Here is a 134,285-nt window from a genome sequence, read left to right on the forward strand (position 1 = left end):
CTGTCAGTGCAAGCGCCGCAGGTGGAGGTCTACCAAAGAGTAGTACCGGACCCTGCAGTAAGATGCGATGTCAAGTTGGACATAGTAAAATCCCTGCCGACGTTCAATGGAAACCACGACGAGTACGTTTCGTGGAGGCAGGCTGCATCAGATGCTTATGAAGTGTTCAAAAGATACGATGGCAGCGAGGCACACTACGAGGCCGTTGTCATCATTAAAAACAAAATTTGCGGGCCCGCTCGGGCACTACTCACGTCCCACAACACAGTGCTAAATTTCGATGCAATTCTAGCCAGACTAGATTGCACATATGCGGACAAAACGTCCCTAAGAGTGCTACGGCAAAATTTAGAAATGGTTCGACAAGGAGATTCCGACCTTATGGCATACTATGACGAAGTCGAGAGGAAACTCACGCTCGTCACTAACAAAATAGTCATGTCACATAACATGGACACAGCAGCAATCCTGAATAAGGAGGTCATTGCAGGGCTTAAGAGGCCACTCAAGACACTCGTGCTACCAGCACAACCCAAAGACCTTCCATCTGCACTGGCATTAGCGCGGGAAGCCGAGAACAGCATTGAAAGAAGTGCGTTCGCGGCATCCTACGCGAAAGCTATAGAAGACAAGTCCCATTTCAATGAGGGCAATAGGCGCAATAATAAGGGTCAGGGAAAGCAGTGGAGAGGTGAGGATAAGAATCCGCACTTTGTTCCTAAGCAGAACCAAAGTAAGCCTCATGAGGACAATCACTGGCCGAAGCGCAGGGATCCCGAGTCCTTAGACCACAATACGGTTCAGCTGATGGAGGTAGACCCCTCAACAGCTAAGTTCAGACAGGGAACAAACTGGGGAAAGCCTCAAAGTAACAACAATTACAAAAGGCAGAACTCGTCCCAGCGCCAATCGGGCCAAAGACGCCAACGCGTCAACAATTTAGCCCAACTCCAACAGGAACTAACAGATTATGACACCAAAGCCGAGGCTGAGGTCGCCACCATTGAGGAAGATAGCGACACGGCCGAGCTTAACGACCTCCTACATTTTTTAGGGAGCGTTCCCGACTGCCGTTCGTCGAGCGACAGTTGGCTGGCAGAACACTAAAAGTTCTCATCGACACTGGGGCGGCAAAAAATTACGTAAAGCCCGTAAAGGAGCTAAGAAACGTAATGCCGGTTGAAACCCCCTTTACAGTGAGCTCTATTCACGGCTCCAGTGATGTCAAAAACAAGTGTATAATGCGCATTTTTGGACTACACGTCCCATTTTTCCTCTTGGATACATTGAGCACGTTTGATGCTATTGTAGACTTCGATTCGCTAACGCGAGCAGGAGTAGCATTGGACCTAGGCAACAGCGTAATAAAATACGCAAACGTCACTGAGAAGCTCAAATTTTTTGACTGTCAGAATGTCAGCTTCACAAAGATCGATGACATAGTGGTACCAGGTTCGGCTAAAGACGACTTCAAAAAAATTATTCTGAAAAGAATCAACTTGTTTTCGACCTCTAACGAGGCGCTCACCTTCAACACATCGGTCGTCGCTACTATTCAAACTACGAGTGACGAACCTATCTACTCCAAGCTATACCCCTACCCTGTGGGGGCAGCAGACTTTGTAAACAATGAAATAAAAGAGCTGCTGCAAAATGGCATAATCACGCCGTCCAGATCCCCATACAATAGCCCTACTTGGGTGGTTGACAAAAAAGGGACCGATGACAATGGCAGCAAGAAGAAGCGATTAGTAATCGACTTCAGGAAGCTGAACGAGCGAACAATCGCCGACCGCTACCCCATGCCGAGCATACCCATGATTCTAGCGAACTTGGGGAAAGCCAAATTCTTTACCACCCTAGACCTGAAGTCAGGGTACCATCAAATATACCTGGCTGAAAAGGACCGAGAGAAGACCTCGTTCTCAGTCAATGGTGGGAAATACGAATTCTGCCAATTACCCTTCGGCCTAAAAAATGCAGGGAGCATTTTCCAAAGAGCCATCGACGATGTGCTGCGGGAAGAAATCGGCAAAATATGCTACGTCTACGTCGACGACGTTATCATCTTTTCCGAGAATAAGACGGAACATGTCAAGCATATTGACACGGTGCTTAAGCGCCTACTCGATGCCAACATGAGGGTGGCGCGGGAAAAAACTAAGTTCTTAAAGAAAGCGTTGAGTTCCTAGGGTTCATTGTCACCAGAGGAGGAACAAGAACAGACCCAGAAAAAGTTAGGGCAATAAAAGAGTTCCCAGAACCAAAAAATCTGTTTAGCCTCAGGTCCTTCCTAGGCCTGGCGAGCTATTACAGGAGCTTTGTAAAAAACTTTGCTTGCATTGCTAGACCTCTGACCGCCATCCTCAAAGGGGAAAACGGGACGGTCAGCAAGAATACGAGGTGTGTTCAAAAAGTAAGGTGACTCTTCAAATTTCGCGAATTTCAAATTTTTCGATTATCGATTTTTTTGTTTTGTTATATTGGTACACTCTTCCCTAACATCTGTACCAAGTTTCAATGGAACATCCTCTTTTGTTTGGTTGTGAGAGGCGTAAAGTTACAAGTTATTTTGCGAGCTCGGCGATTTTTTGCTATCGAAAAATATGGATCAAAGGATTTGGATTTTTTGGCCAAAAACAACACCACAATAATGCCTCAGCCACCATATTCACCGGATTTGGCCCCATGTGACTTTTTCTTGTTCCCAAAACTGAAGATAATCGAAAAATTTGAAAAATTTGAAATTTGAAAAGTCACCTTACTTTTTGAACACACCTCGTATAACTTCTAAAAGGTTTCGAAAATCGAAAAATTTGAAATTCGCGAAATTTGAAGAGTCACCTTACTTTTTGAACACACCTCGTATGTCGAAAAAAGTAGCTGTCAGGTTTAATGAAACCCAGCGAAATGCATTCGACCACCTTCGTAACATTTTGGGCATCGGAAGACGTCATTTTGACATACCCTGATTTTAAATTACCGTTTGACTTAACCACCGACACCTCAGCGAGTGGAATAGGCGCGGTACTATCCCAAAATAAAAGACCTATTACCATGATTTCACGCACGCTAAAAGACTGCGAGTTGAACTACGCCACCAACGAAAGAGAATTGTTTGCGATAGTCTGGGCAATAGGCAAACTCCAAAATTACCTATACGGTAACAATGAGGTACGGATCTTTACAGACCACCAGCTTCTCACATATGCGGTATCCGACAAAAACACCAACGCTAAGATCAAGCGATGGAAAGCGTTCATTGATGAGAACAACGGGAAAGTGTTTTACACACCTGGAAAACAAAACCTGGTAGCTGACGCACTATCGAGGCAACCCCTGAATTACACAGAGGCTGAGGCCCAGTCTGACGCGGCTACGGTGCATAGTGAGCTTTCGCTCTCATACACCATAGAGACCACAGACAAACCTCTGAACTGTTTTAGAAACCAAATTATTTTGGAGGAAGCAGGCCAACCGCTTCGGCGGGATTTCATAGTCTTCGGAAATAGAACTCGCCATATCATTAATTTTAATAACAAGGACTCGCTCGTTGAATCCGTTAAGGAGATCGTTAACGCCAACGTTGTGAACGCAATTCATTGTGATTTCCCTACCCTGGCTCGCATTCAACATGCCTTGAGGCAGGAATTTCCTGCGACAAAGTTTTGGCATTGTAAAACCTTTGTCAGTGACATAACCAACGCTAATGAACAGTTGGAGATCACTAACACAGAGCACAATCGCGCCCATAGGGCTGCCCAGGAGAACGCAAAACAAATTCTCCGGGATTACTACTTCCCGAACATGTTCAAATTAGCTAGCGAAGTGGTCGCAAATTGCAAAGTCTGCAATAAGCCCAAATACGATCGCCATCCCAAGAAACAAGAATTAGGAATTACGCCTATCCCATCATACGTTGGGGAAATGTTGCATATCGACATTTTTTCGACCGACAAAAAAATCTTCTTAACTTGCATTGATAAATTTTCCAAATTCGCTGTCGTACAGCCCTTAGCTTCTAGGGCAATAATAGATGTACGAGCACCCATTCTCCAACTGGTAAATTTTTATCCTAACACCAAGACCATATACTGCGACAATGAGGCCTCATTTAACTCTGAGACAATCACATCATTGCTGCAAAAAAAAACCAATACAGCATCGATGTTGTCAATGCGCCACCGCTACACAGTAGCTCCAACGGCCAAGTAGAGAGATTTCACAGTACCCTGGCGGAAATTGCCAGATGCCTCAAGATTGATAAAAAAATTGAGGATACTGTGGAACTAATATTGAGGTCTACTATAGAGTACAACAGGTCGCTACATTCGGTTACAGAGTTTAGACCGGTAGAGGTCATCCACGCCAGCAGCGATGAGATGAAGCTGGCAATTAAGGCCACGACTGACAAGGCACAACAATCTAACCTAGACAGGGTTAATCCTTCAAGGCAGAACAGAGTCTTCGAAGTCGGTGAAAGAGTGCACTTACGCAACAATAAAAGGTTAGGGAACAAATTAACACCGCTTTATTCAGAAGAGCGTGTAGAAGCAGATCTGGGAACATCTGTTCTCATTAGGGGGAGGGTGGTCCACAAGGACAACATTAGATAGGCACTTCATCTGCCACAGTCGCCCTTATATTAAAACCCAATCTTTGCTATAATTCCCACATGAGGAAGCTGCTGGAAGTGGACATTGAGCATTCCCAGAACCTTCTGGAGGAACTTAAGATACACCATAGAATGGCCAGGAGCCTTGATTTTTTTGGGCTCAGTGCTTGAGGTCGTGGCGGGTACACCCGGCGCGGATGATCTAAATAGAGTTATCGAGGCTAATAATAGACAGTTTATGATTAGCACAGAGACACAGAAACACATCAATCTTCTCACAGACACAGTAAACAAGATCCTCAGGGAGGAAAAGGACGGGCTTGTTGATTCAGGCCATTTGTTCGAAACACTACTAGCCAGAAATAGAAATTTAATATCTGAAATCCAAAATTGTATGTTCACTATCACGCTTGCTAAAAATAATATCATCAATCCTACTATTTTCAATCATAATGACCTAAAGGCTATTTTCGACAAACAGCTTACGGAGGTCCCGATAGTAAGCCTTATGGATGTATCTAGATTAAGATTTTTCAAAATAATGTTCTTATCCACGTTATAGTCCAGTATCCTAGAGTTAAGCGTATTTGTAAAAAAGTCCTGCTCTGCCCTGTCGCACTCTACCATACTATGCCACAAATAGAAGACAACGGCGATGACGGAATCCTAGCAGTCTCCGATTGCGCTCCTACCAACTTGGCCACATTTTGCAAAAAGGCGTCACACGACACCCGCGCCAGGCGGTTACATGCAGGCGGGGCGGCTACGTGCCGGACGCGGCCCAGCAATCTGGAACCTCAACTCCTCCGTGAATAAGAGCCGGGTATTGCGGCCTCCCCCTTGATTAACATTACGGGACACGATCACATATTGAGTCTGCCAATGTTACAGCGGATGAACAAGCATAACCTGCGTTTAATGCAGGAGCTTAGAGATGACGTGTCGGCTGGAGGTTCCCCGAGGATTTGGTTCGCCGCAGGAGTCGCCGTCAGCCTCGCACTATGCGGCTTGGTCCTGCTCCAACAACACTGCAGGCGCAAACGAGAGGCAGCCCAGCTACAAAGGTCCATCGACGAATTGGCTGTCACCGAGGACGGCGTCCAATTGAAGGGGGGAGTAGTTAACAATCAACTCCCAGCTTAGGCTGAGCAGGCCAATTCTTATTCCCCTTGTTAATATTATATTGTTATTATTATTACACTTTCCTCTCATGCATGGTCCACCTTAAATTGGTTCCACCTTGTGGGCGTTAGTTAGTTCTTAAGTTTAGTTTTAATTTGGATTTGAAATAGAGAGCACTGGCCCGATCATAAAACTCCGGCTTCAGCCGTTACATTTATTCTATTTGTTGAATTTGGTTATTGTGCCTTAAGGGCCATAACAACGGGGATAAGTATCTCCCACCGTAAACTTCGGACGAAGGAAGGAGGTCGAAGCGACTACCCGACTCCTCGGTGGCTGCCATCCTGGATGGCCACCAATACCTAACCAACCGGCTCTACCCCTGCCACGAGGCACCGCCAGCCGGCACTAATAGTTACGTAATTCGGACGAAAGAAGGAAGTCGAAGCGACTACCCGACTCTTCAGTGGCTGCCATACTTGGTGGTCACCAACACCTAACCAACCGGCTCTACCCCTGCCACGAGGGCACCGCCAGCCGGCACGAATATTAAATAACTTACATGCTTAATCCCAACTTTCTAGATCTTAAACATCCGTTTTTTTTAATGGTTTTAGTTTTTCCTGATATGTGGGCGATAGAGTGGGCGTGGGATAAATAACATTGCTGCGTAGGCATCTCAAGAATCTGTATGCTTATTCTCAACTTTGTATTTATCTCTTTTCACCTACTTCTCCAACACAAGATATATTTAATAATATGAACTTTATAGGGTCGAAAATGCAGGTAAAAGACCTGTTACATACATTTCATCGAATACAACATATACTTTTACTCTACGAGTAACGAGCAGAGAACGGCAAGGGTACAGACAATGAGTGCACTCGAATCATGTGTGCCTTTTCGGCACTCAGAGTGTGATCGGCACCCTAAAATAAGGGTGTGTGTCTTGCACAAGCTCATTTCGAATGTGCACTTGCGCAGCCAGTACTCTTTTGCACAGCGGGAGTCACTCATAGCAAATGTAATTTTATGTAAAATTATTCGGTCAACCCTCAATGACCTGCTCATGCAATACAGCTGAAGACACCCGAAACACTCGAATCATTTGAAGACACTCGAATCATTTCAAGATATTCGAATCATTTCAAGACACCCGACTCATTTCAAGACACCCGACTCACTTTTCCCAAAAACATGGGTGTCTCAGACACTCCCTTCATTTGCTATGAGTGTGTCGGGTGTATGTGCATTAGAATCATGTGCATAGAATTGAGTGGGTGACAAAACCGCAAACACTCAAAACACACAAAGCGACCTGTGCACTCCGGGTGTGGGCTTTTTTCTTGCTGTTCATGAGTGCGAAAAACACTCGAAATGTATGAGTGTGATACGGGTGCCGAAAAAGAAACCCTTGACGTTCTCTGGTAACGAGTATAACAAATAGACTCAATATAGATATATATATATATATATTTAGAAAATCGAAATATGGTGTTCCTAGACGGGAGCCAAATTGCAATATTCTATTTTCTTCATTCAACAGGAACAGAAATAAATAAGATTTGCATCCAAATTGAAACTTTTGGTTACACCTTCGTTAAAAACTTTTTGGGCTTGTCACAGAATATGACGACATCCGAATCTTATTTCCCAGCAAGAGAAAATCGCTTTTCAAACCCAACGGCCGAGCTGTAAAAAATTCTACTTTTTGAGAATCTCTTCTTTTTGTTTCAATTCTTGAAAAGATTGATTAAAACGATTTCGAATTGCTGCATTTCAAGTTGGAACCGGCTGTAAGTAGATGGGGGTTATCGATAGGTTAGGCAGGCAGAACGGGTGGCGGCGCCACTCATTTTTTGGTAATTGGGCGCCACCCGGTTCGCCCCGGTGATTCTCTTAACTGGGTCTGGATCGTCCAATGACCCACATAGGAGGCGAAGATAGGAAATGGCGACCCACGTTATGTAGCCATGTCAGTAGCTGCCATTTTGCGGATCTGGACAGTCCCACGTGACCGCGCTCTCGACATAGACTTTGATAAAGTAAGTTAGTGTCACCAATATAAAACCTTTTCTTATTTACGGTGTGGTTCCTCAGAGTGCCAGGGGAATCGTCACAAGGGCCCCGGCAACATATTTTTTCGGAGAAGGACGAACGGTGAAGCAGTGGAAGTTTATTCTTTTTATCAGCACGGTGGTACGTTTGAGAGAACCCTTTATTAATAGAAGCATCCTTTTAGATACCCGTAAGAGAAGATAATTGGAATCATTAAATGTTAGTTTAAAAAATGAAAATGGTGTGAGTGCTATACGTGTTGCTTCCGCCTGGAATCAATTCCGGCCAAAGATGAAGGGTGGTGCTCCCTCGCATTACTTGAGGCACCACAGGAAGGGTGGGTGCGCTGTGACAACTACATCTAATAAGTTTGCCCTGTTTTGCGTATTGTGTTAGATATAAGTGTAGGAGTGTGCGATGAGACGTCGATGAATATCGATGATTAGTGTTGGGGAACTGTGGGACAATGGGGGAACTTCGCCCTGGGGATTCTGGGGCTAGCCGGAGCTGTCTCGAAAAGATTCTATATCTTAGCAGTTCTGTAACATTATGGCGCCCAAAACAAACAAACAAAAAATAATAAAAATTGTTGGGTCGACGGCGTCTCACAATTTTCACCTTTTTTCTTTCCTCTCAGCCTCCACGACCGGTGACTTGCAAGGCAACAGGAAGTTGCATGCAACTGCCTCGGAAGTAAGAGAAGATAATTGTAATCATTAAATGTTAGTTTAAAAAATGAAAATGGTGTGAGTGCTATACGTGTTGCTTCCGCCTGGAATCAATTCCGGCCAAAGATGAAGGGTGGTGCTCCCTCGCATTACTTGAGGCACCACAGGAAGGGTGGGTGCGCTGTGACAACTACATCTAATAAGTTTGCCTTGTTTTGCGTATTGTGTTAGAGATAAGTGTAGGAGTGTGCGATGAGACGTCGATGAATATCGATGATTAGTGTTGGGGAACTGTGGGACAATGGGGGAACTTCGCCCTGGGGATTCTGGGGCTAGCCGGAGCTGTCTCGAAAAGATTCTATATCTTAGCAGTTCTGTAACATTATGGCGCCCAAAACAAACAAACAAAAAATAATAAAAATTGTTGGGTCGACGGCGTCTCACAATTTTCACCTTTTTTCTTTCCTCTCAGCCTCCACGACCGGTGACTTGCAAGGCAACAGGAAGTTGCATGCAACTGCCTCGGAAGTGGTGGGCTGGCGGGAAAATTAAGAGGGTAAGATAGGGTTTTGAGCAGTACAGGATGCTTGCCCAGTTTTGAGGCTTATTGCTCCTGGTCACAGATCGCGGATACAGCGGTGACCTGGGGGTGACATCTTGTCCCGGAAGGGGGAAGATCTACATCAGACAGCGAAAACTGTAATAAAATTTGTTTTTAAAAAACTGTGATAAATTAGGTAGGGTTTAGTTTGTTATTTATTTAATTTATTTTAATATTTTGGTACAGATTTTAGTTGCGATAGTAGAAGTTGATCCTTTGTTTTGGTTTCGTGGGTGTGTTTGATTTGTCATCTCGGTTTTAAAACTTAAATGTGTGATCGTGACCCGTGAGGAACATGCGCTGCACGATCACCTCGACCTGCGAATCAAAGCATACGCGAGAAAACAAAGCATAAGGGATTCGACGAGCAGCCGATGGCCTTAACTGGCGGCTATCAACATAAAAGGTTGATAGCTAGTCCAGTTGACGAGCGGTATGGCAGGACATATGACGGGAAAAAAATGATGCGCAAGAAAGTTTCCGGCACGGAGTCCACCGGCTGGTGACCGGTTCAAGATGCCCTGATTAAAACCTGAAAAAAAAGAGAAAGAACTAGTAGGGAAATACGAGATTTTAGGTGATATATTTATTTATTTATTGAGATATTTATTTATTATTTATTATATATTCAGTTATTTATTTAATATTATTATTTATTTCCATACATATTTATTTATTTGTGTTACTATTAATTTCAATACATATTTATCTATATTAGTGTTCATACATCTCGTATTCTTCGTTATTTATTTACTACTGTTTTGGTCGTAGGCATTTTGACGTGTTTAGTTAGTTTTTTTAGGTGTTAGGTTGTTATACCCGTTACTCGTAGAGTAAAAGGGCATAGTAGATTCGTTGAAAAGTATGTAACAGATAGAAGGAAGCGTGTGCGACCCTATAAAGTATATATATTCTTGATCAGGATCAATAGCGAAGTCGATTGAGCCATGTCCGTCTGTCCGTCCGTCCGTCCGTCCGTATGAACGCTGAGATCTCAGGAACATCATCCTGCCACGCCCACTCTAACGCACACAAATCGCAAAAAACTAAAATTGCTGAAATCTCAGGAACTATTGCAGTTATCTGATATCTCGGTAACTGTAAGAGATAGAAAGTTCGGATTAAGCATGTAGGTTTTTATGATGCTCCCAATGCAAATTGTTTTTTTCCGATCAAGCCACGCCCACTCTAACGCCCACAAAACCAGAAAAAACCAAAATGCAAATATCTCGAAAACTATAAGAGCTACACAATTTTGCTTAGGAAAACGTATTAAAGAGATGCGTCTGCATCTTGCCACGAAGATGCATTCGGCCACGCCCACTCTAACGCCCACAAACCGCGGAAAACTGTGGCGTCTATAATATTATTGTGAATGCCTTTGTTTGACCTTGTATATCTTATTTCTGTTTATATCTATCGATTTACCAAAGATTTTTCATTTCATTTACATTATTTCGCTATTTATAAAGAAATTAAGTTATAAGGCCTCAAATGGGCAGTGACGTCACTATAAGCATACTCAACATACTTCCTCTGACAATAGGTGGCACTAGCAAAATAATATTTTAAAATTTTGTAAAACAGTAACGGGTATCTTATAGTCGCGGCACTCGACTATAGCGTTTTCTCTTGTTTTTTTTCTGTAAAACATGCCAAAAGGTAGCGACGTAGTGAAGAAGCACGGGTATGGGCTTCGATCTGAGGATCCCTTTAGCCGGGGACGTCAAAGCACTATGGTCCTTGGAGGATGAGGGCGCTGCCGGCGGTGGACTACTGCGTATATCGATGGGGTTGCAAAGGACTGCGCAAGGCCGTCTGCGAGAGACGCCGGAACAAGAGTTCCGAATGAACCAGAAACCTACCCCGAAGACGGACTTCGGAGCGATTGGCTCGGCGGCAGACCAACTACTGCAGATGGAAGACCGCGAAGACAGGTTCCGTGCGCCAAAAGTGGATTCGGCTGCCCAGTCTGCAGTCTCCTTGGCCCAGGTAGCTGGTCAACGGCCCCGGCTTCCACAGGGAAACTCTCCGGATGAGGGTCAGCAGCAGACGGAGACGCCAGCATCACAGTTTCCAGAACAGGATCTTCGAGGAGCGGTTCCCAGGTACCATCGGTCGGCAACCGCCGGCGATCAAAGGCCACCACCGCAAACCATTCCACCGAACCCGCCAAGTAGGAGGTGGGATTCTCCTGGCTTCGACAGCATCAGTCCAGGATTCGGTCCTTAGCGGAACGCCACCGGTCCGCAGGGTCGGCATATCGAGGATCGTCGAACGGTCGGATTCCGAGAGGAACCGCGTCTATATGCCAACGTGGGACAGGAGCATGGCAGCCAGAAAGTCCGGATAGATCGGTGGGGAGCATCCTTCGACGGCGAGGACGATCGCAACTCCGTGGAGGACTTCTTGTTTCGGGTGGAGTTCATGCAGAAGCAGTACCAATGCTCGTGGGCGGAGGTGCTCAGGCACTTTCACGTGATGCTCAAGGGAAGAGTCCGAGAATGGTACTGGGTCCACGTGCGTCATAGCAGGGTGGATCGATGGTCCCAGTTGCGCACTTCGCTCATGGACCGCTTCCGAGGATGCCAAACCAAGCACGAAAGGATGCACGAACTCCTGTAGCGGGAGCAGCAGCCCGGAGATGGTGCCGAGGATTATATACACGTCATGCAGCAGCTGGCCTCTCGCCTGATAGTTGGTTAAGATCGTTAAAAGGGTTTGAGAGAAGGCATCGCCAGGTTCGTCTATTCCATGGACCTTCTCACGGTGGACGAGCTGTGGGACGAGTGCGGCGAGGTCGAACGAAACTTCGGACGACGTGGACGCGCGACGTACGCGCAATAATCGTGCTTTGGTCCCGGCGATAAGCCCCGGGTGAGCGAAGCCGTGCATTCGGAAGCAGAAGAAGATCCGCATGGGCTGGAGGTGGATGAGCTGCGGGCGAGGACCAAGAATCCGTTCCGAACTGGAACAGCGGAGCCTCGGAGCATGGGTACCGGCATTGTCCATCGATGCCGCGCAGGCTCTTCTGCTTTTTATGCGGAAAGCCGAAGGCGGGAAGGATGTGCCCAGAGTAGAGTCCTGCGAAGAGATTAACGTTATAAGTACAGAGAAATGTTTAATTCATAAGGATAGTTTTAAGTCAAGGTTAAGGAACTTACCATATGAAGAAAGGATGCGAAATTACATGGAGGCGAGGAATCGGATCTTTTCCGAACACCAATTCAGTGGGATGAGGTTGATGTCTCGAAAAGTCCAGAAAGCCAGGAGTCGATTCCAGAGGAGACGAGTGAGAAGGCGAGAAGTGGTTGCCGCTGTGACGCGTAGTAGAATAGGAGACCCTCGGGAGCACGACACGGGAGCATTGTCAGCCTGTTGGGAAAAGGTGGAAGAGAACTCGTGGAGGTGTTGGATGTGTCGTTCTAGAAATATTTCTCCGTGGTCCGAACGGCTTCTGGAGAGGACCGGTCGACAGATAAAGCGGATACTGTTCTTTTTGTGCCCTTACCTGGAGAAGGAGGCCTATTTTGGAGTGGATTTCTGGCAGCTGTTTGGCTTGGCTCCGACGGTAATAGGCTACGGCAACCCGGAAAGCGTGAAAAAGGCAGACGAAATCCACGCTAGGGACATGGAGCACTACGCCGAACAGGAAGATGACGACGAGGAAAAACCGGATCCCGAATCCTGGCGGAGATCCAGGAGGTGTTTCTCACGTTCGAGAAGGATGGCCTGGGAACGACCAATCTGGAAACACACACAATCGAGCTAATTGAGGGAGCCGAGGTTTTCAAGGATCGACCGTATCCCATGTCATAGTCGAAGATGATATGTGGACAAGATGCTAGCGCTCGGAGTCAGCAAAAAGACCAAGAGCCCGTGGAGCAACCGGACGACAGTAGTGTCGAAACCTGGAAAAGATCGGTTCTGCTTAGATGCCCGCAAGTTAAATGATCTGACCATCAAAGGCGCTTACCCGCTGCCTAGTATCGACGGCATCCTGTCCAGAATTGATCAAACTTTTTACATTTCCAGCGTGGATTTGAAGTTCGCATTCTGGCAGATCGAGTTGGACCCAAAAAGCAAGGAACTGACAGCCTTTGCAGTTCCTGGTCGGCTTCTCTACCAGTTTCGGGTGATGCCATTCGGACTTTGCAACGCGGCCCAGCGGTTGGTGAGGCTAATGGACCGAGTGATCCCAGCTGAGATAACGTCTCTCTCGTCTAACGTCTTTGTCTACTTAGATGATCTGTTGATACTCGCTCCTTATATTCAGACCCACTTTAGGTACCTCCGTCAAGTCCCGGAATGCCTGAAAGCAGCGGGTTTAACCATCGGAATGACTAAGTCCAAGTTTTGTTTTAAATCATTGACTTACTTGGGGTTCGTCGTTAGTGGAGGTCGTCTACGGATGGATCCAGGACGAGTAGCCGCGATCAGGAGGATGCTGAAGCCCAGATCAATGAAGGAGGTGAGAGCTTTTCTTGGGACTGCTGGATGGTACCGCCGGTTCATAAAGAACTTTGCGACGTTGGCCGCCCCGCACACGGAATCGCTGAAAAATGCGGGAAACTCGAAGATTTCATTAAGTCCAGGTTCCCAGCTAGCCGTAGAGTCCTTGAAGATGGCATTGACGACTGCACTAGTCCTGATGCATGCGGACTTCAAGAGGATTTTCTTTATTCAGTGTGATGCGTCACACGTCGGAGTCGGAGCGGTGCCTTTTCAGTGCGACGACGACGGACAAGAGCAGCCAATTGCCTTTTGCTCGGCCAAGATGAATAAGCATCAGGTTGACTACACTGTAACCGAGAAAGAGTGCCTTGCAGCGCTCATGGCCATCCGCAAATTCAGGCCATACGTCGAAGGGATGCCATTCACCTGCATCAATGACCATGCCAGTTTGATGTAGATCATGTCCAAGAAGGATCTGTCGGGACGGTGGACGTTGGTGGTCACTGCAGCTTCAAGGATTCCACTTCAACATCGAGCACAGGAAAGGAAGTGAGAATGGATTGGCAGACACCCTTTCACGGTGTGTGGAGGAGCTAGTGTTGGATCCGACGCAGTTGTTGGGTATCGAAACAACCAAGTTTGCTGGAGAAGATTACCTCGGATTAGTGAAGGAAGTGGAGGGTAATTTGGAACACTTACCGGACTTGAAGATCGAGGATGGTCTCATCTTCAAGAGAGTTTCTCAAGCGAATTCGGGCGATGAGGTAGAAGGTTCCGAGTGGAAACTGTGGATCCCACAGAGTCTGACCCACAGCCTAATAGATTGTGCGCATGCGGACCCAATCGCAGCTCATGGCGGAATGGGAAAGACTCTGTAAGTCCTCCGACGGCAGTTTTACTGGCCTGGCATGGTTCTCTAAGTCCGCGAGCTTGTACGTGGATGCGATGTTTAAAAGGCGATGTTGGAGAAAGAGTCCAGACGGAACAGCCATTCCAGAAGCTCTATATCGATTTCTTGGGGAAATATCCGAGGCCACGATAGTTATTCATCGTGGTGGACCATTTCTCAAAATTCGTATTCGTGAAGGACATGAAGGAAGCTACTGCCTCGAACTTCGTCGAGTTCCTTATCCACGAGGTATTCTAAAAATTTGGCGCCCAGAGGTAGTACACTCGGACAATGGTCGGCAATTTAGCATTTTCCAATAGGCGATGGACAGTTTTAGGTGATATATTTATTTATTTATTGAGATATTTATTTATTATTTATTATATATTCAGTTATTTATTTGATATTATTATTTATTTCCATACATATTTATTTATTTGTGTTACTATTAATTTCAATACATATTTATCTATATTAGTGTTCATACATCTCGTGCTGGTGATATATATTATTCTTCGTTATTTATTTACTACTGTTTTGGTCGTAGGCATTTTGACGTGTTTAGTTAGTTTTTTTAGGTGTTAGGTTGTTATACCCGTTACTCGTAGAGTAAAAGGGCATAGTAGATTCGTTGAAAAGTATGTAACAGATAGAAGGAAGCGTGTGCGACCCTATAAATTATATATATTCTTGATCAGGATCAATAGCGAAGTCGATTGAGCCATGTCCGTCTGTTCGTCCGTCCGTCCGTCCGTATGAACGCTGAGATCTCAGGAACTATAGCAGATACAAAGTTGAGATTAAGCATGAAGATTCTTGAGGTCGCGGGACAGCGCAAGTTTATTACATCATCCTGCCACGCCCACTCTAACGCACACAAATCGAAAAAAACTAAAATTGCTGAAATCTCTGGAACTATTGCAGTTAGAAAGTTGAAATTCAGAAAGTATAATCTTTAGATGGTAGCGCACCTTATAGTGGTACTACTATCCGGCCACACCCACCCATACGCCCACAAGGCTCAAAAGACGGTTTTCGGATTTTCTACAAAAGCTGATATCTCGGTAACTGTAAGAGATAGAAAGTTCGGATTAAGCATGTAGGTTTTTATGATGCTCCCAATGCAAATTGTTTTTTTCCGATCAAGCCACGCCCACTCTAACGCCCACAAAACCAGAAAAAACCAAAATGCAAATATCTCGAAAACTATAAGAGCTACACAATTTTGCTTAGGAAAACGTATTAAAGAGATGCGTCTGCATCTTGCCACGAAGATGCATTCGGCCACGCCCACTCTAACGCCCACAAACCGCGGAAAACTGTGGCGTCTATAATATTATTGTGAATGCCTTTGTTTGACCTTGTATATCTTATTTCTGTTTATATCTATCGATTTACCAAAGATTTTTCATTTCATTTACATTATTTCGCTATTTATAAAGAAATTAAGTTATAAGGCCTCAAATGGGCAGTGACGTCACTATAAGCATACTCAACATACTTCCTCTGACAATAGGTGGCACTAGCAAAATAATATTTTAAAATTTTGTAAAACAGTAACGGGTATCTTATAGTCGCGGCACTCGACTATAGCGTTTTCTCTTGTTTTTTTTCTGTAAAACATGCCAAAAGGTAGCGACGTAGTGAAGAAGCACGGGTATGGGCTTCGATCTGAGGATCCTTTAGCCGGGGACGTCAAAGCACTATGGTCCTTGGAGGATGAGGGCGCTGCCGGCGGTGGACTATTGCGTATATCGATGTGGTTGCAAAGGACTGCGCAAGGCCGTCTGCGAGAGACGCCGGAACAAGAGTTCCGAATGAACCAGAAACCTACCCCGAAGACGGACTTCGGAGCGATTGGCTCGGCGGACCAACTACTGCAGATGGAAGACCGCGAAGACAGGTTCCGTGCGCCAAAAGTGGATTCGGCTGCCCAGTCTGCAGTCTCCTTGGCCCAGGTAGCTGGTCAACGGCCCCGGCTTCCACAGGGAGACTCTCCGGATGAGGGTCAGCAGCAGACGGAGACGCCAGCATCACAGTTTCCAGAACAGGATCTTCGAGGAGCGGTTCCCAGGTACCATCGGTCGGCAACCGCCGGCGATCAAAGGCCACCACCGCAAACCATTCCACCGAACCCGCCAAGTAGGAGGTGGGATTCTCCTGGCTTCGACAGCATCAGTCCAGGATTCGGTCCTTAGCGGAACGCCACCGGTCCGCAGGGTCGGCATATCGAGGATCGTCGAACGGTCGGATTCCGAGAGGAACCGCGTCTATATGCCAACGTGGGACAGGAGCATGGCAGCCAGAAAGTCCGGATAGATCGGTGGGGAGCATCCTTCGACGGCGAGGACGATCGCAACTCCGTGGAGGACTTCTTGTTTCGGGTGGAGTTCATGCAGAAGCAGTACCAATGCTCGTGGGCGGAGGTGCTCAGGCACTTTCACGTGATGCTCAAAGGAAGAGTCCGAGAATGGTACTGGGTCCACGTGCGTCATAGCAGGGTAGATCGATGGTCCCAGTTGCGCACTTCGCTCATGGACCGGTTCCGAGGATGCCAAACCAAGCACGAAAGGATGCACGAACTCCTGTAGCGGGAGCAGCAGCCCGGAGAGGGTGCCGAGGATTATATACACGTCATGCAGCAGCTGGCCTCTCGCCTGATAGTTGGTTAAGATCGTTAAAAGGGTTTGAGAGAAGGCATCGCCAGGTTCGTCTATTCCATGGACCTTCTCACGGTGGACGAGCTGTGGGACGAGTGCGGCGAGGTGGAACGAAACTTCGGACGACGTGGACGCGCGACGTACGCGCAATAATCGCGCTTTGGTCCCGGCGATAAGCCCCGGATGAGCGAAGCCGTGCATTCGGAAGCAGAAGAAGATCCGCATGGGCTGGAGGTGGATGAGCTGCGGGCGAGGACCAAGAATCCGTTCCGAACTGGAAACAGCGGAGCCTCGGAGCATGGGTACCGGCATTGTCCATCGATGCCGCGCAGGCTCTTCTGCTTTTTATGCTGAAAGCCGAAGGCGGGAAGGATGTGCCCAGAGTAGAGTCCTGCGAAGAGATTAACGTTATAAGTACAGAGAAATGTTTAATTCATAAGGATAGTTTTAAGTCAAGGTTAAGGAACTTACCATATGAAGAAAGGATGCGAAATTACATGGAGGCGAGGAATCGGATCTTTTCCGAACACCAATTCAGTGGGATGAGGTTGATGTCTCGGAAAGTCCAGAAAGCCAGGAGTCGATTCCAGAGGAGACGAGTGAGAAGGCGAGAAGTGGTTGCCGCTGTGACGCGTAGTAGAATAGGAGACCCTCGGGAGCACGACACGGGATCAGTGTCAGCCTGTTGGGAAAAGGTGGAAGAGAACTCGTGGAGGTGTTGGATGTGTCGTTCTAGAAATATTTCTCCGTGGTCCGAACGGCTTCTGGAGAGGACCGGTCGATTATAGGACGCGTCGAACTACTTGTGGAGTTCAGGGGACAGATAAAGCGGATACTGTTCTTTTTGTGCCCTTACCTGGAGAAGGATGCCTATTTTGGTTTCTCACGTTCGAGAAGGATGGCCTGGAAACGACCAATCTGGAAACACACACAATCGAGCTCATTGAGGGAGCCGAGGTTTTCAAGGATCGACCGTATCCCATGTCATAGTCGAAGATGATATGTGGACAAGATGCTAGCGCTCGGAGTCAGCAAAAAGACCAAGAGCCCGTGGAGCAACCGGACGACAGTAGTGTCGAAACCTGGAAAAGATCGGTTCTGCTTAGATGCCCGCAAGTTAAATGATCTGACCATCAAAGGCGCTTACCCGCTGCCTAGTATCGACGGCATCCTGTCCAGAATTGATCAAACTTTTTAAATTTCCAGCGTGGATTTAAAGTTCGCATTCTGGCAGATCGAGTTCGACCCAAAAAGCAAGGAACTGACAGCCTTTACAGTTCCTGGTCGGGCACTCTACCAGATCCGGGATATGCCATTCGGACTTTGCAACGCGGCCCAGCGGTTGGTGAGGCTAATGGATCGAGTGATCCCAGCTGAGATCTGTCTAAAGTCTTTGCCTACTTAGATGATCTGTTGATACTCGCTCCTAATATTCAGACCCACTTTAGGTACCTCCGTCAAGTCGCAGAATGCCTGAAAGCAGCGAGTATAACCATCTGAATGAGTAAGTCCAAGTTTTGTTTTAAATCATTGACATACTTGGGGTTCATCGTTGGTGGAGGTCGTCTACGCATGGATCCAGGACGAATAGCCGCAATCAGGAGGTTGCCGGAGACCAGATCAATGAAGAAGGTGAGAGCGTTTCTTGGGACTGCTGGATGGTACCGCCGGTTCATAAAGAACTTTGCGACGTTGGCCGCTCCGCTCACCGAATCGCTGAAAAAAGCGGGAAACTCGAAGTTTTCGTTAAGTCCAGAGGCCCAGCTAGCCGTAGAGTCCTTGAAGATGGCATTGACGACTGCACTAGTCCTGATGCATGCGGACTTCAAGAGGATTTTCTTTATTCAGTGTGATGCGTCACACGTCGGAGTCGGAGCGGTGCCTTTTCAGTGCGACGACGACGGACAAGAGCAGCCAATTGCCTTTTGCTCGGCCAAGATGAATAAGCATCAGGTTGACTACACTGTAACCGAGAAAGAGTGCCTTGCAGCGCTCATGGCCATCCGCAAATTCAGGCCATACGTCGAAGGGATGCCATTCACCTGCATCAATGACCATGCCAGTTTGATGTAGATCATGTCCAAGAAGGATCTGTCGGGACGGTGGACGTTGGTGGTCACTGCAGCTTCAAGGATTCCACTTCAACATCGAGCACAGGAAAGGAAGTGAGAATGGATTGGCAGACACCCTTTCACGGTGTGTGGAGGAGCTAGTGTTGGATCCGACGCAGTTGTTGGGTATCGAAACAACCAAGTTTGCTGGAGAAGATTACCTCGGATTAGTGAAGGAAGTGGAGGGTAATTTGGAACACTTACCGGACTTGAAGATCGAGGATGGTCTCATCTTCAAGAGAGTTTCTCAAGCGAATTCGGGCGATGAGGTAGAAGGTTTCCAGTGGAAACTGTGGATCCCACAGAGTCTGACCCACAGCCTAATAGATTGTGCGCATGCGGACCCAATCGCAGCTCATGGCGGAATGGGAAAGACTCTGTAAGTCCTCCGACGGCAGTTTTACTGGCCTGGCATGGTTCTCTAAGTCCGCGAGCTTGTACGTGGATGCGATGTTTAAAAGGCGATGTTGGAGAAAGAGTCCAGACGGAACAGCCATTCCAGAAGCTCTATATCGATTTCTTGGGGAAATATCCGAGGCCACGATAGTTATTCATCGTGGTGGACCATTTCTCAAAATTCGTATTCGTGAAGGACATGAAGGAAGCTACTGCCTCGAACTTCGTCGAGTTCCTTATCCACGAGGTCTATTCTAAAAATTTGGCGCCCAGAGGTAGTACACTCGGACAATGGTCGGCAATTTAGCATTTTCCAATAGGCGATGGACAGTTTTAGGTGATATATTTATTTATTTATTGAGATATTTATTTATTATTTATTATATATTCAGTTATTTATTTAATATTATTATTTATTTCCATACATATTTATTTATTTGTGTTACTATTAATTTCAATACATATTTATCTATATTAGTGTTCATACATCTCGTGCTGGTGATATATATTATTCTTCGTTATTTATTTACTACTGTTTTGGTCGTAGGCATTTTGACGTGTTTAGTTAGTTTTTTTAGGTGTTAGGTTGTTATACCCGTTACTCGTAGAGTAAAAGGGCATAGTAGATTCGTTGAAAAGTATGTAACAGATAGAAGGAAGCGTGTGCGACCCTATAAATTATATATATTCTTGATCAGGATCAATAGCGAAGTCGATTGAGCCATGTCCGTCTGTCCGTCCGTCCGTCCGTCCGTATGAACGCTGAGATCTCAGGAACTATAGCAGATACAAAGTTGAGATTAAGCATGAAGATTCTTGAGGTCGCGGGACAGCGCAAGTTTATTACATCATCCTGCCACGCCCACTCTAACGCACACAAATCGAAAAAAACTAAAATTGCTGAAATCTCTGGAACTATTGCAGTTAGAAAGTTGAAATTCAGAAAGTATAATCTTTAGATGGTAGCGCACCTTATAGTGGTACTACTATCCGGCCACACCCACCCATACGCCCACAAGGCTCAAAAGACGGTTTTCGGATTTTCTACAAAAGCTGATATCTCGGTAACTGTAAGAGATAGAAAGTTCGGATTAAGCATGTAGGTTTTTATGATGCTCCCAATGCAAATTGTTTTTTTCCGATCAAGCCACGCCCACTCTAACGCCCACAAAACCAGAAAAAACCAAAATGCAAATATCTCGAAAACTATAAGAGCTACACAATTTTGCTTAGGAAAACGTATTAAAGAGATGCGTCTGCATCTTGCCACGAAGATGCATTCGGCCACGCCCACTCTAACGCCCACAAACCGCGGAAAACTGTGGCGTCTATAATATCATTGTGAATGCCTTTGTTTGACCTTGTATATCTTATTTCTGTTTATATCTATCGATTTACCAAAGATTTTTCATTCCATTTACATTATTTCGCTATTTATAAAGAAATTAAGTTATAAGGCCTCAAATGGGCAGTGACGTCACTATAAGCATACTCAACATACTTCCTCTGACAATAGGTGGCACTAGCAAAATAATATTTTAAAATTTTGTAACGGGTATCTTATAGTCGCGGCACTCGACTATAGCGTTTTCTCTTGTTTTTTTTCTGTAAAACATGCCAAAAGGTAGCGACGTAGTGAAGAAGCACGGGTATGGGCTTCGATCTGAGGATCCTTTAGCCGGGGACGTCAAAGCACTATGGTCCTTGGAGGATGAGGGCGCTGCCGGCGGTGGACTACTGCGTATATCGATGTGGTTGCAAAGGACTGCGCAAGGCCGTCTGCGAGAGACGCCGGAACAAGAGTTCCGAATGAACCAGAAACCTACCCCGAAGACGGACTTCGGAGCGATTGGCTCGGCGGACCAAGTACTGCAGATGGAAGACCGCGAAGACAGGTTCCGTGCGCCAAAAGTGGATTCGGCTGCCCAGTCTGCAGTCTCCTTGGCCCAGGTAGCTGGTCAACGGCCCCGGCTTCCACAGGGAGACTCTCCGGATGAGGGTCAGCAGCAGACGGAGACGCCAGCATCACACTTTCCAGAACAGGATCTTCGAGGAGCGGTTCCCAGGTACCATCGGTCGGCAACCGCCGGCGATCAAAGGCCACCACCGCAAACCATTCCACCGAAGCCGCCAAGTAGGAGGTGGGATTCTCCTGGCTTCGACAGCATCAGTCCAGGATTCGGTCCTTAGCGGAACGCCACCGGTCCGCAGGGTCGGCATATCGAGGATCGTCGAACGGTCGGATTCCGAGAGGAACCGCGTCTATATGCCAACGTGGGACAGGAGCATGGCAGCCAGAAAGTCCGGATAGATCGGTGGGGAGCATCCTTCGACGGCGAGGACGATCGCAACTCCGTGGAGGACTTCTTGTTTCGGGTGGAGTTCATGCAGAAGCAGTACCAATGCTCGTGGGCGGAGGTGCTCAGGCACTTTCACGTGATGCTCAAAGGAAGAGTCCGAGAATGGTACTGGGTCCACGTGCGTCATAGCAGGGTGGATCGATGGTCCCAGTTGCGCACTTCGCTCATGGATCGGTTCCGAGGATGCCAAACCAAGCACGAAAGGATGCACGAACTCCTGTAGCGGGAGCAGCAGCCCGGAGAGGGTGCCGAGGATTATATACACGTCATGCAGCAGCTGGCCTCTCGCCTGATAGTTGGTTAAGATCGTTAAAAGGGTTTGAGAGAAGGCATCGCCAGGTTCGTCTATTCCATGGACCTTCTCACGGTGGACGAGCTGTGGGACGAGTGCGGCGAGGTGGAACGAAACTTCGGACGACGTGGACGCGCGACGTACGCGCAATAATCGCGCTTTGGTCCCGGCGATAAGCCCCGGATGAGCGAAGCCGTGCATTCGGAAGCAGAAGAAGATCCGCATGGGCTGGAGGTGGATGAGCTGCGGGCGAGGACCAAGAATCCGTTCCGAACTGGAACAGCGGAGCCTCGGAGCATGGGTACCGGCATTGTCCATCGATGCCGCGCAGGCTCTTCTGCTTTTTATGCTGAAAGCCGAAGGCGGGAAGGATGTGCCCAGAGTAGAGTCCTGCGAAGAGATTAACGTTATAAGTACAGAGAAATGTTTAATTCATAAGGATAGTTTTAAGTCAAGGTTAAGGAACTTACCATATGAAGAAAGGATGCGAAATTACATGGAGGCGAGGAATCGGATCTTTTCCGAACACCAATTCAGTGGGATGAGGTTGATGTCTCGGAAAGTCCAGAAAGCCAGGAGTCGATTCCAGAGGAGACGAGTGAGAAGGCGAGAAGTGGTTGCCGCTGTGACGCGTAGTAGAATAGGAGACCCTCGGGAGCACGACACGGGATCAGTGTCAGCCTATTGGGAAAAGGTGGAAGAGAACTCGTGGAGGTGTTGGATGTGTCGTTCTAGAAATATTTCTCCGTGGTCCGAACGGCTTCTGGAGAGGACCGGTCGATTATAGGACGCGTCGAACTACTTGTGGAGTTCAGGGGACAGATAAAGCGGATACTGTTCTTTTTGTGCCCTTACCTGGAGAAGGATGCCTATTTTGGTTTCTCACGTTCGAGAAGGATGGCCTGGGAACGACCAATCTGGAAACACACACAATCGAGCTCATTGAGGGAGCCGAGGTTTTCAAGGATCGACCGTATCCCATGTCATAGTCGAAGATGATATGTGGACAAGATGCTAGCGCTCGGAGTCAGCAAAAAGACCAAGAGCCCGTGGAGCAACCGGACGACAGTAGTGTCGAAACCTGGAAAAGATCGGTTCTGCTTAGATGCCCGCAAGTTAAATGATCTGACCATCAAAGGCGCTTACCCGCTGCCTAGTATCGACGGCATCCTGTCCAGAATTGATCAAACTTTTTACATTTCCAGCGTGGATTTGAAGTTCGCATTCTGGCAGATCGAGTTGGACCCAAAAAGCAAGGAACTGACAGCCTTTGCAGTTCCTGGTCGGCTTCTCTACCAGTTTCGGGTGATGCCATTCGGACTTTGCAACGCGGCCCAGCGGTTGGTGAGGCTAATGGACCGAGTGATCCCAGCTGAGATCCGCTCTAACGTCTTTGTCTACTTAGATGATCTGTTGATACTCGCTCCTTATATTCAGACCCACTTTAGGTACCTCCGTCAAGTCCCGGAATGCCTGAAAGCAGCGGGTTTAACCATCGGAATGACTAAGTCCAAGTTTTGTTTTAAATCATTGACTTACTTGGGGTTCGTCGTTAGTGGAGGTCGTCTACGGATGGATCCAGGACGAGTAGCCGCGATCAGGAGGATGCTGAAGCCCAGATCAATGAAGGAGGTGAGAGCTTTTCTTGGGACTGCTGGATGGTACCGCCGGTTCATAAAGAACTTTGCGACGTTGGCCGCCCCGCACACGGAATCGCTGAAAAATGCGGGAAACTCGAAGATTTCATTAAGTCCAGGTTCCCAGCTAGCCGTAGAGTCCTTGAAGATGGCATTGACGACTGCACTAGTCCTGATGCATGCGGACTTCAAGAGGATTTTCTTTATTCAGTGTGATGCGTCACACGTCGGAGTCGGAGCGGTGCCTTTTCAGCGCGACGACGACGGACAAGAGCAGCCAATTGCCTTTTGCTCGGCCAAGATGAATAAGCATCAGGTTAACTACACTGTAACCGAGAAAGAGTGCCTTGCAGCGCTCATGGCCATCCGCAAATTCAGGCCATACGTCGAAGGGATGCCATTCACCTGCATCAATGACCATGCCAGTTTGATGTAGATCATGTCCAAGAAGGATCTGTCGGGACGGTGGACGTTGGTGGTCACTGCAGCTTCAAGGATTCCACTTCAACATCGAGCACAGGAAAGGAAGTGAGAATGGATTGGCAGACACCCTTTCACGGTGTGTGGAGGAGCTAGTGTTGGATCCGACGCAGTTGTTGGGTATCGAAACAACCAAGTTTGCTGGAGAAGATTACCTCGGATTAGTGAAGGAAGTGGAGGGTAATTTGGAACACTTACCGGACTTGAAGATCGAGGATGGTCTCATCTTCAAGAGAGTTTCTCAAGCGAATTCGGACGATGAGGTAGAAGGTTCCGAGTGGAAACTGTGGATCCCACAGAGTCTGACCCACAGCCTAATAGATCGTGCGCATGCGGACCCAATCGCAGCTCATGGCGGAATGGGAAAGACTCTGTAAGTCCTCCGACGGCAGTTTTACTGGCCTGGCATGGTTCTCTAAGTCCGCGAGCTTGTACGAGGATGCGATGTTTAAAAGGCGATGTTGGAGAAAGAGTCCAGACGGAACAGCCATTCCAGAAGCTCTATATCGATTTCTTGGGGAAATATCCGAGGCCACGAGGCCACGATAGTTATTCATCGTGGTGGACCATTTCTCAAAATTCGTATTCGTGAAGGACATGAAGGAAGCTACTGCCTCGAACTTCGTCGAGTTCCTTATCCACGAGGTATTCTAAAAATTTGGCGCCCAGAGGTAGTACACTCGGACAATGGTCGGCAATTCAGCATTTTCCAATAGGCGATGGACAGTTTTGGGCTGGGACATGTACCTTTCGGAGATTGAGGTAGCGCTCCGAAACGCGATCCACTCGGCGACAGAAGAAGCACCGTTTATCACCATATTCGGACATCACATGTTCCTGAACGGCGCCAACTATAGGTTAGCGAGGAAGCTAAAGTCCTTGTGTGACCATGAAATGGGTGGGATGGAGACGGCAGATAAACTCCGGGTGATCCAAGAAAAGGTCCGAAAGTCCAGGTCAGGAAGTGCATCGCCGCAACTTTGTAATCAGTGACTTTGGCAAGTCTTTCAACGCCAAGTTCGCAAAAAAATTCCTAAAGGCTCGAGTTGTGAAAGCCGTCGGCAACAATGCCTACAAGCTGGAAGACTTGCAAGGACGCCATCTCGAAGTTTATCATGCCAAATATCCGGGCATGATCTAGGAGGGGGAACGAATACAAGAGCAAGGAATGTGGATATCAGCATACTTCCCGGCAAGCGTGGGCCCCGCGTTAGGCACCGTTCGGATCTGCAAGTGGCGTAGCTGACCAGGTTTCACCAAGAAGGGATTCAAATGCTCCCAATGACTCCGTCGAGTGGCTCCAAATCCGGTGGCGTCTCTCAAAATCCTTGGGTGGTGTTGCATCAAGTAGGAACCGGCTGTAAGATGGGGTTATCGATAAGTTAGGCAGGCAGAACGGGTAGCGCACTCTTTTGTTGGTAATTGGGCGATCTTGGGTGATTCTCTTAACCGGGTCTGGATCGTCCAATGACCACATTGGAGAGGAAGATAGGAAATGGCGGTCCACGTTATGTAGTCATGTCAGTAGCTGGCATTTTGCGGGTAACCTCGACGGAAACCGTTCCTGCACATCACGTGGAGCAAATTTCCCCAGCGGCAATAGCCCTCAACAGCTCCGCAATCCCGCCACCTCTGGAGTACGCCGGTGAGTCTGTTCCAAGTGGGAGGGCCCCCTGGCCACCTATATCCTGCCGTGAATCCACGCGCCGTCACTCCACGCTAAGGCACCAGTCCAGAGACCCAGAGTCCCTTGGAGATCCTCAGGATTAGGCGACCTTTAAAGGTGCAGTAGTCGTAATCTCGCCCGCGCTTAGTTTAGTTTCCGCGACTAGAGCGCCCTGACCTTTCCCGGCGCTACCACAGTGAACCCAAACCTCAATTATCAGCACGGTGGTACGTTTGAGAGAACCATTATTTACAGAAGCATCCTATTAGGTACCCGTAGGAGAAGATAATTGTAATCATTAAATGTTAGAGTAAAAAATGAAAATGGTGTGAGTGCTATACGTATTGGGGGAGATGGGCCGGTCATAAACCTCCTGGAAGGAATTCCGGCCAAAGATGAAGGGTGGTGCTCCCTCGCATTACATAAGGCACCACAGGAAGGGTGGGTGCACTGTGGCAACTACATCTAATGCCTCGTTTCCGTCATATCGTCTACGAGCTATAAGTTTGCCTTGTTTTGCGTACGTAAGTCCAGATTCCCAGCTAGCCGTAGAGTCCTTGAAGATGCCATTGACGACTGCACTAGTCCTGATGCATGCGGACTTCAAGAGGATTTTCTTTATTCAGTGTGATGCGTCACACGTCGGAGTCGGAGCGGTGCCTTTTCAGTGCGACGACGACGGACAAGAGCAGCCAATTGCCTTTTGCTCGGCCAAGATGAATAAGCATCAGGTTGACTACACTGTAACCGAGAAAGAGTGCCTTGCAGCGCTCATGGCCATCCGCAAATTCAGGCCATACGTCGAAGGGATGCCATTCACCTGCATCAATGACCATGCCAGTTTGATGTAGATCATGTCCAAGAAGGATCTGTCGGGACGGTGGACGTTGGTGGTCACTGCAGCTTCAAGGATTCCACTTCAACATCGAGCACAGGAAAGGAAGTGAGAATGGATTGGCAGACACCCTTTCACGGTGTGTGGAGGAGCTAGTGTTGGATCCGACGCAGTTGTTGGGTATCGAAACAACCAAGTTTGCTGGAGAAGATTACCTCGGATTAGTGAAGGAAGTGGAGGGTAATTTGGAACACTTACCGGACTTGAAGATCGAGGATGGTCTCATCTTCAAGAGAGTTTCTCAAGCGAATTCGGACGATGAGGTAGAAGGTTCCGAGTGGAAACTGTGGATCCCACAGAGTCTGACCCACAGCCTAATAGATCGTGCGCATGCGGACCCAATCGCAGCTCATAGCGGAATGGGAAAGACTCTGTAAGTCCTCCGACGGCAGTTTTACTGGCCTGGCATGGTTCTCTAAATCCGCGAGCTTGTACGTGGATACGATGTTTAAAAGGCGATGTTGGAGAAAGAGTCCAGACGGAACAGCCATTCCAGAAGCTCTATATCGATTTCTTGGGGAAATATCCGAGGCCACGATAGTTATTCATCGTGGTGGACCATTTCTCAAAATTCAAAAAAAAATCAAAAGTAACAACCTGTCGTTCTTGCCAGGCATTTTAAAAATGAAAATATCTTGATTTCAGTAATTTTTTAAAAATAAACGTTACAAGTAGGGGTTTGTGTCAAAATAGTACGGTTTTTCTAAGGAAGAGCAAAACAGAATCGGGAAACACGAGTGTATTTGAAAAATTTGTATAAACTTACGTTTTTATATTTTATTCCCTCCCATTGCAATATTTTCTTAATAAGTTTTATATTTAAGCGCATTATATATACTAGCCACATATTTTAAAAAAATTTTACATTAAACATAAAGTATTATTTAGTGAATGCAAGGTAAAAAAAATCTACTTAAATTAAACAGTTTTTTGACATACATTATATACATTTAATTTACCCACATATCATATGTATGTATACATATGTATTTTACATTCGGTTTTAGTGATTTCACAATTTGCCATTTTTGAGGTTTTATCATAAGTAATTTTTATGTGCAAACATAGAAAGATATGTGCATTTTCATATGTATTTTAAATTTATAGACTAATTAAATCTAAGAAGTCGACTAAATAAAATATGCACAAAGAAACGTGTATTTATTATAAAAATATCTTAAAATCTTATCAGCTTGCTTTAGTAAGAAGTTTGATTTTTTACTTTAAATATTTAACGTTTTTTTTCGAAAACATATAAAACAAAATCACAAAATCAATGATTTACCATAATGTTCCTGTTCTGTAATTTAGCGTTTGCCTTTTAGGGGGAGGAGACTTTTAGATTAGAAGACTTGTAAATCTTCCCGTGACAGCAAAAACTACTTCGCAAAATCTCCTTTTTTGCTTATAAATAACTTTTGTAAATTGTATTCAGCTTAATCATTCAAATAAATAATGCCTGAAAAGATAACGAAATGATTGGTAATCTATCAATATGTATCGCGATAATATCGGCTGTCCATATCCATCGCTACTATCGATAAAGTAATTCTTGCAATACTTGCATCCCTAGTACACGTACAAAACAAAATAAGACGACGTTTTAATCGACGATTTAAAATCACACCAGGCGCAATGCAATAAGTTCCGTGCACCGGAGAGTTTGTATATACCACAGGTAGCAGGCCAGTACCACGAGTTAGGGATTCGGCCTTTGATCTCAGCCGTCGGACTTGAACCAGAGGGGACGGTCTCGGCCGAAAAATGCTGGGTGGTAAACGAACGGGATCAAGGCACATAGCCGTGGTGCTGCTGATGTGTCTCTTCTGGTACGTGATCTCCTCTAGCAACAACGTGATCGGCAAGATGGTTCTGAACGAGTTTCCCTTCCCGATGACTGTGACTCTGGTGCAGCTGTGCAGCATCACCCTGTACAGCGGGCCCTTCTTTAACCTGTGGCGCATTCGAAAGTACAAGGACATACCGCGCTCCTACTACTACCGCCTAATAGTTCCCCTGGCGCTGGGCAAGCTCTTGGCCTCCGTCACTTCGCACATCTCTCTTTGGAAGGTGCCAGTTTCATACGCGCACACAGGTAAGTAATATGCCCGCCAAAGTGGCGATTCCCCAACACGTCAGCAGTATATATCTGATATAAGATAAAGACCGTTTTTACTGAAATTTTAGTTAAAACGTATTATTGTTTTAACGATAAAAGCTTCTTACATCGAAATATTTCTAATATCATTTATATAGCCTTGCAGTTTTTTAATCGTAAATAGATATCAAAATACAAATTTATGTGTAATTTATTATAAATGTACTTTTATACAAAAGTGTATTACTTTTCCTGTGAAGTAAAATGTAAAGCCGATGCTTATTTTATTTATCTTTCAGTTAAAGCCACAATGCCACTATTCACCGTCGTCCTGACTCGCCTCTTTTTTGGCGAAAAACACCCCACGCTTGTATACCTAAGCCTGCTGCCCATTATTACGGGTGTAGGCATTGCCACCGTGACAGAGATCTCATTCGACATGATGGGCCTGATCAGCGCCCTAATCTCCACAATGGGCTTCTCTATGCAAAACATATTTTCCAAAAAGGTTTAGTTTTAGTTTTGTCTGTGGCTAAAGTCTTTGTTTAATTGTTTGTGTGTATTTCAATCAACAGGTGCTGAAGGACACTAACATACATCATTTACGGCTGCTGCATTTACTCGGAAAGCTGTCGCTGCTCATTTTCCTGCCCCTCTGGTTGTACATTGACAGCTTTGCTGTATTCCGCCACTCAGCCATTGTAAGTATGGTCGAACTGGATACAGTCTTATCACTAGTTTTAGACACTAGTTAAAAGTACAGAACAAAACAGAACCACCAAATCCGTTTTTTTGATTAGGTTATTTCTTCAAATTGAGCCATTACCTACTTGACACAACATATCATTCAGTTCGAAAATAAACCAGGCCAGAAATTCTGCTGTCTTAACTTCGTGACATTTTTAAATTATTTTTTTTTTTATTATTCGCAGATGTCTAGGAACACTTGTGTTTGTGTTTCTGTTTACCTAGCTCATTTTAATAACTTAGAGCACATTAAAAGCACTGTAGAAAAAAATAGAAAAGCGTGCCTATTTTTGGTTCTGAAATTAGTAAATGAGATCTAAGCACTTGTGCAAGTTACTTTTAACTAAAACTTATGCCTATTAACATTGTAATGATTTACAGCAAACCTGAATTCAAAAAACCATCAGCTTTCTCTATAAAACTTTTAGTGGAGTTTTCTTGAATCATTTATTCCTTTAGAACCCATTGATCTTTTATCAAAGTAACAAAATGTATTTCGTACGATTGGAAAGTTTTCTTATTTTTGAACCAACTTTAATTTTTATACATATTATATGTGCCAAATAAACAGAGAAAGAAAGGTAAGATTTAATATTCAAGGTAATCAAATTAATTACCGTTACCTAGCATTAGCTAACCTGAAAAATCCATCAAAGAAAACAAATGAAAGCTCCAGCAAAATTTGAAATGATTAATACTATTGTTTTTTTAAATTCACGCTAATTCTATTTAAGTAACCGAACTTTCCCCTTTACAGAAAAACGTAGACTACCGGGTGATTGCTTTGCTTTTCGCCGACGGCGTCCTAAATTGGCTGCAAAACATCATTGCTTTCAGCGTCTTGTCACTGGTCACTCCACTTACTTATGCTGTGGCCAGTGCATCGAAGCGGATCTTTGTGATCGCAGTGTCACTTCTAATCCTGGGAAATCCAGTTACGTGGGTCAATTGCCTCGGCATGGCGCTGGCGATTGTCGGTGTGCTATGCTACAATCGCGCTAAACAGATTACGCGAAGCCGGGAGCAACTGGCATTGCCGCTGTCACAGAAAAGCAATGTTAAGTACTCGCCGCTGGAACAGCAAACGGATCCATATTACCGGGGATCTGTCAACGGAAAACTATCCAATGGGTTGCACAGGACAACCGGAAACAGTCTGCTAGCTAACGGCAGCGGAATGCCAAGCGGGACAGCAACGCGCCTGCTCTTTGTTTAGTTTTTAGTTAGCAAATGTATTTAATAGGCGGTTTAAGTGAATAGTTTTTATTCCGTGAGCAACAGCACCTTGTTTCCGTTTTCTCCCTTTTTCTCTCTTTATACATGAATATTTATATTTATATTGAATACGTTTGACTAAAGTGGCACAACTCTAAATTCAATAAGCTTAGGAAGAAGCAGAGTTTTCTTAAGATTTTCAATCTTATTTAACAAATGCAGATTGTAACTACTCGAAGGTTTCTGTTTCATAATAATTAACTTCATGTGTCACTGAGCTATAAGTTTCCTTGTTTAATTACTTTGAAATTTAAAAAGATGTCGAGGTGGAGAATGTTCAAAAATATTATGGCTAATGATTAGTATGTAAACTAAATTAACTGCAGAAGTGTCTTTAACAAAAAACGTAATTTTTTTAAATATTTTATAAACCTCACCTAATGTTCGGCAAGATTTTCATATAATTTTTGCGATAAGAAAAAAGTAACTTTTTACACAAAGTGTACAAAATATGTAAGCGCGCGACATCCTTTTGTAAATAAAGTCGAAAATATAAAATTTTAATTTTGCGCTGGTTGAGTCAGAAGTGCGTAATATATGTACGTATGTCCCAGAATGCAAAGCAACGCTGTAAATTAAATGTATTTTTGGTATCGTTTAGGAGACGAGTGTATAATAGGTAGTTCAAGTCCCCGATTTCCACATTCCCTCCGGCCCGCTAGTTTCACGTTTGTTTTTGAATTTTATTAAGACCTAAAGTGTATTCGGAAAGCAAGAGTGCATGTTAAATGCCAAAATAAAACGGTTGTCCATGTACATACATATGTAGGCATATCAAATTCAAATCACCTTGTTTGCTTATTGACCTAACCTGTTTGTGGTATATCCAACTATCCTAAGAAATATCCACAACCGTCACCAGTCCGCTGGTGAATGACCCGATCACGGGGGATTGGGCACCAGCTTAATCCACTCGTTGACTAGCTCCTTTTGGTACCCTATTCTCTTGAGAAGAGCTTCCGACCGCCAGTTAGAGGATACAATCCAAGCAGTAAGGGTGACATCCTCACCCCGCGCAATTCTTCGGGTCATCGCTGCTGCCAAGAGGCCACCCAGTCCCCTTCTCTCCGCCTTGGCCAACACTTTAAGCATGCTAAAATCGGAAAAAATTTATTATTTTCAGGTCCACATTTTTAAGTAATTACATAAGCCTGAATTAAGACTTATTTTACAATATTAATTTTTTTATGAATTCAATTTTAAATCATTGGAACTGAAATATAGAAAAGGTAAATAAAAGTATTGTTCTTATATTAAAATAATAATTACATCTTAATGCACCAAGAGAAAAACGGTCAAACATTTTTTGAGTACTCAAAAAGACATTATGTTTAATTATTAGTTCCAAACCTTTACATAATAGATGTTAAAACTCGATTATCTCGTCTTAATTCATTTGAGCCTGAACATTAAAAAAAAACACTTCCTTTTTGACCAAAACTAAAACAGACACGTCCTTAAGTTAAAAAATATTTAAATATTATATTTAATGTGTACGCACCCCAGCCCGGAGAAGTCGTTCTGAAAGATCCATGCAATTAATTCTCCAGTGTCGCTTCTGCATACTCCCAGGGATTTATTGAATCGGATTAGCGCCCGGAGGTAAGTGAGTGAGCCCTCGGTCTTATTAGGCCATGTTTCGTGCACTATGGCTGCATCCTCGTCCCTCAGATTCCGAATGTCGAACTCTGCAAGAAGCTCTGGAACTTCCGCACTTATCGCTCTATCATGCGGCAAAACCATTCCGAAGCACTGACGCGGTTGAATGGAGGTGACACCCCGTTTGATGGCCAACTCTTTGACCCGGTCACAAAACTCTAGATCCACGTTGGTCAGCAAGGCGCCCTGTGTCCACTCGATGAGCTGTGTTTCCTCCAAGCACTCCCACATCTCCGTAGCTCCATCAGTTTGCCAGCTGAAGAAGGAGACGCTCTGCACGATGTCCCGATGCAGGCTTACATAGGTTCCCCACACCCGGAAGTCCCCACTTCGGTGAGTGAAGAATTGCTTTCTGAGGGATATATAGCTTGGATCATCGCGCTGTATATTAGCCTCATCCAGCTGACAATCCCACTTTCGCTGGTTATACAGCAGCAGGTAATGGAAATTCTTTACACCATATTTAACTTTATAGAGATCGAGCAGTTCATCCACTTCACCGCCGGTAAGTGGCCGCAAAATATCACTGTCCTTATCAAGGCCCATGGTCAGACTATATGTATATGTATGTACATATGTATGTATGTATTCGTCAATTTTATCTGTGTCAACTTATATTGTATGTACTTTCTGTATGCCCGCCGACTAATGACTGGCGAACTGGCCGCAGTAAGTACGCCGTTATTAATTCACTTGTTCAACTACTTAATTCAAATTCAGCTGATTAGATTTCTCTCGTTCGCCCAGGGGCGAAATTCACTGTATTACGGTAACAAAGCAGGGCCGCTGCAAATTTTTGTCATTGTAGACGAAATAGATTTAGGAGTGTTATCTGTAATGTAATTATAAAATTTACTTTCATAGAGGAATTTGTTAAGGAAATTAGGAGACAAAACATTTCTTAAAGATCGATATAACTTATAACAGGCAGAAAAGTTTAAGTTGTTAGTAAAATAATGATTGAATGTTAAGAATTACGTGTTCTATATACATGAATATGAACATATGTACATATCTACATACATATGTATATCTCCACTTGATAGAGTAGAGTTCACAGTTAATAAAGCCGATCAATATTTTATGTACGCATATTACAAATCTAGTAAACTAAGAAAACACACATACATACATATGTACAAAAATTCTTTGAAGATTATATAAACTAGAAAACCCAAACAAAAAACAATAACAATAAAAAGGAAGGTACTTAGCAACGGAGTTGCCTTACTCTATTTGCCATATATTATTATCTTTTACACCACACAGTCGTCATTATGGTGCTCAGTAAGTAGTTTAATTTTTAAAAATATTACCTGATTTTAATCCGTACTACCCGTAGTTACCGAAAAACTAGTTCGCAAAAAGTCTGAACACAATGAGCGTCTAATCAGCATTCTGGAGGAAATCTCCTTGCACCAGGAGGACATCGAGGTCATAGACCATATTCAGAACTGGTGTCGCGACCTGAAGATTCTGCTCCTTCAATCTAATTTGATTGCCCGCCTGGAGAACTTGCACAAACTGAAGCGGTTGGAGTATTTAAATGTGGCCATCAATAATATTGAAAGAGTTGAGAACCTGGAGGGCTGCGAGTCGCTGACCAAACTAGATCTTACTCTGAACTTCATAGGAGAACTAACCAGCTTGGAGTCGCTATGTGACAACCATAATCTCCGTGAACTGGTACTCATTGGAAATCCCTGCGTGGACTACCCTCACTACAGGGATTATGTGATTGCCACATTACCACAACTGAATAGCTTGGATTGCGTAGAGGTTACACTTTCGGAACGCCTCCAAGCATTGAGATCATTACCCAAGAACCGGGCCATAATCGTCAAAAAGCAGGCGGATCAGGCCATTGAAAGAGATGAACAGCGAATCAGAGTGGGGCAGCAGCAGTCCACCTTGGCGGAACATTGTGCGAGAATCGAGGACGAAGAGGAACGAATCAAAGCCTTCTGGCAGGCGAAAAGCGAGCACTGTCCAGAAATTCGCATGGAGATTGCCCGGCAACATCGATTGGGCCGAGAGCGTAATGAAACCAAGTCTCAGCTCGATCCTCCAAAACGGGATCGCAGTCTTTTCGCTCCATGCGGCAGACCCTACAATCTAAACCAGGGCAAGCTGCCCTTTAACTTTCAGGACGAGGCCGATTATTACTTACTGCAACTGGAAGTCTATAAGTTTGGATGAAACAATATCGTTTATAAACACAATTATATATATTCAATATTTCTTAGACATCTGGATACCTCTCTAATTGACGTGAATGTTCAGCCCATTTACACTAGGGTCACTGTTAAGAAAAAGATCTTTCAGATAACCTACTATGAGGAAGTCAAGCCGGATCAGTCCACCATACAGCGTTCTCAGATTACAGGTCACCTTATGATCAAGCTTAAGAAGCTAAATGTGAACGAACTGCTAATTTATAAGAAAGGTTCAGCGAAAAGGCGAGTATGAAAAACAAGAGGAAACGCTATAGTCGAGTGCCGCGACTATAAGATACCCGTTACTGTTTTACACAATTTTAAAATATTCATTTTGCTAGTGGAAATTACCCAAGCGCCACCTGTCGAGTAACTGACAGTGATGTCACTGCCCATGTGAGGACTTATAACCTAAATTTCTTTTTTTGTGGGCGTTAGGATGGGCGTGGCTAGATGGAAAAAAAACAATTCACATTTGGGGCATCATAAAAATCTACATGCTGAATCTGAACTTTCTATTACTTATAGTTACCGAGAGATCAGGTTTTCTTGAAAATGTCCGTGCGAAAACCGTCTTTTGAACTTGGTAGGCGTATGGGTGGGTGTGGCCAGATAATAGTACAACTAAAAGATGCGCTGGCATCCAAAGTTTATACATACTGAATTTCAACTTTCTAGCTCTAATAGTTTTCAAGATTTAAGCGATTTTAGTTAAACTTTGTATCTGTTATAGTTCCTGAGATCTCAGCCTTCATACGGACGGACGGACGGACGGACTCTAATAGTTCCCGAAATGTTAGCGATTTTAATTTTTCGCGATTTCTGGGCGTCATAGTGGGCGTGGCATAATGCTGAAATAAACTTGCGCTGTCCCGGGACCTCAAGAATCTTCATGCTTAATCTCAACTTTGTATCTGCTTTAGTTCCTGAGATCTCAGCGTTCATACGGATATTTATCCTGATCAAGAATATATATACTTTATAGGGTCGGAAACGCTTCCTTCTATCTGTTACATACTTTTCAACAAATCTAGTATATCCTTTTACTCTACAAGTAACGGGGTTAATAAACGAGCTCTTCTGATAAATGAAAATGAATATAAATACATTCATTTCCAAATTTTCCAAACGATTTTTAAATTGTAATTATAATATACGAGGTGTGTTCAAAAAGTAAGGTGACTTTTCAAATTTCGCGGGCAACATATTTTCGATTATCGTTTTTTTTGTTTTGTTATATTGGTACACTCTTCCCTAACATCTGTACCAAGTTTCAATGAAACATCCTCTTTTGTTTGGTTGTGAGAGGCGTAAAGTTACAAGTTGTTTTGCGAGCTCGGCGATTTTTTGCTATCGAAAAATATGGATCAAAGGATTTGCATCAAATTTTGTGTAAAAAATAAAATTAAGTGCTCTGAAACACTTGAAATGTTGACAGTGGCATACGGTGAAACTGTTCTGAGTAAAAAAAATGTGTACAAGTGGTACAAACTCTTCCAAGATGGCCGGGAAGATGCCAATGACCAGCCTCGCTCTGGACGCCCAAGCACGTCAACAACTGATGAAAACGTTCAAGCAGTGACGAAAATTGTTTTGGAAAATCGTCGAATCACTATCAGAGAAGTTGCTGAAGATGTCGGTATATCGCTTGGCTCGTGCCATGAAATTTTTTTCAAACGTTTTGGGTATGAGTCGTGTGTCAGCGAAGTTTGTTCCGAAATTGCTGAATTTTGACCAAAAGAACCGTCGCATGAGCATCGCTCAAGAGCTGTTGAATGACGTCAACGACGACCCAGATTTACTCAAAAGGGTCATAACTGGTGACGAATCATGGGTATATGGTTATGATATCGAAACCAAAGCCCAATCGTCCCAATGGAAGAGCCCAGACGAGCCAAGACCGAAAAAAGCAAAAAAATCGCCGAGCTCGCAAAACAACTTGTAACTTTACGCCTCTCACAACCAAACAAAAGAGGATGTTCCATTGAAACTTGGTACAGATGTTAGGGAAGAGTGTACCAATATAACAAAACAAAAAAAACGATAATCGAAAATATGTTGCCCGCGAAATTTGAAAAGTCACCTTACTTTTTGAACACACCTCGTACCTCTTCTTTGTAGTCTTGCCCCGTCTGATGCCGGAAAAATTGTCGGAAATCTAGAGGACAAACTCCGAGGAATCGTGGACATCAGCAACATTTTTCCACCCAGCGATGTTCCCGATTTAATATAAGAAAGATCATTATTGAAAAATTATTTATTTAAATATTTGTCTGTTTCGGTTTTTCTTCAACTCATCGTTCGTTTCGTTTCTTTGTTTGGTTTTGGTAATCCATTCTTCAATCAATTAGCTTTCTGGTAACCTCATCAGCCTGGTCAGATATTTATATATACGCGCTTGCATGTGTGTTTGTATACATATATGTATATTACATATATAAATGTAGCTATAATGCCCATATAACGTAAAACGGACTATGCAATAAAAAGAAAAACAAAAAGAATGAAACTAGAGTACGTCGTAACTTACCGATTATGTTCTTTGCTGAAACCATAATCAACAAAATTGTCTGATCTATGGGTATAAACGTATTAAATACAAAAAAGGATTATGTATGAGATTCGTTTTAATTTTTGCTGTGGCAAACGGAGTATTTTAATTTGGGTTAAGTGGCCTGTTAAATGGCTATACAAATTCAGGGCCTAAGTCTTGTTCAAAAGTTTTACGGCTTCTGATTGTTAGTTTTTCGTTAAAAAGTTCCCTTTCATGCTTTATTTACAACACATGATCAGATTATTGGTACTGCTATCGGTAATGTGAAATTGCTAAAAATTACAAGATACGTAAAAAATGTTTCGAGTTTCTCTGGAAAAGTCGCTTTTGTGCTGTGGAGAGTGAGATGTGGTTGGGATTTGAGATTATTAATGAAGGGTCCTGTTTTATCTGAAATTATCGTAGTTTGTTTTTATTTCGTTCGTTTGTTAAATGGGTATAGCAACAATCTTGTATTCTCTCTCGCTCATATATTTCGGTATTTGTTTTTGCTTTTAGTTTGTATTTTTTAATAGTATAGTACTTTAGCTGTGTTGTGTGCAGTTTTTTTTTTCGTTTTTACGAATTTATTCTGTAATATAAGTAAGTGTTTTCGCCTATTTATTTCGTATTTTGTTTGTTTTGCATTCCTTTAAATCCACGGTTTTGCTTTTGTTTTTGTTGGTTATCGGTTTTTGGTTTTCATACAAAAGTTAAACAAAGTAAAAATATTTCAAAAAGCTGACTTATTTATTTTCGCCCCCTTCTGTCAGTGTATTGATGTGGCTGCTGCTGTTGCCGTTTTGGCCAGACTCAAAAACATGGTTAAAAAACGAGGTAGGACATTGATTTTTCTGCTTACAAGTTTTTGTCTTGTTTTGCTCTATTCCACTTGGATTTGTATATTCGAAAGTAAAATAAGATAAAGCGCCTAAAATTGATTGGTGTTTGTGGGGGTGGGGGTTTTGTCAAGTGTGAAAAAAAACTACAATTAGAAATACATATTTCGGTTATACCTTATAGACTTGACTTATATACTTGTATGATCAACTAATCTACGAATTCTCAAATACATGCTCCGTCCCCTTCGCTTTCCGTTATTCTTCTCCCTCTTTTCCCAAGCTATTTCTCCATCTTTTCGACAGAGACAAGTAAAACAAACATCGGAAGCGTGTTGACAGAACAGATTCAACTCAAGATCACTCCTTTCTGCTTCTCAGCCTCCAAATTACCAACAGCAAAATGAGTGTTTTTATGGGTGGTGTGTTTTTCAAACTTTTTCTTTTTGTTTTTTGGTGACTGTGCGTTGTTCAGCAATTGCAGCCAGGTGCTTTTGCCACAAACGAGACCCAAAAATTTACTCTTAGACCCGCAGGATCTCGCACGCTTTGTTGTAGCAAATTGCAATCCAGTCAGGCTGGGTCGCCCCCCACTGGATCTGATTGACTTCGCCCTCGGCAGCTGTATAGGCTAAAATTGGATCCTCGATTGCACGTGGCATTTGTTGTATATCCCAGATCAGTGCTTGGTGATCATCACCGGCAGTGCAGATGTGACAGGAACTAAAAGACGAAATACAAAAAAAATAGTTGTGATGGAATGAGTTAAATATTAAGAGAAACTTGCCTATGCGGCGCCCACGCAATACCGTTGACGCACGCTCTGTGGTTGCTCAGTCTTGCAACGGGTGTACAAGGAACACGAACATCTAAAATGATAACTTCGCACGAGTCCATGGCAACGGTGGCTAAATAGTTTGGGTCCTGTTTGTTCCAGGCCAAGCGCAACAGCGCAGTATGAGCAGGATCCTGATAGTAGCATGGTTAAATAAATAAATGGATAATCATTGCTCTAAGCTTGCAGTCTACCCACCTCATAGATAATAGTAGAGTGCTCCAGATGCCGCAGATCAAACATGCGCACCGATCCGTCCGCTCCCACCGAGGCAAACATGTCCCGTCCGCCGCCCGCACGCGAAAAGGCAATGTCGTAGACCTCCTTGTCGTGGGCAATTAATTGCGTTTTTACATGTCCGGCCACATAAACGCGAGCGTGCGGCTGACCGGTCTCCAGTCCCCATATAGTGCAGGTGGTGTCTATCGAGGAGGTGCCCACCAGATTGGGATCTACTTCGTTCCAATCAAAGGATGTAAGTGGAGCGCAGAAGTCGCTATTCTTGTTATTGTTAAGAACGCATTCAAGCCGCGTGTCCGGTTCGCCGGCACGCCAGACCCGTAGATAGTCGCCGCTGGTGGCCAATAGATCCGGATAGACGCCCTTAGAGTCCGGAATCCACATGATCTTGGTAGTCGGATATGGATGGTCAAAGGTGCTGGTGAAAATATTATAGGAAGGAATATGAAATTTTTCAAACTCATTAATATAAATTTGCTGGTTTTATACATTGTGTTAAAAGAAAGTTATAATTTGGAATAGTAATCAACTGACAAATACATATATTTTTAGGTATTCGGCAATTAAGTTATTTTTTGCTCAAGAGATAATTATATTTAACTGGAAATTTAGAATGTAAATAAAAATCAACAATAATTTTTAAATGGCAAAATGTGCATATCCATAAGATATCAATAAGTTTTGCAATTTTTGAGCAATAAATACAGAAAACGGATTGCGAAAGATTATGGGAATAGCCATCAGGTATCTTAAATGATACTATGAAGAAAGCTTCTACAAGATACCGTGGAGATACAATATTTATTGTTTTAAAAGTAGTATTTTAATGACTCCAGAGCAGTATGATGTACTTTTAAAAGATTTAATTAAAATTTTCGATGTGGATAATATAGAATGTATAACGGGATAAAAGATCAACACAAAACATTAGACTAAATTGTTTACTTAGCTTACCTCTTTGCACTAAATTCGCTGGTATCCTCGTCCAAGCTGATGATTTGCACCTTGTTGTTGTACTCCTCGATGAAGCTGCCTAATGCAAGCCGGAATCGCTTGTCCGGCCGGACACTCCAGTTCATGGAATACAGTGGCCAAGGAGCGAGATACTTATAGATCTCCTTACGCTTGCCGGCGGTAGAGGACATAACTATAGATTTTAAAAATAAGCTCTATAAGAATATAAATAAAGGAATAGGGATCAAAAACCCACCTGAACTTTTTGATGAGATAGACTAAGACGAAAATCAAGATTTGTATGAGGAGGTGCTGCTGAGATCCTTAAAGGCCGTCTAGCTGGTGGGTGGTAGAGGGTGGCTAGCTGAATGACGACGACCTCGGTTGACGATAATGATGATGATGATTGATAATGATCACTCAGAGCAGCAAACAACTCAACAAAACGTCATGAAGTGGGAAATAAAGGTATTCGCTTGCCACTCGCATTTGCACACTTTACCGCCTGGCTTTTCCTATGACTTTGCCTTTATTCCGAAATTCATTTCATTTTGTGCCCTGGCAATGTTGCCAGCTCCGCCGATTTCTGGTTGAAGTCCTTGCGCTCGCCGGCTCTTTCCCGGCCAATTTAAAATCTAGAGAATACAGGACGAAGTATCAATGTATGGACTTTACCCATTCAACGGGGCGTGCAGAATCAATTTAACGGTATGGACATGTTGGCCACAATGAGTCCGTGTTTTGCCTGGAAATGGAAGTGTTCCCGGCACACCAAAAAAGTTGGCAACACTGAAACGTAATGCGACGCGACAATTTGTTTGTGCGGCGTTTTCATTCGCAACCTGTGTTAGAAGTATCTATTCCGTTGAAAGACAATACAATTTGCTGGGGCACAAGTAATGCGTTGAGCAGAATTCGTGTCCAAAAAATCTCTTAAAATGTTCTTTTCTTTTTTCGTGAAAATCTCCCTTTTTTACACAAAAACTAGAGGTGGTAGCTATAAGGTCATCGACAGGATTTCGATAGTATCGATATTTGTATTTGATTTTTAGGAATAACGTGATTCAAATAATTATTATTCGATTTAAGTTTATATTATCATATTTATATTATCATTCATTTATATTATTATATTAATTATATATCAATTCAAGCTTCTTGTCAGGAAGTGTCATTGAGCTCAGTACATTTTTATTAAATAAGATTTTCAGTGGATCAACCTGTTTTTCCTCATACTAGGAGGTTAAAAATCAAATTAACTCACAAATATTGTACTAACGTACACGGTATATATATAGCTTGGGGAACTTCTGAAACGAGAGCTTTTAAATTTTTTAATAATTTAATTTTTTCAATATCGTGCTATAGTAGGTGTTCCAAGTTAATGAGAATGCAACCACTACAGAATAAAAACCAATAGGTTACAAGCCACGACCAATTTAAATTTTTTCCCGTGACTCAAACCTTATAAATAAGAATAACGATTCAAACGGTAATTTTCTATTGATATATATGGAATTTAATATATTTAAATAATTCAATGTCTCCAAAAATTATAACCAAAGTCCATTACAACTTTTTACAAAATTTAAAATTACTTGAATATTTTTTATAACACATGAAAGGTCACACCAAATCTAGCCAAGACATTGACATTCCTCAAAACAAATTTTTATATCGATATCTTGATAACAGAAAATCACTTAGTGATCTTTTAACGGTTTTACTATGCACATGTAATTTAATTTTTAGGCAATCAAAACTGTTTTGGATGACGATGCTGTAGAGCTGTAAACAATTCTACCAAAGAACGGCAAGGGTACACCCAAACAATAAGTGCACCCAAATCATTTGTGCATTTTCGGCACTTAGAGTGTGATCGGCACCCTAAAATAAGGGTGGGTGTCTTACACTGCTCATTTCGAATGTGCTCTTGCGCACCAACTACTCTATTGCGCAGACACCCAAAACACTTATATCAAAAGAAGGAATGTCTTCTGTCCCTTTTCGTTCAATGGAAAACACCAAATTTACAGCTGCAAACAAAAGTAAAATTCGTTAAAAAAATTTTTCCGATCAATGTTTCTGTTTATTCATTTAAAACCCATAAGCTTTTATTTGTGAGTACAAGGTTAGGTTTTTGGTTTTCAAGGACGCTCTGCGGTCGGTGACTGCATCCAGCGCGAACAACAATCTACATTATTTATTTGGAAATATCCATCTCTCATTTTTTTCCCTCAACAATGACACACACTGATTCTGGAAGTGATACATTTTTATTAGGTTACTTGAGGTATATAACTTTAAAATAATTTTTTCGTTTACTTAATTTTTTTTCTCGGTGACCAAACTTGTTGATGCATCGATTCCCTAAATAAAGAATCCATTTTTTCGCTCATTCAAAAGGATCGATTTAAGAATCGGCTGCTGCCTTATCCAAGCGCACCCGTGATTCTGCACAAACAGCTATCGTAGGTCGTTTTAAAAAAATACGAATGTGCTGAGAACATGACTTTTTCAAATTTATAAATAAAGAGCTATGATAACCTCGTTTTCTGACGTTAAAAATGCTTTTATGTTCCTAGCAATAGTGTTTTTTTTAAAAACCACGCACTTTAAACAAAGCTCAGTAAACATTTATTAATAAATTAATAATGTGCATCAAATTTTGAAAATATTAAGATATACAAGTAAGCCCTGATTTCACATATATCCTACTGGTCCACTATTTTTGACTTATAAATAAAATTAAAAAAAAAATATTTGGGATTTGTCATAAAAGACACACATATGTACATCACATCAGTCCCAAGATATTCATTAAAAGAGTGTTCTCGAAGAACAAGCCACAAAAGGTAACATTTTATTTATTTTTATACCCGTTACTCGTAGAGTAAAAGGGTATACTAGATTTGTTGAAAAGTATGTAACAGATAGAAGGAATCATTTCCGACCCTATAAAGTATATATATTCTTGATCAGGTTCAATAGCGAAGTCGATTGAGCCATGTCCGTCTTTCCGTCCGTCCGTCCGACCGTCCGTCCGTTCGTATGAAGGCTGAGATCTCAGGAACTATAACAGATACAAAGTTGAGATTAAGCATGAAAGTTCTTGAGTTCCATACACAGCGCAAGTTTAATTCCGCATCCTGCCACGCCCATTCTAACGCACACAAAACACGAAAAACTAAAATCGCTAAAACTCAGGAACTATTAAAGCTAGAAAGTTGAAATTCAGTACGTATAATCTTGGGATGCCGGTGGATCTTATGGTGGTACTAGCCACACCTACTCTTACGCCCACCAAGCTCAAAACACGGTGTTCGCATTTTGTAAAAAATCTGATATCTCGGTAACTATAAGTGCTATAAAGTTCGGATTAAACATATAAGCATTTATGATCCCCCTTATGCGAAATGTTTTTCCGATCAAGCCACGCCCACTTTAACGCCCACAAAACCCGAAGAACCAAAAATGCAAAAATCTCGGAAACTATAACAGCTGGTTAAGAATACGTATTTAGAATTTGCCACTGCAATTTGGCCCTAGTTTTCATCTAGCCACGCCCACTCTAACTCCCTCAAACCGCGGAAAACTGTGGCGTCCATAATATTATAGTGTATGTCTTCGTTTGACTTTGTATTTGTCAATTTCTATCGATTACCAAAGGTTTTGCAAATCGGAACTTAATTTTTCTATTTTTGAATAAATTTATGTTATAAGGCTTCACATGGTTTTTGACGTCACTATCAGTTAATCAACATATTTTCTCCGACAATAGGTGGCGCTTTGGGAATTTCCACTAGCACAATGAATATTTTAAAATTGTTAAAAACAGTAAGGGGTATCTTATAGTCGCGGCAGTCGACTATAGCATTTCCTCTTGTTAAGTATTGTTAAACTAATCAAACGAAAAAATAGAAGTCATCCCAAAGTGTGAGAGATAAGATAGGAACATGCAAGATATACGAATATGTACAGTTTTTATTAAGTTTAGCAGATTAATGCAAGTATAGTTGGTTGTCTGAAAAAAAAAAAAATATTATAGCGGAGTTACTCTTCCAAGCTAACGACCCTCCTGACTTATCGGTTGCACTCTCCTTTTTTTTGGAATGCCCCTTACGAACCGTGTATATCGATAGTCATCAACAAGCAACTCTAACATTTGTGATTTGCTGGTGCGGTCACACTTGCCAACAAAAGTTTCCGAATAATAAGTGAGTTTTGTGCTGTGCTGAAAATTTCTTACCATTGACCTAAAATATTATTGCGTTTAAATTGAGACTTATATTTGCCTGTTGTCAGCATTTTTGGACGACGTTTTTCGATTGCGCGACCTCGTTCGCCTTGTGATTTTCGTTTTGCGGTCAAATTTATAACAGCAATCCCCCTTCTCTTGTTCGGGTCTATTTCAGTGCAAATTTGATATATTTTGTATTTGTTTCTGGTTTAACTGATGGCTAAAAAATTCACAGTAGTCGTCATTTACGCCAATTTTTCACTTTCCATTTTGAGAAAGATATTTCACTTTGCGTAATTCGTACGCGGCCGCCGTCTGTATATGTGTGTATGTTGTGTGTGACAGTGTCGCTAAAAGTGCTATCTCGCTTGCTCACATGGTCTTTTGCATGTTTTACTACTACTGCTGGCCTTCCCCCTTTTCCTCTCACATTTCACTGCCAAACATGCGCGCGTTTGTGCGTATGTGTGTGAGTGCGCCTTTTATAAATAGAATTTCATTTCGTATCGTTTTTATTTTGTTGTGGGATTTATCGTAATTATATACAGAGGATGTGTGAATTTTTTATCCAAAGAAAACCATTTAAACGTGGAATGGTTCAGCTGCACCTGTGAGCGACTTGAAGAATTTTATTTAGTTTTGTGAAGTCCATGTGTGTGAATGGGCTGTAGTGTAGTTGTAGTATTTTATGAACGAACGATCGATTTGTGAAAGTGTGGCCATTTTAAAATAGTTAGGGCCTATCTCCCCGCCTCACACATGGTATACACTCGTGTATGGAAAAATCAACGGATTTCTCGAAGGGGGTGTAGACTGCCTGGCGACACAAACCCACATATCTACTAGTTTTAAGTGTTACCGCATAAGGCCCATCTACTTTACTGTTGTTGTTATGACAAACTCGGAACAGCTTATTATTTTGCAAATGTAAACAAGTAACGCAGCAGCTGATCGGTTTTCTAGTCTAGCCTTAACTGTTTATTATTATTAGGGTCAAAATAAAGGTCAAAAGTGAACGATGTGCAAGAACAAAAAATGAAAAGCTCTCAATCATTCTTACGATTAAAAATCTGAATTAATTGATTGTCCTGTGTATGTGATGCGCTGGTGAAAAATCAATCGTTGGGATGGGGATGAAGAGAAGGAGTAGGAGTATCCTTCAAAATTGGTATTCCCTGGGGCATCCCCGAATTTATAATAATATTTGTTAAAAGAAACAGTCGGCACATAATTTATTCGTACACTGATGAGTTGCAAGTTTATTTTTTAATATCTCGAGAAATACGTAACGGAAATTGAAATGTAATATCTCAAATGAAAGATATACATTTCGAGCATATATTTTAAACATAAAATTAACAAGTTTTAATTTGAATACTAAATAATTTCCTTAATAATGCAAAAAAAAGTCATTTTTTTACGCACAAAAATTATTCCTACACTTCAATGTTGACAAAAAACATCAATTCCAAAGATTTAAGGATTTTAATCTTCAGTGATTCCTCCGTTGGCCTTAATGGAAGCTTGTAAAAGTCGACACATACTTTTTATAAAGATGCTCGTCTCGTCAGCATCAATTGAATCCCATTCAGTTATTATTGCTGTTTCTAAGGATTCCTTCGAGGATATGTTGTCCTTTTCTGGACGATATACCATAAATTTTCTGTGGGGTTCAAATCTGGTGATTGCACAGTCGGGTTTTGCTCCTTGTAGAGATATAAAAGCCACTCTTGCACATTTAGTGCACAAATATTTAGGAGCGTTATCTTATTGAAATACGAAAGACGCTGGATTCTGTCCAAGTTTAAGGGCACTTGGAATTAAATTTTGGCCTAAAATGTATTTATACCTAAAACCATTCGACCCACTCCACTTGCAGCTATACACCCATAAACCATCACATTCTTGCCAACGTGCTTAAAAGTTGGAATCAAATCTTTTCCTTCATGGCTTAATTAGCCTTTTGACATACTTTAAAAGGACCGCCGTGTCTCTCAAAATTATTCGGCTTGCTTATATGCTCTTTTGCGATCTCGAAACGCATTTTTTTTATAATCATAAATCAATGGGTTTTTACGAACAGCTCTACCATGTAAACCAGCATTGTGTAGAGTGTTCCGGATGGTTTGTGTACATTTTTTTTTTCTGAATGCTTCTCTAGGGTTTTAAGAATTGTTGTAGATGTTGTTCTGGGATTTTGTAATGCTGTACTTACATATTTATGATCCTCCCGTGGTGTCAATATGTGGTGCCTTCCAATTCGTCTCTCTACGACAATAATTCTACCAATTTCGGGTTAAATCTTGACCCCGACCCATTTCGTCCAGCGAAACTAACTAAAAAACTTTGAGAATAGTACACCGAAGCTTGCTCCGGAGTACAGTTAAAAAAGAATCGCGGATTGTCATTGAATTCAGAAATAGAAGTCAAGAATTAGAAGTGTACGAATAATTTTTGTGCGTGAAAAAATGCGTTATTAAGGAAATTATCTAGTATTTAAGTTAAAACTTGTTAATTTTATGTTTAAAATATATGCTCGAAAAGTATATCTTTCATTTGAGATATTATATTTCAATTTCCGTTTTGTATTTTTCGAGGAATTAAGGAATAAACTTGAAACTCATCTTTGTACGAATAAATTATGTGCCGACTGTATATAGTATATTGATCAGGATCGATAGTCGAGTCGATTCTATTTGTATAAGAGATGAGATCAGAACTAAAAAACTGTAAATATTAGATAGGCATGAAGATTACAGAAGTGACACACCCACAAACCTTTAAAATTGAGTCACTTTTGAAATCGGAAGACTATTTCGAAATGTGTTACCAAATTTAGCAATAACGCCTCGCAGTGACGTTACGGACAGTTAATAAACATGCCTTATGAGGTTCTATCAACTGATGGTGCTAGTTTTTTTTTTAATTTGTAAAGTAGTAACGGGTATCTAATATTTGCGGCCCTGGACTAAGGCGTCACATTTTTATTATTTATTATTATTTAGAAAAATGTGGACTTCTTTTGAAAAGCCTGTTTAATCTACCATTCGATTTGTTTTCTTTCAGATTTGCCTACAACCTTAGCAGCAACAAGAACGGGTCATAGATGTAGTACATAAGCAGCAACTAAGTTTCAACATAAATTAAACCTAGGGAAATAAGGCGATGATAATGTAAATACCGGGGCGCACGTGGGTACATATGCACCTCAATGAATAAAACTTAAAATTAATATAATTTAAATCCCATGGATAGCTCACGAAGAACAGTAATAAAAGCAAAAGCAACAGGAACCGCTAAGCCTTACGAAGTGGTGAAAACAAAACTCATTAAGGACACTCTAGATTTTATCCTGAACCCGGGGTTAAATCTCTGCCGCTGCTGCCACTAATATGCGTGTAATTGCGCCGCGTAGATCGTCAACGTCAGCGGCGGGCAGCGGTAGTCTTTACGGCACATCGTCGGCCGGCACCTCCGGCGGCAACACCAATAGCGGCAACTCCACTAGCGGCGGCCACATTAACAGCTCTAGCAGCACCACCACAGGCAGTGGTGCGGTGGATCGGTCCACCGGAGGCGCTTCGTCGAACGGTTACTCTCGCTACTCGAGCAGCTACGACCGCGGCAGCAGCCTATCCAAGTGGCTGCCTTCTTCCGGCGGCTCCATCTCGTCATCGGGATACGGCAGCAGCTACTATCCCATCTCGTATTCGACGTATTCCTCAAACAGCGGCTCCTCAAGCTCTTCGTATGCACCGCGTTCTAACCTGCAGAGGAACAGCGTTGGGTCCACCTCATCGCCATCGTATCTGAGTGGTGGTTCCAGCTCCAGCTCATCCGCCTACCGCACCACGTCCTCGTATCTGAGCGGCTCCAGCTATGATTCATCTACCTACAGCCGATTTGGAGTGAGTTTCACTTTATATATCTTATACGATTTTCTTAAGTTTGGTGGCTGATCTCATGGTTTTCAGTTGTATCTCTATACGATTAAATATCCTGAATGCTGGGCCCTTGGTATAACTTTACTCACTATCCTATCCCCGAAATCATCCGTTTTGTACCCTGTATATTAGTTTATTATACAGTGAAAGCTCTCTAAATTGGCTTGGCGTATAAAATATCTTTTAAAAATTATACATTGCTAGCTCTTATAAAGTGAAGTAAGTCAGGTTATTGTTATTGCAACTTTTGACTAAAAGATTTAAAGTTAAGATTTTAGGATTTTTTTATTGTTAGAGTACAGAGTATTACTTCGAAGTTCGCAATCTTAAACTATCTTTTTAGTTATGTCGTGAACTTAGGACCCTTGACATATTATAAAAGGCTTTAAACTTTGGGGCCTTATCCAATCCAAGAGCTTTTATTGACATCTGCATCTTAAAATTCATTGGTTGGTTTTTACCTTCAATCCCGAGAATATAACTCCACAAACCTCACTCATGTCCATTTGTATTCCCGGACCTCCTGCGCCTTATAATGTCACTTTAGTTCTTTTTGGCAGCATTTAGAATATTTCATTTTGGCATTTTCGTTTCGCTTGAGTTTAATTTTGTCAGTGCAGCAGCAAAACAACTTACCGCACCCAACTATAAACACCCACTCACCCGTGCCCAACTACATGTACATGGACAACCCCTCACGCACTGGGTAAATATTGTGTGTATTCGGGTCAAATCTAGCGAAAATGCGTGGTCTGACAAGGGAAACCGCTAAGAAGGGTCACTATGAAATAGCTGCTTCAAATGTCTATGACAAAATTCTTAATTTTAAAACCAGTTCCTGTTTAGTCAGAACGCAACACAGTGAAAGAGACGTTTCCTCCCCTATAAAGTATTTATAAAGTATTTTTAAACGTCAGTCCGTTCTAATGGACACTTACAAATCTATCTTTTTTCAAAGGCGTGTAGTATTTAATTTCAAAAGGCCATATCGGAGCCATTTAACTGCCAGGAATATGACAAACAAAATAATTTCTTTATTCCAGCTTGAGCTTAATATCATTTTGAAAACTAATTTAAAACGAAATCACAATTCCAGTTTTGATGTGATCAATTCTTTAAAAAAAATACTTATAGTCGATGTAGCACTGTGATTGCACTTTTGCGGGTGGTATATATTTATTTATAGTTACTCATGAAATAGAATATTATGTATTCGTTGAAAAGTATGTAACAGGTAGAAGGAATCGTTCTCGACCCTATAAAGAATATATATATTCTTGATTAGGATCAATGCCGTGCCGATCTAGCCATGACTGTCTATCCGTATAAACGCTGAGATATCGGGAACTATAAGACTTAGTTGCGCAGATCAAGGTTTTCAATAGCCAGCCACGCCCACAAACCGCGTTAAACTTTAAACTGTTGTGTTTAAAGTTTTGTTTAGATTTCCGATTATGACTTTGTAATATATTAACAAATTTAGCTTACACGGATTCACGTGGACCCTGACGTCAGTTAATAAACGTTTATTATATGTTCCCTACAACGGATGACACAGGTCTCGTCGATAGTCTGATAGCTTTATTAACTTGAAATCGGTCAACATAGAGTCCTCCTAGCATATGAACATGTCTCCACATTGAACTACATTTTAATCTTATTTGCTGCCTGCAAATACACTTAAACCCCTCTTAGCCTTATGTACCATAAGTGTTTTTTAAATATGAAGCCCTTGTCCTAGTGTATTTTTTATATCCACCACTGCATCCATGGTTACAGTCACGCCTGTCCAGTCACAGTTACAGCTTATTCCACAATCATTCCACATTCACACCCATAGTCCCAGGAATGAAAGGGGTGTGCTTAAATTGAGCTGAACTGAACAGACCAGCCAACCACTTGTTGGCACGCTTCCAATGAGAAATAACAGAACACCCGACTGACCAAACAACGGTAATATGTGTCATCCCCTCTGCTCCTGTAATTCCCTTGAGAATTGGCAACGAGGTTATTGCAATGGGCTATCGCTGTGTATGCCAATGAGAACACCAAATGTAAAGTCTCCATATATCATTTTTTTAAGGTACGGAAAATTAAAGCATTCAGTAGGTTTCCTTGACATTTCACACTTTCAGTCATAACCTTCGGCTATTATCTGGCATCCGAAATATTTAGGTTTGTAAATTGTTTATTGTTTTTTATTTGACAATACCTCGTACATGCAGAAAGTTCTATTGGTGCGCTAATTACTATTTTTGGACTCTGCATTTTCATTCCACTGAAAACGCAACTTAAGTTACAAAATTTGTTTGTATAATTAATTAAAAAAAAACAACATTTTCGGGCGAAAAGCGATTTTGACATCATATCTCAACGCTAAATTTATGTTGGAAAAAAAGAAGACTGATTCTTTTAATTTTTCTGAATTAAATGTTAAGAATATTTACAAGAGATATGAGGATAAAACAGCGTTAATGATAAGTGATGGAGTACTAAACAAAAATCAGACAAAAAAGATATTTCACGATCAATGCATCTGGATTTTTTAGATTTATAAATTTAATTATTATATAAATGAAAAGTCGTTAATTTTTCAGCGACAATAAAATGTGTGCGATTGTGACTATTATTTTGTTTATAACACTTTCCGATCATTTGTGTACAACCCAATCATTGATCATATCATTGATGTTTCTTTTCTTTACATTTTGTTTTTGTTATATAACTTTTGACATTGAAAACATGAACATGAAACATGTTTTATCGTTGCCGCTTACCGTTAAACGTTACCGCCTACCTCCAATTAAAAAAAAAAAAAAAACAACAAATACGCTCCACAAATTCATTGTCACCTGTAAATGTTTCGCCAAAAACCACGGGTCTTAATATCAAAACACAAAAATACGAAAAAAAAAAACCAAAAAAAAAAAAACGAAACCCAAAGATACCGCGCAACTCAGCGTCCAAAACTACCGCAAATGGTATTAGCCTGAGCGGATCGGCCAAGAGGGAAGACTATGGTCTACGTCGAGGCCACGATACCGCCAAAAAGCCACCGATAAGCGGAGGAGGTGGTGGCCACAACAGTAATAGCAGTAGAGACACTCAAGGCGATGGCAACAAGCGGCTGTCTAGCTCATCCTCATTCCCATCGCTGGCCCGTTTGGTGGCCACCTCGGGATTGGACATATACGAAAAGTACAGTCCGGCCAACTATAAACCCAACTGTGAACTATCACGTTCCAGGTCGGGGCATTCTGAGGCGGATCTGGAGAATGCCAGCAACAAGGAGACAACACCCACCTGCACGGTGAACTTGAAGAGGCCAAGAAGCAGTAGCACTCGCTATAGTCGCCTCTACAGCAATAGCAGCGATGTAGGAGGGGACTCCTCGGCTTCCACGGGAAGGTTGGGCTCGGCCAAGTACTCGATAAACAGCAGTAGCAGCAGTGGCGATGTGCCTACGGCCACTTTTACACTCCGCAGCAACCCCACACTTCGAAACCAGGTGGAGGATATACCCATGACCACACCAGTAGAACCAGCAGCTCCAGCACCAACACCGAAACCACCTCCACCTCCACCTCCGCCCACAAATGGCCAAAAGAAACAGGAAACGAATGGCGGACTTGAAGTCAAATTAAATGGTCTATCGCTTCTCTCGACTTCACCCAAAAGAAACGCCATTTACGATCGAAGCCACGATACCACTGATGATGCACGTGTTGAGCAGGATAATGCGGACAATGCCGATGTGTGCACCTCGGCCACATTTAAGCTAAACGACAGCAACAAGGTAAAAAGTTTGGCCAGAGTTAAACGGAGACTAGAAGTGCTGCCGCTCCCTTCCATAAAAAAACGAACTAATTGCATGTGCCACAACCTAAAAAAATATATGGCGTTTGCGAGAAAAATTATAAATAAAAAACCCCTAACATTTTCCCCACCCCATCACTAACCCAACATAACCTCATTTTTATTTTAATTCACAACCTCTGTGTTAGTAAGTCAGCCAAGCAACAGCCGATCATTTAATAAAGTTTACATTTCTATGTATTTTTAGCTAAAACTCTTGCAGATTGCGCGACCCTTCTAACTTAACCTAAACTAAAAAACCAAGTCCAACTAAACGCCAGGCTAACTCCTAACTAAATTAAATTCCCTACAAACCATCATAAAATCATCCAAATAACCATTTGCTTAGGATAGAGTGTGGAACTGAACAGGATTATCCGGTTAGTCGACATTAGTTTATTCCTGGCAGGCGGCGAGGAAACAGGCAAACACAACATAAAATCTCGTATCCACTGAACCTTAGGCAGGCAACAAAAATAAACGCTTTAAAACCAAAACCAGAAGAGGAGCAACTGTAGCTGAGAGAAAGAGAAAGTGCAGTGACCATCTCGTCGAATGATGTTAGACATTAAGAAGACCAGAGGATTCCACAAGATTCCACAGGCGTCCAAATTGCAGTCGGCAACATCATCTATAGTAGCAACACCTGGAGAAGGTGCAAAAGAAGTATCATCATCAGGGGGATCGACTGGAGCAAGAGGAGGACCCAACAATCCGGTGCGGACAGCCAATCAACGTTACTTTCTAGTGTCCAGCTACAAGGATCCCACATTTCTAAAGGCTGAATGCGAGTTGGCCCATGCCCAGGTGACAGCCAGCAAGGTGAAAACCACGTCGCAACCGCAGAAGCGTTGTCGAGCTGGTGAGGATTCAAGGAACAATAATCACCGCCACAACGGAATCCGGGCACCAACGCTGGTTAATATGCGACGCACGCCCATGTTCAATGGCAACCAGCAACCAAATACCATTAGCAGTAGCACCACCAACACGAGCAGCAGGAACACTACCAATAACACCAGCAACGGAGTGCTTAAGCTCAGTGCACGCTCTACGCCAGCAGCAGGAACTGCAACTTCTACGTCTACCAGGAGCTGCGGCAAGCTGAAGCCGCTCAATAACAACCAATCATCCGCTGGAGCAGCTATGATGAATGGCCATAGCAGTAATAATAATAATATCAACAGCAGCAACATCAGCAACCTTAACAACGGTGGAAATAACAACATGCAACGCCAGCAACAGCAACACGATGATATTACCTACATTGACAGCGATGATCCTCCGACCACTGGTCCTGGAGGCGGGTCATCAACCAAGGCGAGCATTTGTTACTTCAAGCCAATCACACCGCCGTTGCAGTTACGACATTACTCAAATCAGGCCCAGCAACAGGAGCAAACCAAGCAACCTGTCAGTTCCAAGTCAGCCGGCCATCGCTATCCGCGACCCAAGTCTACGATTATTGCCTCGGCCCACTCGAATTTCGCTAGCACCTATGAAAAGTTTAGCGGTGGTCTCTGTAGGCAGATTAATGGCGAGGTGAATCCGGACAGCAGGAACACTAGCAATGCCAGGCGTTATGGTATTGATTCGTTGAGTATCAAAGCCTCCATAGAGAAGTTTAACAATCTTAGTGGACAAAAGAGGCAAACTCCGTGCTCTGGAGCGGGAATAGTATCTGGCAGTGTTACAAGGTCAGGTTCAGGAGTTGGAGCTGGAACTAATCGTAGCAATAATTCATCACAGGCAGGTGGGAGCAGCGGCAATCTGCAGCAGCGCTACAGCAGCGACCTGGAAAACATTAGAGTGGCGGCAGGGTATAGTAGTTCCCTGACTAGAGCAGCCTATCGGACAACAGCAACAATGAATAATGTTAGCACGCCGGTGGCGGCACCGTCTATGGTGGGAGGCCCAATTGGTGGAGGGGGCGTTACGGCAGTAGTTTCGCCTATTAACAAGTTGAACCTGAGAGGATCCCACAACAGCCGGCAGTCAGTCGAATGCGAAAGCCAACCCATAGCCATCAAGGTAAACAAAGATTCAACGATAGCCGAAACACCTAATGCTGTCAGTGGAACAGCAACACAAACACCAGCCACGTCTTCCGTCGCCACAGTCACCGCCACAGCCCAAAGTTCCGTCAGCGATAGTGTAAGTCGGTCCTTGGCCGGGACAGCGATCAGTTCAGTTTAGTTTAAATTACTGTCTCCATTTCGTTTACTTCTGAAATATATTATTATGATACATCAATATCTTGCACTTGGCAAGATCAAGCAACCAAAATTTCGACAACAATTTGTAGCTAGAAAGTATATTTATTCCATTGATATTTTGGATTCAGCCCACACCCCACATACTTTTTCGTTATTATTGTGTTATCCTATGCATGCTGTTCTTTAATCGCTGCCGCTGTCTCACTCTTCATCTGCATTATGGAACACATTATTATATTTTCTTAAGTCTCAAACCGTTTAATTGCTAGTTGCATTGATTAATTTACTGAAATTTTCCCTTATACTAACGATTAATATGTCCCCCCGAACCAATGCGCAGCTTTTGAGGCTATCATTGATGGAAAGTTTCAAATCATGAAAATTGATTATTTCAAAAGTATTGTTAAAGCTAATCTATATAATATAGTAATATATATATATTAGCGATGACAAATTAAAAAAAAATTTTATATATCTATACTTTATTAATTCTAAAGAAAATATTGAGGAAGTCCTTATAAAATAGTGTCTACTCTGTTACTTCTATGTACTTTACTATTTTCAAATATATTTTCGGAAGAAAGGCTCCAATACTTTATTTTGTAAATTGATTTGGCAGTTTTATTCTTAGATTCAGAACAATACTTTTTGAGCAATTTTAAGAAAATTGAATTTTTAGTTTTTTGCCGAGTTTTCAATTATAGACTAAAAATTCTGTTAAATAAAGTAAAAACTTTAAAGTATATATTAAAATAAATGTAAGAGGTACTCAAAAAACCCCCATCACTGGAAATGATACGCTAGGATGCTATTTGAGTTCGGGAATCTACATAAAGAATCGAATAATACTCACATTTAATGTTTTCTCTGTTGTGCAGACGGCGGCGAGGAGCGGCACTGGCGTTAGCAGCAGTGCCAGAAGTGTTTTGCCGCCCATGACGCCCACGTCGAGTCGCTACTGGGATCGGGACCGGGAGAGCGGCACCAGCCGTAGCATCGCCAGCACCTCCTCTGCCCTTAATTCGTCGTCCCTGAAGCACAATTCGGATGATGGCTACAAAAGCGCCTCCTCGTCGCGGGATGAAAAGTCCGAAGGTGGGTGCCCCAATTTTATGTACCCAAGTTATTTACTGATTATCCATACAAATGGAAATTACACTTTAAACCGAATACGCATCAAATTGAAAAGGTCTCAAATTAGACATTTATGTACAGAATTTCGTGCACACAATCTTTCGTTTCGTACCCTATATCATTAAATAGGAGGAACTTGTGGAAATTATTTTTTTATTTTTATTTATTTCAAAACAACTAGCTAGACATTGCCATTTCTTTTAAAGTCTATTCAAATTCTCCGTGAAAGCTGAAATAAAATAAAACTTTAAAAGGAATATTAACACGAAGTCAATAGAAGACTGATGACAGGGCATGGGTGGTAGATCCTCTCCTTAGCGAATGCAAGCCCACGCATCTCAATTGGGGAGTAGTGTTCTTGGGTTTACCGGACTCTTTTCATTGCAATTAATCCGAGTTGTTTTTTTTTAATGCCAATCCACAGGTCTGTGCGGACTGCGAAACATTGGGAACACTTGCTTTATGAACTCGGTTATACAGTGTCTAAGCCATACCCAGGAGTTGACCCGCTTCTTGCGGTCGCACCACGGCTCCCGCTCGTCCTCCACCAAGGATCAGCAGATACTCCACGGTAAATTTTATTTCACACGATCGCTATATTTTATTTGAAAGCTCTCTTTGTGTCTATTAGAATTTGCCAAACTCATCCAGGAGATGTGGACCTCGAATGTACACACGGTAACACCCATGGAGCTGAAGCGAGCCTTCTCGACAAAGCACCGCATGTATAGCGACTATAACCAACAGGATGCGCAGGAGTTCCTACGTTTCTTTCTCGACTCGCTGCACTCGGCCCTCAACTCAGGCGTCAAGGGTGAGACGCTTAATATTGACGATAATCTCAGGTGGGTATTTATTAATTCGTATCTATTCACTATCAACTTATCCGAAAAATGCTTAAACCTCCAAAGTGACAATAAAAAAGCGGATTTGACCTGGGAGTGGTACACACGGCACGAGAATTCGTTGGTCCGCGACCTATTCGTCGGTCAGCTTAAGAGCACGCTTAAATGCACTACCTGCGGCAACACCAGCGTCACCTTCGATCCGTTCTGGGACCTAAGCGTACCACTACCGTCCTCTTCGCGCTGCAAGCTGGAGGCCTGCCTTGACCTCTTTATACGCGAGGAGGTCCTTGACGGCGATGAAATGCCCACGTGCGCCAAGTGCAAGACGCGTCGGAAATGCACCAAAAGCTTCACTATACAGCGTTTCCCAAAATATCTTGTTATACGTAAGTCTCTTATCACTATTTACCAGTTGCTTGATTACGTAATTATCAACGCGACGTGTTGCATTGTAGCCTATTTGTTTTTGTATCTGTTGGCAAACTATTATATTTGCTACATATCCAGGAAAAAATGTCATATTTTATATGCGTATATTTATGGACGCCCGTTCATGGCGATAAGTGCGTAATATGTAGGATGAAGCGTTTCCGAACTTATATATATATTCCTGATCAAGGGCATTAGGCGAATCGATCTTACTAAGGCCGTATGATGAATGACGGAAATTGTAAGAGTTAGGAAGTGATTAAATATTTCTTGATCAGGATCACTAACCAAGTCGATCTAGCCAACCGGTTGGAAAATCATAATTTCCAGAAAAGGCGCAACATCCAAGGCATACATGCCTTAGATATTTTTATCTACTTCCACAACATAACATAGGTTTATGTCAGCCCCGCCTCGGTCAGTGATAGTGATAGGTTTTAGTCTTTAGTGTAAAATATGCTCCAAAATAATAAAAATATGTAATTTACAGACCTAAAACGCTTTTCGGAGACGCGTTGGAGCAAACTGTCTAACATTGTCGAGTTCCCCACATCGGACAGCGAGCTAAACATGGGTTCCTATGGCGCCAACTCCAACTCGAATGTTCATTACTCGCTCTATGCGATATCCAACCACATGGGTGAGTTCCAGTTATATAATTTGTTTTAAAATTGGTAGTTATTAATTCAATTAATTCAACAGGTTCAACGGCTGGCGGTCATTATGTTGCCCTTTGCAAGCATCCCGCCTCCCGAAAGTGGCACGAGTTTAATGATAATATGTAAGTCCAGTATACTCGTATTCCGCATTACAGAAGCTGGTTTGCCCAAGGGTTTATAAATATAATAGGCTTTCGACGGAATGTCATAACAGGGAATGTAATTAATAAGTCACTAATCGTCTAATGATTTTGAGTTTTTCCCTGCGAGTTTTGAGACGTTGCACTTAATGTATTCATTTTGAAACCTTAACTAAATAGTTTAAATTGAATAGAATTAAACCTCTGTAACCTTTTAAATGAGACATCTCCTTATTCCGCAGCGTCAGCGATGCCTTGTCTGAAAACCATCTCGTTTCATCCAGTGCCTATATTCTTTTCTACGAGCGTGCGTAGGGCCCGATCTGAGCTCTACGGCAACTTAAGGTGTGAAGTGTCGGGGAGATTGAAGTTCCAGATCTTCTAGCGCGCTTCTCAAATCGGGATTGCAACCACTATAACCATAGGAACGGGATGAGACCGATAAGAAATGGAACAACCAACAAACGAACTCTTAAAAACGCTTCGTAGAATTGCATACAAACAAATTTAATTAATTTAACTCAACGTGAAGCAAAGCAAAACCAACTCTTTAACTTATAGCGAAACCAAAACAAAAATGGAAAAACTAAACAGAAGTGTATACAAAACATGAATGAATATGAATGTACATACATATATAAAAACGAACTTCGATGGATAAAAAAAAAAAAACAAGAAAACAGCAAAATAAAACTCTGACGGAAAACAATGAATCTGTGCTTTAACAACTCGGCAAACCAAAAAACCTCAAGCCCCAGGTTAAATGCAATACTACTTACTAATATATATTGACAGAATGTTTTTTATAGGGATACGTAAGGCAATCACCTCCACAAACTAATTAATGATTCAAAATTTCTCTTTTTAAGTGTTTTTTTTTAACTAAATTTTTAATTTGCATGACCTACTCTCTATCTGTTATTCGCCTATCGTTCTACCCCTGTCCTACTTTCAGTCGGTTTGCCGAAGAAAAATGTCCTGTGGTTGTGTGTATAATAAACAAATTAAACGTGGGAAGAGAACAACTAATTATAAAATTAAATTCGTATTGTGCAATATATTTCATAACAGATACAAAGCAAATATAACAGCAATAAATATTTCAAACTGCAGACGATTAAAACCAAACAAACCGCAATCGCACCACAAGAAAAACACTAGCTAAAAGAAACGGCTTTTAAGAAACTAATAAGAGATAATATTAAACGATAAATAAGGTATAAATTGAGTAAAGAGGGACGCAATGTAAAGCTATAATCTGCATTGTGGAAACGTACTTATGATAAATGCTAGTAGTAAAATTTATTAATTAAAATTGAAACGATCATCATCAACACCAAAAAACCATTGTTATCCTTTAGTCAATATACCAACCAATCAGCTTAACTTACCAGTCCATTAAAATTGGAAATTCCTCTGACACCAACAAGTAGGAGAGAATTTCCCGGGAACAAATTACCGATACGAAGTTCGTTTAAAGTTAATAAAATTTTTCTTTTGTTTGGCTAGCAAAAGGCTACCAAAACTAGTCTAAAAACATGTATGAGAGCTACTTAACGAAACAATGTTTTGTTTGATTTTATGTGTATTTTGTAGATTAAGCCGAACGTTTTTTCATCACCCCAGAAATCCCTCTTATACTTCCTATATATATATATTTTGTTGCCTATTTTGTTTATATAATATATATTGTAAATTATTTATTTATTGTATTTATGTATATGATATATAACAATCACAGACACCTCCAAACACAGACTTACACCAAACGAAACAGTATGTGTACATAAGGAGCTCGTTTTCGCCACAAAAAAGCAATAGAAAGTCTACAACTATACCCACACATCACTTAAATTGTGATGAGATATAATAAAAACGAACAAGACACATTACTTATTTATTTGTAAACAAAATAAACGTTTAATTTGAACTATTAATTTCAATTATAATTGTTGGATATTTTACTAACGTTAAAGAAAATCCAAATAAAAAACAATGAGAAAAAAAGGAAAAACATATGCAAAAATTAAATTGAAAAACGAATCACTCTAAGATTGTTTTATTTCGGCGTTGATATCATGGGTCATATCAAAGGTAAGGAACTGTATTACTTTGCTATAAATAAAATTGAAAAAAAAATAAGCAACCTCTGCAACATCTGCGTTATGAAATCTTTATATTTAATTTTTAATCCTGCTGCTTCACAAATTTTTCTATTAAATGAAATCTATCGAAACAGTTTTAAAACCATAGCCATTTCATTATTGTTATGATAATATATAGTCAGTAAGACTTAAACAATACTTAATAAATAAAAAAAACATATTTCAACAATTTGGATCCTTGTCCATTGAACTGAGGCCTATGTTTTTTATTATTTTTTTAATTTAATAATAATAATAATTTTTTTGCGACAAATTTCTCAAATTTACAAAACATTTCTATAAAGAACTACTACTGAACTCTATGTCCTGGGGCTATGTCTTTTTCTTCTTCGTGTATTATGTAACCGTTTTTTTTTTTTAAAGAAGTCCATCGATTTCGTAACTGCAACCGAGTGGATAGGCAAATTGAATATGCAGCTTCAAGGGTGTATCTGTGTCTGAATCCGTGTGCTGGGTGGTATTGTGGGTATGGGGCGAATCTTTACAGATAACTCAGTGCGGCGGTTGCTGCTTATGTGATCGACTGTTATTCCGGACAAGAGTTAGTTTCGTTGAGCATCAATACCAGCAAGAGCGACAGCAATTTAACAAAAAAGACAACAGGTCAATTTCACGGCGCTCGCCGGTGTTCGATCGTTGCGGATTACCAATGCTAGAGGGCATTAACAATGAAAGCAGCGACGACGGCGGTTTAGGATCTTGCGACTGTAGCAACGGGCACGACACTGCCGAATTGGTAGCGTCCTCGCCCGTGGCTAAGGATCATTTGCTCTCGTCCTTCTCGGCCTTGTCCGCCTTGGCACTTGCTCGCGTGGCCTTCTTGTCCTCGTACATTTTGATCAGCTCACTTTTAGTAGGCATGGGCTTGATATAACCATGCTGCACCAGATACTTTATGGACACGGTGGTACATCCTGAAAAAGATGACGTATTAACATTCATAAATACTATTCCTAGAGCTTCGAAGTTATGAAACAATACCCAATACCTTCGATATCATAAAAATAGTAACACTGATAATGTAATTTAAGTTTACGTCATTATTTTGTTATAATACTATTTACAACTGCATGATCTATCTATTAATCAAATTGAATTTATGATTTTGTTAATTTGTGTATTGATATTATGCGCTTTATTTTTCAAAAAATTCAGAATTTTTAAAAACCAAATCCGGATAGAGAAAACATATTTCGTAAGCAGAACACTAGTTACACTAATTATGACTTTGTATATAGCAAAACTCTAAGCCTTACCCAAAGTTAGTGCATAGCGTAGGGGAGTAGCCACTTTATAGCAGAGGTATGCTATAGCATAGTGTCCCATATCCGAACCCTGCACTTTTTCGATTATGTTCTCGCTTAAGTGGACGTACTGCAGCAGAGCAGGTACATCGACGCCACTGCAAAACAAGGGATTTATATTGAAATTCGATTGAAAAAAACAGCTGCTGGCGAGAACCCACCTCTTGGACAGGTAGTAGAAGCCTCCGAACCAGCCCACCGACGTAAAAACGTGTACCGGAATTAGCACGTACCAGTACTGTTTGTACATGTGCTTAAACTTGGCGAACAGACCCATGTTGGCCGCCTCACCAAAGAGTTCACTCGACGTGGTGCTGGTTGCCTTTAAGTCCTTATTGCCTACAGAGGAGTCGTTAGCCGCAGGAGATGGAGCGGGTGCTGTCGCTGCAGGGTTTGCCGTCTTGTGGTTGAATCGAATTGTGACGGTGGGAAGCAGCCGAATTCGGCGACTTTTTAGAGTCCAGGAATCGCTGGGAACACTTCTTTTCTCAGTTCCGACCATCGCAGTCAATCCCCTGGAGTGGGCGCTAGTTAATAGTCGCAAGGAGCAGGCGACCAGACGATGTCGCGCAAGAAGAGCCACGGTTGCCATGATTTGGATGAAATTTGCAAATCCTCTGCGGAAAAGATATCAGGAAAAGTGTGGTGCACTGCGCGGGTTCGGTTCCCTTACGAGAATTGTGGTATTCTGGCAGCTGGAGCGGATCAGGATTTACCAGTTGATTCGCCCGCCTCCGTTCGACTCACCCACACTCACGTTCCTACGCAGAGCCGGCCCAACGCAATTTCACCTGAAATTTTAGCTGGCCTCCTGACGTTATCGAGATACCAGAGATGTTATCGATACAGCACTGTTAAGTAGCAGGGCTGGTGACAGTTGATAGTTGTAGCTGACTGTAACTTTCTACCTCGACTTCAGATCTCTGCATTTTAAAAAGATTTTGTAAGAGGGTAAGTTTTTGAAATTATTATTATTATTATAGTAGGTACAGAATGCTCTTATATAAATAATGTACGCTATAATATGTAAACGAAAATGTAAATCATACTGCGAAAGATTCTGCAGTCTGCAGAGCGTTCACAAAAATAATCCCAAAAGAAATCGCAAAAAGTAGCGAGATGGCACGATAAGTTCCCTTGACCAAATATTCATTTCCATCCAATTATTTGTTAGGGACTTAATCCGTGTCCTATATGTACGTTGTCATTATGTGTTTTTAAATGTAATATAAACATTTATTGCACCCAATACAACTGTTAAATTATTTATTGATCTGACAAGTTTGTGAGTAAAATATAAAATTAATTATAAGCTAACTCATATATACTTACATAATAAATATTTTTTTGAGCACGTTTTTTCATTAAAAATAATAGGGGCAAGACTAAGCTAAATGCAGTTTGGAAAAGCCTGTGTGGTTATTTTTATAATACTATTCGATATTTAAAATATGATATTAAAAAATTATATGAGTAGACACAGATCGGGTTCTAAAGCTTATGTTATGCTATAGAAACCATATATTATAAGCCGGCCAATAGCTAGATTTGTGTTTTAAAAAGCTAAAATGTTGCCCGCGTAATTGGGTTCTGTTAAAACGCAATGCGGGGCTGTTAAACGCGGCATGCTGAAAACACTGTCAAGTCAGCTGTTTCAGATGAGATATTAGAACTTCTTAAAATTCTATTTACAAGAATAATTAATGAACATGGCGGATAGTCCACTGCAGGAGGTGCCTCAGGCGGTGCTCAGCTTGACCAATTGCCCGGGAACTACACCTGGTACACCGCTAAGCAAAAATCAGCTGAAAAAGCAACGCAAGCTGCAGGAGTTTGCTGAACTCCGAAAGTTACGACGCGAAAGGGAGCGTGAGAAGAAAAAGCAGAAGCGTCGAGAGGCCAAGGCGCAGGGTCTGCCAATCCGGAAAGGACCTTCCCGCAAGGAGCTAAAAAAACGCCAGGCGGACGGCGAAGATTCCGGAATTTCCGTTGCTATTGATCTGAACTACGACGATCTGATGCAGGAGCGGGATATTGCTAAATGCGTGAAACAATGCCTTAGAATCTACACCATCAATCGACGAAGTGCAAAGCCAAGTAAGCTCCACTTCACGGGAATTCGGCGTAACGGACACATCCACGAGTCTTTTAAAAAGAACGACGGCTGGGAGAACTGGAACGTGGAGTACCACTTTGATCGTTCGCACTCCGACGTCTTTGACACCAGTCAACTAGTGTACCTTACCTGCGAGTCGGACCAAGTACTAGACAAACTACTGCCCAGCTGCACCTATGTCATCGGCGGCCTGGTAGACCACAATCACTTTAAAGGGCTGTGCCACTCGAGGGCCACGAAATCGGGCATAGCCACCGCCCGCCTGCCGCTCAGTGAGCACGTGGACATGAAGACAAGGGCCGTACTCAGTACCTACCATGGTGAGTAATTACCCCAAACAAATGGTTTTTTCTAGTTTTTACTAAACTTCTGAACGCAAAGTTATGCAGGGATCACTTTGACATTGGATATAATGTATTCCTTTAAAAGTATGTACGTTTCAGGTAGAAGGAAGAATTTCCGACTCTATAAATGTATAATGATTATTGTTGATCGACAATTTAGCAATGTCCGTTTATCCGTCCATCTATCTATTTTGGAAACTTTATTACTATATTACAGTGGCTCCAAGCTTATTTTGTGCAAGAATAAATCGAATTTTAAATTTGATACTGCTACTAAACCAGCAAAAATATCAAAATTTAAACGCAGTAATGTTAAGAATGGCGCATATTAAAATTATAACCAAGGTTTTTACTAATTTATAAAACAAAAGAATTTTTCTTACAAAAACTAAAAAATTGGGCAATTCTGACGCACAAGCTTATTTCGTGAAAGCACTTTAATGGTAAATAACTCTAAACTACGACTTTTAAATCCATTTTTGTTTCTTAATACTAGAAAAAATATATTAAGAAAAGTATATTTATAGGTTTTCGAGGCTGGGGGCACCCAAAAATTTAGGTTTAACGAGGATTTTCAACTATGGCGCCACGAACAACTATCGAGCAAAGCGAATTAGTCCTTAAACATTTTAAGGATGGGAAAACCCAGGAAATTGTTGCCTCAATCCCTAGTACAAACCCATACATAACCCAAAGGGTTTTTCGCGAAAATCGGGTGGCATCGGAAATCGGAACAAAATTTTTAATGACCACGAAGAGAGACGTATTGTCCTTAAAGTGAAGGAAAACCCCAGGCTTGGTGCAAATTCGCTTTGCTCAATAGTTGTTCGTGGCGCCATAGTTGAAAATCTTCGTTAAACCGTAATTTTGGGTGCCCCCAGCCTCGAAAACTTATAAATATACTTTTGTTAATATATTTTTACTAGTGTTAAGAAAAAAATGGATTTAAAAATCTTAGTTTAGAGTTATTTGCCATTAAAGTGCTTGCACGAAATAAGCTTGTATCAAATTTAAACTTCGATTTATTCTTGCACGAAATAAGCTTGGAGCCACTGAATATGTTACAAATAATTTGTATTTTATTTATTCTGCAGTCTATAACATTTGAACTACGTTTGGGCATTAAAAGAACTTAAAACTTCTAGATTTGACTTTTTTGACATTTAGTTAACTTTTTGGGACCATTAATCAATATATTAAAAACATACTAGCTTGAGACAGCACTATCCTAACAAGTTCTCTATAAAATTCTTAAAGCCCTTAATTTGTGATATTTGGGTATTCGAGGTCAATCGATAAAAGTTCACCGAGATTAAAAGCGATGATTTTAAAAAACTAACTCTGAACAATTGATATTTGATTACTCATTACTCACTTTCATTAGATATGCAATGTCTTATTCATTTATGAAATAATTTTAAATAGAATACAAAGTGAAATTCTGGCTCAAACAGCTACATTGCTTATATTTTTTCCACTAAAAGGGTATACTATATTCATTTATAAGTATCTAACCGGTAGAAAAATAAATTTTCCAATTTTTTTTTACGTACAGACGTAAAATTGCTATGATTTTAAGAACTATAAGACTAAGCTTGCTGACTATAGGGGTCGCAAAGGTTTGGTTCAAAGGTTGAGCAGCTGACTTCAAATAGCATAGTTACACATGTAAAGCCCACGGATTTGTTAGTTTTTTAGGTTTAAATATATATATTTATATATATATATATATTTTTATATATTTTAAGCTTCGACTACAGAATTTCTTCTTGTTTCTCTAATGTTTCAATTTATTATTATTTATTTATATTTTCAAAATATATGTGGTCGCTTTTTGTTACTTTTATTCTATATGGTAGTATTTTGTACTAAGGCCTTTCAAGCTTGCACATATTTCGAGTAAACAAGTTTTTTTTTTCTGATAACCCATTTTAGAATACGTATGTATGTATGAATGTATTTCTGAGTTCAATAAAAAAAAAATAAATAATTTATCCACGTGCAAAAAGGAAGACCTTAAAAAAGTGTAATCGTTGGTTACACGAAAAAATGACAAATAATACCTTGTTTTAATAATAACAAAAAAGAAAATCTATTAAAACGTTCTTTGAATTTGTTTATTCCTGTAAATATAACTGTTTTTATTCTAGTCTTTGAGCTACTGACCAAAGTTGCTGCAGGACAGGATTGGACCTCGGCCATTTTGGATACGATTCCCACACGTAAGGGTGCAAAGGCGAAAAACACCAATAGAAAGGAGACGAAAGATCAGGATGGCGAGCCGTCTCAAATCCTAAGGCAGACGGATGATAAACTGGAAGCTTTTCCAAACGAACTAGGCACTAAAAAATCAGAAACTGAAACTCAGTCCTTAGACAGTTGACAACAGTTGAGATCGCCATTCGAGGTCTTCTTGATTTTTATTTTAGTTTCTTTTGTTTTTACAAAATCACATTTAGTTTTGTTTTGCAAATTTAATTACAACTTAAAATACATAACGCAAATAATAAGAACACAAAAAAAAAGTGAATTTCATGTTTCAGTTATGCAATACAACGTACAGTGGTGGTCGGCGACGGGCGTCGTGAGTGAAACGATAGCGTCTTCTAACTTGTATTTATTTTATTTTAATTTGTGCACGTTATATGGCATATGAATCGAAGGATATAGCACCGATATATATCTTCATATTTTTGATTTTTTTTTGTTTTTATACTTTACTTTTAATTTGGATTCAGATTAAGTAGCTTGACGCCCTCACAGCGACAGCTCTATGAGCCATTCATATAGGTGAGTGTTTCTACAATATATGTACATGTTGCATGTCGTCGCTCGTTATTGTTTCTGTGGTCTGTGTACAAACACAACAGGAGAAATATAAACTAGAGCCATACAGTAAAACAGGAATAAGCATAACGTAATATAAAATGTACAAAGAAACAACACGAAAAAATATAACTTTAGGCTTAACTTTATGGTAATTTTGGAAGATTACTTTAGGTTATATATAGCACTAGTTTTTAGCAAAATATATAACTGATCCCCACTAGGGAAAATAGATTCTTTCCATTGTCCAAGTAGTCTGTGTTCTGTGTTTATGCAATGCGTATGTTAAGGTAATAGCTTTATAATTCGACAAATCGGACTGATCTGCGATTCGACCCAAGTTTTACTTGAAGTCATCGGTCTCAAGTATCTCAAAATCGCTCTCATCCGACGAATCCAAGGCGGTGACAATGCGCTGCTGCTCGCGGTCCCGACTCGTATCCGTAGCATCTTCCCCGGAACTGGGTATGGCAGCACCCCCCACCCCCCACTGCACCAGGCCAGAAACAAGGCTGGGTAGAAGCTTCCCGCTGTTGGCTAGAAGTGCTCGAGTTTGTGATTTCACGGCCAGTGCCACAAGCTCTCCGGCGGGATCCGATCCAGCGGCTATCTGGCTCAACTGAGTGTTGCCACTAGCATCTAGGGTGGTGTGATCGGGGAAAAGCAACCCCTTAGACAGGCTTTCCTCTGATGAGGAGGACGTAGTGGACAGTGAAGAGTCCCGTTTGAAGTGGCCCTTCCGGAAGTTCATATCGTCATCCTCTTTGGGTATCTGCTCCAGCTGTTTAGCCTGCTTCTTGGCCGCCAATGGGGCAAGCTCATCTTCCTCGTCGGTGGAGTGCTCATCGATCTCGGGTATCACGTCTGGAATGAGCAGCTCCGAAGGTATATCGTCGCTACGCTCATCATCATCTTCGTCATTTGCATCGGTGGGCGAACTGATAGTGGCCACATCACTGGCCCGTTCCAGCACAAAAATATTCGACTCGTTCACGTCAGGCAGAAACTCGTCTTCTGCCTCGGCCTCCAAGTTGTTATAATTAAGCGTCTCAGACCATTGGAAGTCTGCAAAATACAGAAGAAATTTGTTAAGTTTCAATTCAATGAATTTTAGTTTTTAGTCCGTATTTAAGGTTTGAGGTGCTTTTAAGTTAACAGGTAGAAGGCAGTGTTACCAACTCTATAAAATATATACATATGTATTTATAACTCTGACCAGGATTACTACCTTCAGCTTTCTATCTCGAAATTCTAGTAGAATCTTGAAAATAACAAACGTTATTTTTGATTCGGACTTTGTTCGTAAGTACCAGCATAATATTTAAAATGATCATCCCCAGTTGAAGAATATGGTCCTATATATGGATTTATCAATACTGGTCGCTATATTAGGTTGGCAAAAAAGACTTGCGGTATTTTCGCTAGTTGGCGCGTAGTTCTTGTTTTATTTGTCGCATCAGATTATACTATACCTTTTTGGAAAGCTCATTTCACGCGCTAACACGTGTTTGATTGTCTTTTCTTTTAAGTCGTTCGTGAGTTATAACGTCGCAATCTTGAAGCAAAATAAAGAGAAAATACGGCATATTTTACAGTACTACTACGATAAAGGCAAAAATGCATCTCAAGCCGCCAATAAAATTTGTGCAGTTTATGGACCCGATACAGTTTCTATTTCTACCGCCCAACGATGGTATCAACGTTTTCGTTCTGGTGTAGAGGTGGTCGAAGATGCGCCAAGCTCCGGAAGGCCTGTCGTCGAAAATTGCGATAAAATCGCTGAATTGGGCGAATCGCTTCTAAATCGCAACAAAATCGACCCGTTTTTGAAGAGTATGGTGACTGGCGATGAAAAGTGGGTCACTTACGATAACGTAAGTCGCAAACGGTCGTGGTCGAAAATCGGTGAAGCGGCCCAGACGGTGGCCAAGCCTGGATTGACGGCCAGGAAGGTTCTTCTATGTGATTGGCAGGGAATAATCCACTATGAGCTGCTCCCCTATGGCCAAACGCTCAATTCGGACCTGTACTGCCAACAACTGGACCGCTTGAAGACAGCACTCATGCAGAAGAGGCCATCTTTGATCAACAGAGGCCGAATTGTCTTCCACCAGGACAACGCCAGGCCACACACATCTTTAGTGACGCGCCAGAAGCTGCGGGAGCTCGGATGGGAGGTTCTTTTGCATCCACCGTATAGTCCGGATCTCGCACCAAGTGATTACCACCTGTTTCTGTCCATGGCGAACGCGCTTGGTAGTCTGAAGTTGGCTACAACAGAGTCCTGTGAAAATTCCGAGTTTTTTGCGAAGCGAGCTTCTATGAGAGGGGCATTATGAAGTTGGCACCTCATTGGGAACGCGTCATCGAACAAAACGGCGCATATTTGACTTGAATCGCATTATTGTAACCAATTTTATGAATAATTGAAAATTTAAAAAAAAAATTAAAAAATTAAATAAAATTAAAACTAAAAAGAAAATACCGCAAGACTTTTTTGACGACCTAATATATTGCGTAATATTATGGCAACTGATTCATTTTCGTATTTCTTACATGAATGACGGGTATCTTATAGTCGAAGTACTCGATTACAGCGTTCCTATTTGTTCTTCAACCGAACATTGCCAACTAGTTTATACTTTTAATAAACTCAATCAGTTAAATAGCTTAAAAGTATAAACGTATATATTTTAAAGCCCCTTAGTTTGAAATATTTTTGTATTACTAAAAGGTATTTTGTATAGATAGTTCCTAATGATACATATATATATATATATATTTTTAAGTTTTTGTTTAGTTTTCGTAAAAGATGTTCTGAACTTTTAGCCTTGGAAAGGTTTTCTTCAAATAAATTAAAAATATTTACATACATGTACAAGAATGACATTTTTGGGTTTGAATACTTGTCCAAATCTAAGCCAAGTAAGTCCCATAACTAATATCTATAATTAATATACCTCTAAAGTGCTAAGGCTTGCAATGAGATGTGAGACCACTCACCCTTGTGCTCAATCTTCAGCAGCTTAAAGTTGTATTTGGTGGAGACTAGGGCGGAGACGACCAGGATTGTCAGAACCAGGATAGAGCCGGAGATAAGGTGTCCAAGCACCGCGAGGGTGCCCAAGCAGCCACTGCTGGCCAAGCAGAACATGCTGGGGCTGCTGTGACGCCAGTCGTCGATCCTTTGCTGCCAGGCGTTGATCTTGCCGCGCAACTCGTCCGTAAGAACAATCCGGAAGCTACAACGAGTCCAGTAGATCCAAAAGCCCAGGAACCCCAGGAACAGCATACCCAGTGGTCGGACCCTGGAATAATTACAGCGCACGTTACGGTGGTAGATTTATAGAGAATATGTTTATTGCTATAAATTAAGCCAAACTTCAGGGGACGAAGGTTCGATGACTACTGCTTGAGATGACCCCGAATCACGATGATATCTATTACGTTGGAAGCAATAATTAAAAACAGCAAAGCAAGTGGTGAAACATGTTCTAGCAGGAAGCAGAAGCATACCCAGTTCTTCTGCCCCAAAATGAAGCGAATAGCTGGTCAAACCTGGTCGAGCAACCGAGAGTATTCTTGAACTTTTATTTTTCATTTAACATCAGAATGTTTCCACAGTGCGTAACAAAATTCTAAGGCAGACGCAATATTTTATGTGAGTTCTAAACGAGTTTGTATTGTGGTGATTCTCTCGTTTATGCAAACAAATTATAGTTATCAATTAATGATTTGCATTGTGAATAAGAACGAAACTAAAATTTCCCAATTTAATTGTAATATTTTTTTAACGAGTAAAATTTGCTTGTATGGTACATTTTTAATATCCATTTTAAGGGATACAAAAGCATTTCTCTTTCTCCTTTTGTGTAATTTAGTTTACGAATTGAGTTAAGATTAATAAAACAAATCTGAAACTGCCGCCTCTATATTACCGAATCGCACTGTCTGGTAAATGGTGCGAAATCAAAACAAAAACAAGAGGAAACGCTATAGTCGAGTGCCGCGACTATAAGATACCCGTTACTGTTTTACTCAATTTTAAAATATTCATTTTGCTAGTGGAAATTACCCAAGCGCCACCTATTGTCAGAGAAAGCATGTTGAGTAACTGATAGCGACGTCACTGCCCATATGAGGCCTTATAACCTAAATTTCTTCATAAATAGCGAAATAATGTTCCGATTTGAAAAATCTTTGGTAAATCGATAGATATTAACAGAAATAAGTTATACAAGGTCAAACGAAGGCATTCATAATATTATTTTAGACGCCAGTTTTCCGCGGTTTGTGGGCGTTAGAGTGGGCGTGGTCGGATGAAAACTTGTGGGAAGTTGCAGTGGCATCTCTTAAATACATATTCCTTAGCCTAATTTTCTAGCTCTTTTAGTTCCAGAGATTTTTGCATTGTTGGTTTTTCGGGTTTTGTGGGCGTTAGTGTGGGCATGGCTTGATCGGAAAAAGCAATTCGCATTTGGGACATCATAAAAACCTACATGCTTAATCCGAACTTTCTATCTCTTATAGTTACCGAGATATCAGGTTTTCTTGAAAATGCGAAAACTTTTGAGCTTGGTGGACGTATGGGTGGGTGTGGCCGAAAGAAAGTACCACTAAAAGATGCGCTGGCATCCAAAGTTTATACATACTGAATTTCATATTCATATTTCATATTTCATTGAGATGTTAGCGATTTTAATTTTTCGCGATTTGTGCTGAAATAAACTTGCGCTGTCCCGGGACCTCAAGTATCTTCATGCTTAATCTCAACATTGTATCTGCTATAGTTCCTGAGATCTCAGCTTTCATACAGACGGACGGACATGGCTCAATCGACTTCGCTATTGATCCTGATCAAGAATATATATACTTTATAGGGTCGGAAACGCTTCCTTCTATCTGTTACATACATTTCAACGAATCTAGTATACCCTTTCAATCTACGAGTAACGGGTATAACAAGTAGGAACGCTATAGTCGAATGCCGCGACTATTGGATACCCGTTATGCCATGACTAGCGCCATCTGTTCCTAAAACCGTATTAGGTGTCTTTATTAACCGACGGTGACGTCACTAACCAAAGTTTGTAAAATATTGTTTCAATTTAAATTTAAATTTAAATAAAATTCATGATGAATATAAGATGGAATAAATGGAAAATGCAAGGGTATATAGCTTCGACTATCGAAGGTATTTTCTTTTTCTGCTTACATTTGGCCTACTTCTGCGTTTTTAAATGTTAAAATAAAGTTGATATCAAAATGTTTTATCATAATTAACTAGAACGGGGAAATGGGTCTCAATGAATGCCATCAGACGCATTTTTAAAATAAAACAAAAAGAAAACAACTGTTTATGAATTAAGTGGACTGTATTTCTTTTATTATAGGGTTCGAGTTTATTTCTTGAATACAGGCGGGTTCACAAAATGTTTTAAGCGGTGCAGGTTGCGAGCGGTTGCGGGTACAAAACTATATATAACTGCCGAAAAAACGTGCAGAAAAGATAATGTAGAAAAACGCGTGATATTGCAATACTAATACAGATCTACTGCAATTTCGGCTATGCATGTGAGCTTAAAGCTTAAAGCTTGTACAGAATACAAAACAATAATGTGCATTTATCTAGCTGCGATTTAAAAAACAATACAATGATGAGCATTTAATTAATTGCGATTTGACAATAATGATAAATGTCCGATCTATTCTTCAACAACAACTAAGCCAAAAACTAGTACTCTTTGCCTCAAAGGTTTACATTGTTTCTTTGGTAATCAAATTCATGTTTTTTTTTTTGTTTTTTTTTTTTTTTGTTTACTGTACGATATGAGTCGCCTCCGCACACTCTTCTGATGCGCCGCATACAGGGACTTCAACAAAGATATAATTAACGTTTGCACTTTGAATTGACGATGCCTCTGGCGATACTTGCGGGGAGTTTTGGAGTGGTAAACGGATTTTTTTTAGAATAGACGATCAAGTGACATTGCCATTGCATATCATTATTTTTTTTAATGTGTTTTTTTTAATTATATGACTGATCACAAGGGGAAAAGCTAAGCAAAAAGGGCACACAAGAAACACAATTGTGCCATTTAGATAGGGGAATGGAGAGTGTTACATGGCCGTTAGAAGCACACTGAGAGCTGGTACAGTGAATATTCTTTAAAATTCTCTAGGGATAACTTTATTTATTTTATACATAGATAGTTTTATACCTACCTACCTACGTAGAGTCCGTCTGTCTTTTGTATGAATCTCGAGAACTAAAAAAAAATGCAGGTCAGGTTACCAGGTCAACAATCCGAAGCATTCAGCAGGAAAAGCGAAGTTAAATGCGCCACACCGAAATCTTTGATTGAATAGGCGGAGGAGAGTGTCGTCGGCGTGCATGGGCCTGGTGTGACATTTTTATCTACGAGTGGATATTTACATAAAAAGCAAGGAAGGCCGGAACGGTGGCGAAAGAGTAGCCTTTCAGTCGACCAAAACGAAGGTGAAAGAAAGCACGTACAAAGAGATCGCCAGCATTAACACAGCGAACTACATCTGGGGATACGTTATTAGAACTAACGCTTTACAAAGAAAAATATATAATATATTTTTCAGAATTAAGACTTAGGGAATTAGTATGGCAAAGGAAAGGAATTTTCGTGTTTAACGTTTTATTTTAAATACATTTCGAGTTGTGTAGTTCGCATTGTTTAACACAATTATAAGAGATTATAAACAAACAAACAATAACATGTCAGCATGTTCCAATTCCACTCAATATTTCAAAGGAACGCACTATGAATTTGACCACAGGTGTGGGGCCAGTGCACATGAGCTCCATTTTGGTGAGCTTCTACATATGTGTAACAATCTATATTTGTGTGCGCACATATTTTCTTAAAATAAAACATTGCACCTCGAAATTGGCCAAGAGACGGCGATCTTTCCCTCGTTCCTTCAGCTCCACAATTTAACTTTTGTAGTTAACAATACCAAATTACATAGAATATTATATATTTTCATTTTTATTATTAAAATTAAATAGAAATTCAGAGCTACTAGTCTGGTCGTACTATCAACAGATTCCACTGAACCTACTAAATTTGCTATCAAATTCAATAGAGCTTTCTAAAACAAAAACTAATTATACCCGTTACTCGTAGAGTAAACGGGTATACTAGATTCGTTGTAAAGTATGTATCAGATAGAAGGAAGCGTTTCCGACCCTATAAAGTACAGTATAATTTGCTTAGCTGCCTTGAGTACTTTGCACGCAAGTTTGAGGCAGCTATCTTAAAAATGCAGCTATCTTAATTTTAATTTTTGAACAAAAAAAAGTTTACCTATAGCTCAATAGATGGCGCAACTAACTTATATGATTTTCATAGAAAACCATAACAAATTCTGCCGATATGAGGCGCTTAAGTGCAGGCTGCTAAGTTGGGTGCACTAAACGTAATTATTTTCATACTAAAGTGACCATGATGCAGAAAAATGAAAATATCAGGCAGCTATCTTGACGATGCAGCTAAGTAAGTATCGAGGCAGATAAGCAAATTATCCTGAATATATATATTCCTCAAAAGACGGTTATCTCGGTAACTATAAGTGGTTGAAAGATCGGATTGAGCATGTAGGTTTTTATGATGCACTAAATGCGATTTGTTTTTATCCCAACAAGCCACGCCCTGCTACATCCTACAAAACCAGGAAAACTAAAAATGCCAAAATCTCGGGAACTATAAGAGCTAGAAAGTTGTGCTTAAGAATACGTATTTAAAAGATGCCACTACAACTTGTCCCTAGTTTTCATCCGGCCACGCCCACTCTGACGCCCACAAACCGCGGAAAACTGTGGCGTCCATAATATTATTATATCTTCGATTGACCTTGTATAACATATTTTTGTCAATATCTATCGATTTTCCAAAGATTTTGCAAATCGGAACATACTTTCGCTATTTTTGAAGAAAATTAAGTTATAAGGCCTCACATGGGCAGTGACGTCGCTATCAGTTACTCAACATGCTTTCTCCGACAATAGGTGGCGCTTTGGGAATTTCAACTAACAAAATGAATATTTTAAGATTGTGTAAAACAGTAACGGGTATCTTATAGTCGCGGCACTCGACTATAGTGTTTCCTCTTGTTTTAAGTCTTGTATTGTTTCAATTTCAAGTCAAAACACCATCTGCCACTTTCAGTTAGCAAAAACATTTACTCTTTATTTTTAATTATTTTGATTAAGTAGGAAAGTCGAGATAAGCAAGTTCAGTTGTATGTAAATAAATTACTTAATAAATATGCGACTTACCAGGCCATTATGATTACTGTGGCAATGGCTGCTGCTCCACAGTGGAGCGTAGACCTTGACGGACAGGGCAGGGCTTGAAACATTTTGAATTTGAGTGGCTTTTCCTTTTCCCTTGATTTCCGCGATTGTTAACCAGGGACAATTAGTTTAGCGTTAAACCAGGTTCTTAACAAGCTGTGCGCATGGACGGAGCTACTGTTTTCTTTTTTCCCTGTTCCCTCTTTGTCCTTAGCCACCCTTTATGACCCTTTTGTTTGCTTTGTTGTCAACGGCTGCTGTGTAGAAAATAAAATACGATTATTTATTACTGTTACATGAGGCATTTTTCGGCTACATGGCAATTTACAAAAATGGTTTTGCATTTTTTTTTCGATTTTTGAGGGCCTGTCTTACTCACACAATCAAATTTGTTTTTCCCAAATGGGGAAACAATTAAAACAAAGAAAACTGCGTTGTGCACCATGAAAAGTTGGCCATGTTATTGCGACTTTTCAAGCAGTGATTATCCACTCAATTTATTTTTTCAACTGGTTCTTGTTATTACTTTTTCTTTATTTTATTGTTTTCCATCTATTGTCATAGTTGTTTACCGGCTGCGTGCGAAAGAGATGGCACTTAGGCGCGGGAGAGAACTGTAAGCGAAGCACTCGTAAAAGCTTTGAAGTACAAATATTAATAATAACAAAAACGAAACCAATAAATTAAACCAAGAAACAAGAACTAATAAAGCTATAGAAAAACGTATACAAGGCAAAGTTGTTTGGCCTTCGATGTCTTTTTCAATTGCGTCGCAGAATGTTATACAAAAAACAGAAACACAATCACACTCACACTCACAACGTTTGTTTGCATGTAACTACATATGTACATATGTATTCGTCCGCACATATGTGCGAAACTTGACGCTTCTTGATTTTGTTAGACCTGCACTTTACTTTACTAAAAGCAGTGCGATACACAGAGTTAAAGGAACAGAGGAGACAGGAACTGTGTTACACTGAAAAAAATAAAGAATAAACAGATGAAACCAACTTTTGCAGAACGTACGCCCCACTTGCACAAACACACGTAAATGCACTCTTTACACATTAACATCGCAATTTTAAGAGAACAAAATATAGAGCAAAGGTAATCGGAAATACGTAAAATTTTAAGTTAACACACCTATTTCAGCGTTTTTCAAATTTTTCTGTAACTAAATGGCAAGAAACACAAAACACATGCAAAAACAATACCAGTTTTACATATTTTATATTTTATACAAACACAAAACACATTTGAAAATGTAAGCCTTATTTTCCGGATTCCAAGCAAATTCGATCGCGCCACAAAAATTACCAATGAAAAAAAAGAAAACAATTCTCCTAGAATAGTGTTACCAGATATGGAAACGTCTTTATTTTTTATATTATGAATTTCTACTGACGCGCAATAACAGTGGCGGTTAACAGTGCGAAATATCTGTTATGGAAGCAGCTGCAGTGTTAATAAATGGTAAGCCACTAACATACTAGTAAACACGAACAATCGATAACGATAAAAAGCCTGTACGCATACAAATTTTTGTAAAAATAAATTTAAATAATTTGAATTTCCCACAAAAAAATGTTCAGAAATTTACCATGAAGCCCAAAAAATCTAGAAGCATTAATATCGTCTAAGGGTCTCATTCGAAACTATTGATGCTTGCTAACAAAGTGTAAAAAAATGTTGACGATTACCAAATACCCAAGCCTTACACAGATCTTCCACTCCTCCAAAGCTTCTGAGTAACTTATATTACAATAAAAAATAGACCGCCAAAATTGTAATTTAATTTAATTAATTAATTTTTGTTAATATTTTCAATCAATTTTAAAAATGGAGTGAAATCTAATAATAATAACAAAATGGGCCCAAAATACTTAAATAATCGATTATTAACTAAAAAGCAAGACTCAACTTTAGTCCACCTTTAGTTTCCTATTAAAAAAAAGTCCTAAAAAAAGAAAAACAATTCAAAACTTCAACACGGCAAATAAATTTAGAAAGTACGTTTTCCTAAATTCGACGTTCCTTACAAAATTCTTTGCAAAAATTACCGATGGATGCGGCTTGGTAAGAGGAATTATTGAGATTCATGGGTGTTTATGTTAGTTAATGGGATTTTAATTGATTTGGCGGAATCTGATGTCCTCTGTACTACAGTAGAGCCATGGAGCAGCTGCTAGACGCCGTCGAGCTCAGCCGAACCCACAGTGAGGCCAGCACACCCACGCCTACAGCAACAATATCGATCTGGAGCGCTCCATCCGAGGGCAGTTCCGGTTTCCCGTACCCCGCCTTCTTTCGGTTCCGGTTAGATGGTCAGGCCATATTGCCACCGCTGGTGAGACGAAATCTTATTTAGGGAGTGACACCCACTCAACCGTAACTCTTTCACGATGTTCCAGATGACAAGCGCCAAGAGGCGCGATGTTCAGCAATCCCGCCAGATGGCAATGAAGCTGGAGGAACGATACCGCCTGGCCAGACACTCGGCGGGATCAGACATGGCCAGTCCGCAGAGTCTATCTCAGCTGCAGCAGACGGAGACCTTTATCTATGATAGCACACGAGGACATGCACGTCCTCAAACTCTGATCCTGGATATTAAGCTGCCAACCATTCATGTGGATCCTCCTACACCCCAGCCACCTTTAGAAAACTCGTCAGCCAGACGTCACAATCGAATAACTGACCGCATTTTGCAGTTTGAGCAGTCAGGACTTGGTAAATTGCTGCCAAAAGTTCAGGAAAAGAGAATCCTACGCTCCAGTACGAGTCCTTCGATAGCTAAAGGCAATGAGCAGCCGTGGCATGAGTTGAAGGAAATGGAGCTAACAGCTTCGCAGACAGAGCCAGCTACCTTTCAACGATCAAGGAGCTTCACGCTGGAGGAGCCCTCTCAGGTTCTCGTAGAGCATATGCAGCGGGAGGCCCTGGTTGTCAAGCCCAATCAGAATTTGGCCAACTTCCAGAGGCAGACTATAGAATCTCAGGCCAAGAGGGTGAATCCAAGTCTCAGGTGCAACAGCAACAACACCAGCAAAACCACTACCAACACAAACACCACAACCACCTACAATAGCTACTCCAAGAGAGATCGTGAGGTAGAGCGTATAATAGAAAGGGCGCTAGACGAGCGTGGTCCTCAAGAAGCTAACCGGAAAGCAGGAGTTCGAAACTATCTACGTGGTCATCGGGAGCGGATGAATCAGTTGATTCTACACCAGGAAGAGGAGCGTCGACGAATGCAAGCACAATTTGAAGTTCAGCAACGGCAGCTTGTTGAAGAACTTTGCGCTGAGATCGATATTTCTGCAGGCACAGACAATCCCGACCGACAGGTGTCCCAGAGCACCAGTACGGGAGACCTGCGTACGGTCTCACCAACTCCAACAATATTCTCTTTTATGGATGCCACGCTGCGTAAGTTGAAAGAGCATGACGATCTTTCCTCGATGGATGACAGCTCCCGAATAGCTGCTCCTTCTTCCGCTCGAAAGAGGTTGTTTAGTCCGAAACTATCTATTGGCTACGACTCGGAACCACAGTCACTGGGGGAGATTAGTGCGCCTAGCACACCGAGATCATTACCACTCCGGAACAGTAGTTTAACTAACAGTAGACAAGCTGTTAGAAGACGATCGCAAACTGTTGGCAGCAATTCTAGGAAATTAAATAGTAGTGCAGGCCGTGAGGTGATCAAATCACCAACGAAGGGTGGAGGTGAAGTAGGAAGACCAAAGAGCTCCACGGGAAACGGAATCTCTACTGTATCGAAAAGGAACACCGCAACACCAGCAAGGAGCACCTCTTCACCCAAGCGACTAATGAATGTAAGTGATCTAAACGAAACCTTATGCAAATAAACTATAAGCTTAGTTATTTCCGTTTGATTTTGCCTAAGTCTGTCTCCTCTCATTGTTTTACACAATGCAATTTTCAAATCAAGTTTTCTGTTAAAATATAATTTTAAATTAACAACTGCGATCTCGGTAACCAAAAGAGATACAAAGCTGGAACGAAGCTTTGAGATTCTAGAGAAACTTCCGGCAACGACCATTCTAACGAACACAAACCACCAATCCTTGTTTTGCTTTAAACAATATTAAGTGTAAATACATATCAATTTAAAAAAAATGGAAAAATTATTTCGTTATATATTAACAAATTTATATATACATATATACATATAAATGAAAAAAGAATATATATATATATATATATATATATAGTTCGAAACGAAGATGGCACTAGTAAAAACAAGAGGAAACGCTATAGTCGAGTGCCGCGACTATAAGATACCCGTTACTGTTTTACAAAATTTTAAAATATTAAAAATATTATTTTGCTAGTGGAAATTCACAAGGCGCCACCTGTTGTCAGAGGAAGTATGTTGAGTATGCTTATAGTGACGTCACTGCCCATGTGAGGCCTTATAACCTTAATTTCTTTATAAATAGCGAACAAATGTTCCGATTTGAAAAGTCTTTGGTAAATCGATAGATATTAACAGAAATAAGTTACAGGTCAAACGAAGGCATTCATAATAATATTAAAGACGCCACAGTTATCGGCGGTTTGTGGGCGTGGCCGGATGCAACTTCGTGGCAAGTTGCAGAGGCATCTCTTAAATACGTGTTCCTAAGCGAAATTGTGTAGCTCTTATAGTTTTCCAAATTTTTGCATTTTTGGTTTTTCGTGTTTAATGGGCGTTAGAGTGGGCGTGGCTTGATCGCATTGGGAGCATCATAAAAACCTACATGCTTAATCCGAACTTTCTATCTCATATAGTTACTGAGATATCAGCTTTTCTAGAAAATCCGAAAACCGTCTTTTGAGCCTTGTGGGCGTATGGGTGGGTGTGGCCGGATAGTAGTACCACTATAAGATGCGCTGGCATCTAAAGATTATACTTTCTGAATTTCAACTTTCTAGCTCCAATAGTTCCTGAGATTTCAGCAATTTTAGCTTTTTGCGATTTGTGGGCGTTATAGTGGGCGTGGCTGGATGCTGTAATAAACTTGCGCTGTCCCGGGACCTCAAGAATCTTCATGCTTAATCTCAACTTTGTATCTGCTATAGTTCCTGAGATCTCAGCGTTCATACGGACGGACAGTCGGACGGACGGACGGACGGACAGACGGACATGGCTCAATCGACTTCGCTATTGATCCTGATCAAGAATATATATACTTTATAGGGTCGGAAACGCTTCCTTCTATCTGTTACATACTTTTCAACGAATCTAGTATACCCTTTTACTCTACGAGTAACGGGTATAATTATGATCATTATTACTTTAAATTTGGGTCACAGAGTAACGGGTAGCTAGTAGTCGCGACATAAAATCTACATTTGGGTAACCTTAAAAGCTCTTTTTCAATGCAAATGATAAACTAAAGAAATAAACACAGGGGCTGTATTACCTGTAAGATCTTTATTCTGTATCCTCATTCTATTATTTCTACTTCCCAAAAACAAGCAGCGCAAGAAGCCATAACAAATTGGATGGCCAGTTAACCCGTGCCTTAACAAAGACTGCAAAGGAAATCAAGAGACAAAACTTTTAGCACATATAGCTAACATAATTAATAACCCATTCAGAAAGTGCTTTCATTCCCCTTTAATTTCGCTTCTGATCCCCGCTAGAAAAATGCCAACCTGGAGTCCGAAGAGCGCCAGGTGGCAGCTACGCGTATAAATGCCGCTGTACGTGGATTCTTGGTCCGTAGGCTTTTTGCAACTGAGCAAGTCCAGCGTATTGTTCAAACCATCAGGGACACCCTGATCTTCGTTCTGAATCTACATTTGGAAACCTGTGATCACACCCTAGATGCAGAGGAGCCTGGAAATCTGCGCCTCAAGGCACGATTGCTTCAACAGGTGAGTTCAACACTGAAGCTAATTATAGATGTTGAAGCGTTATTTGCATGATGGTTGTTTCAAAACGATTTTTATATTTAATTTAATATTAAAATATAGCCGTGATTCCTATTTGGTCGAAGAAAATGTACAAATTAAATGTTTTCCGTATCTATATCCTATATGGGCAAATGTATAATACAGATGAAATCAACTTTTCCATATCATAACTAGTTGCGTTAATAAAGAGTTTTATAAGCGGCAAACAGATCTATTTTGACCAATTCCTTATTTTTAAGAAGCAATTTTAAAACAATAGTTTGGGCTGTACTGTATAGTAACTAATATAGTAACTAATTTTAAAATGCTATGCAGTAATTACAAATGTCTGTTTTGATAAAAAAAAATATATAATTTCTTAAATTTTTTTTTTACACATTGTGCAATGGAATAATTGCAATATATTTTCCTAATCTTCCTTTTTAATCAGCTGTGCTCGGCCAGTCGAGCTCTGCACCTGATCTTTTTTCAGACCAACATAAAGGAGCGCATGGAGATCATCGCTCGAGATCGAAAGCGGATCACGACCAAGCACCTCCTCAAGCACCGGTAATTCAATTTAAGCTTCAGTGCTTAGATGACAAGAAAGAAAATTAAAAAATAATAAACATTCCCGCCCTATAACCGTAATCATGTGTTTCTCTTCCAAAATTTTCCCATTAGTGACCACAAGTAACATTTGCAATGCACAGTTCTTATTAGAGTAAACGAAAATATTATATTCGTTGAAAAACATGTTAAGGTAGGAGGATGCGTGCGCGACCTAATAAAGCATACATATGTACATATATTGTTGATTGGACAATAGATGGGACATAAATTATTATAAATTTTAATTTTTTAATAGCTTAAAACTTAATTTTTTTTTTTTTATTAATTACACAGTCCTAGTTCTTGTAGTTTTCATTTTTTGTATAAAAGCCATTTATATTTTTGTTCATTTGATTAAATATATAAATTCATTGGTAATTATTAAAAATTGGCACCAAGCTTTCTGAACAGTTAAAGGCTCTTCATGAATTCGCCTTGAAAACTTGCAGGGGGGTGGCAATATAACAATGGCCGGCTGAATCGAATCGAAATGTTAACTAAAAATAGTAGGAGAGAAGCGGCAGAGGAACAACGGCGGACGCCTCGATAGAGAAAACATATTAACATTTATGTTTGAAATATTGATATGATCGGTGTGACCGCGCTGGTATCGGAAAAAATTACCGAACGACCACTTTTAACCGATACTAACATCGATGACCAATGTATCGATTTTGCCGGACGTGTGTGCGTGCCTTGACTCTAAAAGAAAACAGAATTAGCAGAAAAATAATTAAGAGCGAGATAAATATAATTTAATAATAATTAATAGCCCAATCCGCAGCATTCGACAAAACACCCATGCTACTCACCCCTTTGACTGCGCGACTTTGTTCCACCGGCGGCGAATTCAGAGCTACTTAATTTATGATAATAAAAATAAGCCAAAACCTGAAACGTATTTCGTAACTCGTAAAATCAAAGGACAGTGAAAAAATAAATATCTGTTATTAAAATATAGCCTCAAAGGAGACGAAAGTGAATATAAAATGTAAAAAAAAAACAGAATACAAAAAGTTTGCCCTTGTTATTTTTATTTGGATAACCTACACTAACACCACCGCACAGGATAAGCATGTCCTATACCGAATTGGAATCGGGATACCAGGATATATCCCAGCAGCAGCAGCAGCAAAATCCGCCTCATCAGCCGCAGCAACAGCGAGTCGGTTTCTATTTGGGACTACAGGATGGCAATGTATGCGCTGTACTGTTATTATCGTACCACTATGTACTTCTAATCCACTAAATCGATGATTTTTTATAATTGTGTGCTTTCAAACCTATTTATAGTAGAGGTCGCAATAAGAGTTCTGAAAGTCGTTGATTAATTGGATGATCTTGAAATTAAATTAAAAAAAAAAGCTATAAATTGATTTCGAAAAACAATTTGTGCTTTTACTGTGCCGACCTAGAATTCGAATGTAGATGAGATGTGCATAACGGGGTCTGGCCCTGATTTTTTGCGGGTTTCTTGCAGTAGCAGTTTCTCCTCTCTTTCCTGCTTTCCCCCTCAACAGCTGAGTGTTCAATGTCAATGCCAAAAGCTTCCCCTCTAAGACTCTCTGTTCTATTTTGCGTGTGTGTCTGGTTCTCAGATGAACGCAGCTCAAATGAGCATGTGTGTATATGTATGTATGTATGTAAATATGAATTGTAGTATGTCCTTCTAGCCAAAAGACTCAAAGACAGCAGTTTTGGCAAGTCCACGCCAAATTTGTTTGTTTATATATATTTTTTATAGATTCATAATTTAGAACATTATTTTCTAAACTTTACTTTCGATTGGCGTATAATTATGTTAGAGACGTTGAGAGTTTGACTTATTTCAATTTTTAAAAAAGGAATATCCAAATTTGTAGAAGGTTTTGAATTTTAAACAAAAAAGTTGCTAGTCCTATATATACATTTTTTAGGCTAACAATTAATATTGGCTTGATTTATATAATTTGTTTATTTATTGCTATATATTTAATTTGTACATTCAGAAATTTGTAGTTCTTGGCCAAACTTATAAGGTCTTTTTCGAAATGTTTTAGACCGAATTCGTAGATTTTTGTTTTCTGCTAAATTTACTTTTATAATTTGTATGTGGAACTATTTTTCAAGATAATAGTAGTTAAATCGTAATATTACATTTTTACAAATCAAAGAAATCTTTCCCTGTTTTTTTTCACAATTATTAAATAGTTTAACATCAAAATGGTGATTAGATTAGAATCTCCTAATAGGGAACTAAGCCTCCTTAATAAAATGTGTAACGTCAATTGTGAAGGTTTTAAATATTATATTTTATAAGTTTAAGCAATACAATATGATATTATGGAGGAAATATTTTTTCGTGATATTTTGACGATGTTCTTTGACCCAGCCGCTTATATTCCCGTCGCCCCCTTAAAACCAGGTACAGACAGATTGGACCCGTTTGAGCCTCTGGAGCAGCGTGCCTCGTGGTTCTTCCATCCGATGATTCTTCAGTTTTGCACTCTTTCGTTTCGTTCTTATAATTTCACTCGCTGTTTAACTGTTTCTTTTTTAATATGTTTTTTTTTGTATACCGTTAAGCTTTTATTGCTTTCCCAACCTGGCGAGTCGGCCTATTTGTAATTATATTTTGTGTTTCCTGGCTGCAATAATTAATTACAAAGTTGAGCCAGCTGTTTGCTCAATTTGTTTGTTTTGGTTTTGGACTCGGACCCTGTCTGGAATCTCGGGTGTCCCCGAATAAAATCCCATTGCATCTCCCAATCCGAACCACAGTCAGAGTCCACCCTTCGAACAGAGTGCTTGTTTTCCGATTGCCTTTTAAACAATTTTTTCGGTAAGTTTTATAAGAACTATCTTAATTGTGTCAAAATAGGGAAATGTTTTCCAAAAAAAACGATTTTTTTGTGAATCTTTCGGATGTTGTTCATGATACTAGAGGAAGTTAATAAAATACTTATAAAGGTATATCTAACTCCAGTGAAACTAGCGTTTAGAGTGGGCGTGGCAGGATGCTTTAATAAACTTGCGCTGCGTAGGGACCTCAAGAATTTTTATGCTTAATCTCAACTCTGTATCTCTTAAGTTCCTGAGATCTCAACGTTCATACGGACGGACGGACGGGCAGACGACGGACGGACGGACGGACAGACGGACGGACGGACGTGGTTTAATCGACTTCGCTATTGATATTGATCAAGAATATATACGAGGTGTGTTCAAAAAGTAAGGTGACTCTTCAAATTTCGCGAATTTCAAATTTTTCGATTATCGAAACCTTTTAGAAGTTATACGAGTTGTGTTCAAAAAGTAAGGTGACTTTTCAAATTTCAAATTTTTCAAATTTTTCGATTATCTTCAGTTTTGGGAACAAGAAAAAGTCACATGGGGCCAAATCCGGTGAATATGGTGGCTGAGGCATTATTGTGGTGTTGTTTTTGGCCAAAAAATCCAAATCCTTTGATCCATATTTTTCGATAGCAAAAAATCGCCGAGCTCGCAAAACAACTTGTAACTTTACGCCTCTCACAACCAAACAAAAGAGGATGTTCCATTGAAACTTGGTACAGATGTTAGGGAAGAGTGTACCAATATAACAAAACAAAAAAATCGATAATCGAAAAATTTTAAATTCGCGAAATTTGAAGAGTCACCTTACTTTTTGAACACACCTCGTATACTTTATAGGGTCGGAAACGCTTCCTTCTATCTGTTACATACTTTTCAACGAATCTAGTATACCGTTTTAATCTACGAGTAACGGGTATAAAAATGGTAGTGAAATCAAAGTATACAAGCTAAGACCAAAATATAAATCTTTATTTTATAGACGCAGCAGTTTTTCGCGGTTGGTGTCTAGATATTTTTATGTCTAATTCGAGCTCTATGGTTTTCGAAAGCGTTTTCAGTTTTTGGCTTTTGCGTGGGCAGATGCGAAAAAAGAAAAAAAAAGTTGTGGCGGCATCTCTGGAATCTGCATGCTTAATCCAAACATTCTATCTATGATAGTTCCTGAGATCTCAGCGTGCAGGCGGACAGCTAACTTAGCTAAATTGACTCAGCTACTAGTAACGGGTATAAAAATGATGTGACCAATTCTCCTCTTGGTCTGCCTTTGTCTTTCTCTGAGATAAAGTACATCTTTATTTTTTCCCCACGAATCGTTATTCTGTTTGATTCTCTGAACACAGAGAAAGAGAGAGATTTTAGCAAAAAAAAAAAAAAATCAGATGAGAGGTGATAATTATTGCGGGAGATCGCATCGCATTGTTAGCAGTTTCAATCGGCAGGGTATATGTACATGGCAATTATTTACTTGTTCAATTGGTATTTTGGCGGATTTATGGCGATTCTGTGCTATGAGACCCCCAGAACCCCTAACACTGGGATTCTTATCAAGCTTGCCTACCGCCCGATACCGGTTATCGTTTTTTCTCGCTGCTCTTTGTGTCGCTCCCGTTGTCTTTGTAGTCGCTTTCATTAATACGAACCGAACGGCCGGGCCTGGACGCTATGTACACATGTCGTAGTTAAGTCGTGCCGTGAACAGCGACGATGATAACAAAACGGCTTTAGCATGTCGAAACAATTATACAAAGAGAACGCGTTCACTCGCGGCATCTCCATGCACTGAAAATAAAATAAAATAAACTTGCGTAAAGAACTTTGATTAAAGCTAAATATCAAAATAATTAACTTTATTTTAAGTGTTTAGGTTTCAAAAGATATTTGATTAGATATTCAAAGCAACTGTTAAACTTTTTGAGGTTTGGCTTGTGAATTTGCCAAACAAATTTGAATTTTGATATATGTATGTATTTCTCTATGTGTGGTCACATCTCTTCCTGCTTTTCTCGATTGTTATCTGCAGCTGATCAGATTTTCCCCCATAACTTTATGAGAGGGTGCTCAGACCAATTGGCGTAAGCCCCGAAACAATCCGATACGATAAGATTCGATCCCAAGCGAACCGTTTTCCGAACAATTTCTCTAGTCGGTTGACTGCGTTGCGCTGTACGGTCGTTATACAGTTAACCTTCGTCGTTTTTTGAGGAATTCGTCCGACAAACTCACATGGCTTGCTTTATTGGCTCTCCTAAAGTGCTTACAGTGTCAAAAATAACAAATTAGATTTAGCTAAAAAACAGCTGAATTGGCAACACGATGGAGTGGACCTGGTTCAAAGACTGGTGGCGCCTAAAGAAGCTCCGATCCCGTCATCAACGGCATAAAAAAAAACTAGAAGCGGCCGCGATAGCCGCTGGAGCTGCTGTAGCCTCCGCAGCAATTTTACCCATTTCGAAATGTGGGGACAGTAATGGATCCAAAGATCCACAGGCCAATCGTCGTCACAGCTTAGACGCAGTGTCATCTGATGGGGCCATAACAAGACGTCGGCGGGGCCGTGATCACGATCGTTTACGCCGTAATCGTTTTCTGAAACGCCAGCGACGGAGTCGAAGTGCCGGAATTCGCAGTCAGCAGGGAACAGAGAATTCGCTTAGTATGAATCAAGAAAACGACGATGGAGAGTACGGACCCTTTAATGTCAGCGATTACGAGGATTACGGTCCAGCTCATAGCAGTGATGATGAAAGCAATGATTTCTGCTTTTGCGATATTTGTATGAATGTAGGTCTCTTTGGCTAGCTAAAAAATATTGATTGTTCGGTTTCAGAGAACCTAACGAGCTTCTAATCAGTTGATCGGCTGACAACGGTATATTTTAGGGCTTTATTAAATGATCTCAATTACTAATCTACGGGGCTGTTAACAATTTGAATGCTTTTATATAAGCCCCTAAGTGGCAGAGGAGAGAAAAGTACACATTACTTAACTAAAATAGAAGATCAAGGGGCCCAGACTCCCTGATGTTTTTGCCGTTGCCTGCTGCCTGCCTGTTTAAATCTCAATTTTAATACGGCAAGATACTGCCGAGAAATATCATTAATCAAAACTTCTTTCCGTTTTTGAAGGGGGACACGGACTTCGGGGACAGCAATGACGGAATGGACTCCGACACTAGCACATCGTCCAGCAACAGCAAGCAGGTGGTCGTCGGCATATGCGCGATGGCCAAGAAGACACAATCGAAGCCAATGAAGGAGATCCTCACGCGCCTTGGAGAATTCGAGTTCATCAAACTGGTGACATTTGAGGAAAACGTGATCCTGAGAGAACCGGTCCAAAATTGGCCGATGTGCGACTGTCTGGTGTCGTTTCACTCGAAGGGCTTTCCGCTGGAGAAGGCAATCGAATATGCTCAGCTAAGGAATCCTTTTGTGCTGAATAATCTGCACATGCAGTATGATATTCAGGATAGGAGAAGGGTATACGCCATTCTGGAGAAAGAGGGCATCGAGATCCCTCGCTACGCAGTCCTCGATCGAGATTCACCTGACCCTAAACGTAAGTATTATATATATAAATTTTAAAATTACCCACCAAAATAGGTAGAAATGGATGTAAGAAAGGATTCGAATTCAAAAGTAGCAGAATTTACACAGGTAGTCTTGATATTAATTGAAAAGTTAAATAACTTCTGTAATGCCAATAGTGAAGAATAAATAGATAGCCATAATTCGAACAAGCATTACTCTATGACACTGCGGCAAATTACCAAAATGTTGTATATTCCGAAGTGGCACAAATATTTCCCCCGGAAATCGTATTAATGTATGTACAGTGATGGAAAAAATAATAGAAACGTTTTTTCAGTTTGGGTTTGAATACGTATTTTTAATAAGGAACGTTGGAGCATATTGCTGGCTTAATGGAGTACCACTCCTCCTGGACTTTCTCCCACAAATGCTCCTTATTTTTTGGCCTAAAACCACTTAAACGTTTTTTAAGAATGCCCCTCAAATGCTCAATAGGGTTTAAGTCGGGTGACTAAGCTGATCAATCCATAACGCCGACTTTATTGTCCAGGATCCCCTTTTTAGCAAGCTACGATGTGTCTTTGGGATCGTTATCCTTAATAATATCCCACTTAAAAGGCATTTCATCTTCGGCATATGTTAACATAACGTCCATCATTATGTTTAAAGTGTCTGTAGCACAGATATTGTCCTGTATCCAATATAGTGGACCAACACCTGAAGCAGAGAAACAACGCCATAGCATTATATTGCCAGGAGGAGTGGTACTCCATTAAGCCAGCAATATGCTCCAATCCTGTGGAGTTTATGCCTCGTAGGTGTGCCGGAATTTTTGAAAAATCGTGGTAATGCAACAAAATATTAAACCTGAAAACATTTCATGGTTAATTTTGCTAAGCTAGTCAATTAGGATGACGATAAGTCACTTCGTTTCTATTTTTATTTCCAAGTCAAAAACATAAAATTTGACTTAAATATATTTTTTTAGCTAAATGAATAAAGTTAAATTCATTTTTGTTTTTTAGTATGTAAGATAGATGTATATAAATCAAAAAAAAAAAAACTTATCCACTCATCACCACGTTCCTTATTAAAAATACGTATTCAAACCCAAAGTGAAAAATCGTTTCTATTATTTTTTCCATCACTGTATATTGAATATTTATATTATTTTTGTTTTTGGTTTACATTTAAGGGTATTTCAATAAATCAGTTCCTGTTAATCCCGTAATATAATTTTCTACGTAACAGATCACGAGTTAATCGAATCCGAGGACCATGTGGAGGTCAATGGTACCACCTTCAACAAGCCGTTCGTGGAGAAGCCCGTCTCGGCCGAAGACCACAATATATACATCTACTACCCAACCTCCGCAGGCGGCGGAAGTCAACGCCTTTTCCGGAAGATCGGCAGCCGGAGTAGCGTCTATTCCCCCGAGTCAAGGGTACGCAAGACGGGATCCTTCATTTACGAGGACTTTATGCCCACCGATGGTATGCAACTTGATCACTATGCTCCCATGTCCATGCCAGCTCCCTCGACCTTGTCCAAATCGAATTTTATAAGTAATATTTGTATAAATAGGAAAGCCGATCAATTTTAAAAAATTTTACAAATTTAAATTTGAGCAAACTTTAATCAATTATATTATTTTATTTTTGAAACCGTCAATCATATCTTCAAAACGCAAATTTATGTAAAATCCAAGATAAGATTCAAGATTAAGATTAAAACAAAATTTTCCATCGATACTTCTCCGATCGCTACACCATTCCATTGTTTGCTCTGGCTGTCTGGCTCCAGATAAGCTATAAACTTTTAACTTTTTTTTTTTTATTTTAACGATTCCTACGAAACATCGCTCATTGTGCCTTGTCTTGCGTTTCCCTCCGCACGCGCCGCTCATCGTCAAGATCACAAAAATCTAGTTAATAGACAAAGAAATAGAAATCTAGATAAAAAACAAATAGAAAAATATCGAAACCCCCCGTGGCCGCCAGTCGAAAGCACTGAATCCAGCATCACCTTTACAACTTAGTGTACTTTTCAGGCACGGACGTCAAGGTGTACACCGTGGGACCGGACTACGCTCATGCCGAGGCCCGCAAGAGTCCTGCTCTGGACGGCAAAGTGGAGCGCGATAGCGAGGGCAAGGAGATTCGCTATCCGGTCATCCTCAATCATTCTGAGAAGCTCATTTCACGTAAGGTTTGCCTTGCCTTCAAGCAAACCGTCTGTGGATTCGACCTGCTGCGAGCCAACGGAAAGAGCTACGTCTGCGATGTCAATGGGTTTAGTTTCGTAAAGAACTCGAATAAGTACTACGACGACTGCGCTAAGATACTGGGCAACATGATCTTAAGGGAGCTAACGCCCACACTGCACATCCCCTGGTCGGTGCCCTTCCAGCTGGATGATCCACCCATTGTGCCCACTACATTTGGAAAAATGATGGAGCTGCGCTGTGTGGTAGCCGTAATTCGACATGGCGATCGCACGCCCAAACAGAAAATGAAGGTTGAGGTGCGGCACCCCAAGTAAGTGGTAGCTTTTAGAATTTAAATCGGTCTATATATAATCAATCCTTTCCAACCAGATTTTTTGAGATCTTCGAGAAGTACGACGGATACAAGCTGGGCCACGTTAAGCTGAAGCGGCCCAAGCAACTACAGGAGATCCTTGACATCGCCCGTTTCCTGCTCAGCGAGATACACACCAAGGCCCATGCCGAGATTGAGGAAAAGGAAAGCAAGCTGGAGCAGCTGAAGAACGTTCTAGAGATGTATGGACACTTCTCGGGAATAAATCGCAAAGTTCAGATGAAGTACCAACCAAAGGGTCGACCCCGTGGCTCCAGCTCCGATGACAGTAAGTCTGGTCGGATTCCTCCATATCCAAGTGACTCGATTAACCAAAGCGAAGCCAATCTAGCAGCGGATCAACCTGTGGAGCCGTCACTAGTTCTTATCCTTAAGTGGGGCGGTGAGCTGACGCCTGCCGGTCGCATCCAGGCGGAGGAACTGGGCCGCATCTTTCGGTGCATGTATCCTGGCGGGCAAGGAAGGTCGGATTACTCGGGAACCCAGGGCCTTGGCCTCCTAAGGTACTCGTGAAAGTTGTATTATAAATATTGTTATTATTATATAATTTTTATACCTGTTGTTCGTAGAGTAAAAGGGTAAATTAGATTCGTTGAAAAGCATGTAACAGGTAGAAGGAAGCGTTTCCGACCCTATAAAGTGTATATTCTTGATCAGTATCTATAGCGAAGACGATTTAGCCATGTCCGTCTGTCTGTCCGTATGAACGTTGAGATCTCAGGAACTTGAGGTCCCTACGCAGCGGAAGTTTTTTACAGTATCCTGCCACGCCCACTCTAACGCCCACAAATCGCCCACCACTAAAATCGCTGAAATCTCGGGACCTACAAGAGCTAGAATGTTAGGCTTAAGAACACGCATTTAAGAGATGCCACTGCAACTTGCCACTCGTTTTTATCCGGCCCATTCTAACGCCCACAAACCGCGGGAAAACTGTGGCGTCTATAATATTATTATGAATGCCTTCGATTGACCTTGTATAACTTATTTCTGTTAATATCTATCGATTTACCAAAGGTTTTTAAATCGGAACATTATTTCGCTATTTATGAAGAAATTAAGGTATAAGACTTCACGTGGTTTGTGACGTCGTTATTAGTTACTCAACATGCTTTCCCTGACAATAGGTGGCGCCTTGTGAATTTTCACTAGCAAAATTAATGTTTTAATATTGTGTAAAACAGTAGCGGGCATCTTATAGTCGCGGCACTCGACTATAGCGTTTCGTCTTGTTTGCTTTGCAAACTGTTTTGATCTTTGTATATGTGTTTTTATTGAAACATATAGTTAAAACATAAACATTAGTTTTAAATCCAAAATTTATATCTTAAGAAACTTTGTAGATTTATTCCTGATTCAGAGTTGCATGTGGTTCGCTGTGCTTACCGGCTAACACGTCGTTTTGAACCTCTTAATCAAATGTACATAACTCTTCCATAACCTTTGTAGTAAATATTACAAACTATAGCCATAACCTCTATATCTGTTTTGATAACTACCCTTCTAACGAGTCTGCGAATTACTTTATTTTTCTGCACTGCAGAAAAATGCAGCAGCCGTGTTGGCTTCATGCAGTTTGGTCCAAATATTAGAGCTTGGTTGGGTCACTAGATTGTACCACTAATGTATATATCTAATAATTATCAAGGCTCATAAAATAATATGAATAAATAAGTTAAATTAAATTAAGAAAGCCTTAAACAAATTTCAGGTTGCACTCAACGTTTCGCCACGACCTTAAGATATACGCTTCGGATGAGGGACGTGTCCAAATGACGGCCGCCGCCTTTGCCAAGGGTTTGCTGGCCCTGGAAGGCGAACTAACACCCATTCTTGTTCAGATGGTGAAGAGCGCCAATACGAATGGGCTTTTGGACAATGACTGTGACTCCAGCAAGTATCAGAACCTGTAAGTAAATCTGGAAATATGTATCAGTGGCAGTACTTAGAGCACCATAACTGCGTTAGAGTATGAAATAATTTCGCGATCTAAAGTTCTTTTTTTAAATTGTTTATGACTACTGAAAGGCCGCCTTATGGGGGATCGCTAAGTAATTTCTAATACCATTATTTGATGGTATTTTCTGTATTTTCCATATTAAACTGCCATTGATTTGCACTTCGTCATTTAAAAATTATTAATTTATTTCATTATACCCGTTACTTGTAGAGTAAATTAGATTAGATTCGTTGAAAAGTATGTAACAGGTAGAAGGAAGCGTTTCCGACCCTATAAAGTATATATAAAGTATATTCTTGATCAGGATGAATAGCGAAGTCAATTGAGCCATGTCCGTCTGTCTGTCCGTCTGTCCGTCTGTCCGTATGAACGCTGAGATCTCAGGAACTATAAGAGATACAAAGTTGAGATTAACCATGAAGATTCTTGAGGTCCTTACGCAGCGCAAGTTTATTACAGCATACTGCCGCGTCCACTCTAACGCCCATAAATCGCGAAAAACTAAAATCGCTGAAATCTCAGGAACTATTAGAGCTAGACAGATGAAATTCAGAATGTATAGTACTACTATCCGGCCACACCCACCCATACGCCCACAAGGCTCAAAAGGCGGTTTTCGCATTTTCTAGAAAAGCTGATATCTCGGTAACTACAAGGGATAGAAATTAAGCATGTAGGTTTTTATGATGCTCCAAAAGCAAACTAATTTTTTCCATCTAGCCACGCCCACCCTAACGCCCACAAAACCCGAAAAACCGAAAATGCAAATATCTCGGAAACTATAAGAGCTACGAAGTTTTGCTTAAGAATACGTATTTAAGAGAAGTCACTCCAACACGCTTAGTGAATTTTAACTAGCAAAATGAATATTTTAAAATTGTGTAAAACAGTAACGGGTATCTTATAGTCGCGGCACTCGACTATAGCGTTTCCTCTTCTTTTTAATAAATTTTTTATTTTAAATATTTATTTATTTATTTTCTATTAGCTAGTATACATAAAAAATATTTCTAATATAATAACTAATTATAGAAAGGAGTAACTAGCTACTAAGGCCATCGACTTGATAATTAATATAACAATTTGTTTATGTGAGGGTTTATGGCTTAACAATTAATAAGAGTTATACCATGTCGTGCTAATTAAGAAGAATATTATTAGGTTTAATTTAGTTGTTGTTAAGGTAGTTAATAAGTTTGAGGGCGGTGTAAGACCAAAGAGGTTGGTCCTAAGTGTATGGTATTGTCTGCATAAATCTAGTATATGTTTGACTGATAGTTCCTCCCCACAGTTAGGATAGTTTTGCCGTCTTTCGCCGTTTAGCATGTGCTTGTGTGTGAGGTTTGTGTGTCCAGTTTTTAATCGAGTGATAATGGCGCATTCCCTTGCCTTTTTTCAGGGTTAAATTGTGTATAGCAGTGGATAAGTGACGACCAGTCTTCCAATTCGATATCGAGCAGTAACTATTTGATATTTTTCCAGATGCTGTACTCCAGGTTTAATTGAATGGCACGGAGCCCGTCCGGCTAACATTTCTGCTCCTATATGCGCTGGAACCCATAGTAGCTTTATTTTGGCACTATTTTTATGTGTTTTTCTTTGACGAATTTCACACAGAAGGTTGCTGTTATTGTAGAAGTTTAGGACTCCTTGCAGGGTGGAAAGACATCACTACAGTGGTGAGGTAGCAGGCCCCACGCGTTCGTTTACCACTGCGAAAGAGGTTGTGGCTTCGGACTTAGATCCGTCCGTATAAAACCATTTCCGATCAGAGTAGTTGTCGGTAACTTCTTGGAATAGCTGCTTAAACGTTGTGACTGGTGTCCTCGTATTTTGCAAAATATAGAGTGAAGTCTCAATGGTCGTGGAGCGTAATTTCCATGGGGGAGACGGGATGACTTTATTCCATCGGTAAGCTTTTCAATATTGTATCTCTTCACAAACTGTATACATCTTCGTATCGTGGATTGAAATTTGAATTGCCTACGATACTTCAGGGCCACGTCGTAGTCCTTGCAAAGAATGGAGTTCGTTGAGCACAAGAGTTTTGGTATCAGCTTAAAAGTAGTTTGGGCTACTCTGGTTTTAATATCCGGAAATCCGGCTTCGGTCAGGAAGCATTTCGTTGGGGTCGTTGGAAAGGCGCCGGTACTCCGTCACACAGCAGCGTGATAAGGAGGTAGGATCTTATTTAGGCTAGATGGCGCACACCATTCGTAGATGGGAGGCCATACTCGATTTTGGACAGCATCAGGGCTCTCGTTGCTTGTATCAGTGTAGTGGGGTGAATTAATGAGCGCTTAGTTGTTAAGAATTTTATAATGTTAAGCCTATTGATAACTTTTATTCTAAGTTCTATACAATGTTGTTTGAATGTGAGTCGTTGATCGATAGTCAGGCCAAGAATTTTAAGAAATGGTACGAGTTCTATGTCTATGTTATTGAAAAATAATGATGGATATGTACAGTGTTGTATTTTGCAAATATAAAAGAGTTTACATTTATTTACAGCAAGGGTAGCACCGGAAGTGTTTCCCCATATTTGGATTTCATTGAGAATATCTGTGAACTTATTGTTGAGTGAATTGCTTACATTTGCTAAAAATAATGGCATCATCTGCATAGACAGAAAGGTTAATTTGCTTATATCTTAAAATTATCTTATTTAAAGATTGAAAGGCAATCATAAACAACACCACAGAGAGGGGCGATCCTTGTGGGATGCCGTTGTGCAGAGTATAGAACTGATATAGAGTGTTGTTTACTCTTACTCGGATTGAACGGTTGATCATAAGAGCCTTCGAAGCCTTTGAAGGTCTTTTGACCTACCTCCCACCGGGAAAGTTGATCCAGTACTGTATGCACCCCTATGCGATCAAAAGCCCTTTCAAAATCAGTTGCCAGAATGATAACATGATTTTTGGTGGAAAGGGAATCAGATGCATAATGGTGGAGATGCAGAAGAGAATCAAGAGTGCTATGCTGTTGTTTAAAAGCTGTTTGGGGGCTGATAAGTTTATGTTATGTAATAAACCACAGAAGTGGTTCGGCATACATTTTTACAAGAGTCTTGCTTAGACAGGGATGGAGGGAAATGGGTCTAAAGGAAGATATTAGTTATTAGTTTTTAAAATTGGGATTATAATGGCGGATTTCCGGGGGTAGGACCTTTTTCCACCATTACATTTCTAATAGGCGGTACTTAGCTTCGAGGGCAACTGTTTAAGCATTGAGTATGAAATCCGGTCTATACCGGGAGTTTTACCTTTCGCGTAGTAAAGGGCATATTCAAGCTAGCTACGGGTAAAAGAGTCGACATCAGTAGCAGATGCGGACAAATTGGTTACTGTGTAATCCTGCGAGAGAATTTCTTCTTTGCAGGTCTTGTATTGGTGGAAGAAGTTGTCGTCCTTGGAATAGTCCGACCAAAAGTTCCCAAAAGCGTCGCGAATGCCAGTAGAGTGATACAGCTCTTTATCTTTATATTTAATTGTTCTGAGATTATAAGAGGAGTTACCAATTAGGCGATTTTGATCGGACCATGTCTTCTTAGTAGAAGATAAAGGGGTAATATTTGATGTGAATCGTTCGAAGGATTCTCGTTTTGCTTTTTTAGATTTGTATTTAAATAGGGCATTGGATTTCCTGTAAGAGATCAAAGCAGCAGCGCTCCTAATTATACCCGTTACTCGTAGAGTAAAAGGGTATACTAGATTCGTTGAAAAGTATGTAACAGATAGAAGGAAGCGTTTCCGAGTATAAAGTATATATATTCTTGATCAGGATCAATAGCGAAGTCGATTGAGCCATGTCCGTCTGTCCGTCCGTCCGTATGAACGCTGAGATCTCAAGAACTATAGCAGATACAAAGTTGAGATTAAGCATGAAGATTCTTGAGGTCCCGGGACAGCGCAAGTTTATTTCAGCATCCTGCCACGCCCACTCTAACGCCCACAAATCTAAAAAATAACTAAAAACTAAAACTAAAATCGCTAAAATCTCGGGAACTTTTAGAGCTAGAAAGTGAAATTGAAATGTATAAACTTTGGTTGCCAGCGCATCTTTTAGTGGTACTATCCACACCCACCTATACGCCCACCAAGCTCAAAAGACGGTTTTCGCATTTTCAAGAAAACCTGATATCTCGGTAACTATAAGTAATAGAAAGTTCGGATTAAGCATGTAGATTTTGATGATGCCCCAAATGTGAATTGTTTTTTTTCCATCTAGCCACGCCCAACCTAACACCCACCAAACCCGAAAAACCAAAAATGCAAAAATCTCGAGAACTAAAGGAGCTAGAAAGTTAGGCTTAAGAATACGTATTTTAGGGTTGCCACTGCAAGTTCGCACGAGTTTTTATTCGGCCACGCCCACTCTAACGCCCACAAACCGTGGAAGACTGTGGCGTCTATAATAATATTATGAATGCCTTCGTTTGACCTTGTATAACTTATTTCTGTTAATATCTATCGATTTACCAAAGATTTTTGAAATCGGAACATTATTTCGCTACGAAGAAATTTTGGTTATAATGCTTCACATGGGCAGTGACGTCAGATCTTGATCTTTGGTTCCTTAGATCCACCAAGGAATAATTCGATGATGTAGACAGGGTTTGGTTTGCGGGATTGCTACATTAGCTTTCGCTTTAATTCCTTTTATGATTTTGGCTGTAAAATTTAAGCTGACTTTGCATTCGGCGCGGTACAGATTCCAATTTGACTTATCCAATTTAAATTTCGGAGGTGGTGTGTAACTATAGGATAGTGATCGCTTCCATAAAGAGAGTCTTTTACGGACCACTTACAGAAAGGGAACAATGATGCGGATGCTAAAGTAAGGTCAATAGCAGTTAAGGAGTTGAGGGTAGAATGATGGGTAGCTGAGCTATCATTAAGAATATTCAGCATTGACTTGGTAATTCCTTCTTCTATTTGGAGGCCTCTTGAGTTATATGAGGATGACCCCACATTGGATTTCAAGCATTGAAGTCTCCAACATAAAGGAAAGGTTTCCTGGTAAGATCTAGTATTTTGAGTATTTCATTGGCTGTCACGAGTTGGGATGAAAGTATATACGTATTGGAAATACAGATATTGGGTTGTCATTTATTGGTATAGGCTTTTGAGGAATGTCTTTCCGGATGAGTATGGTAACACCTTGCTTAGCATAGACATTAGGGATTAAGTTGGAAAAAAAAATGTAGTAAATTACTTAGGGGAAGCGACATTCGTAAGGTTAGCTTTTATATGCGTTTCCTGCAGGCAAATAATATCCGGATTGGTAACGTTAATCAAAAGTTGTAGTTCGTGATAATTGTTGAAGTAACCATTTATGTTCCATTGAACTAGTGTAATGGACATAAGCGGGGAAAAAAATTCGATATTATTGCGTTGAGATCTGGGATAGACGAAATAATGAATCACTCATAGAATCGTCAGACAGGTCATTATTATGTTTTTGGGTATTTGATTTATTTGTATGTGAAGTTTAAATATTATGATTGGAATATGTTGTTGGACTGTTTGCTTCATGTTTAGCATGAATTTGTTGCAATAGTGCAAAAGATGCAGGGGATAGATTATATTTGTTTTGATCAGGTAGAGCGGTTCGGTTTGACTGATAAGAGCTTGTGGGGATAGGGGAATGGGGGATGTTGGGAGAGGGAGGGGAAGGGGGAACGGAATGGGAATTGTTTGGGGTTTCATCGGAGGAGATATTTTTGATTTTTTCATTTGTTTTGTTTTGGTTTGCGTTTTCGCTGCGTTGATTTGATAATTTAGCTACCGAAGAGTGGGAAGCGTTATTACCCGAAAAATTTGACGTTGTCTTGAATATTGTTTTGGCCCCGCGCATGGAGCATTTTTTTGTTGTTTTAATTTTTAGTATTTTATTTTGTTCTTGGTACTTTGGGCATAGTCAGGAGGAGGCGGGGTGCTTACCAGCACAATAGGCACAGCTAGTTTTCGTGCATTTATTTGAGGTATGCGGGGGACGGGCGCATTCAGAGCAGCGAGGGGAGTTTTTACAGTGCTTGGCTGTGTGGCCGAGCAGTTGGCACGACTTGCAACGCATGGGGTTTGGTGTGTACTCGCGAACTTTAACGGAGTGCCAGGAGATTTTAACTTTAGATAGGAGGCTATAGATTTCAGAGGTTAATAAGATGACTCCACTCGGCTTGGAAACACCATCGTATGACTTCATAAATTTGTACACATCCGTCATTTTTTGTGGTTTAAGTTCGTTGACAATTTGTTCAACGGGAATGTCGAAGAGATGAGGGGCATAAACTGTTCCTTTTACGAAATTAAGGGCCTCATGGAGCTTCGACTTAATTTTGCATAAACCAGTACGTTCAGTAGTTTTCAGAAACTTTTCAGCATCGGCTTGGGTTTTTACTAGCATTAGCAAATTTCCGTCCCGGAGGTTGGAAATTTACACAATGTTTTTGGAGATCAATTTTAAGGCACGGTGGACGGCAAAGCATGAGAATTGGGTGATCGTCTTTTCGGCGTTGGTAGAGGGAATTATTATATATTTTGGATTGTCAGATGAGGTTGGAGGAAGGTGGGGAAAAGCCGTATCCAGGTTTTTAAGGTTGTTTTCTTTTTTTCGATGGGGGGCTGATGGCGGCCCTGGGGCTATGTTAAATTTACAAGATTATTCGTAATTTATGTAAGTAACTGTTTCACAAATTAACGCGAGAAAATAGTATGGTGAGGAGGGATAAAAATTTGGACCGCGTGGGTCGATAAGAATAGATACCGATCGAGAACCGCTGTTGGGAGATAAGAGACGTCCGCTCGCAACGAGAGATAGTCGAAGACGGTTATTTTAAATAACTTCATTACTAATCATTAAATGTAGCATCACAAATTCGAATTTTATCCGAAACAGGGCCAAAGGTCGCCTTCACGAGCTAATGCAGAATGATAGAGAGTTTACTAGGGAGGATCGCGAACTAATCAACCCGTGCAATAGCAAATCGATTACGCAGGCACTGGACTTCGTAAAGAATCCTGTGGACTGCTGTCACCACGTGCACCTGCTCATCCGCGAACTTCTTCACATCATCAGTATCAAGAAGGATGATCCAAAAACTAAGGATGCGATTTTGTACCACGGTGAGACGTGGGATCTTATGCGTTGTCGCTGGGAGAAAATCGAGAAGGACTTCAGCACAAAGTCAAAGCTTTTTGATATTTCTAAGATACCAGATATCTACGATTGCATCAAGTACGATCTGCAGCATAATCAACACACCTTGCAGTATGATCAGGCGGAGGAGTTATATATCTACGCAAAAAATCTAGCTGATATAGTTATACCGCAGGAGTATGGATTGACGCCCCAGGAAAAATTGGCCATTGGCCAAGGTATTTGCTCACCATTACTGAGAAAGATCAAGGGGGATCTGCAGCGGAATATAGACGAGGTGGAAGATGAGTTCATGAACCGTTTAAATCCACACTATAGCCATGGTGTGGCCAGTCCTCAGCGGCATGTCCGGACAAGGCTGTACTTCACAAGCGAATCGCATGTCCACTCGTTACTCACAGTCCTGCGTTATGGGGGATTGCTTAATGTTGTAACAGATGAGCAGTGGCGTCGTGCTATGGACTATATTTCAATGGTATCGGAGCTGAACTATATGTCTCAGATTGTTATCATGCTCTACGAGGACCCCACAAAGGACCCAACATCCGAAGAACGCTTCCATGTTGAGCTGCACTTCAGTCCGGGCGTAAACTGTTGTGTGCAAAAGAATCTGCCGCCAGGGCCAGGCTTTCGGCCGCATTCGCACGGCGACAATGCATGCAATGTAAGTTTGCAGTCCTCGGATGAGTTAAACCCCGCCAGGATCGAGGAGGAGAATGACTCGAATTCCGGAGAGGAGAAGGAGGGCAAGAAGCGAGCGGTGAGTTTTGAAAATATATCTATCCACTATTTTGTAGGCTAGTAGTAGATGTGTTTCTCACTTCAAAAAGTAGAGCGTTAGAAGGGTTAGCTATACTCGGCCTTAATTTCTGTTTGCACAATTGCACTGGTAACGCGGAACTTGACTATAGCTATAGCGGTATAACATTTCTTAATAAGTAGCAAAATAATGATTATATTTGAATCATTTTTGGTATGTCGATAGACATTGAAAAAATGTAATACAAGGTGAAACGAAAACATAAATTTTAATATTATGGAAGCCTGTTTTCCGCCCGTAGGCATATCAAGAATCTGCATGCTTAGTCCCAACTCTCTTATAATTCCTGAGAACTCAGCGGTTTTACGGACAGACGCACATGGCTTAATCGACTTGTCTATTGATCCTGATCAAGAATATATATGTACTTTATACGTTCGAAAAGACTTCCTTCTACCTTTTACATACCTGTTACTCTACGAGCTGAATAAGGAACTTTATTAGGTCATATTCGAGTTGGAGACGAAAAAGGTTAAAATTTTAAAGATTTTAATCTTCTATAACCTTGGTTTGTCTGGTTTGTTTTAAAAAATACATGTTTTTGGGTTTCTTTGTATTTTCTTTGTATTGTACGCAGAAACCTTGTCATTTTGATGTTCGCTCTCGCAGTCTGATCAAACTTTCTTATCAGTTGCCCAAATTTATCTTTCATTTTCTTTTTCAAAGTATAAAATAATAACAATCATTAAAGCATATTCTTTAAATTATTTTTACTTTCGACTTTTCGGCTTCTTAAAAAAAAGTGGCACATCAACATCCTTTGACATCTACCAAGAGGTTACTGTAATGATTATGACAGAAAATAAAAATATTACAAAATTGTTAATTTTAATAGTTTAATATTTTATATTATTACTATGTACCACAACTATGTAATAGTACTAAATCGAATGGAATTTTGCTATTTCGCAGTCTACTTGCCAAAGGAGCTCCGACCGCAGTGCTGAGCGCACTTCCTCCGCCTTTGGATTTAACCGGTTGGAGCTAAGATCCAAGCAGTTGAAATCGAAGCCCATCCCCATCGGAGCTCATCACACTGTTAGTGGTCATGAGGCAATGGATCTAGCCAAGCGGTTGAATGAGGAGCTTGCGTCGCAGCAGCAACAGCAAAACCAGCAGCTCCGGCCCATCAGCCCGGATATCCGGGCAGTGAGTCCTGACTGTGAGCCACGATCCCGGAGCTTTGAGCAGCGTGCCTCCTCTGGTGTATGTGCCAAGGAGCCGGGTATGTATGTTAGGGCAGGGCCTGACGGCCAATCGAGCAAAGCTTGCCGCCGCCGCCTTAGCAACCGCCTTTTCCTAAGGGTGAGATTTTCACCACCCACCTTTCATATAGCTATCTAAAGAAAATCCGTGATCTTCTTTTGTCAAACACATATCACATCTCGATTGGCTATCCCAATTTTAGACTAATTTGCACTGAAGCGGTTAGGTTTTCCTTTATTAAACATTAATGTGTGATTTGGCAGAGAAGGGAAATGGAAGCTATTTTTATACTTGATACTCGTAAAGTGAAAGGGTATATTGTGTTCCTTAAAAAGTACGTACCAGGTAGAATAATTCTCAAGTCTATAAGGTAGCAATTTTAAGTAGCAATTTTTTAGATCAGTTTCTTCCTATTGTAGTTCTGTCCGTATGAAGTTTTTGTAACTTTAAGAGTCAAGATTGTACACGGCGTTGAGTTTACATCGGTTGAGTAAAGGGTATTTACAAAGACCTAATTGCACAGGGTACACTGTGGACCATGCCAGTGAGTCCATTCCGACCTCGGCTCCTGTTTTAACAGAAAATCCGTTTCGCTTCACTGTTTCATCAGTGGGCTCAATAGCGTCCTCTGCCGCGGGTTTTGTGAACTCTTTTGAGCCCATCGAAGAGCAAGTCACACCCATAGTGGAGGTGTGCCCAAAACCTTCGCAGCCAGAGCCTCAAGTAGTATATAATCTGCCCACGTTACTTATCACGGGCACAGCATGCAGCACACAATTGAAGAGCATTAGGAACAGCAATATATCGACAAGGACTCCAGAAGTTACTGCTATGCTTGCACCAATGAATAGTGAAATGCTTAAAGATAAAGAATTAGAAACGGTGGAAGCAATACCAACACGAACACCATCAAATATAGAAGATGACAATTTGCACAGTGTACAGTGTGGAATTTTAACGAATGTTTAGATATCAAGCGGTTCCCTCTGCCAGATTATTTAGCCTTCGGTTACCCCGAAATATCACTTCTAGTTACCTTCTAAAATTGGGAATAACCTTTTTTTTATGGTTTCTCTAACATATATTGTGGGATTCTTTGCATGCCGTTTCTTTGTTCCTTTGTTTTCCGTGTTTACGTCTCACGGTTTCTCGTCTGCACCGCCAGCTAACACCACAGGAAAATCCCTCACATAACACCCCCTCCCTCCAAAAAAATAAGAAAAGAAAAACCCTTACTCAAAATCCCAGGACTCGCTTAAATATTATTTCTATGAATTTGACACCTTTTTAAAATAGATATATATATATATAGCTTAGATATTATATATCATTTAGCTAGATGTCTCTCTATTTCGAATGGTAAACGAATAATATTTAGTTGTGATTTTTCATCATTTCATTTTCATTGTTATTCAGAAGTTTAAAATAATTTCCATCTCTGCCTCTTTCGAGCTGTGCCCAACATTTTTTGGCTTTCAAGTTTTCTTTTGTATATCGATCGAAAAGACACTCACATCCAGGAAACATTTCACATGGAAACATTCATATTTCGTTATATATACATATATATTTCGATCTGTATTTTTGAAACGAAAGAACAAACAGAAATGTTTGCCGAGAAAAACTGAAAATCTATAAGCATCTGGCCGCGGAATTCCGTGTACTTGGCAATGCTGGTCACACTGTCTCAGTCACAAAAAGCACGTACTGCCACTCTAGCCCAGCACACCTGCCACGCCCCTTCAGAAGGCAGCTGAGCACCAGGAAAGATTTACCCCGCCGATTTATCTTCGAAAAAGAATTTTTCAAAATCTTTGCTGGGGCTCAGGTACCTATAGTCACACAATGTTTCATCCCTCCTCTATTTTGCCTTCTCTTATTTTCTCTTTCTCTTTATATCTGCTTATTTGTCTGCCTCCCTCTGTCTTAAATAACCTTCTCTGTCTTTGTCTCAGTGCATGTAAAGCCAAAAATAGCTTGGGTTTGGAGATTTCTTGTACGTTGCTCGTTGTTGTTGTTTGCAGACCCAGACTCTTTCCCATCCATTCACGCCCTATCACACCCCCATTGAAACATAAAACACCCACAGCCACTTCCACACATGGACCTAACCAGACTCGAAAAACCCCGTACTGTTCCGAAGCCTGAATTTTGATACAACTACTAAAAGCTTCTACTAAAGGGCTTTGCCGTTGCAGCTTTCAAGCTTACCAGCATTACATATTCTAAATGCTCTTGTAGGGTTTTCAAGGTTTTAATATTGCAGATCAGCAGTGCATTGTAAAATACCGAGGAACTATTTGAACTTTAGAATCAACTTCAGTCATAAGTAAACTAAGGTTCTGGGCTTGTTGCCACTAGCTGTTACCAGAGGTTAATTTGGCATATCAAAGAAATAAGAGATTTTATCTTTTTTTAAACTAAACACAGAAATAAATTCTTGAAAAATTTAAGTTTTTTAAACCATTAACCAACTGGCCGAAACTAAGCCTTGGCTAAATAATTTCATACCCACGTTGTTACCTTAAACTTTCTTTCTTTAAGATTTATTTTGTTTTCTTTTAGTTTAGGGTGACACTTAATTACCTTTTGGGTCCAACAAGAGTATTTACCACTCGGCTTGCCGATTTTATTTTTGTTTCTTTTGTTTTCCTTTCGGTTTAAAATTTGTTTTTCCTTTACTTTTTCTATCCCCGTGATCTTACGACCCTTTATTTTTCTATGAACTTTTCGCGATCTTCAACTTTTTGATAATCTCGGCTAATGAGTTTTCTATTTGTACACATACAATACATACACCAATGCACCGACATTTCAATTCTCGATTTATCACCACGAACTTGGCTAACTTTGGACTGGAAACTCGAACACAATATCATACCGAACTAAAAACACTTCATCCCGGCTTCAATTCGTTATTGACTGAATATGATGTAATGTTTATTAGTGGATTCTTTAGTTTTTGGGGAGACCTATCAGCGTATAATTTCTCAGTTTGAGGATAGTTTGAAGGGACATACTCCTGAGTTTGGAGAGATAACCCATGCTCGAGTTAGCATAGCCTGCAACTCGGAAGGAGGAGCTCAACCCAAAAATGCCAATCATCGCACTGCTTTTCAGATTCGGGTTACGAATAATTTGTCCTTTTTTAAAATCGACTCGTCGACCAACGAGCTGCCTTTGTCGGACATTGATTTCTCGCTGCTCCCAGCCACTCCCCAATGCGGCCCGTCATCGCATAAACGCCTTCACGTGCTAACCATGCGGCGAATGGAGAGTTATGACGAGGGAGAAGATCTCGAGCAGCTGCAGCATCTGCCGCAGATCTCTCCAATGGCCACCAATGAGCGACCTTTAAGTTCCTGCAACTGCAGCAGCTCGACGGCTCAGGCGCATTCTCACTCTAAGAGTCTGATGGACTTGGGGCAAGCGACGGCTACCACATCCCCTTCAGAAACTGGGCATGATGTAGAGATATGCGTCGAGCCGGCGACAGCGGCAGATATGAGTGCCAGTAGTTTTGATGATGACTTTCAGTTGTCCAGCTCGGCGCCAGCCATCCTGATGAGCTCACAGTTTGGCCAAAGACCTATGATGGCTGCTCTGTCATCCATGGTCCACGCCACCACCTCCCCCACAGCCTCCACTTTACGTCTCTGCCAGGACATGGAAAAAGCTTCGACTTCATCGTCTGCACAGCGCAAAGCCACCAGTAGTTCCTGTGGTCAGTTGTCCATGCCGACCTCGGCTCCTGTTTTAACAGAAAATCCGTTTCGCTTCACTGTTTCATCAGTGGGCTCAATAGCATCCTCTGCCGCAGGCTTCGTGAACTCTTTTGAGCCCATCGAAGAGCAAGTCACACCCACAGTGGAGGTGTGCCCAAAGCCTTCGCAGCCAGAGCCTCAAGTAGTATATAATCTGCCCACGTTACTTATCACGGGCACAGCATGCAGCACACAATTGAAGAGCATTAGGAACAGCAATATATCGACAAGGACTCCAGAAGTTACTGCTATGCTTGCACCAATGAATAGTGAAATGCTTAAAGATAAAGAATTAGAAACGGTGGAAGCAATACCAACACGAACACCATCAAATATAGAAGATGACAATTTAACTGACACAAGGACAGATATATCATTAGACTCAGAAACGAGTAAAGAAAAAGATAAAACAAAAGATATGCCAACGGTTACACCAACAGATACAGCCACAAAAGGTATAAGTAAGTGTACACCAACAGCTTCACCGACAGCCACCCCAAAATCCACATCTCCAGCATCCTCAGCATCCCCACCACCATTTATACCATCCACAACCACCTCAACAACAGCAGCAGCAGCAGCTTTGTTTGATAATACAGCAACAATGTCTTCTAATAAACCATTTACTAACCAATTCACATCGATTGATCCCACCTCAAACGACGCACCACACCAATATCATAAACGTCACCACAAACATTGCCACCATCAAAACACAACGACGATTAACGATCGTCCACAACAAAAATCATGCACCATCAATAATACACTTAACAAAAACACCACCACCGTCATAAATACAAATGCCTCTACCACGACCCCGTCTTGTTGTACCAATACCATCGCCACAGATAGCCAAGTCTCGGTATCGGTTTCGGCCTCGGTGTCATCGGCCAACTCGTCCACGTCGTCCCGTCGCCAAAGACACAGTATTGCCGGCCAGATGTCCTATATGAAAATGTTGGGTTTCGGTGGTTTTAGCAAAAAGATGGCAACCAGCGCAAATAGCCTTTTCAGCACCGCCGTCATCAGCGGAAGCTCATCCGCTCCTAATCTTCGCGACATGATACCGGTCTCCTCATCCGGTGAGTATTATTTCTTTACAAACATGGCTAGTATATACTTCAGTATGACTAGTTCTTGGCTACACCATTAATGAGCAACCATGAAAACGCTATCCACTGGTTGCAAGCGATTGAGCCCGAAGCCTATTACAAAAAAAAAAAAAAAAATCAAATCAAAACCAAGCAAGTTGGTTATTCATACTGAAATCCAAGTATAAGTCAATTAATCGAATATGTAATTAATTCGGCAGCAAATACGAGTATAATTAAGCAAAACATGAAATAACCAGCCTGTTTAGGTGGTTTTTCGCTTTTGTAAATAAAATGTTAAGCTTATTAATTAGGAATTTAATTTCAGTTAATCGTTCTATCATTATCCTTAGTTATTCAACAATTTGGGCATTTAATAAGTTAGTTTTTTTAACGAAATCAAGTGTAAATAAACATTAATTGCAATGGCGCTTAGCAAAGTTCGTCCTGACTGCTCCCAATGTCATTGAGTAAAGCTGGGATCTTAATCTATACCTTTGTCGAATATCAAGTTGTTTTTGTACTAAATGCATAAATATTTTTATCTCATGCGGAAATCTATATGAAATGTTTTGTTGTTTTTAATTTTAATAAATAAGACTTTCCTGATGCCTTAACTTACTGATTGCCGTATGAAGCTGCCTTTTTTTATTGAAATTTAAACGCGAACGTAGGACATATCTTGAGACAGTCGCTCTTTAATATCGTCGAAGCTGCCATATAATGTAAATCTTAATTTATTATTTAAATTAATTATTATTTAAAAAACCTATGTAAATTGCAATATCTGACATTCTAACCCTGATATCACAGTTTAAATGTCACTCGTTGGAAACTCACATTTTTGTATTTAATTAAATATTCATGAAATTCTCAGATCAGATTATTACTTATATTATTTAATCGAAGGCTTATTATTATGCAGTTACCCGTAATGTCATAAGAGAATGTTTAGAATCGAATAGACCCCTTGCTGTAATGTTTAAGTCAGATTAAAAATAATAGGATGCGTAATAGAAACACTTCCCAAGAAGAGAGAATAAAAGCTAGTTTCAGAAAACCAAAGTTAATCGATTAGATTATCGTCCACTACTAAAAGAAATCAATTTTTATTCCTTCTAAAACATTTATTCAATTTATTCTGTGCCTGATAATAAGAACTATATCCTCCAGGATTTGGCGACGTACCACCTATTCGACCGCTAGAGACGCTGCACAACGCCCTTTCGCTGCGGAAGCTAGATAGCTTCTTGCAGGACATGATCTTGGCACAGATATTTAAGACGCCGACAGGATCTCCGCCAAGGGGCTTCGCCAAAAGCACCTTGCCAGCAGTCTCCTCGATGACGCTGACCGCCTCAAATCAACCAGACGTGGCGGATAGCAATGACGCGCAAATTGGTGGCCGGCAGATGATGTCAACAGGGATGACACCGAGCTTTGACCGGCGTGGAAGCGAATCCGGATCCACTATCGATGCCCAATTACCGCGTCTTCCGGAGAGCCAGTCCCCGAATCTAGACGATAGCAACTGTGCGGTGTTGCAATCGCAGGCAGGAAATATGCAGAGTAAGTGCAGAAAGAAGTCGTTGATCGAGTGGCAGTGTTGAATGGGACCACATTCGCTTTAATCCCTAAGCTCAACCAAATTCAAAATTATTAAGTTGTTAGATTGGCTTTTAAAATTAGTAGAGTTGACTATTTATTTAAAAAAAATTACTGCCTTGTTCTCATTGATTGTATGCTAATTAAATGAAGCTGTTTTTGTAGAAATTTTCGTTTTTATATCCTTGTTGATTTCAAAGGAAATATTGAATATAAGTTAGTTTTTTAGTAGGTTTTTTCCCATGTTCTTTTAAGGCGTTTTGTGGAACAAAATTTTATTGGTTTATTATGGGCTTTGACGTCACAGACAGTTAGTAAACACGCCTAAGACAGTTCTAAAAGTCGTTATTGTTTTTTATCTAGCAGGTTCTAAAGGCTAATTTTAAATTTGTTAACGTCTAATTGTAAATATGAAAACATAAGCCTTAACAAGAAAAGTGAAAAATAATTTTTAAAATTTTCATTCTTTCAGAAAATTCAACTGAGCCAAGCATTTGAAATAAATGCAGTAAAGTCTTATTAAAACTATGTGTATACGTTAACCAATCAAAATGTATGTAAAATTGGTATGCCTACTGTTGTATAATAATCCCTTTAGTTTATAAGTCTATTGTCGTGAGTTGGAATAAATGTAGCAAGAAGTACCTCACTATGTCTCGCTATCTTTTTCTATAATTTGTATCATTTCCTTTCTTAATTTTTTTAAAATTTAATTATTGATTTTAGCTTACGGATTATATTGCCCAAATTTTGTATATTCCTTAATATTATTATAGCCGTTGCTCATTGAGAAAAAGGGTATAAAGCCCTCGTTGAAAAGTTATTGCTGGTAGACGAAGGCGTTTTCGACCATAATAGGTTCATAAAGATCACTAAAAGATAGATCACGCCTACTTTAACGCCCTAGGTAATGAACGGTCGAAAGAGAAAGCTGTGACCATTCACACACATAAGCAACTTCAAAAGATCAAGTGCCAATCGCAAAACAACGCCCATCCAAGACCTGCTGCGGATCAAAGGAGTTTGATGGCCAATCATTGCAAGGAGGAGGTTGTAAGCAAACAAAAACAAACTTTACCAAAGGTGGATCTGTTGTGTTCTGGGGATACGAGTCATATAATGGACTATGTGGCTTGGTTTCTTTTGCCAATTCATTCCGTTTAGAAACGGGTTTATCAAGCTCGCATCATAACTAGGAGGTTTTATCTTTTTCTGGTATTGTTTTAGTTTGTTCTTAGATTTACATTCCTGTCTAAATACTTCTGCCTACTAAACTACCAACAAATGTTTAGGTTACCATATATAAAACATCTTTGTTATCTTATTTTTAAGTTTGCATTAGTTATAAGAAAAAGGAATAAATAAAGTATAATATTTTCAAAGTTGTTAATGAATTGAATGTTAAAATAGCCATCTTTTCTTTCGTCAACTCATATTCCAAAAAAATGCCGAAAAAGTGTCGATCCAGCATTTCTAATATAATATATAAACGACTTTTTAAAGTTTTTCATACCCTCAAAGTGGAATTCCTTTAGATTTCGTTTTTATACCCGTTATTCGTAGAGTAAAAGGGTATACAAGATTTGTTGAAAAGTATGTAATAGATAGAAGGAAGCGTTTCCGACCCTATAAAGTATATATATTCTTGATCAGAAGCAAAAGCGAAGTCGATTGAGCCATGTCCGTCTGTCCGTCCGTCCGTATGAACGCTGAGATCTCAGGAACTATAGCAGATACAAAGTTGAGATTAAGCATGAAGATTCTGGAGGTCCCGGGAGAGCGCAAGTTTATTTCAGCATCCTGCCACGCCCACTCTAACGCCCACAAATCGCGAAAAACTAAAATCGCTAAAATCTCGGGAACTATTAGAGCTAGAAAGTTGAAATTCAGTGGGTATATACGTTGGATGCCAGCGCATCTTTAAGTGATACTATTATCTGACGGTTTTCGCATTTTCAAGAAAACCTGATATCTCGGTAACTATAAGTGATAGAAAGTTCGGATTAAGCATGTCGATTTTTATGATGGTCACGCCCACCCTAACGTCCACAAAACCCAAAAACCAAAAATGCGGGAACTATAAGAGATACAAAATTTTGCTAAGAATACGTATTTAAGAGATGCCTCTCTTGCCACGAAGTTGCATTCGCCCACGCCCACTCTAACGCCCACAAACCGCGGAACACTGTGGCGTCTATAATAATATTATGAATGCCTTCGTTTGACGTTGTATAACTTATTTCTGTTTATATCTATCGATTTGCCAAAGATTTTTCAAATCGGAACATTATTTCGCCATTTATAATGAAATTAAGGTTATAAGGCCTCACATGGGCAGTGACGTCACTATAAGCATACTCAACATGCTTCCTCTGACAACAGGTGGGGCCTTGTGAATTTCCACTAGCAAAATTAATATTTTAAAATTGTGGAATACAGTAACGGGTATCTTATAGTCGCGGGACTCGACTATAGCGTTTCCTCTTGAGTAGCTAGAACATAGGACATAGGCTGATTATAATACATCAGTTTTACATTTGGGTGACTTGATTTTAAAATTTTAACCCTTTTTTTGACCCTTTACTATCTCTTGGATGAGTCACCTGAGAACTCACCCCTACCCTGAAGTGTGCACTCAGGTCTGCTTGTGCGTGGACTGTGTGCTCAAACGTTTGATTTGGATGAGTCTGAGCTTAGCCTGTTTCCAAATGATGATCACATTTTTAATGAGATAATTGAAAATGAACCATTGACAAAATATCAACAACTTATGGATGACGGACAGGATAGTGTTTTAATGGATGTTCTCTTAAGATTAGATTCCTAATATTTGTATATTTGTCTTACAACATTTTGAAATAAAAACACGTTATATAAATTCAATATTTAAAGTTCTTGTTCTTTATTAGATATTTCTCTTTCGTTTTATTTATACTTTTTAATTCAGCTTCGTGCATCAATATCATGTGCATATTAAAATCGTCTCGCAGCCAAAATTTCCGAACATCAGTACATAAATAACAGTAGTAACAAAAGGACTTTGATTTTGTATAGCTAAAGTTCTGTACTTTTAAGGTATAAACTTTTAGACTGATGCGCGTAGTAAAAGATTTTGATTCTGAGCATAACTCACAATGAAACTTGCCCATTTTGATGTGAAACTGAACTGAGTTTGTTTTATAAAAAATACATCTATTTTAAAGGGTTTAAAATGAAATTTTGTATATTATATACTTTAACTATGTTGTACACCTGTATATATAATATATACATATATATATATATATAATGTGTACATGAAAGAGTGAAATAGGAATATTCTTTCATGTATAAAGGACCATGTAATTCATGTAACAAATTAGTATTCAACGACTAGTGACTAGAACACCACGACTCCAATCTCTAACCAATCAAAAATGGTATATAAACACTTCTTTATGTATATAATCCTTCCTAATCTACTTTTTCCTCATAGGATTTCTTAGAGACCCTAAATGAATCAAAACCTGTTATTGGTTATACGAAAATTGAAGATCTATGTATTGGGTTTGATTATAAGATCACCGGATGTAAATTAAGGAAAACACCTTATGGAACTTATGGACTTAGCGGAAAAGGAGTTAATACATTCAAAGTTTGGATTCCACTACAAACTTTGTCCTTGGAGTGATGAAGATGCTACATCTGGACCAGACACATGTCAGTGTCATATGCTACCGATATTAGAAGACAAGGCCCATAATATTATGCTTAAGTGTTATAAGTTAAATAAGAGATTGTATCGCTCCGAAATATTAAATAAACTAATCTGATATAACAAAACTATTTTTTATTTTACTTCTTGAAAATTTTCTTTCTTCTTTAAGTACTTGTTTATCATTATAGGTAAAGTCGTATTTCCTGAATTTTTTCAGGAAGCAGTTAAGTGATTTGTTTTTACATTTAAAAAGTCCGAACAGCATACAGTAATGACCACAGGTGTTAGAAAAATACCCTTGGAGTTGTTGTTTATTAAAAAAATTTTTATGTGCGTTTGATCTTAAAAATATTATAAATTCCTTTTTCTGAGGATATTGACCATAAGAATGAAAAAATTCTGCTGACTTAGGGCTATCAAAATAGAAGGCAATCCAATGAGTCTTGTCTGAAGGATCGGTGTTCGCAATAATAAGAGCAGGATACTTTTTTATAGTTTTAGGTAACTGGTCCAAAGGGAAAACTCCTTTAAAAATCGCTTGTGTTTTTTGTATGCTTATCAATATCAATCATGGAATCGTATTCGCAGTACACCAGACAAGTTACTGCTTCAGAAAGTGGTTCTGAGAATCTTCCTTCGATTCGTATAGTTCCTTGGGTTATTAAATTAGCACAGACAGTCGAATTTGAATGATCGGCAGTTAGGTCAAAAGCCAATATAAAACTGTTTGTGTCAAACATTTCCTTTGTAATTTGCAGACCACGATCATAATGTTTTATCCCACTAGATCTGAATAGCATATTATAGCCCCGTGAGCTCTGAACATTTTCACCATTCGAGTAATCAAACTCAAGAGCTTGAGAAGGAACTTGAACTCCATTGACCAATAAGTTAAATCGTTGAATTTTAAAATGTTCAAAATGAAATGGATCTAAACCACGGTTTCCTGAGTATGAACGGTTTTTAACCATACAAAAGGCTAGAAAATTGGGTAGCTGTCCAATAACTGCATTGTCTATAGATATTATTATTATTTCCTGGGTATATTGTGAAAGATTTTACTTCAACCTTATTGAAAGGGTATATAGCATTTTTGGTCTGTAAAACTCGATGGTGAGCCAATAAAATGCTTGGGTTAACTGTTATATGATTCATGAACAGTTGAGCTTCCAGTATCTTTAAATTTGACTCAGTACCAGTTTCCATTAAATAAAATGCAGTCTTTTCAATATTAAAATTAATTCTTAAATCAACATTATTTACTAGCAGTTTTGGTTGATTAAATATATCACCGTGGATTTTTCCGAAAAGTTCCACCTTATTACTATTTTGAAATAAATTTTTAAGCTTTAGATTGGTATCTGGATAAACATATTTCCCTGCCGTTATTCGTCCAAAATTCGGGAAATATCCTTGGAAGGCTAAGTGACTTTCTGAGGCATCACTTCCATAGTTTAAAACCGTTTGCAAATACGATCTATAATGATAATTATTATCACTTTGCGATACTAATATATTATTTAAATAAACTGAGGAACTTCTAAATATAGAGTATAAGATATTGTTCATTACACCGACATCGTTTCCTACAATGCCGGTGCTATCGTAAATAAACACTTGATAGGTCTCGATATGTTTCACCATTTCCTAAACAGACAAATTCTATTGATGATGCTCCGTCTAAAGAAGCAATTGGGTTATATGAAACTTCTTCAGTTCTTATAATGGAACTTTGCGTGGGATGTGGTGCAAACAAATCCAGTTCACTCTTCATGCACTCGATATGGCTATTCATTTTGTCTTTGAAAAAATGTCGCTAATATTTAATTTTCTTATAGTTCTTTTTCGTTTATGATGCGGTTTGGTTTGTTTACGCTGTTGCTTGGATGTTAAATGATGTCGTTTTTTTCTGGTGCCTCGCTTTTATTTATTTTTCCTTCCCCGTTTTGGAATCGGGTTATTTTATCAATTGCTCTATCTGATAAATATTTCAAAGCAATTTTGCTCTGTTCTTGCAGGATATTTCTTAAGGGCTTTCTCCCGATTTCATTGATTACAGCCTTTCCAGTAGCAGCAGCCTGACTTTTTATAGCAGTTATACCCGAAAGAAAAAGTGGTTTAGCTTTACCCTTAATTTACGTTGTTGATCATTAAGCTTCACTTTTGTCACTGCTTTTCTTTTAATATCTTCTTTATCGTCTAAAAAAGAAGTCTCACTTAATTTTCGCTTATCGTTTAACAACTTTGTCCGTTCCTCGGTCTTAAGTTCTCCTTCATCACAATCAGTTGTTAAATTTGCAAGGTCTTCATTTTTTGGTAATTTTTCTTCATATTTTATTATTGATTCTGAAGTATTCGGTTTTGCATCATTCCAATCTAATATTTGAGTTTAATTAATTCTGCTAGATATAGGGGTTGATTTTGAATCAATATATCGAAAGTTAAATGATTTATTACGGTTTTTGTTTTGGTAGTAGCAAAATTCTTGCCCTATTTTTATCCATTTGTCATAATCACTTATTTTATTGTTATTCAAAATTGGTAAAAATTGTATATCTATTAGTTCACTACCCCGGTCATTGTTTACCAGTTTTTGGTATTCGTTGGGATGCATTAGAACTACTTTGCTTAAGTTATGTTTATTTTTAATCATCTTTTAAAATTTTTCCAAAAATTTCGGAAAGCAATGAACTAATAAGAATAGGTAGGAAACCACCCTTCTAAATAAGAACTTTTCTCTTGAAGCTTAGGGTACGCTTTGGACATGAGAGATATCGCAATGCATTTTTATACTTTTTAAGAGCATTAAGATGTGATTTTGTAACTTTATGATTGCCTTGTAATGTGTTTAAAACAATCTCTACTAATGTTTTTACGAGGTCACTATCATTATTACTTATAATTGCCTTTCGAAGTTTATTGTTGGCCTTTTTGAGCACATACAATAAATGTTTGTTCGCTTTCAAGCGATTTAGATTCTTTTTGTAAACCATTTTCGTCTGCAAAGCACACGGTATATTCAGAATTAAAAATATCCGTTCTAAATCTTAAAAGATCGTTGATTCCTTGAGTAAGATCAATAAGTAAATATCCGTGTGGTTGTTCTGTTACTTCCTTATATATTCTAAATAACTCAGTTGGATTTTCAGGATAAATTTGTCTTGCTAAACATTGAAATTGTAGTTTATCACGAGGGTTTTTAAACATCACAATATATTTTGTGTTTAATGATATGTCTCGGGTATGCGATGACTTATGGAATATATTTTGAGTTACAACTATTACGGATAAATTCCTATGATGTGATCCTTTTGTAAAGAGCTCACATACATTTTTATTAAAAGCCCCCATCATCAAGACATCCAATATTAAAAGAAAAATAGATTTTTTATCGTATCCTTAAACTACATTAGGTTTATTTATGTTTTTCCTGATCGCGTTTTTTAGAGCAGTTCTTCTAGAAGTGAGTATCAGATCCACAATAATTACAATAAATCAGTTGTGTGTATCCCCCTTTGCGCGGATCATCATCAAACAAACCCTTGAATGACTCCATTGTATAAGACAACTTGTAGGTTCAACTATTTATTTATTACTGAAGCTTAAACATACGTTATAGTATTACAATATACTTCATAATTTGAGTTTTCCAATATTACAAATAGCTTAAACAAATTATTTAGGGAACACCGTAGAGGAAATTTTGTCTTTTGTATTTTACAATTGGTGAAAAAATTGGGTAGTTGGGTTAAGCTTCTTCCGATATCTATATCGATTATGGTCGCTGACAAATACTTTGATAAAAATTTTTTTTATTTTCACCACGAACAATAATTGAACTATACTTATTGAGTTGGCAGAGAATATCTTCTAGGGTTGTATATGGTATATCTCCAGCGGACCATTCCAAACAATTTATATTTTGTTGATTTAAATGTTGCTGCTTAAGAGTTTCCTTATCCAATTCTTTTATGTGGAATGGCGGTTTGAAATGAAAGAAATTTGGTATAACCGTTCCTGCTGGCATGAATGCAAGCTCCTTGACAAAAACTTGTTTGTTGTGTTCAAATAAATATTGAAAATCAACAATAACGCTTGAATTACGATCTACAGTGTTCATGATGGTTTGAAATTTTGAACTGGACTGAGGGTGTACATGCGAAGGCCTTTTCCTTTATATACCGGACAGATTAGAATAAAGTTTTAGTTAAAATAAAGTGCTCTAACCAAATGGACATGTGTGTACCGAAAAGAAATAAAACTTCACGAAAGAAACAGGACCATGACGTCATTTTTGGATTCGAATACTATGTTGTACATAATTTAAAGTTGAAATGTGGTTTATCCACTTCTAAAAAATTTATGCCTATGATCTGGATGCAGCAAAGTAAAAGTAATTTGGTTGGATTTGATAAAGACGAATGGATGCAACTTCTCACATATAAGGCATATATTCAGTTGAAACTGGACCAGTATGACTTCTTGATGCCTGACACAATTATTGATAACCCCTGCAAGTCATCTATGAAATGTAATTTTAGATTTAGGAAATCTGATAATCAGTATGTTTTTGTAATTAATCAGTATGGTAACAAAATTGAGTTTGACTCTGAGTCCTGGAGATCCTTACTAAGACTTGGTATATTTTTTACAACCTTCCTATGTTGGAATTCAATATTACGACAGCAAGTGGTATATCTTTACTATAATCATATTATTCCTAAGTGTGTGTCATTACAAAAGTATGACATTCAGTTAGCTGACTTAGAGGGTTCTTTCGGTAAAGATGTACAAATAGATTTAACACGATTATGTTTTGAAATTTCGAAAAAGATGCGTAACGAATTAAAAAGAGATGTACTTCTATATAAGCAGTCCATATTAACTAAGCAAATATCACTATCAAATAAAAAATAAAACAAAATAAAATAAATCAGCAACCTAAAATGAGTAAACAACAAGTTGTTGATGAAATTCACAAACCGGCACGCAAAAACTTTTTGCGTCGTAAATTTGTTCAGAAGGGGATTAATGATACATGGCAAATTGATTTAGTTGAAATGATACCCTTTAGGAAAGAAAATAGAGGGTATAGATATTTATTGACTGTTATTGACACATTCTCAAAGTATGCATACGCTGAAGCTGTAAAGTCAAAATCCGCACTAGATGTTACAGAAGCAATGAGAACTGTCTTTAAAGCGAGCAAAAGTAAACCAAAGAATATTCAGTCAGATCAAGGAAAAGAATTCTTTAATTCAACATTTAAAACATTAATGAGCACATTTAATATAAATCATTATCACACTTTCACACATCTTAAGGCTTCAATATGCGAGCGTTTTAAACGAACATTAAAAAATCGCATGTGGAAAATGTTTAGTATGCAAGGAAATTATAAATGGATTCATAACATAAAATATCTTGTAAACCAGTATAATCATTCATATCACCGAACCATTAAAATGAACCCTGCTGATGTTTGCGTTAAAAATGAGGAGTTCATTTTGAAAACGGTGTATAATTTCCCTAAAGTTTTTCCAAAACATAAATTTTCTGTAGATGATTTTGTTCGAATAAGTAAATATAAGGGCGCGTTTATGAAGGGATATGAACCCAATTTGACAACGGAGGTTTTTAAAGTTATAAAAGTTAAGTCTACATATCCAGTAACATATGAGATTCAAGATTACAGAGGCAACTCTATTGATGGGTCATTTTATGAACAGGAACTACAAAAAGTTAAAGATAAGAATGCATTTCTGTTAGAAAAAATACTTCAAAGAAAAAATAATCAAGTATTCGTTAAGTGGAGTGGATTTCGTTCTAGTCACAACTCGTGGATTCCTGTAAATAAAATTCTTAAATAATAAAACGCACTTAGATATATTGTTAAACATTTATTTATTCACATATTTTTCTTAAAATAAAATTTGTTTAATACAAAATATATTTACATACTTTACAATATATTATTATCATGATCACTATTTATAATACGTTCAATTTTATAATGACCATGAGCTAATGTATTACAATTATCTGGTAAAATATATCTCTTATCATCCTTATAGTTAAGACTTATTTTGTTCATAATTTCTGTATACAAAGTATGTGATCTACTACGAGTTACACGCTGTGCTCCATAAAATGTTTTTTTATATTTTATACATTCAATATAATCAGTATGACTTAGTTTTTTAATAACAGATTTTTTAACTCCTTTAATTTTTTGAACAGATTCTGTTTTATTTTTATCTTTTGCAACTACACAAGAATATGCCTTAGCTTTAAGACCAGCAAAGGAAGTCATAACATCTCCAGCATGTTCATCCTTCATTTTTCCTGGTTCTCTATTATTGGCCTGAATTATTTGGTATTTATTTTCTAACTTATAATTTGAGGTATCAAAGCGATCGGGATTTGCTTTTATAGTCTCATAGAAATCATCCTCTGATGATCAAATAAAGGAGTCTGTATCCATATATATTATTTTCGTAGATGGACTTTTAACTAATAGAAAGTTGTACTAAAATTCATACATAAGCCACTTTGATAATTCTAAAACTGCTACTCCTATGCATATTGGCTTATCATACATTATTTGTGATGGCGTCGATTCAATTGCCGCTAAATCGGTTCCAAATAACTCAACGCTATGGAAATCATTTCTAGCTATACGTTGCCTAAAGCCTGGAGAATTTTGTCTAGACTCATAATGTTTTACTAGAACTACTTTACGACGCTTTTCAACATTTTCCATAGTTTTTCCGTATACGGCATTATTCATTAACTTATAAAAATTTTTTTCGAAGTCATTTCGTGCTAATTTTCTTTGATTAGTATTTAAATTGAATTTTTCGCAAAATCAAGCCATGCTATAAACAAAGCTGAAGCTGTTTTAAATGAATTTTGTACCCACTTTTGTTAGCTAAGTCTGCTATCAGTTTGGCCTGCTTGCCTCCTGGGGGAACTTTATTTTCAGGACAAAAAGGCAAATAATTATGAGAGTCATGTTGATTAGGAGGGTATTCCAGGTCAACTTCTAACATATATCCTACATCACCATCAGATAATATATTTTTATAGTCAAATAATGCGATTTCTTCCCTAGTTAAAAATTTAAACCCTGAAAGTGGTAAGGGCTGACTCATAGCCCATCCATATAAATTATTTGCGTCAATGTAACTTAAGAAATTATTTCGTTTGCTAGGATCAAAGTTATTTAAGTACTTATTATTTGCTATGGAAATTCTCTGACTGCATTGTTTTAAGCCCCCTCTTACAGCTCTTTTTAAAAAGTTATACATATCACCATCACTTATTAATTCTAAGTGTACGTTGGTGAACTTTAACATTGCGTCCCATGATATGGAAGGAGCAGTTACATAGTTTATTGGGTCTAACCTCTAAATTCTACGACAAATATTTCGAAAGTTTTCAAAGACATCGGCTAAAATTAAAACGTCACTTTCTAAATAAAGCTTTAAGTAATCCCTTATAGTATTACAATTAAAAGTGTCCCAAACTTTCTGTGCAAAACTATAATCTTCAACACTACAATTTTCATCGCTAAGAGAATTATAAAAACTATCAATGCTAGGAAGCTGGGTTTCGTTAAACTTTTCAAAGCTATTCAAGTAATCATAAGGAAATACACCCTTCCTACGCATTTGTCTGAATTTTTCTCCCTGAAATTTTGTTGCGAGAATTTTAAAATCCCTATCTTCCATATAGCTTGATAATTTTTCCAAGCTAGAATTTAGAAACCGTACTGAATCTATATACCTAATTTTATATCTATTTAATGCATTTAGTTTTATAGTTTGTGTAAGAGCTATGTACAATTCTTTATTACAAGGAATGGGGTTTAAATCTCCTTCCAATTCAGTAATAAATAAATGTATATCATACTTAGATAAATTATGAAAAACTACAGGAAAGAATGGATCGCTTAATTTATATTTAGGGTTACAGTTCTTATGAATAGGACCTACCTATTTCCCAGAAAATTGGTCGAAGTGTTTGTCTAGGTCGCCATCGTTGATTACCTTTTCACAGGCACAGCAACTTCCTTCTTGGTCAAAGTCATCGATTGGATCTGTACTTGGATTTTTTGCTGTGGCCAAAGTGGCTCAAAGTCCTTTCTTTGAGAGTTTGCTTAATGCAATCTTCACCTGTAATTTTATAAAATTTAAATTATTACAAAATTTATTAACTTAATTTTATTAAAATACCTTCATATGTCCATAACTCATTCAGAGATGGATCATATTTGTGTGCAATGTAGAAGGACACCGCGCACGCTGAATGTTTTTGCACCTTTGTTGTTGCCGTAGTAGCCGGATTATTTAAGCAGATCTCATAGTTTTCAAGGACCGCCTCTATGTCTGCATATATAACTACTGGAGGTGATAGCTTCTTATGATATCCATTGAAAGAAGTGGACGTATTAGGTTCAGGATAATACGAAGCCACTTTTCCACATTCAAGCTTATTGTGGGTAGTGTTCGTTGTTGTATAAAACTGTAGGCAGTTATCACAAAAATATTTTCCTGCGTGCGATTTTGAATGCTGTGAGCCGCATAATCTTTTGATGCACGTAATATAGGCATAGTGCGTATTTTGACGGTTATTAATTCCTAATATATTTACGTGGTTTGGTAGGATCTCTTGAGTTTTAACTGTGGGTCCCACAATTTTTTTTACCGTCATTATCAATTTCATACACATTGATGCTAAAATCTTTATTTTTTTTCTCGAACTGACTTATTCCTTTTTTGGTAATTGGAAACTCAATTCCTGAAAAATCCAGTCTCATTCCTTCATAAACAATGACTTCCGCATTGATATTTATGTGGTAGTTTGCGGGTTTCGTTAATTTCTCCCGTGAATATTTCTTTTGTTGTGGCTTTGCAAAAGTAGCATTCTGAAAGCGCTTGTTAGCTAGAAATGCTAAAATTGCTCACCTGAAACAAAATACGTCTGTGTTTTGAATATTTATTATCGCATTTCGCGATCTTATGCTATTCGGAGCTGGTATGAAACCGCTTGCAGGAATGTTTTCTAGTTTAACTATAGTGGCTTCAAAGTAATCAAAGTTCTTGATAGCCCAACCAGAATCCTTTTCCTGGAATTCACTGCTCGATGTTATTAGAGATTCTATTGCGGCATTTAATTCTATAGTAATATTTTCAACTTGATATACCTATGTCCTATGATCTAGCTACTCTCTTGTTTTATAGTACTATTGATAAATATTGTTTTGGTAATTATTCTGCTACTCATATTTTTTCATCCATAGACATTATTTTCCTCACATGCCGACGCCCTCTAAATTATTACACGTAAAGACTTCATTTCATTAGTTTTAAAACATTGACTATCAAAAGTCTTTTTATGCTTATAAATTGCTACATATTTGGATAAAATCAATGAATTTCCTTTCCTTGAAAATCAAAATCCTAATTAATTCTCATTCTATTGAAATGAACTTCGTTTCATTGTGGTTCCCTGGTAACACTTGAAACATTATTAATTGTATTATTTTTTAAAAACCTGTTGGTTAGTTAAGGTTTCATTATTATTCTTTTATTATTATTCTTTTCAAACTTTTATTTTTAACTTAATTTTTATGGGTCATTGGCATCCATATTTCTAGGTACTACCTTAATTACTCTGCCTTATCCACTGAAAATACACACCGTTCAACTTGGTACTGGGCTGATTTCAAATACTAATTGAATATTAAAGTAATTGTCACTGGTTTCTCAGCTATCTGAATTCAATTCCATCATCAGAATGATCTAAGTTTTCACAATTAGAAAGAATGATCTAACTCTAATTCATTGATGTTAAGTTATCATTCTCTTCTACTTAAGGCATCTGTTTCTACCCAGGCACAGGGTAGCGCGGCAGCAAAGGGGTTTCCAAATTCGTGAATAATTAAGTAGGTTCTCTCTGTGCCTACTCCTTGCGCACTTATGTGTATATATAGACGACAAAGTAGCCACCCATCACGAAAAAAACGACACGTTAAACTAACCTGGAATTATCCGAAAAGCGGAAGGGGTTTTATTTTAGAGAGTGCACGGACGCGGCTCTTTCGAAAATAGCAATAACTCAAAGCTTCATTGGTTTCTGATAGCTTTTCGCCGTGGTTTTCGTTTTCGGTTCGCGTGGATCGACTGTACGGTACTAAAGCTTAGAACTGGAGACGTTCGTCCGCAACCGCATCGACAGCAACTCTAGTCTCGCCAGCTGATACATACGAGTATATCAGCATGAGCAGCAGACGGAGTACCGCCAGCAGCCGTGTGCTGCACCTCTACTCCGATAGTGAAGCAAGATGTGGTCGGGCGCCATTGCTGATGCTGCTTTGGCACTTATGTTACCTCCGTTGCCAACACTGTTTGCTGACTCTGCATTCGCCGTTCCTAGTGTGCCGCTGGAACACCTGAGAATCTTTCGTATGCGGAATTCAGTGAGGCAGTGCTGCATTCCAGGATGAGGTTGGATGTTGTCTCGAGACGAGACCCAATGGTGTCAACCAAGCAGGCCTTGGACCAGCAGCTACCTTTGAGAACGGAGTCCGGATGAAGTACACTCGCCAAACATTCGCACTGGTTCAGGAGCCGCTTGTAGAGGGAGAGAGTAAAGGTAAATGTAATGTTTTCGAATATTGTTTCGTAAATAACTTAGTACGACGTACAAGGAAGCCTTTCCGATCCAATAAAGTATAAATATTCTTGATCAATATCAATAGTTGAGTCGACTTAGCCTCTTCGGCCAATTCGTCCGTTCAAGTTTGTTTTATTATCCTACCACGTTCACTCTTAAGCTGACAAACCAGAATACTGTAGCGTCCATTATACAGGGTGACAATAAATAACCCGGAAAAACATTTTTGATCATAACTTTTTAAAGAACTGTATTTGAGAAAAAATGCAGATACACAACTATTAAATAGGTATTGTGTTAACATATATTCATCGGGTTTCGAAGTGCTGCTGGGCCCAAAAAAGCACAACAGTTTCCAAAATGTCCCGGAAGTTCACTTCCTGATTGATTTTGACCCCTTGATCGATGTAAACAAGGGGTGTTTTGCCGGTGGCGCATATTCCTCCCCAAACCTCTGACTCGTCCGGGACGGTCGCCTTCATGGCCAAGCTCATTAAATCGCCGGATAGCGTCAGAGACCGTTTGTTTTGGTATGCCAAGCATTGGCGATTTCCTTATTGAAACAGTTTGTTGACATCCCGAAACAAATATCAAATTGATGGGAATCACAAAAACGTAAATATATTTGTTTCAGAAAAGTAAAAGCTATTAATAAATGCATTTATTTAAGGGCTGCGGCATACCACATTTTTAATAGATTGCTTCAAAGTTTGTCCGGGTTATTTATTGTCTGCAGTAGCATTTAAGTTGGCCAGAATTAAACCTTTCGATTTATTAAAAATCTTTAATCGGAATAATTTAATTAAAAATATTGAATATAAGGTCTCACATCGGCACTTAACTATTATTTACGCTACTATTATTTTCCTTACCTCTTTTATATCCTGACTAGCTTTTCTTGAAGTGTTTTTGGTTTCAGTAAATTTACATTCTCAGTTCCGTGAGTTATTTGTGTTTTTACCACTATTTTATAGCTCTGATATCGATCAGACCAGCGATGGCGAAGCGAATGGCGATAAACGAATTTAATATCCTTAAAGCACTAGTATTTATCCGATGTAACTTGTCCAAGCTATCGCTGTTGCATTGTTATCGCGAAATGGAGTCATCGCACAGAACATCTGGAAACGGAACCTTTGTTGTTCTTCAATGAGGAAAGTAAAAATGAAATGAAATCTTTATATTTTTGTTAATAAAAAATTTCTTGGCTAAGACAAAAAAAACCATTTACCTTTGAGGTTTTTTTTAAATATATTTTTGCTTAATAAAAACAATCCTTATCAGGAATTCATAGTTTCCGTTGCTTGTAGAGTGAAATGGTATAATGTATCCCTAAAAAGGTCCGAACCAGATAAAAAGAAGCTTTAAGTATTCAAATTTATACCCTTTATTCGTAGAGTATTAGTTGAAATGTACACATGTACAAGCAATGCACGCAGATTCTAGAGATACCAGATATCCGTTACATTGTTAACTCATTTCAATATAATTGCGCTTACAGAAATTGCGCAACCATATGTTAAGGCCACATGTACGAGTTTAAAACTTCATCTCCTAAACTTTGAAATTTTGTTCCGATTTAAACTACTTTGGTAGATCGCAAAATAGATTGACAAAAAACTAATACTTGAGGTCTATCCAAATTTTTAACATCAATAACAGAACCGACTGGTGACAGAGAGATACAGTGACGAACTAAATCATTGGCACAGAAGGCTTCATGAACTTTTAGGCACGATTTCTCCCATTAAAATAAACAAAAATGTATACATATAATATTATAAAAAAATAACACGACCCACATACGCACATAAGCGTTTAAGCTGTTTCTTCTTTGGAAAGCGCAAAACACACCGGGGGACCCAAGGCTTTGACCGCCCGGGAACAGGCCCACATTATAAAAAAGGTGAAGGTGGACCCAAAAATTTCTTCAACTCAGATCGCAGCAGAAGTAAAAAAAAAGTTTGGAAAAGAAATTCATCCAATAACGGTGCGAAGCACCCTTCATCAGGAACATGATAATAGCCGAATGGCTAGAAGAAAGCCAGTGGTATCAAAAGTAAATCAGAAGAAGCGATTAGACTATGCGAAAGAACGTAATATTTTCGGATGAAAGCAAATTTAAAATTTTCCAATCTGATGGCGTTTGGAGAAAACCGAATACTGAGCTGCAAAAAAATAGCCTTGCATCGACGGTGAAACATGGTGGTGGAGGCGTTGTTGTGTGGAGCTGCATGTCCGCTTCAGGGATCGGCGAATTGGAGTTTATAGAAGGCATTATGGACAAAAAATATTATTTAGATATAAAGAAATTTAAAAAAAGTGCCAAAAAGTTGAACTTGCCACCATCATTCTCATTTCAGCATGATAATGTCCCAAAGCATATCGCACATAACGTCCAACATACTCTGCCGCATCCTTCTCAATCCCATTGAGCATTTGTGGGAAGAGATGGACAGGCGGGCAATAAAAACAAAGGGGAGAAATCGTGCCTAAAAGTTCATGAAGCCTTCTGTGCCAATAATTTAGTTCGTCACTGTATGTATCATTTTAAACATGAGCATATGCGCCTGGAAGGAAGGAAAATTAAGACTTATATATAGATATATATGTATGCATATATGTATAATCCCAACCACAGCATCAACATCCAAATTGACCTATGCAACTCTACCAATCTTCATATATATATAGAAATATACGTATACAAATTTTTGATTATTGTATATATTAGAAGTGAGTCGTGAATGAGAAGAGTCCCTAGTCTTGTTACACTTGTCCATGACCATGCCATTAGGCATGCAAGACGATGTAAATGTTATGCATACGTGCTTGCCATGCCCAATTCAGAATTCGCAATGACACACTGAATGTGGATCGAGGTTGGCAAGTGAAAACGCTGGAAACAGTCACCATATCTGTAGAACAGGTGGGTCATTGACAGCTAACCGGACTTTCACTTGGCCCAATCATTAGCGTGGCATCATCGTCTCCATCTTTACCACCATATCGTCATCATTGATTCCGTCGGCGAGCTATTGTTGTCCCTGGCTGATTAATCCTCATCTAGTTTTTTTTAGATGGTTTATGACTTGGCTTAGCATATAAACAAAGTTAACCTTTCCTTAAAAAAGAAAATAGTTTTTGCAGTTTATACTTATATACTTATAATATATACTTATATAATATTTTCATGATTAAATAAATATATATTTTAATATATTGAAACTCTCAAAAGTAGAAAATTTAGTGCACTGGTTTCCCCCAGAAGATCCCATCTCTCGCTGTATATAATTTAACTTTCAGCTTTGACGCCTATTTGTTGTTCTTGCCTGGCAGAACGCACTGCTTGCTGATGTTTGAGTTTAAGTTTATACCCGTTACTCTTAGAGTAAGAGACTATATTAGATTCTTTGAAAAATATGTAACTGGTAGAAGCAATCGTTTCCGACCCTATAAAGTTATTTCAATTCAATTCAATAATTTTGCTTTATTTTTCAATATCATTTTCAATTTTGTTTAAAGCTAACAAATTTTTTACTTAGAGTTTAGACTTTTTGACTATCTTAACAACTATAATATTCTATATTTTGTTTATTTAATATTTATTTGTTCATTTTTATTTACATTTAATAACCCAAGAAAATGGTAAAACTTGGCTCAATGGGCTTAAAGAATAAAGATAAAACTAAGACTGGTGCTTCGTGGTTACTAGCGTAATACTAGGAAGGGAAGGACCTGTCAGCACGCGGATGTGCGATATAGGATTTGCGAATATTGAATTTGTTTGTTGAATGAGAGATGAGTGCATCGATCATTTTAATATCTGCTTTTAAATGCAGACGGTTGGTCGCATAGAAAAAGGTAAATTATAAATCATTTTTAAGATTTTATTTTGAGCAAGTTGTAATTTATTTATATGGGTCTTGGCACTACAGCCCCAGATTTCAGATCCATAAAGCATTATGGGTAAAAATATTTGTTTATATATTGTCAGCTTATTGTGATTTGGCAGATTTGATCTGCGATTTATAAAAGGGTACAGTATTCGGATGGTCCCATTTATTTTATCAATGGTATGACTTACATATGTGACCATTGAAAATAAGTTTTTTGTCAAAATTAATGCCAAGATACTTTATGGAGTTTTCCCATTTAATGTCAGTGTTATTTAGTTTAAGTTCACTATTTGGCAGAAAACACAGTTTCCGTTTTTTGGTGAAGAAAATTGATTTCGTTTTTGAGGCATTTATTTTAATTTTCCATTTATAAAAATAAGAAGATATTGCATCTAAGTGCCAGAGCTAAACAGGGCTGTGTCGTCGGCAAATATAAGTGTATGACATCTTTGAAATAGGGGGATGTCATAGGTGTAAATGTTATAAAGAACTGGTCCGAGCACAGAGCCCTGTGGGACACCTCCTATAAAGGTTTATATTCTTGATCTGGATTAATAGATTCTTGAGGTCCCTATGTAGCAAAAGTTTCAGCATCCTCCCACGCCCGCGCCAACGCCCAGAAATCATGGAAAATTAAAATCGCAAAAATCTCAGGTACTATTAGAGCTGGAAAGTTGAGATTAAGTATGTATAATCTAGAGATGCTAGCGCATCTTATGGTGGTACCATTATCCCGTCACGCCTACTCTTACGCCCACCTCGAAAGACGGCGTTCGCCTTATGTAAAAGCACTGAGATCTCGGTAACTAAAAGAGATAGAACTTTGGGATTAAGCATGTAGTTAATAATAATGCCCGAAATGCGTATTATTCACCAAAAAGCAAAAATCTCGGGATCTATAAGAGCTAGAAAGTTAGGTTTAGGAATTCGAATTTTAGAAATGCCACTGCAGCTCGACGTGAGGTTTCATCCGGCCACGTCCACTCTAACGCCCACAAGCGGAAATGTAGCGTCCACAATATTATAATGTATGTCCTTGTTTGATCTTGTACGAGTATAATATTTTTTTGTCAATATATATCGATTTACCAAAGGTGTTTCAAAACGGAACATTATTTCGCAACTTATGTAGAAATGTAGGTTATAAGTCCTTACATGGACAGTGGCGTCACTATCAGTTAGTAAACACGCATTTTTGACAAAAGATTGCTCTTTGTGAATTTCCACTAGCAAAATGAATATTTAAAAATTCTGTAATACAGTAACGGGTATGTTATAGTCGCGGCACTCGACTCAAGCGTTTCTTCTTGTTGTTTTTAGGAACAGTAAAAACCATAAGAAACCAACATGTTTCCACTCAATTTAATTTTTTGGTTAATTTGCAAGCACGACTAGCAATTAAGAAGGGGTGGGTGCAGAGGGGCATTTGAACTGTGGCAAGAGCAAGAGTGCGGCCTACACACACACATTCCCACTCTCTCATGTGCATGCACTGGGAACAATAACTGACCAACTATATATATATAAATAATATAATACCTTTGACTTACGCATGCTTATTACTTTCGTTTAAAAACGTTTAACAGGAGAAAAAGGCCTTTCTGACCATATTGATCTCTCTGCCAGAGTCTACCTAGACGTCCAGCTGTCGGTATAAGCAGACAGTCGGGATTAAGTTTCAGACTCCTTTTTAAGATGACTATGCCCACCAAAACAGACACAAATAGGTTTCCTTTGATGTTATAACCAGAAGTATAAAACCAGAAGAGATGCAATATATAATTTATAAATGATTATGCTACTAGAAGTTCACGGCGAGTTAATCATCATTCATTATTTACCAAAACTTAAACCTTAATATAATGGACGCCACAGTTTTCGCAGTTTGTGGGCGTTGGAGTGGGCGTAAATGCCGAAACAACATCACGTTGTGCTGGAATCTTTTGAATATGCATACTAAATCCAAGCTTTCTATTACCTATAAATCTTAACACCTTAGCTTTTATACGGTCTAATCAACTCGGACGGTGATCCCGTTCAGGAATATATATATATATATATATTATAGGCTTGAAATATTTTTTACCTTTTCACTAACTTTATTTGCTAGCAGCAAGATTCAGCAATGATTTATCTTAGTGCATGCAAAGACAGCCATTAGCTGTGTGCTGATTGGCATATAGCGGTATGCGGGCCCCCAGGAGAGGTGGGGTGGTTGCGGGGGCGTGACGTTTTAGGTGCAGGTAGAAATATAAGTAAATATTCAGGTGCGGCCGCGTCTAGCCGCAAAAGTGTCGCCGCCAGAGAAAGTTCTAAAAAAGACGAGAGAGTGACCCTTATTTTTTGACGTTGAATTTTCTGCCCCCGCCGACTTATGCAAATGCCTGATGGCTAATCTAGTGCCAAGATTTGGGTTGAAGTTAAAAATAAAATAAAAAACAAAACTAGTTTTAGACATTTTTCCCTCTGACATAAAACGAACTATATTTCGTATGATATTAACCTGCTATTGATTATGGATTGTGATTGTGCACCTAAAGCCGTATAAGATCAGCTATATTTCTTCCTCTATGGACCAGAATGCCTGATTAAGAAATTGGGAATTCATTCAGCAACAAGGGAAAACGTGATTTAGTCGACTTCAATGAAAAAATCAAAATTTGTTATCTAAGGGCTTGTTAAGATTGCAACAAGACAAAGGCATCCGCATAGTCTAACAAGTGTCGAAATCGGTGTTGCCCAGTGTGTTTACTTACTTTCATTTTCAGAAGAGCCACTTCTACCTCTTACCACTTATTTTCTGGTGGCACTGAATATTCATGGAAACGAGCGTGGCGGCAGTCCTCAAATTGTTTGCATAATAGATAATGTTTAAGGTGTGGTGGCTTGTTTCTTGGCTGCTGGTAGAATTGACGAGTTCGCAGATCGGCGGCGAAAGAGAACCCGGTGTTCGTCAAGTTGTTTACTTTCTTTTTCACTTTGCCTCGGACCTAGCCAAAACTGCTTTTCCCCCAGTCTTTCTTTCTTTCCTCAAAGAGGAAATCAAGTTTCTAATGAGCCGGGGCTGCGCATGGGACATTGTTCGGTATTGCTTGAGGCTAGTTTCGTAGCTTGATAGCGAACGGTCAAAGGGCAGTGCCAGGGGCAGGGAATGGATATTGCGAATTGCGCATACGCCCCACATGGCAACCTAAAGATACTGGGATGCGAAAGAGAGAAAATTCGTTAACTGGCGACGATTTCGAAATTATGCGGCTATCTCCCTACGCCCCCTTGTATATCTTTATAAAAGAATTCCAAAATCAAATGAAGAGTGAAAGTAGCCGGCAAAATGCACGAGTTTCGTTTGTCTTTTGCCGGGGCCCCCGAATAAAAAATCTGAAAAAAACTCTTAAAGATCATTAACTGTCGCTGCGTCTGTGTGCTTTTCGTATTTTCGGTTTATCATATCTGTGTGATTTTACCTGCGTGTGGGACAGAGCCGCGTCAGTGTGAGTGCCACACTTGCTGCTTGGTTTCATTTTTGAGCTTGGCCTCATCGACGATCAAAGCGGGGAACTCGTTTCTTAGTCGCCTTAGACTTGTTAACTGTCTGGTCAATGGCTAAGGGGAATTTATCGAATTCGAGTGGGCATATACTCACATTGTGTATCTGGCCAACTGCGTTCCGGTAGTAACTGCATTTATGCTCGCTTGGCATTTTATTATTTTGGCGCTAATTTCTAATTCCAACTGGAGGACAAAACTCTAGAGGCTCGCCTTTTGACTCTTTTGTGCTTTTTCCTTTGCAGGGTGTTATAAGCTTAGGCTTTATTGATTTGGATCCCGAGGTTCCGTCTGGCCGTTTCTTTGAAAATCGTATATCTTTTATCTTATGGATCGATCAAACTTTTCAAGTTCCATTTTTATTAAAAAAAGTGCATTGTTATCATTGGAGAATACTTAACAGGTAGAAGGACTGACCTTATTCTCAATCAGAATCGAGCCGATTTAGCAATTTTAGTCAGGGATACACATGGCGTAAATTTCTGCTTGCTATGAAAATAGCAAATAAAATCAATTTTCTAATTGGGTATAGGCACTTTTATTCGCATTCTGCTTAACATTCAGCCATCATTCGCAATGTGATCATCGATTTATAGGCAAGCCGCAAACGAAAAGCAAACGAAAGATTTAAGACATTAACGTGTCACAGCAGCAACAGCAACTGCAGCAAACAACAGCAGGTTGCGACTTACATAAAGCGAGTGCCAGAAGTAACAAAATACCAAAATAAAGAAAAATCAGAAAAAGGCTGAATAACGATTGGAAAACCAGTCATGAAGTTGCTGGCCAGGAGTTTTTTTACAATTATTGAAATGTTTCTCCTTGTTCGGGTTTGTTTCTTTGTTTCTTTTTTATTTTGCCACTTGCGTAAATCGTATTACCCGTTACCCGTAGCAAAATGGTATATCGTATACGTTGAAAAGTATGTAACAGATGGATCTGACTCTATAGTATATATAGTCTTGATAAAGATTAATAGCCCAGTAGTTTTAGCACTATCCGCCCGGCAATATAACCCCTGTCTTTTATGGTTCCAGCAACAAATGGCGCCAGCAAAAGTGTACAAGATATCTAATACTGTTAGCATAATTATTTCCATTTTGATAACAGAGTAACGGGTATCTCATAGTCGCGTCAACTGAACTTTCGCACCAGCCTTTGCAGAGGCGGTGGAGTCGAGTCCGTTTTTTTTGCATTTTATGCCTTTTGCCGTCTGGTAATTATCTTTGGCGTACTTTTACTTTTATCTTTGTCAAGCTTGGTTACAGCTGTCGAAGATGGTGATGCTGTTTCTCTGGCTGTTAACGTTGTTAGGCGCTAAATCGAAAAAACGGGAAAATAAAACCGCTTTTATTTTGACAGGCCGCTTATAATTCTGAAACGGGTGAAGGAAAGAAAAGTGATAAAAGTATAATAAACTGTAGTTCGACGAAACTAATATACAAATTCTTGCACAGCATCAGAAGCCTAGCCGCCTAAACTTAAACTTTTTAAACCTTTTAAGTGTATGTTATCCGCATTGCCTATAACTAAAACATTTCTATGTTGTGTTGTTTTTCACATAATGCGAGTTGAACGCCCTATTTCAGACACTCTAGTCGTAAACACTTTTAAGCTGTTGTTTTTTGTGCTTTGCGCACCAAAAAGTAATCAAAGCGTTTTAATTGCACACTCAAAAGGTAGCCGCTTCTTCGTTCGGTTTATATAATAGTATACTCGTATAGCCTATAATTTCGTACTATTTTTTTGTTGCCGTTTGCTTATGGATCTGAACCTTTCTTGTGGGCTGCTGCCGCCGTTAAGCATTTGCAATGCCTCCGTTATCCACAGTATATTCCTATAAGTACTAGTATATCTTTGTCATTCCAGAAATGCTAAAACCTGAAGCCAGTTACGTAACACGATTGGCTTGTGAAGGGCATACGAAAAGCCGAAATAGATTCTCCACTCACGTTAACCCAAGGCAATAGCATTGAGTTATTTTTCATGTGATTTCAATTAACATAAAGTACACATAACACCAAAAACAACCGCGAAGAACCAGTTTCAAGCTCCACTTTCGGTCGTGTGCTCAGAATCATAAACAGAACAAGAGGAAACGCTATAGTCGAGTGCCGCGACTATAAGATACTCGTTACTGTTTTACAAAATTTTAAAATATAATTTTGCTAGTGGAAATTCACAATGCGCCACCTATTGTCAGAGAAAGCATGTTGAGTAACTGATAGTGACGTCACTGCCCATGTGAGGCCTTATAACCTTAATTTCTTTATAAATAGCGAAAAAATGTTCAGATTTGAAAAATCTTTGGTAAATCGATAGATATTAACAGAAATAAGTTATACAAGGTCAAACGAAGGCATTCATAATAATATTATAGACGCCACAGTTTTCCGCGGTTTGTGGGCGTTAGAGTGGGCGTGGTAGGATGCTGTAATAAACTTGCGCTGTCCTGGGACCTCAAGAATCTTCATGCTTAATCTCAACTTTGTATCTGCTATAGTTCCTGAGATCTCAGCGTTCATACGGACGGACGGACGGACGGCCATGGCTCAATCGACTTCGCTATTAATCCTGATCAAGAATATATACACTTTATAGGGTTGCAAATGCTTCCTTCTATCTGTTACATACTTTTCAACGAATCTAGTATACCCTTTTACTCTACGAGTAACGGGTATAAAAACAGCAAATCAACATTATTTTTTGTCACTCATATAAAAAGCGTAAACTTTTGGAAACCAAAGATTTCTATTTCTCAAAAACAGATTTTCAGGACTATATTAGTTAATATCGTATAAAAAACAACAATCCTATTTCAAGACCTGAACTGTTCAACTTTTCTTGAATTAAATTAAAACAAAAAGAAACGCTACAGTGTTTTACACAATTTTAAAATATTCATTTTGCTAGGGTAAATTCACAAGGCGCCACCTGTTGTCAGAGGAAGCATGTTGAGTAACTGATAGTGACGTCACTGCCCATGTGAGGCCTTATAACGTACATGTCTTCATAAATAGCGAAATAATGTTCCGATTTAAAACAAATTTGGTAAATCGATTGATACTGACCAAAATATGTTATTAAGGTCAAACGAAGACATACACTATAATATTATGGACGCCACAGTTTTTCGCTGCTTGTGGGCGTTAGAGAGGGGGTGGCCGTCTGAAAACTCGTGACAAGTTGCAGTGGCATTCCTAAAATCGACTTTTAAGCTTAGTGGGCGTAAGAGGGTATGGCAGGATAATGGTACCGCCATAAGATGCGCTGACATCTCAGGAGTATACAACTTCCTCAGATTTTTGCGATTTTAGTGATAAGTGGGCATTAGAGTGGGCGTTAGAGTGGACGTGGCAGGATGCTGAAGTAAACTTGCACTGCGTAGGGACCTCAAGAATCTGCCTGCTTAATCTCAACTCTGTATCTCTTTTAGTTCCTGAGATCTCAGCGGTCATATGGACGGACGGAGAGACGGACATGGCTTAATCGACTACTGATCAAGAATTCCATATACATATTGTATACTTTATAGTGTCGGAAACGCTTTCTTCTACCTGTTACATACTTTTCAACGAATCTAATATATCCTTTTATTCTACGAGTAACTGGTATGAATAGTAAAAGTGATATGTGTAATTTAAATAAATACATGAATTGGCCTTCTTTAATATCCCGAGTCGCGACATTTTTTTTAACATTAGAGTGGTGTGACCAAAACTTTAAAATATGCCTGCTTAATAGTTTCCGAGATTTCGATGTTTTGAACCGTGAACATGGATATATGCACTCTTCCTCCTTCCAAATGAAGATCCTTCATTCCAGTGAATACAGCTTTCGATTTATGAGTCAAGGCCCTGCAGGTTGGGAGCTCGGTAATCCGTCGATTGGAAACGAAAAATTTAATAATGTGACTCTGTCAAGACATTAAAGGGACTGATCGGGCTTGGATATGGATACATTAAGCCATGTTCCGTTCACTTCGTTGCCAACTATTGATTACAACTACATATACTCAGTAGACCACTGCGCCCCTTACCCTTTTCTCCACGGTCTCGAGATTTCACTGCTAATATTCTTATTCGATTTTCCACCTAAATTTCCCACAAGAATTCGCTCTTAATTATTTTCGTCTATCGGTGAGTACCGCCGTAACGTCAGCATACATACAGGTAGTTTTTGTTGGGCGAAGCTGCAGTTCAAGAGGCGATTAAGATTAAAATTGAACATCGGCTGGCAGATTGAAGATGCTAGCAGAAAGTTCAATATTCGAAAGCGCGTTGTTGCTGCTGAGCCTGCTGAACGCTCATTACCGTTTGTTGATGGTTGTCGGCACTTCTCTAAGGCAGATTTACTCGAACAGGTTGTAAAGCCGTCGATGTCAGTGATGCCGCTTTTATTGGGTTTTCTAGTGAAATCTAGCTATTTTCATGAATTGCTATCAGGAAACTTCAATGAAAAATTAATTCTTAATATTTTTAAATCGGCAGCTTGCACAAGAAGGTTATAAGCTTA

General features: G+C 39.8%; 10 protein-coding genes and 1 long non-coding RNA gene across 41 annotated transcripts; 7 read left to right on the plus strand and 4 right to left on the minus strand.

Annotated features, from left to right (window-relative positions):
* The first annotated feature begins 28,453 nt into the window (after positions 1-28,453).
* On the plus strand, positions 28,454-31,529 carry LOC108112625 (solute carrier family 35 member E1 homolog). Of its 2 annotated transcripts, XM_017222739.1 has the most exons (5): positions 28,686-28,734; positions 28,820-29,000; positions 29,303-29,511; positions 29,579-29,704; positions 30,508-31,529. In XM_017222739.1, exons 3-5 carry the CDS (start codon positions 29,314-29,316, stop codon positions 30,964-30,966), a joined length of 783 nt encoding a protein of 260 aa, XP_017078228.1. In that variant the 5' UTR covers positions 28,686-28,734; positions 28,820-29,000; positions 29,303-29,313; the 3' UTR covers positions 30,967-31,529. The 2 variants fall into 2 exon arrangements, with proteins under 2 accessions (XP_017078220.1, XP_017078228.1); XM_017222731.1 differs by having other exon boundaries at positions 28,454-29,000.
* A 158-nt stretch (positions 31,530-31,687) lies between these two features.
* LOC108112646 lies at positions 31,688-33,350 on the minus strand. Of its 2 annotated transcripts, none has more exons than XM_017222765.1 (2): positions 32,527-33,345; positions 31,688-32,118 (listed from the first exon to the last, which is right to left on the minus strand). In XM_017222765.1, exons 1-2 carry the CDS (start codon positions 33,228-33,230, stop codon positions 31,908-31,910), a joined length of 915 nt encoding a protein of 304 aa, XP_017078254.1. In that variant the 5' UTR covers positions 33,231-33,345; the 3' UTR covers positions 31,688-31,907. The 2 variants fall into 2 exon arrangements, with proteins under 2 accessions (XP_017078254.1, XP_017078265.2); XM_017222776.2 differs by lacking the exon at positions 31,688-32,118 and adding an exon at positions 32,319-32,465 and having other exon boundaries at positions 32,527-33,350.
* A 128-nt stretch (positions 33,351-33,478) lies between these two features.
* Positions 33,479-37,516, plus strand: LOC108112654 (protein tilB). The gene is made up of 4 exons (XM_017222788.1): positions 33,479-33,971; positions 34,027-34,873; positions 34,931-35,143; positions 37,022-37,516. Exons 1-4 carry the CDS (start codon positions 33,962-33,964, stop codon positions 37,131-37,133), a joined length of 1,182 nt encoding a protein of 393 aa, XP_017078277.1. The 5' UTR covers positions 33,479-33,961; the 3' UTR covers positions 37,134-37,516.
* A 322-nt stretch (positions 37,517-37,838) lies between these two features.
* On the minus strand, positions 37,839-41,308 carry LOC108112638 (DDB1- and CUL4-associated factor 7). Its single transcript, XM_017222753.2, has 6 exons — positions 41,144-41,308; positions 40,558-40,936; positions 40,302-40,494; positions 39,306-39,765; positions 39,060-39,241; positions 37,839-38,995 (listed from the first exon to the last, which is right to left on the minus strand). The coding sequence occupies exons 3-6, from the start codon at positions 40,490-40,492 to the stop codon at positions 38,797-38,799; spliced, it is 1,032 nt and encodes a 343-aa protein (XP_017078242.1). The 5' UTR covers positions 40,493-40,494; positions 40,558-40,936; positions 41,144-41,308; the 3' UTR covers positions 37,839-38,796.
* Positions 41,309-44,471: 3,163 nt separating this feature from the next.
* On the plus strand, positions 44,472-59,809 carry LOC108112562 (ubiquitin carboxyl-terminal hydrolase Usp2). Of its 7 annotated transcripts, XM_017222524.2 has the most exons (11): positions 44,472-44,518; positions 47,608-47,736; positions 47,797-48,449; positions 51,430-52,281; positions 55,435-55,651; positions 56,115-56,261; positions 56,322-56,535; positions 56,602-56,924; positions 57,458-57,607; positions 57,670-57,748; positions 58,009-59,809. In XM_017222524.2, the coding sequence occupies exons 3-11, from the start codon at positions 47,934-47,936 to the stop codon at positions 58,079-58,081; spliced, it is 2,571 nt and encodes an 856-aa protein (XP_017078013.1). In that variant the 5' UTR covers positions 44,472-44,518; positions 47,608-47,736; positions 47,797-47,933; the 3' UTR covers positions 58,082-59,809. The 7 variants fall into 7 exon arrangements, 6 of the variants coding, with proteins under 6 accessions (XP_017078013.1, XP_041673784.1, XP_041673785.1 ...); XM_017222533.2 differs by lacking the exon at positions 44,472-44,518 and having other exon boundaries at positions 47,608-47,732; XM_041817849.1 differs by lacking the exons at positions 44,472-44,518; positions 51,430-52,281.
* A 116-nt stretch (positions 59,810-59,925) lies between these two features.
* On the minus strand, positions 59,926-62,066 carry LOC108112572 (protein FAM210A). 2 transcript variants are annotated; one of them, XM_017222591.2, is made up of 4 exons: positions 61,983-62,066; positions 61,397-61,852; positions 61,188-61,333; positions 59,926-60,845 (listed from the first exon to the last, which is right to left on the minus strand). In XM_017222591.2, exons 2-4 carry the CDS (start codon positions 61,825-61,827, stop codon positions 60,694-60,696), a joined length of 729 nt encoding a protein of 242 aa, XP_017078080.1. In that variant the 5' UTR covers positions 61,828-61,852; positions 61,983-62,066; the 3' UTR covers positions 59,926-60,693. The 2 variants fall into 2 exon arrangements, with proteins under 2 accessions (XP_017078080.1, XP_017078070.1); XM_017222581.2 differs by having other exon boundaries at positions 61,909-62,042.
* Positions 62,067-62,854: 788 nt separating this feature from the next.
* LOC108112698 (tRNA methyltransferase 10 homolog A) lies at positions 62,855-66,623 on the plus strand. The gene is made up of 2 exons (XM_017222913.2): positions 62,855-63,671; positions 65,846-66,623. The coding sequence occupies exons 1-2, from the start codon at positions 62,939-62,941 to the stop codon at positions 66,076-66,078; spliced, it is 966 nt and encodes a 321-aa protein (XP_017078402.1). The 5' UTR covers positions 62,855-62,938; the 3' UTR covers positions 66,079-66,623.
* On the minus strand, positions 66,067-76,172 carry LOC108112679. Of its 8 annotated transcripts, none has more exons than XM_017222842.2 (5): positions 76,099-76,164; positions 75,230-75,464; positions 74,833-75,107; positions 69,525-69,829; positions 66,067-67,586 (listed from the first exon to the last, which is right to left on the minus strand). In XM_017222842.2, exons 3-5 carry the CDS (start codon positions 74,913-74,915, stop codon positions 66,865-66,867), a joined length of 1,110 nt encoding a protein of 369 aa, XP_017078331.1. In that variant the 5' UTR covers positions 74,916-75,107; positions 75,230-75,464; positions 76,099-76,164; the 3' UTR covers positions 66,067-66,864. The 8 variants fall into 8 exon arrangements, with proteins under 8 accessions (XP_017078331.1, XP_017078370.1, XP_017078353.1 ...); XM_017222881.2 differs by lacking the exon at positions 75,230-75,464 and adding an exon at positions 75,670-75,829 and having other exon boundaries at positions 75,997-76,157; XM_017222864.2 differs by lacking the exon at positions 75,230-75,464 and adding an exon at positions 75,664-75,829 and having other exon boundaries at positions 74,833-75,104; positions 75,997-76,157.
* A 508-nt stretch (positions 76,173-76,680) lies between these two features.
* LOC108112662 (centriolar coiled-coil protein of 110 kDa) lies at positions 76,681-81,411 on the plus strand. 3 transcript variants are annotated; one of them, XM_017222808.2, is made up of 5 exons: positions 76,684-76,963; positions 77,020-77,200; positions 77,265-78,692; positions 80,509-80,742; positions 81,212-81,411. In XM_017222808.2, exons 2-5 carry the CDS (start codon positions 77,027-77,029, stop codon positions 81,332-81,334), a joined length of 1,959 nt encoding a protein of 652 aa, XP_017078297.1. In that variant the 5' UTR covers positions 76,684-76,963; positions 77,020-77,026; the 3' UTR covers positions 81,335-81,411. The 3 variants fall into 3 exon arrangements, with proteins under 3 accessions (XP_017078306.1, XP_017078297.1, XP_017078290.1); XM_017222801.2 differs by having other exon boundaries at positions 76,684-76,929; XM_017222817.2 differs by lacking the exon at positions 81,212-81,411 and having other exon boundaries at positions 76,681-76,929; positions 80,345-80,620.
* A 330-nt stretch (positions 81,412-81,741) lies between these two features.
* On the plus strand, positions 81,742-108,600 carry LOC108112579 (inositol hexakisphosphate and diphosphoinositol-pentakisphosphate kinase). 13 transcript variants are annotated; one of them, XM_017222661.2, is made up of 11 exons: positions 81,742-82,570; positions 87,333-87,765; positions 88,989-89,231; positions 89,789-90,275; positions 90,335-90,606; positions 90,661-90,841; positions 92,050-92,247; positions 99,199-100,219; positions 101,192-101,504; positions 104,433-106,334; positions 107,517-108,473. In XM_017222661.2, exons 1-11 carry the CDS (start codon positions 82,448-82,450, stop codon positions 107,951-107,953), a joined length of 5,610 nt encoding a protein of 1,869 aa, XP_017078150.1. In that variant the 5' UTR covers positions 81,742-82,447; the 3' UTR covers positions 107,954-108,473. The 13 variants fall into 13 exon arrangements, with proteins under 13 accessions (XP_017078150.1, XP_017078140.1, XP_017078197.1 ...); XM_017222708.2 differs by having other exon boundaries at positions 81,744-82,570; positions 89,777-90,275; positions 106,101-106,334; XM_017222718.2 differs by having other exon boundaries at positions 81,745-82,570; positions 106,101-106,334.
* A 2,691-nt stretch (positions 108,601-111,291) lies between these two features.
* LOC108112556 lies at positions 111,292-111,546 on the plus strand. Its single transcript, XR_001772661.1, has 2 exons — positions 111,292-111,367; positions 111,424-111,546. It is a non-coding gene; the product is annotated as an uncharacterized LOC108112556 (long non-coding RNA).
* Positions 111,547-134,285: the final 22,739 nt, after the last annotated feature.

This window comes from Drosophila eugracilis, unplaced genomic scaffold (genome assembly GCF_018153835.1).
Source record: "Drosophila eugracilis isolate 14026-0451.02 unplaced genomic scaffold, ASM1815383v1 contig_1963, whole genome shotgun sequence".
NCBI lineage: Eukaryota > Metazoa > Arthropoda > Insecta > Diptera > Drosophilidae > Drosophila > Drosophila eugracilis.

Excerpts from the sequence above, each read along its gene's own strand:
- LOC108112579 (XM_017222603.2), top strand. The coding sequence starts at position 86,521 with ATGGAGTGGACCTGGTTCAAAGACTGGTGGCGCCTAAAGAAGCTCCGA. Across the intron at positions 87,766-88,988 it reads AGATTCACCTGACCCTAAAC|ATCACGAGTTAATCGAATCC; the intron begins GTAAGTATTATA and ends TCTACGTAACAG. Across the intron at positions 92,248-99,198 it reads TCCAGCAAGTATCAGAACCT|GGCCAAAGGTCGCCTTCACG; the intron begins GTAAGTAAATCT and ends TATCCGAAACAG.
- LOC108112662 (XM_017222801.2), top strand. Across the intron at positions 78,693-80,508 it reads CACCCAAGCGACTAATGAAT|AAAAATGCCAACCTGGAGTC; the intron begins GTAAGTGATCTA and ends GATCCCCGCTAG. Across the intron at positions 80,743-81,211 it reads AGGCACGATTGCTTCAACAG|CTGTGCTCGGCCAGTCGAGC; the intron begins GTGAGTTCAACA and ends CTTTTTAATCAG.
- LOC108112646 (XM_017222765.1), bottom strand. The coding sequence starts at position 33,230 with ATGGGCCTTGATAAGGACAGTGATATTTTGCGGCCACTTACCGGCGGT. Across the intron at positions 32,119-32,526 it reads AACGACTTCTCCGGGCTGGG|CATGCTTAAAGTGTTGGCCA; the intron begins GTGCGTACACAT and ends TTCCGATTTTAG.
- LOC108112625 (XM_017222731.1), top strand. The coding sequence starts at position 28,670 with ATGCTGGGTGGTAAACGAACGGGATCAAGGCACATAGCCGTGGTGCTG. Across the intron at positions 29,001-29,302 it reads AGTTTCATACGCGCACACAG|TTAAAGCCACAATGCCACTA; the intron begins GTAAGTAATATG and ends TTTATCTTTCAG. Across the intron at positions 29,512-29,578 it reads AAAACATATTTTCCAAAAAG|GTGCTGAAGGACACTAACAT; the intron begins GTTTAGTTTTAG and ends TTCAATCAACAG.
- LOC108112572 (XM_017222591.2), bottom strand. The coding sequence starts at position 61,827 with ATGGCAACCGTGGCTCTTCTTGCGCGACATCGTCTGGTCGCCTGCTCC. Across the intron at positions 61,334-61,396 it reads TTCTACTACCTGTCCAAGAG|TGGCGTCGATGTACCTGCTC; the intron begins GTGGGTTCTCGC and ends CTTGTTTTGCAG. Across the intron at positions 60,846-61,187 it reads ACGCTATGCACTAACTTTGG|GATGTACCACCGTGTCCATA; the intron begins GTAAGGCTTAGA and ends CATCTTTTTCAG.
- LOC108112654 (XM_017222788.1), top strand. Across the intron at positions 34,874-34,930 it reads CTGCAACTGGAAGTCTATAA|ACATCTGGATACCTCTCTAA; the intron begins GTTTGGATGAAA and ends AATATTTCTTAG. Across the intron at positions 35,144-37,021 it reads AAGAAAGGTTCAGCGAAAAG|TCTTGCCCCGTCTGATGCCG; the intron begins GCGAGTATGAAA and ends TCTTCTTTGTAG.
- LOC108112638 (XM_017222753.2), bottom strand. The coding sequence starts at position 40,492 with ATGTCCTCTACCGCCGGCAAGCGTAAGGAGATCTATAAGTATCTCGCT. Across the intron at positions 39,766-40,301 it reads AGCGAATTTAGTGCAAAGAG|CACCTTTGACCATCCATATC; the intron begins GTAAGCTAAGTA and ends TATTTTCACCAG. Across the intron at positions 38,996-39,059 it reads ATTGCGTGGGCGCCGCATAG|TTCCTGTCACATCTGCACTG; the intron begins GCAAGTTTCTCT and ends TTCGTCTTTTAG.
- LOC108112698 (XM_017222913.2), top strand. The coding sequence starts at position 62,939 with ATGAACATGGCGGATAGTCCACTGCAGGAGGTGCCTCAGGCGGTGCTC. Across the intron at positions 63,672-65,845 it reads CGTACTCAGTACCTACCATG|TCTTTGAGCTACTGACCAAA; the intron begins GTGAGTAATTAC and ends TTTTTATTCTAG.
- LOC108112562 (XM_017222513.2), top strand. The coding sequence starts at position 52,896 with ATGATGTTAGACATTAAGAAGACCAGAGGATTCCACAAGATTCCACAG. Across the intron at positions 56,262-56,321 it reads GGATCAGCAGATACTCCACG|AATTTGCCAAACTCATCCAG; the intron begins GTAAATTTTATT and ends TGTGTCTATTAG. Across the intron at positions 57,749-58,008 it reads CACGAGTTTAATGATAATAT|CGTCAGCGATGCCTTGTCTG; the intron begins GTAAGTCCAGTA and ends CTTATTCCGCAG.
- LOC108112679 (XM_017222890.2), bottom strand. The coding sequence starts at position 74,915 with ATGTTTCAAGCCCTGCCCTGTCCGTCAAGGTCTACGCTCCACTGTGGA. Across the intron at positions 69,830-74,832 it reads ACAGTAATCATAATGGCCTG|GGTCCGACCACTGGGTATGC; the intron begins GTAAGTCGCATA and ends TAATTATTCCAG. Across the intron at positions 67,587-69,524 it reads GCTGAAGATTGAGCACAAGG|ACTTCCAATGGTCTGAGACG; the intron begins GTGAGTGGTCTC and ends TGTATTTTGCAG.